This window comes from Manis pentadactyla, chromosome 6, assembly GCF_030020395.1.
Source record: "Manis pentadactyla isolate mManPen7 chromosome 6, mManPen7.hap1, whole genome shotgun sequence".
Lineage (NCBI taxonomy): Eukaryota > Metazoa > Chordata > Mammalia > Pholidota > Manidae > Manis > Manis pentadactyla.
In genome coordinates this window covers 985,162-1,122,559 of record NC_080024.1, presented here as the reverse complement: position 1 = coordinate 1,122,559, position 137,398 = coordinate 985,162, and the positions used below count along the sequence as shown (strand labels likewise).

Here is a 137,398-nt window from a genome sequence, read left to right as displayed (position 1 = left end):
CGTCCTTGGCACCCAGCCTGGGGAGGCCGCCTCCCTGAGATGCATGGCCGGTCATGGAGGCCAAGAGGCAAGAGGCCCTGGGCCTGGGGGGTGAGCTCTTAAACTCAAATGGCCACATGTCTTCTGCTCTGTTTTGCCGGCCAAGAGGCCACAGGGCACACTCATATCCTTCCGTGGGGGAGTCTATGCTGGTGGACAATCGCTCCCTCATCTTCACATTGTCTCCTCTGGGGCGGGCACGCCCGGCAAGCTTCCCACCCGCCTCCCCAGCTGGTCATGCCCCCCAGAAAAAGTGCTAGGCTCCCAGGTCCTGCACCTGGCATGGCCATGAGCTGTGCCCAGGGGTGAGGGCCCAGAGCACATCCTCGGAGCCAGCTGGGCGCTGTCAGAGAGGAGCCCGCACACCCGGGCCGCCTGCACAGAAATCAGCTACCGTCTTTTCTGAGACCCTGCAATTTGGTGTCCTTGTCAGGGTGCCAGATTTAACTTAGGATGACTTAAAATTGACACAGTAGAGGCGACTGTGATTCCCAGGCCTTCTTCCTACTGTCCACACACGGAGGGCTCAGCTGGCCACTTCAGGAGTGTCTAGGGCTGCCCCAGTTCAAGCCCGACTGCCACGCGGTCAAAGGCGAGCTGGCCCCCGAGGGGACCGAAGGCTGAGGGAACCCAGCCCCGCCCACTCCTCCCCGGGTGGCGGGAACGCTGCTGGGGGCGGGCAGCTCCTGGCCTTGCCCCCCTCCTGTCCTCAGCCACGAGGTCTCAGGCCATTTGCTACCCTGCAATAGGGAACTGCACAACTGCACAAACAACGACTCACGGGTGTAAACCTGTTCCACGGGCTTCCGTCTCCTGCATCTCTTACGCTTACTGACGCTCACAGAGCTCCCACCCCCTTGGCCCTGGGAGGTGCTCCAGGTGGGCATCGGGATCTGACACCGTCCAGGTGGTCTGGACAAGTTCTTCACTCTGTCGTACAACCGGGTGCTCCAGGCTCAAGCTGGACATCTCTGTGCACCAACTCAGAAGCCGTTACTTCTCGAAAGCTCGCCGGCCCTGTTTTGTGGGCAGTGTTCAAGACCACAGTCAGAGCTGCCGGGTCGCTTATGCGCTGTGTCTGTCCCTTGCGCCGCACAGAGCTGGGGGTGGGGGGTGCACACGTGCGCACACGCTGAAGGAGAACTCAGGTAGGAGACTTACATTTCCGATTCAAATCTGTACAACTTTTGCAGCCTCATTTACATTTTGTCTCCATCGCCCTTTCCTGCACTGTGCCTCCCGGGGACACAGGCAACAACGGAATAGTCCATGTTTATTCATTTGCCTTATTTCTCGTTACACACACGACACGCACCCTCCGTCCATTTTTGATGATCCATCTACATGGTCCGAGTGTATCCTGTCCACACGTGCCCTTCCCTCTCCAGTGGCGTCTGGTTTTGCCACCCAGTTTCTCTGTGTTTTATGTCAGCGATGTATCATTACTGCTTTCATCCAAGCACAGGGCAGACACACTCTTAGGATTCAGCCCTCTGTGGAGGCTGAGAGAGGTGAGGAACCCGCAGAAGGAAAGCTAGAGGCCAGCAGAGGTTTAGTTCACGAGGTTCAAGGCAAGAAGGCGTCTCCCTAACATCCAAGTGCAGGTGAGGCAGCGGGTGCCGATGGGGAAGCTGCAGCAAGTTACCCAGGAGACCTGAGATCGTTCAGGCAGGTCGCGCACTAACACCAGACTTCCAGTGTAGACGAAACAGCCTCCTTGGAAGCCGCCGCCGCCTGGGGCCTTCATAGCTGGAGAGGAGAAGTCAGTGCCTGGCTTCCCAGCTTCAGAGGACGACGGGCTGAGTCTCTTGCCAGGGGCTAAAGCAGTCGGTGACTTTCAGCTGAAGCCGGTGCTCGCTGCCCACTCTGAAAACCAGGGGGCCCTTAAGGATCGTGCCCTGTGAGGGGAACAGCAAAGCCTGGACGGCAGCACACCTGTTTACAGCCTACTGTACTCACCATTTCAAGATTCCTTTGAAAATACGACTGCTCGTTGACAATGCACCTGGTCTTCCCGGAGCACCGATGGACGAGACAATTGACACTACACCCACCCTGCAGCCCCTGGGCCAAGGAGTCCTTTCAGCTTGCAGGTCATTGTTTTAAGAAATATTTCCCCTAAGTCTGCAGCCGCCACAGGTACTGATTGCTCTGCTGGGTCTGGGCAAAGGCAATAGAAGGCCTTCTGGAAAGGGGTCACTGCTGCAGATGCCATTGGGATCACTCGTGACTCATGGGAAGGGGCCAAAACACCAACAGGAACAGGAATCTGGAAGGAGCTGATTCCAACCCTCCCAGACTGTGAGGGGCTCAGGCCTCAGTGGAGGGAGTCCCTGCAGGTGTGGGGGGTACAGCAGGAGAACCCAGGCTGTGCACCCTGGAGACGGGACCGAGGTGCTGCATCGCCTGGTAAAACCTAAGGGATGGGCGCTGGCTCCTTGTGGAGGAGCAGAGAACACACTTCTTGGGACGGAACCCAGTCCTGGGGACGATGCTGCGAAGACTGCTGAAACAACAACGGATCGAGCATGCTACAAAGCTCCGGCGATGAAGCAGCAGGGTGTGTGAGGACCGGCGCCAAACTGGGGGAAGCCCTGGGGGTGAAACGCTCTCAAACAGCGTCACACGCTGCAGAGAACATTCATGAAAAGCAGAGTCAATCGATGTGGCAAATGTGGTCATCATCTTATTTTAAGAGATGTTCAGCCCCCCAGCCCTCAGCAGCCCCCCAGCCCTCAGCAGCCTCCCAGCCCTCAGCAGCCCCCCAGCCTTCAGCAGCCCCCCAGCCCTCAGCAGCACCCCAGCCCTCAGCAGCACCCCCATCAGTCGACATCAGGGCAGGAGCCTCCCCAGCAAAGACTGACTCCCTGAAAGCTCAGATGATGGTTGGCACTTCTTGGCAATAAAGCACTTTTTACTTAAGGCATGTACGTTTTTTAATGTTATTGCACATGTAACAGACTCAAGTATAGTGTAAATGTAACTTTTATCTACACTGGGAAACCCATTCGAGTCACTTCATTGCACTATCTGTTTTATTGCAGTGGTCTGGAAGCAAAACCCAGATGTGTCCACACTGGCTGAGAAGAGGATTTTGAGTAGTGCCAGGAAGGGGAAATGGAGAGGGCGGGGCACTGCAGGGCGCAGTGGGCAGCTAACCCTTGGCTTACCGGCCCCGTCAGCTCGTGACCTGGCTGCCCTCCTCAGGCCTGAGCTCTCAGCAAGGAGGAGAGGGTGCGGGTGTGTGCAGGACCCCACGGCACCTCTGCCCCCTCCCAGCCCTGTGACGCCAGGCAAACACCATATGTCCCAAGGTCTCAGTTGCCCCAGCTACAAACTGAGAAAATGGAGAGCCGGCGTTACAGGAGTTTGTAGGATTAAGGTGCATGGTATCTTGGACGCACCTGGCATGTCCCACCTGGCAGAGGTGCCAGTGATTTGCCCATCATAGGCCAGCACAGCTCCTGACCCCAGCCTGCGCAGGAGTGGGAAGGACACCTACTCCCCATGACCTGGGGCTCACGGGGTGACCTCACAGGATCAAGGGGCCCCCAGCACTGTCCAGTCAAGCCGAGATCAAAATGCCAGGCAGTGTGGTTCTCCCTTCCAGGGTCACCCGGGTTGGGATGGTGGCCGAACCCCTGGGCTGGGTGGAAAGCCCTCTGCCTGGAGGGCAGTGACCAGAGAGGTCCTTCCCTGGGGACGGAGGCCTCCGTCCAGTGCTGGGGGTTTGTATGTGCCACCATGTCAGCAGCACATGTGGGGTGGCAGTTCTGTCCTGAATGAAGAGTGGGCATTATGAGCAGAACTGTCCGTGGCAGCTGTGATGGTGGCACCGCCAGTGTGCCAGTGTGTGCAGGGAGCTGTATTCACGCCTACCCGCCTGCCCCTGATGTGCTCAGCAGGGCCCAGGGCACCCTACGCAGCACCTCTGTCCCCTCCGAGCCAGCGCTGGCCATGGTACTCTGGGGGAGGAGCTCCGTCCCCAGGCAGGGAGGGGCTGCCCACGACCATCCCCCCTGAGCCAGGTACCAGCCCCCCAGCGGCCTGGTGACACCGGGGCCCTGGGCTCCCTGCCCATCAGCAGCCCCAGTGCTGGCCAGGGCTGCTCCCGGGCAAGGGCCTTCCAGCACGGTAGGGGGCGGACGCTGGCCACCCTCCTTTGCTTCTGCCCTCCAGCCCACCCAGCTTCTGATTCCAGGTCAGGGCCGCATGTGGGGCTGCATCATTTGGGGGGGATGGGCAGGGACCTGGGCCTGGGGCAGCATCTGTCCCCCCCGTGGTCTGGTTAAGGGTGACAGATGTGGTCTGTCCCCCCTCATCGGCGCTGGCCTGGCCTGGGTGTGGTGCCCGGCCCCTCTGTGCCAGAGCTGTGCTCCGATGAACGGGGCTCTGTGTGCTCAGGGTGGGGACGCAGGTCGGCCTCCTGCCCGTGTTCCGCGCTTGAGGGCAGACGTGACCTTCAGCAACTGTCCCAGCCGGGACGGAGGAGCCTCCCCAGGGCAGGACCAGACCCGTGCTGGGTTAAAAGTGGGACAGTGTTCTGGGACCGGCGGTGGGGCCCAGGGTGCAGGCTGGCGCTGGGCCCTGGTGGTGTACCCCACCCACCGCTGGGTCTGGCTTTCAGGGCAGGGGGACCACCCCTCTGCAAGCCAGCCCCAGAAGGAGTGGGCCACACCCAGAGTGCGGGCCCCCATCCCAGGCCCCCACCCAGCCTCCCACACACACCGAGCTCTGGGGACAGCAGAGCAGGACCCCTCCGGGGGACCACAGAGCCTGGGGAAGCAGGCAAGGGACCCTTCCCCTGTCAGACAGGGGAGCAGACAAGGCCAGGAGAGGGCCTGGCTTGGAATGGGGGCAGAGCCTGGCTGGAGGGAGGCCAGTCCTGTGACGCCTGAAAATGCTTTGCTCCTTCCCAGGCCAAGTCCCCCAGACCTGCCACTGTGCAAACCCCACTTCCCCACCCCTGGGACCCCAAGGACGGTCATGAGGTCCTCACAGGGTCCCATGAGGCCAAACTCCTGCCGTCCTGTGCAACAGAGGCCCGGGCCACCTGGGCCCACCCCTCATGGCAGACACACCACCTCCTTCAGTCGTTGCTCTAATGTCCGATCATTAAGACGACTCTGAATCCCGATTCCAAAAGTTGCTGTTGTTCTCACGGAACGTCCCAGAACACCCGTCAGGGCGCAGTCCTCCCCGGAGCCAGGGCGGGCGGTGCCCCTGTGCAGGAGCCGAGCCCAGGGTCCTGTCCTGGTCGGGCTCTGGGCAGCACTGGCCAGAAGCTACAATCAGGCCCACTTGGAAGGTGGGACGGGGCAGCGAGGGGGGCACAGCCCCAGGTGCCCCCACGCCTCCCACCGCCTGCAGCCCCGGCCACCGAAAGCTGCGTGCTCCAGCGGGGGCAGCCGTTGGTATCACGAGGCTGCTGAGCACGTGAAACACGGCTTGTTGAAGCTGAGATGCGCCGTAAGTGAAAGATACACACCTGATTTTGAAGACATTGGGAAAAATGTAAAATATCACAATAGTCAGTTTTAAATCAATTACCTGTTAAAATTGTATCTTGGGTATACTGAGTAAGAGTATTAAAATTAAACTTAATCTCATTCTTTTTACTTTAGTGTGACTACCAGGAAGGTCTAATCACACGAGGCTTGCTTTCTGCTCCTCCTGGGCACCCTGGTCTGCAGCGAGAGGAAGACGGCTGTGCCCTCCGCTCGGGAACACACTCCCGCGCTGGCCGCCCCACCTCAACCAGCTACTGCGGCTGGAGGAGGCGCGTGGCCGCCTTGGGCAGGCCTCCGTCGCTGTCAGTCCCCGTCACACCTCTATGGCAGGGGCCGTGGCTCTGGGGCCAGGGCGAGGTCCCCACGCAGCCTGTGGAGGCTGTGATGGGGGGCAAGGTGGACTCTGGCATGGACTGGCAGGTGCGGCCGATTCACGATAACTCTGGTTCTGGCCTAAGTGAACTGAGTGGCTAAGAGACTTACTAGGGCTCCCAAGCCCGGTAAGAAGGTCACAACTCCCACCAGGGCTCCCGGAACACGCACCCCTGGAGCCTGGCGCCAGAGACGGCCATGCCGGGAGGCCGCACGGAGTGCCTGACGGAGACTCAGGGGAGCCCAGCTGTCCACTTGGGACGAGGCTCCTGACGTGCCGCTGGAGGCCCCCCGGATGCTCAGGCCCAGCTGGACCCTCAGGTGGCCCCTCCCCCGTGCAGGGGACAGCCACACGAGAAGACCCCAAGGGACAGTGGAGCCTGAGGGACCCACTAAGCTGGGACACATGACAGCAAATTGTTCCAAGCCACCAGATTTTCTTTTCAACCTTTTTTGTGTGTGTGGTGACATACATATGACATAAAATTTAGCCTCTTAACCATTTTTAAGGTACAGCCCACTGCCGTCACATACATCACACTGCTGGGAAGCCGCCATCACCACCCACTTCTCACCTTGCAACACTGAAACGCTACCCCCCTAAACCATGACTCCCACCCACCTCCTCCAGCCCCGGGGCAGCCCCCGTTCTTCCTGCCTTTACGGTTGTGACGAGCGGAATCACACGGTGCTCGTCTCTGTGTCTAGCTCACTTCACTCAGCACGTGTCCACACGGTCCATCTGTGTCGAAGCACGTGGCAAGACTTCCTTCCTTTCGAAGCTGAGTGACAGCCCATCGTACACGTGTACCGTATTTTGTTCATCCATCCATCCGCCAGTGAACACAGGTTGCTTCCACGTTTTAGTTGTTGTGAATGATGCCGCTATAAACGTGGTTGTTACACGTCTCTTGGAGACCCTGCTTCCAGTTATTCTGGGTGTTACCCAGAAGTGGAATTGCTGCATAATATGGTAATGCTATTTATAATTTTTTGAGGAACTTCCACAGTTTTCTACAGCAGCTGCCCCATTTCACATCTCCACCAGCAGCGCGCCAGGGGCCCAACCTCCCCACGACCTCCCCCGTCTCAGCGGTGGCAGCTGTCCTGGCGGCCGGGAGGGGGTGCCCCACTGTGCTTGAGGTGCATTTCCCTAGTGAGCAGTGACGGCGAGCATCTTCTCCTGGGCTTTTTGGCCCTTTGTAGATCCTCTCTGGAGAAATGTCTGTTCAAGTCCTTTGCTCAGCTATTAATTGGGTTGTTTGGGTTTTATCGTTGTTGAGTTTTAGGGGTTCTCGAGGTATTGTGGCTACTAACTCCTTGGCAGATATATGAGTTGCAAACATTTCCTTCCATTTTGTGGTTACCCTTTTATTCTGCTTACTCTGTCTTTTAATACACACGATTTTTTTCATTTTCATGAAGTCCAGTTAGTCTATTTTATTTTTACTGCCTTTGCCTTCAGTGTCAAATCAGGAAATCATTGCCAAATCCCATTTTGTAAAGCTTTCGTCCTGTGTCTTCTCCAAAGAGTTTTATAGTTTTAGGTTTTTTATACATTTTGAGTTAATTTTGGTATATGGTAAGGTTCTTTCCAATTTTAAGCCTTCTGATCTGTAAACATGTGTTTCCATTTATTTACAACTTCTTTAATTTCCTTCAGTAATGTTTTATAGTTTTTATTATATAAGTCTTTTGTTTCCTTGGTTAATTCCTGAGTATCTTATTATTTTATTCTTTTTGATGCTATTTGTGATATAATTTTTTATATGAAATACATATTTGGTCATTCAGATGGCCGAAGTATATTTCTCAGATATCTGGTCTTCAGCCAGTCCCTAAAACACTTAGGAGCCATGAAGTTGGAAAGGGTCTTTATGTTAATGAGACCTTTGGACCCCACCTGAGGGAAGGGCTGGTTGCCAGGGAGACCAACCATGTGACCAGAGGAGGGTGGGAACCTCCAGCCCCCAGCCCCTGGGAGGGGAGAGCACAGAGGGGCTGGAGACCGACTCAGCGGACAGCCAGCAACTTAGTCAACCTTGACTCTGCAGTGCAGCCACCACGAACCACGAGGAGAGAACATTTTGCCCATTTGTATCCTGCTTAACCGGGTGACAGTGTCCACACTTGGCGAGCCAGAACATCTCCACATGCCGCCGAGCCACGCCCCACCCTCCTTTTTGGCGACCTTGCTCTATATATCTCTGTTGACTTATATCCTTTACAGTTTCCTTTATTAAACTGGTAAATGTGTTTTCCTGAGTTCTGTGAGCTGTTCTAGCAAACTCATAACCCTAAGGAGGAGGTCGTGGGAACCTTCAGTCAAGCTGGTTGGTGAGAAGAACAGGTAACAAGTAGCCTGGGGCTTGGGACCAGCGTCTGGAGTGGGGGTGGAGGGCAGTGTGGGAGGACAGAGCCTTAACCTGGGGAGTCTGGGGCACTCCTGACAGAGAGGACTGGGCTGAATTCTCAGACATGCTGCTGACACCTGAGAATCGCTTGCTGCTCTACGTGGGGGAACCACCCCTCCGACACACATACATGTTGGAATTGGGCCCAGGAACCCTAAAAGACTAAGTGGGATTTTTTTTTATAATTTCCTTGCCAGATCGTTCATTATTAGTGGATAGAAATGCAACTGATTTTTGTGTGATGACCTTATATCCTGCCATTTTGCCCGATTCATTTATTAGTTTCTGATAGGTTTTTTGTGGAATATTTAGGGTTTTCTGCATATAAAATCTTACCATCTGTGAACAGAGATCATTTCACTTCTTCCTTTTCAATTTGGATGACTTTTATTTATTTTCTTGCCTAATCACTCTGGCTAGCACTTCCAGTGGGATGTTGAATAGAAGTGACAAAAAAGGGCACCCTTGTCTTGTTCCTGATCTTAAAGGAAAACCTTTCGATCTTTTACCACTGCGTATGATGCCTGCTGTACATTTTTCACTTACTGTTTATTACACTGAAGTGGTTTCCTCCTACTCCTAGTTCTGTTGCTGGGCAGCTGCATCTGTGGAGATCTCTCCCTGCGCACTAGGGGAAACCTCAGTCCAGACGGGGGAGGACTCTTGACTGATGGAGAAATATTCTTGACGGGTCAGACTAGTGTAGGTGAGACAGGAATTCACTGAAGCAAGAGTAGAAGTGAATGTCAGCAAGTGTGCAAGGAAGAGCAGAGGGAGGAAAAGGAGGAGAACTCGCGATCAGGTCCCTCGCTGACTGCTAAGGCCAGGCTCCCCTGGTGTCCTGTGTCCGCGTGAGTCTGCACAGCGGGGAAACGAAGCCCCTTCTACCCCAGGATTTAGGGGAGCCGCAGAGCGCTGGATGGAGTGAGTTTATGTTCTGAGAACATCCACTTCCCTATGGGTCTGAAATAAAACAGGGGGAGAGAAAAGGACTGTGTTAAGACTAGAAAGCTGGGTGAAACACCAAATGGCAAAGACATTTACCACCGGCGGTGGAAGTTGGAGAGTTCTTATGTTTACCACGGAGAAGAGTTCAGAGACAAGTGTAATCATCTTAATGCAACAAGAAAGTTCATTTGGTATAAGACAGGACACACTCACATGGGAGCGAGTGCAGCCGACCTCAGAGAGGAGGTGTGCTCAAGGGTTTAGGGTTTAGGGTTTTGTAGGGCCCGTTATGTAGGGGCCAGCATAAGGCCTGATGTATACAGCTGATTCATAATTCTTTTAAAGTTTTGTTTTAAGAATAGGGTTATTTAGGTGACTGTGTTGATCCTGATCTTGGCATTCTTTACCCATATAGGTTCATTTATACTTTGGAGGTCTGTCTCTTGTCCCGGTACAAAATTACTTAATTGATTAAGGGGCTGGAAGAAGAGGAAGAACAGCATATAGATTAAGTTAGAGAATAAGCTGGGCCGTTTTCTCAGGCCGAGGAGATTTTTACAACGGCCTGACCCTTTCCTATTTCCCTGCCCTTTCTCAGCATGTTGAGTGTTTCATCATGAAAGGATATTGATTTTGTCAAATGCTTTTTCTGTATCAAAGAAGATCATGTCGTTTTTTTCCTTCATTCTGTTAACATGGTGTATTACACTGACCGACTTTTGTATGTTGACCTCCAGAAGTGTAAGGTGATTTGTGCTGTTTCAGGCAACCACATCTGTGGCACTCTGTTACAGCAGAGAGAGGGGACTTGGACACCAGGGAGCATCCGTGCGGGACCACCCGAAGCCTGTAGAGGCAGCACCTGACGCAGACAGGTACAGGTGACCGTCCTTGCCAGTCTGCCAGACTTGGAGCCACACACTGTCTGCTAAAGGCATTCATATGAGCACATGGCAACAAGAGCCAGATGCCACTGGAAGCTTCCACATCAGCACGCACAGTGTCCATGTGCTTTGAGCACCAACACATTTGTTCTGAATTATTTTTTTTAAAAAAGAAAGAAAACTGTGGGGTCTCTGGCATGTAAATAGTAGCATACAATTGAGATTATTTCAGTGAAGACAGCAGTTTGGAAAAAATTAATTGCAGCAGCGCAAGGATGGCTTACAGAAACCGTCTGTGCACATGTAACTCCCATTAGCCTGTCTGCAGACAGGCCTTGTCATCACGTGTCACATTTGCAAGGCATTATGTCAAGCGCGTCTCATTAATGGGTTGTGTGCAAACTGTTTCCATCCTGTTGGAATCCCATCCTGGTTTGGACTGCTTTCTGCAAAGCTCCTGGTGAAGACGGGCCATGTCTGTTCCGTGCCCGTTGCGGTCCCTGTGCTGGCATCTGCTCACTCTGTGCAGAGCCACGCCCCCCCCACATCCTGCCATGGCCGCTCCTCTGTGCGCTGAGCACCCTCAGAGCGCCAAGCGCGCCCTAGGACAGGAAGCCGGGGCCCCAGAGCCAACCCCAGCCGGGCATAGGTGCCTCCCCTGTGGGGCTCAAGTGGGGGACACGAGCCTGAGGGGGGCTCTGCTCCTCTGAAGCGCAAGATGAAGGGAGTGGGGGGACTCATAGCAAATGTGACCTAAGGACATGTCCCCCGTCATCTTCAGTCAACACACAGCTTGTGGCGGCTGAATTCCCAAGACCTTATCACTCACCGATAAAAGGCCTGGTTTGGGGGATTTGTGATCAGGCAAGCCCAGCTCTTCTGAACAGTCTTTTTTTAAATTTCTTGGGGATTTTCTCCCTCCTTGATAAATCTGTGAGAAGGGCATGTAACACCTGACTGAGAAGTGACTGCAGTTGGGGGGCCTCAGGGCCAGTATCAGGGGCACCACCCATCACAGGACTCATCCTTTGCAGAGGAGTGAGTCTGGGGACAAGGTGGCCTGCAAGCAAAGGCCAGACGCACCCGAGGACCCTGCCGAGGGGGCTGCAGCCGACAGTCGGACAGAGCCCGGGGCCCATGTGTGTTGGATGCTGTGCACCCCCTGTCCTGGCCTCTAGCTGGCCAGCTCCTTCTCAGCACCCGGGCCAAGGGCACCATCACTCAGCCAGCCTCTGAGACCTGACCGTGTGCTTCTGCCTTTTGTGCATGTGCCATTGTCCTGCTCCATAAAGTCGGGTGGTGCAGCTATTAACCAGGTCACCACCACCCCCTGCGCCCTGATTCGGTGTGATTCCAGTTCGGAGGGTCTCCCTGCTTAGGATTCTCAGAGATGATATCAAGGACAGCGAATGTGTGTCCTGCAAACCAAGTGCGTCCGCTCTACGACACCGTGAGAAGTTTATGACCGTTTTCTTGCTCCCAAGCTGGGGGCATTTTTTCTGTCCTGGTCACAGGACTAGCACAGAGGTTTCTGTGACTACCTGGGTGTCTGTGCATGTCAACATGTTACAGGTTATACGCACACCAGACACCCAGTGACTCCCACGGGGTCTGGAGCCCCGGGCTCACACACACATGCAGGAATACCCCAGGGTTCAGGAGAGGAAGAGACTGGGAGCCAGGAGGGCCCCATGGTTTGCTGTGCCCAGTGTGAGGCCCTACCAAGATGGCCTCCAGCTCTCAGGGCGGGGCGCACTGGCCTTACGGGGCGGGGAGGTGGGGGGTGTCCTGGAGGCCTGAGCAAGGACTGCAGTGCCACTGGACCAGCCGCAGACAAGACAGGGTCCAGGGGTCCGGGTCCAGCATCCCTAGGGCAAGTGAGAACACCAGCTCCCACTTCCGGGTGGCGCCTGGATATCTGAACAGGACGCATCAGACGCACTGCAGACTTGACTGGCACGTGTGTGTCCCCACCCCAAGCCGGCAGCAGGGCCGCAGGCAGCTCAGAGCACCAGCTTCGACCTTGGGCAGGTCTGCTTGGTGGCTGACCAGCTGAGAGCCTTGGGGAGCCGCTCGGTGGTGCCCAGCCTCAGGTTCCCAAGTGTCCATAGAGGCTGTAGACCCACCCGAATTTCTGGGTCAGGATGGGATTCCTGCTTGCTGGTGGCTGTAAGCTGTCAGCCTTCAAGCCCAGAGCGCCCCTCCTCGTGCCCGGCAAGGGGGGCTCCTGCCTGCACCCTCCCTGCAGGCTGGCTTGACCAGAGGCTGAGAGGTTCCTGGACTGGGAACCCTGGGTGCATGGGAAAGCAGGGCTGTCCTCCCGTGGTACTCCTGTGCCCACCCAGGGTACAGCTGCCTGAGCGAGACCCCCACCCCCACCCCACAGCGACACTGGCAGCGGCTCCCAGTCCTGCTCCAGACCCTCAGGTTGTTTCAATCCCAAGTCAAAACACAGCACCCTGCTGAAGCCCCTTTGGGCCAGACCCCTGTCCTGGGTCACCTGTGACCTCACAGCCCCCATCTGCAGAGTCCAGGCCAGGCTCTCCCAGGGCACCTCCCCTCAGGGTCCGCTAGGGTGACCGCCCCCACCCAGCCCCCCGGTGCTCCCCACGCACCGGCATCCCGGGGCCGTGGCCAGCCTCTGCTGCAGTCTGTGTGGTGCTGGGAGCCATCCTGTAACCCAGGAAACCTGGGGTCCCCTAGGGGGGCACCCCTGTCTTCTGTCTTCCCAGGGGGCCTGCAGGGCCTCAGCACAGGTCAGAGGTCACTGGAATCTGCATGTGGCTGTGCGGGAGTTCTCGGGTCATGAGCCCTGCAGCCGACTGGATCTCCCTCTGAGGCACTGAGAATTGGGAGGGGGGTCAGTGTAAGTCCCCCAGGATGCTGGAGCCCAGATTTGGGGGAAGCTTGTGACTCAGCACCCCACACCCTAGCCTGTACCTGCTGGGGTCAAGGAGCCTGTTGTCCAAGTCGCCAGCCAAAACGGAGGCCAGAACTTGCTGTGCTGGCCAGCGGCCCCGTGAGAAGGTCTGGGAGGAAGGGCAGGGAACAGCCCTTGGTTTGGCTGAGCGTGGGCAGAGATGCCAAAAACCATATGTGGACCTACTTTTGAATCCAACAAAACTTGACAGAACATTCCGGAGGCTCCGCAGAGGGCGGGCTCACTTCTGGAGAGTCCCATGTGTACAGGCAGATTTGATACCCTGAGGGTGCCACCTCCAGGCCCTCTCCAGCCCCCAGGGACACAGGCGGGAGGCAGCAGGTGTCCCAGCCGGGCCCCCTCCCAGCCGGCCCTGCCCGGCCAGTACCCATCTGGAGCCGGAGGGCACAGGGTGGCTGAATGCTGCTTCCTTTCTACAAACCCACTACAAATCCGCTGGAGCTGAGCCCCGGCACCCGCCATGCCAGCATCATTATTGAGGGGGAAGCTGCTCTGATGCACCACCAGGGCAGCCAGCAGGCGTGGAGGCCCCACGCCCAGAGCGAGGGGAGCTGGAGATGGCCGGGGCCCTGGGGCAGGGGGCCAGTCCAGCCCCTGGCCCGGCAGGCCTCCCGGCACAGGTGCTCCACCCCAGCAGTCCGGGGCTGCCGCGAGGCAGGCGGGCATGGAGAGGCGCCCTGTAAAGCCCATCGAAGCCCTGGACGTGGAGCCGGGCAAAGCAGCCGGAGATGCTGGGGTAGGAAACAGCGGCTAGAGTTCGGAGGGTGGACGATGGCTGGGTTTCAGGACATCGCAAGCACTCTCAGTGAGATGGCAGATGAGGTCTGGAAACACGTCCATGGGCACCAAGAACGGGCAGAGGCTGGAGGTGGAAAACACCAGCGCAGGCTGAGAGATGGACCATGGACGCAGAGGGCCAGCATCTGTAGGACAGAAGTCGCAAAGGCAGAGAGAGAAGAGGAGTAAATGTTTCAAGAGCCAGAAAATGAGAATTCCTTAAAGGAAAATAAAACGAGATTGAAAGGACAGCAGGTGACAAACACACTCACAATACAAAGAAATGTGAGGCCATCAGAGAGAAAGATCAAAGTCCAGGTGTTCTCAGGAAACGCTGCTAAACTCTGCGGGTGCTGGCGTCAGATTACTGGGTTGCCCTACGAAATTCTGAGAACCAGAAGAAAGCAAAGCGTTTTCAGAGGGCAGACAGACATTGACGGTGACCCTAGAATTCCCAGTCCAGCTAGACGAGGATCTAATGTGGGGGGGAGCTGCTCTTAGACCACAAAGCCTCAGGTTGATGCCAGAGGAGTCCTGGAGCCAGAGGATGGTGGGCACCCCCAAGAGGCAGCCATTCCCGTGAGTGAGGCCCTGGGCAGTGGGCCCGCTGTGGTCCAGGACTGAAGTTCAGAGGCCACAGCCTGGGGCTGAGAGGAGGAAAGGGGTGGGGTTGCCATCCCCTTATCTCGAGGGGAGACAGAAACCAATGCATAGAGAGAAAGACTCCCACTGGGGCCCGTGTAGGACAAGGCATCAGGGATTTCTAGAAGGACGTCAAACCTCTCCAGGCCCAGCCATGACAGGGGCAGCGCCCAGTGGGAGCAGGGACACAGAAGATTCCCCGGTGCCATGATGTTGGGAAGGCCAGCCTGCACCTGCGGGGACTGTGTGGACCCCATCCCAGGCCTCCTACGTCCCCGGTCCCCAAGGAGACCCCTGGGCCTGCTGCACAGGATATGCCCTGAGTCAGACCCCAGCTTGTGCTCCTCCCGGAGCAGACCGGGAAGGTGGTCCTCGTGTCCTTCCAGGCCCGGGCGGCAGCCCCAGGGGCTGATGAAAGGGATGCTTTCAGGGCCCTCCAGCACGTTCACGGGGCAGCAGGATGCAGGATGCCAGATCCATTAATTTTCTCTTTTTCCTATTAGTTTACATCCTGATTAGGTGTATGTATCAGGCGTCCATCCTAGAGATGCCATATTTTTGTACACATGGCCCCACAGTGAGTGCAGCTATCATCTGTCACCTACGGTCACGTGGTATTACTGACTGTTCCCCCCAATGTACTTTCATCCCATGACTTATTCACTTTCTTTGTACCTCTTGACCCGCCTCCCCTATTGCGCCCATCCCCCAACCCTCCCAACCGTGGTAACCACCGGTTTGTTTCCTGTATCTGTGAGTCTGTTTCTATTTCGTTTTGTTTGTTTGTTTTGTTTTGTTTGTAGATTCCACAAGTAAGTGGATCATACATGGTACTTGTCTTTCCCCGCCTGGCTTATTTCACTGAGCATGATACCCTCTGGGTCCACCCATGTTGTTGCAAATGGCAGGATTCTCTCTTCATTATGGCTGACTGACGCCCCATGGTATGTATTAACCACCTCTTCTCCATCCCTTCATCTGTCCACAGGCACGTTGGTTGCCTCCATATCTTGGCTGTTGTAAATAATGTGACAATAAATATAGGAGTGTATGTATCTTTCCAAATTAGTGATTTTGTTTCCTTCATTCAGATAAAACCCCAAAAGTGGAATTGCTGGAATGTATTGCATTTCTATTTTTAGTTCTCTGAGGACCCTCCACAGTGCTTTCCGTAGTGGCTGCACAAATTGTTATTCCCACCAGCAGTGTGGGAGCCTCCCTTTTCTCCACATCCTCACCAACACTTGCTATTTCTTGTCTTTTGGATGGTGGCCATTCTGACTGGTGTGAGGTGGCATCTCATTGTGGTGTTGATTGGCATTTCCCTGATGACTAGGGATGTGGGGCATCTTTCCATGTGCCTGTTGGCCATCTGTACGTCTTCTTTGGAAAAACGTCTGTTCAGGCCCTCTGAACACTTTTTAATCGGGCTAATTTTTTTATTTTAAGTTGTATGGGTTCTTTGTATATATTTTGGACATTAGCCCCTTATTAGATGTATGATTTGCAAATATCTTTTCCCGTACAGCAGGTCGCCTGTTCCCTTTGTTGATGTTGATGTTTTCCTTCTCTGTGCAGTTTATTATTATTCAACACAATTAGTAAATACTGGAAGAGCTCTGCAGAGGGACTGGCAGAAAGTGTGGGGTGGGGTGGGGACTGCTTCGACCTTCCAGGCACCTCATGCTGCCCCGGGGGCACCAGGCGCTGTGCCCTGCTTGGAGTGTGCATGGGGCGAGCTTGGCCACTTCCTGGCTGGGAAAGCCCCACACCCCCTCTTGTCTTAGAGCTTCTTCTGGAAAGTGAGACATTATAGTGCCTCTCGTCGGGGTGGCCGGGATGGGGTCCCTGCCCAGTGACACCCTAGGCCCCAGCTATGGAGAGTGGGGGGGCATACACAGGCTGGCGGGTGACCATCCTCCCTCTGCAGAGAAGGCACCACAGAACACAGGCTGTTTCCCATAGCGTGTCTGGGGCACAGAGTGGGATCTGGCCTGGGCTCCCGCACCCACCCACCCATCGCCCACACCCCGAGCCCCTCTGCACCTGGCTCTGTGCTGCACGTGGGGGTCTATGGAGGTGACAGGACACAGAGAAGACCCTTGGCAGGAGCAGGTGGCTGATGAGGGGTGTTGAGCCTGCAGACACAGGCAGGGCCACTCACTCCGGCCAGACAGAACTCGGGCAGGGCTCAGCTGGGGGCCTAGTCAGGGGGCAGGACTGATGGGAGGCCACCTGCTGTGGAGAAGGGACGGCCGGGTCCCTGTGAGGCAGTGCCGCCAGGGCAAGGGCAGCAGGGGCAGGGTATGGGGCAGGGGGAGGATGCCCCAGGAAGCGGGCAGTGGGGCAGGAGCCAATCCCAGCTTTCACATCCACCGGGAGGGCTGTGGGGCCTGGGGGCAGGCCCTCGTCAGTGTCCCGGCCACATGAGGCAGGGGCAGGGGGCAGGGTGGGGGCTCAGAGGGCGCTCCTCAGAGGCATTCCTGGACCCTTCTTATGGAGGATGCCCACCAACCAATTTTTCCCTGGTTTTGCCCACTACATAGAGCCCTGTGCCCGGGCAGGTGAGGGATGTCGAGGCTCACACGGAGCGCACAGTCCGCACACCGTCTGCGGGGATCCGAAAGGTGAACCAGGCTGCGTTTGCTTAATATTAAACTTTCCATGTTCAGCAACAAAGAAAATATATCACACACGTAGGCTGTTTCAGCTCGTTAACAGGCTAACAATGGCCGTATGTAAACCCACCCAAGAAGAAGTGCAAGGGTCCAGCCACAATTTAAAACTGGCTGAGGAAGCATGTGCTAGGGCCGGGCTCCTGGCGCACAGGCCCTGGGAGCCACGTGAGTGCGTCCGGCTCGCCCTGCGTGTGGTGGCAAGGGGCCCTTCATGCAGCAGGGGTGCAGCAGGGAGGCTGGCAGAGGGGCCCCTGGCCCACCGCCCCTCGCCCTCTCACCTGCCGGGCGTTGGGCCGAGAGCCCCGGCTGCCGTGCGTCAGTCTGTATTAGAAGCAGAGTACTTCCACTGAGGGGCCCCAACAGCCCAGAGCAATGAGAGTGGGCCCTTGTCCAGACCCATGTTCCTGAGAACACTGGGGAGCGGTGGGCACCCCGGGGACTGACCCCGGGGACCTACTGCAGCTGCCCTCAGCCTGTGATGCTGGGTGCAGACTGGAGCCCCAGCTCAGCCCCCAAGGGTGGGTCTGACCTGAAGACGGAGACGCAACCAGGCCTGCAGTGCCCCAGGGAGGCCGGCCTGACGGCCCTGAACACCGCGGCTGGTTCCCCAGCGAACATGAGGATTCCCAAGGCAAATGACTGCGTCTTTACCAAAGCCAGCCACGCTTCGAGCTCAGATTGAGCCTGGGAGTCCCACTGCCATCACCGACCCCAACGGGGCACTGCTAAGCCAGGCACAGTGCACCTGCCCCCAGCATTGGAGGGCAGGAAAGGCCGCGCTCCGCCCTGCGGGCCTCCATCCCCTGCCCCCGCCGTCTCCCCCAGGCTGGACATCCACCCCCTGCCAAGGGCAGCACGGGATCTGGGAAGACAGACAGGGACCTTGGTGATCAGGTGCGTGGCCAGCGCCCGTCCGCCCAGCAGACCACGGCAGTGGGGGGAGGGTGCCCCGCGGACATCAGGGAGCGAAGGGGCGGCGCAGAGCGCATGCTGTCAGGGCTCCTGGGACCCTGCCTGTAGCTTTCTGTGTGACCTTGGGGCTTAAAAGTAATTGAAAATTGATTTTCTCTTACTCTGTTGTCCTTTGATTTCAAAAGGTCTAGTTTCAGGGTACAGCTGACTCCACAGCCAGCCCCCGCCCGCGTCCCTCTCCCGGCCCCAGCAGAGGCTTGGCACACGAACGTGCTCACTGGCACAGATTTAATTGACTCTCCAGCCCCATGTCCCTGGTGAACACACATGGAAAACGTTCCTGGCTGGCTCCCCCTGACCCCAGCAGAGAGCATGGTCACTAGCTGGGGGCCTGCGGGCAGCCCACCTCATCTGCTCCCAGTCAGCAGTCGGCTGAACACCCAGCACCTGCGGGGCACCGGTAAGCTCGCCCCTGGAGCTACCAGCACAGCGGTGCACCTCCATGTCAGACCACCCTCCTCTGCACCGAGCAATGTACTCGCTGTTCCCCAAATGCACCCACACATTCCACCTTCAACATTTCACCAGCCAGCACCTTCCACCTGAACACCTTCTCCTTGCCACCCACTGGCCTGGCAGAGACGGCCACTGAGTCTGCGTCATGCTGTGCCACACGCCCCACCAGCTTGTGGAAGCCTTGAAGCACCCCCAGAGGTGGGAACGCAGCCTATTTGTAAAGGGACTGTGGTTCAGAGAGGCTGAGCAACTCTCCCAGGCTTGCACAGCTGGTAGGTGGCGGAGTAGCATTCCAGTCCTGGCCTGCCTGCCCCAAGGCCTTGTGGGTAACCTTGACTGGACTTGAGTCTCCAACCGTACCAGCCCAGCCTCAGAGCCCCCAAGAGCACCTGGCACACCAAGAGCACCTGCTCCCCCTCCTGGGCTGCACCCACAGGGGCCTGGCAGGGTGTGGGGTGTGCATGCTGGGGACACACCGATGGGTCCAGAGCACGGCTCTGACTCGCGCCCCCACGCTGCTCCATGCCGCCCCAGCTGCCCTGAGGCCCGCCCCACAGCCCCGGCCCCGCCAGCTTGCAGGATCCCAGACGAGCTGGCCTGCGGTTGGAACACATCAACTTGGGCAGCTCTTCTGAGGCTCCGGCTCATCAGCCTGTAATTGGATAGGACGCGGCTCCCTGGTGAGGCTGATGAGCACAGGACCCCCCACACCAGAGGGGCCAGAGGTGGCATGTGGCCCTGCTGCTGCTGAGGGCGGGGTCCACACCCTCACTAGCCACACCCCTGGGCCCCTGCCACCAGCAGTCACCAAGGCCGCCGGCCCGCGCCCGGCCCTCACCCAGCCTCGGCCTCCGTGCTCCTGGGGACTGGACACAGTCTATCTGGGAACATGGAAAGAGGAGCCCAGCCCTCCCAAGCCCCTTCCCCAGGCCCCCACTCGGCCCGCACACAGGGACAAGGCCATGGCCACCTGGCTCTTCTCTGCAGTCCGGTTGGGCCCAGCCCTGAAGGGCTCTTGCTCCCCTGCCGCATCCCCTCCCTCCTCGACGTGGCTGTTGGGACACACAGCAGCCCCCTCCTCTCCTCCAATGATGGGGCAGGGGGTGCATTCAGGAGACCCCCAGAGCCGCGGCCTCTCTGGGCAGGGCCTGCAGAACGTGGGGGCAGCCACAGCATCACTTTATTATTTCGAGCCTGTGGATTCGGGTTGGCCGTTGCCCTCACACCCAGCAGCCCACCCCTCCCAGCCAGGACAGACTGTGCCCTGGAGGGGCTCTGGGGGCAGGACAGATGTATGACAAGAGGGATACTGTCTGTGTTGCTGACCAGACTTCCAGGAGCTCAGGGGGCAGAGCAGCAAGGACGGACTCCAGCTCCCAAAAATAGCCCAGGGTGCGGCCAGCGGCCGAGGCTGGGCAGCTGACTTCACACCACAGGCATCCCGGGAAAGCCCAGCTGTCTGTGCCGGCCGCACCTGCTCGGCCTCAGGGCCAGAATGCGGCCCTCGCTGGATGGGCGGCTGCTGGGCCCCCCACGGCAGAGGCAGCCCCCCACCACCACCCAGTCCCAGGGCCGGGGGCCACGTCCTCCTCGCCCTGCCTGCCCCTGCTGAGCTTGGCCGGGCCTGGTTCCTCATCTGTAAGTGAATCGGCCCCAGCACCCCAGTGTGGAGGCAGGGTGCGGGCATGGCCCCTCGGGAGGGCCCCCGCCCCACCTGCTGAGACGGAGGACAGCAGGCCACTGGCCGCTGCCCAGGTGGGGCCTCTGCAGGCTCAGGGGAGAGTCACTAGCCCTGGGGATGGCTGTCGTTTCATCCCTAACTGCCACCCAGAGGTTCTCACCAAGGCTGCTGCTGAGCCGCCCAGGGCCACCCACTGTGCGTGCCCGCGTGGGGCCAGGCCCCTGGCCCCTGTGCCCACAGCGGGCCCCTCTGGGGCTCACAGCACTGTCCGGCACAGCCCCAGCCCGTGTCTCCACAGGCAGCCGCGGACCCACTGGCCTGGACCTCTGACCTGGTTGGCCTCTGCTGGTCCAGGCTGGGCTCTGGGCGGAGGCTGATCCCGCCTCTCCGGGTCTTCAGCAGGTGATTTCTGTGGAAGCATCTGGAACCTGGGGCAGCAGCTGCCGCCGCAGGAGTGGAAACACTGGCCCAGAGGCAGCCCAGAGGTGTCCTGGGCAGGCTGGCTCACAGGACCCAGGTGAGGCAGGGGCCTGGTCCAGGCAGTGGCGCTGGGCGTCCCCCGGGCTGGTGACTGCTGTGTGCAGGCGGGGTGGGGAGAGTCCTGGAAACAGGGGCCACTGCTCAAGGCAGGGGTTGGGAGGGCTGGAAGGGCTGGGGAGGCTGCCCACCTGGGCATGGGGTGGAGCAGATGCCAGGCCCCGAAGAGGGGCTGGAGAGGAGAGAAGGGGGGAGCCAGGCCCCCAGTCAGGCAGGTCGGAAGGGCCCTGCAGGGCTGCCCGGCTCTCAAGCCCCAGGGGCACCGAGGCTCCTCTTGGACGGACCCCTCCCGTCCCCAGGCCAGAGCTGGTTCCCTGATCACAGGGCCCCAGGCTCAGCACCAGTTTTCCCTTCACAGCCACCCCCTCCCCAGTCTCTCAGGGTCTGGGCACACTCAGTCCCCACAGTCCTCAGACCTGGCAGCTGTGTGCCCAGGCACCGCGGGGACCAGCCGACGAAGCTGCCGGGGGCTGCAGCCAGCGCGGGATTCAGATTCAGAGCCTGTACGTGCTGATCACCTGGCTCTTCTGTGCCCACTAAGTGACCCCTTCCCCCCCAGAGCTCCTCCTGCAGCCCTGGACTGGTCCCCAAGGCACCGGAAAGGACCCAGAAGGGGTGCGGGGGTTCCCAGAAGCTGCCCCAGAGGCAGAAGGAGCAGGGCAGGCAGGCAAAGAGACGGAGACCCCAGGAGGGCGGGCAGAGGACAGTGGACCTGAGGGCGCCCACCCGGCGTGCCCCCACCCAGCCAGGGGAGAAAGCGGCCGTCCACCTCTGCCCCGGAAAGTGAGAGGCTCTGTGTCCGGGGCCTGGGCACCCGACAGCTGTCGCCTCCCACCAAAGATGTCCTGCCTGTCTCAGGGTAAACAGTCAGCGATGCCAAAATCATCTAGTCCTTCCATTCATATGTTCAGTGTTACATGTGTCATACGTATGTACGAGAGAATTCACAGAACGCATATGTACATTTTAACAAAACAAATACCTGCTGTACGGCTTCAGAAATACAAAAAAAACCCTATCTTTAAAGTGGGAGGATTTAGGCAAAGCAAGCTATGAACAGATTTCTAGAGGTCTTTACACGTGGATGGAGGAGGAGTCATGTCTGGCTCTCCCTGCTTCCTGGGCCCCCCGCCCCCGCTCACCTCCACCCCACGCACACTCACACGCATGCACAGCCTGGGCTCGCGGGGCCCTGTGGTGTCCTGGAACGCTGACGCCACTGCCAGCCCTGGTGAGAGCCGTGCTGGGCTCCTGCCAAGGACCGCCGGACCTCCGTGCCTGCCCCAAGAGGCCTCCTGGATGGCCTTAGACCAGGAGGTCCTCCACCCCAGCCCTGTTCCCTGGTTCTCACCACCTTCGGGGCCCACTGGGGCTCTGACCTGGCCAAGGCCAGGCCTCCAGGCTGCATACATACTGCCCCTTGGGTAGGCCTGGCACCACAGGCCCCTCGCTGCCCCTGGACCCCAGCAGGCCTCATGCCCCAGCGAGCCTGGCCAAGCTGGCCCAGCCTGACAGTGCCCTGGCCCTCAAGGTCACAGACAGGACTCTGCACCCTGGGCTCCCGGCCGAGAGCAGAGGCCACCAGCCTGCACCGCCCAGGAGGCGCTCGGAGGCAGCTTGGCCCCAAGCGACGGTGCGGGAAGCCGCTCCCAAAGCCCAGCGGACTCGTGCTCCGGCCGGCCGCCTGTGTGGGAGCAGCTGCCCCAGCCCTCCCGGGACCAGGAAAGGAGAATGGGGAGGAGGTTTGGCCCAGAGGGTCCTCTGATGCAGCCGGGCAGCGAGGCCTGGGGCCAGCACGGGCCAAGTCACATTCCCGAGGAATGACGCAGGGCCCTGGTGAGCGCAGGCTGCCATGGGGAGCCCGCGCTGGAGGCCTCCCAGCCGCCAGGCAGGCATTCATCTGGCAGATGCTCCCTCAGACACTCCCATAGCCCTGCGCCAGGCCCCCAAAGGTGGGGGTGGAGAGCAGGGTCCTGAGAGAGGAAGCACCGGGCTCCTGGATGGGGCACCGAGGAGGGGCCGGCGGGGGCCACCGCGGTCAGGAGCACCCAGCCCCAGGCCTGGCCCCGGGGCCAAGGAAGCCTTGGTCATGCCACTCACCGCCTCAGCCCTGACGCACGAAGATCCCTGGGACCTCCGAGTGCCGGGGGACCCAGCCCTGTCCCCGAGAGGACCCCGGCTACAGCTTTCCTCGGTCCCTTTAAAGGGAAAATACAGTTCCTACTGCTTCAGGATAGACTTAGATTGGGTTTACTACAATAGATAAACATATTTAATGTAAAACTAGATGTTTGCAAACAAACTGCAACTGTCCCATGAAGCCAGTAACACGAATATTGGCACCACTGGTGGGTGGCTGATAACGCTGTTTGGCCAAAACCCGCTTTCTCCGAATCCTTGTACCTGACGTGCTTATGCCTTCGGCTGCCACGCAGTGACCACTCAGGATACCCCTGCTCTTCTTGGGTCCAGGAGAGGCTGCCCTGCCCCCCTCTGCCACGGTGAGGGCATGGAGAGCAGGGGGGCGTCTGCCAGTCCCAGCCCCCTGGGGCGCATCAGGGCCCAGAGATGTGGATCAATGCCCTCTCCTCTCTGCCTCCATCCCTATGCCAACACCCTCCATTCCACTCTTGGCAGCCATGCGGGCAGCTCCCGATTTCTGGCTGCCAGGAGCAAAGCCATGATCTCTCCAGGGTTCCTATCGGGAGCAAAGTCACCAAGTCAAGAGGGTGTGCAACTCCAAGTCGCCTCGATGTCATCAAACCACTTCCCAAAGCAATTCCACCAGTTTGCACTCGGGGCAGGCAAGCTCCCATTTCTCCCTGGCTTTGTCCACTCGGTAACACTGTCAACCCGGTGGCTGTGTCATGGTAAATCTTTATGGTCCATTATGCATCTCCCTGAGTACGACGAGGCTAGGCACATCTTCATATGGCCAACGGCCATGTGGGTTTCCTCTTTGTGAAGTGCCTGTCCAGCATCCTGCCTATTTTTCTCTTTGATTGCCTGACACTTTGTTATTGATTTGCAGGTGCTGTTTACATATTCTGGATGCAAAGTCTTGTTGGTTATATTTATTGCAAATATCTTTTTCCATTCTGTGTCTTGTCTTTTGGGGTCTGGGAACTTTTGCTTCCCTAATTCACATAACCAACCCTTAGCAAACATTAGCCTGATGTTAAGTGGGGGAGAACAGGGAACCCCACCTTCTGGGACTCCACCAAGCACAGGGGATGCATGAGGAAGACAACCCAGGTGCAGCGGGGCTGGGGGCCTGGGGGCCTACCTGGTGGGGACTGCACAGAGGTGCTGCATGTCTAGGATGACGTGCGAGGCTATCAAGCAGAAGAGGAAGGGGAGGCCTTTCTGTGAGAGTGGCTGGTGAGCAGCGTGTTTGTGGAGGATCTCAGGGCCAGGGGCTCCCACCTGGCTTCCAGCCTGAGAGGTGGAAGCCTTGTGCGTCTCTCTTTTCCCATCTGCAGTGTGGGAGGAAGGCCGGCAGCCCGGGCTCTGAAGCACAAGGTCCGTTCGGGATGCTCGGCTGGGACACAGGTCCTCAGCTGCTCACCCCGCAGGGCTAGTCCGGCGGGCAGCCAACAAGGAACAGCAGTTCTGGGAAGGGCCAGGAGAGGTCGGGTGGGGACTGATGGCCACGGACCTCGAGGCGAAGGAAGGGCCCTCGACACCCGCAGGGCAGGCCACCCTCTCCAGCAGGACCATGAGCAGCACGGTGATTCTAGCGTCTTAGTGACTCGGCCTGGTGCCGAGAGCCGCAGTCACCGAGCCGCCCGGCGCCTCTCCCAGCCGCAGGCTCAGCCCACCCAGAGCCGAGGAGGAAGATTCTCTCTGGAGAAGGAAGCCTAGTTGTCCGGGGGGAGTGGTGCTCTCAGCGGCCGGCAGAGCAGGAACACCTGACCAGGCCAGGGGAAGAAGGTTCCTAGAGGCCCTCGCCCGCCCCAGCCCCACGGGCACACCTGGCCCTGCATGACCGGGCAGCCCCCTGGCCGCACCTCCACCCCTATAGCCGCTGGTTCTGGGCTGGGCAGTGAGTGGACACCAGAGGGGCTGTGGGGATGTGTGGTGGGAGCTGGCAGAGCTGTGCAGGGCCAGCTGGGGGCATTGCCCTCTCTGGGTTGCTGGCTTTGCTTTGGGTAGAAGCCCGGCTCCTGCTGAAAGCATGGATGTGGGGGAACACTGAGTACCCCAACCCCATGCCCGTCTAGGCCTGGCACCAGAATTCGTCTCCACAGACTGGATCAAAGTCAGGGCCCTGGGCAACCCACTTCCCAGGGAGCAGGGGGCATGGACCTCCCGGGTTCAAGGATGAGGACCAGGACAATACCAGGCTGGCACTGTAGGAAAACCCAAGCACGTGACGTCCCCCAGTGACCACCCAAACACAGCTGTGTGGGGAAACTGGTTTCTGTGAGGGTGAGGAGAAAGGGACAGAACTAGATTAGTGGGCAAGTGGAAAGGCATACCTCTTCTCTGGAAGATCAAATGGCCAAAATCAGCCGATGGAAAGCAGCAAACTGAAAAAACTCGCCTGAATGGAGTGAGCCGCCTCATTTCCACCCCACTCGTTTCCCAGCAGGAGCCCAGCGTGGGTTCTCAAGGACCCTGGAGCCAAAGTCAGGTCCCGTCGGGGTGCAGGAGCGCTTCTGGGGGGCACAGGAGAAGCACCTGCGGGGGCTGAGATGGGCCTGGAGGTGGGAGGAGCAGCTGCCCCAACACCCGCGGGCAGAGCCCCAGGCCGAGAGGACCTGGACCCCGCGTGTGTCCAGCGCAGCCACGTGGGCTGAAGACCCTGCAGAGCTTCTGGGTGACCTGGAGGCTCCAGGGTGCTGGGCAGGCACCCACGGCTGGCGGAGAGGCGTGTTTCTACCCAGCAACTCTATTTGATTTCAATAAAGCAGGGCCCTTCCACTGGAGTTTTGTCCAGAAAAATCCTTTTGGTCACACAAAAATAATGAAATATAATACAACTGAAAACACACACAAAGTATACAAAACTTAACAATGTCACATATTTATTTCAACTGTATAATATACTTTGTTCTCTGTCACATGTTGCTTCTTTTCTAAATATTGTATTTTTAAATCAATTCTACTTTTTGAGCAGTTTTAGGTTCCCCGCAAAGTTGAGAGGAAGGCACAGAGATTTCCCCTAAAATGCCTGACCCCCACGCACGGCCTCTCCATCGTCAGCATCCCCGACGGAGCGGGGCACTTGTCACAGTTGATGACCTTCGCGTCATCACCCCGAGGCTGTCATTTACGTGAGAGTTCCTCTCAGGTTGTATGTTCCATGGGTCTGAACAAATGCATGCTGACATGTATCCATCATTACACATCACACAAAATAGTTTCACTGCCCTGAAACTCCTGTGTGCTCCACCCGGTCACCTCAGTCCCTGGCGCCCCCTGGCCATCGCCGCTCCCCAGGGTCTTGCCTTATCCAGCATGTCGTGCAGCTGGACTGGTACAGCGCGCCGCCTTTTGGGGCTGGCTTCTTTCACCGAGTCACACGCACTGAGGTTCCTCCATGTCTCTTCATGGCTTGAGGCTTCATTTCTTTTCCGTGCTGAATAATATCCCGTTGTCTGGATGGACTAGGGCACATTTATCCCTTTACGTACTGCAGGGCATCTTGATGCTCCCAAGTTTTGGCAATTATGCAAACAGCTGCTATAAACATCTATGCAAATTTACGATGGTCACCAGAACGGCTACAGTTCGAAGGACCCACAGAACCAAGGGCTGCCATCGGCACAGAGCAGGGGAACTACACGCTTCCGGTGGGTCTGAAAACTGGTGCCGTAACTTGAGTCTAAACTGAGGGGCAGTGTCTTCCAAAGTTGGAAATTCACATATCTCGTCACCCAAAAATTCCACTGCTAGAAACGCGTGCATATGTTCACCAAAAGACACTGGCATGAGAGCAGGTAACATTAGTCATCACAGCCTGAAACTATAAACACAACTGTCCACTGACAGCACTATAGAAAAGGACTTTCAAAAGATTATTTAGCCACACAACTGAATCCAGCAATGCAAAAAGAATGAGTTTCTGCCCATAAGAACCTGGATGAATCTCACAAACACAATCTGAACAAAAGAAACCAGACGCAAAGGTGTGCACACTGGGTGGTCTCATTCATGTAAAGTCCAAGCACAGCCAAAACTCACTGTGAGTAATGGAAGTCAGAATGGGAGAACCCCCGAGGGGCTCAGTGAGAGAGGGGAGAGGGGCGGGCTTCTGGGCTCGGCTCCTGCTCTGTGTCCTCATCCAGGTGGTGGTTTGATGGGTGCATTCACTTTTTTAAGTGCATCAAGCTGTACATTCACAGTTTGCAAATTTTTCTGTATGTATATTAGTCTTCAGTGAAAATGTTACTTAACAAACCAAGCCCATGAAAATGTACGTACAGCCTTAGAAATTCAGGGATCGTCTGCTCAGTCAGGCTCGGCTGTGTCCCACAGCAGACGCGACAGAACCCAGAAATGATCTGCTGCCCCTGGAGACAGGCTCTCCAAACCGACCTGGAGGCGCCCATTGTCCCGGGAGCTGCACGCGCCTGAATTCGATGTGGAACAGCATAGCCTCACCAGGTCCTCAGAGACAAGAGCATAAAGGGCTTGGAAGATGTTCTGAATGCTGCTTGTGGCTTTTGAAATTCAGTTTATATCCCCATCAAGTTAGACACAGACGGCAAACTTTGCCTTCCGAGGATGAATCCATCTTTTGACTCCACACGCTGATGAACCTGCAGCCGAATCGCCCTTGAGGTCAGTGGGTTTTATATACAGCCCATAGCCAGTTCCCTGAGACAGCCCCCCAAGACAGCTCTGAGTGGGAAGGCGACAGGTCTGCTTCCCAGAGGAGCAGGAAGGCTGGGCGATGAAGGGCTGAGAGGCACCCAGAGAGGCAGGCGGGCACACTGCGGCCAGACTGCCTGGGGCCGAGGTCCTTTGCAGGCCCAGATGTCTCCAGCCTCTCACCCCACCAGGCCAGACACCGAGGCCGGCCAGCCAGTCTCAGGCCTGGGTGTTCCCGCACCGTCTGACCCTTCTCGTGGCCACACCACCTAAGGTCAGAAAAGCAAGCCTCCCGGGCACATCTGACTTCCCTCCCAGCTCAAACCAATCCTGCGTGCCACTGCCCGCCATGCAGGGCTGCTCTGCACACTCACCGCCTCAGAAAGCCACGTGCCCACTGCCGCCGGGTCCTGGGCTAGGAAGCTACGGGGTCAGTGTGGCCTGTGGTAGGTCAGTGTCTGGGAGAGCCGGGCGCAGCCCCAGCCGGCGTAGGCCACATGGTGAGGATGCCAGGCAAGCTGTCCGGGGCAGAGGCAGGGAGGGTCAAGCCGGGAATCGGGCGCGCTCCCTCCCTGCCCAGCAGGCCGCATGGACACGCTGACTGTCCGTTTGTCCTCCGTCCCTCTTGTGCCCTCCTCTCTCCTGCTGCCTGTGATCCCTCGGGACACAGACCACTCGGTCCCCACTGGGCCCAGCACCTGCCAGGTAGCAGGCTCCACAGAACGATGAACGCCGGGAAGAGGGAGAGAAGTAGGGGAGTGTCACACAACATAACACGGGTGACGGGGTCCTCCCAGGCCCCCCAGGAACAGCAGCAAGGAAATGGCCTAGTGACTCAGCTGGCCACACTGGCCCCTGGGCCTGGCAGCGCTCAGTACCCACACCATGCCCAGCAGGCTACCCCACGCTGCAGCCAAGGACGGGCCTCGGAGGCCCCCAGGCCTGAGGCGGCCCCTGCTGCATGTGCTCAGGCCTCGCTGGACCCCGGCACTCTGTGGGGTGGGCACCAGGTCCCAGGTGGCATGGGCCACTCTGGCAAGGGCGGCCCTCTCCTCAGGGCCCAGGACTCAGCTTACAGCACGCCCAGGGTCCATCCCCCAAGGGCTGCCACTGATCGAGGTTCCCAACAACCTCGGCAGATGGTGCCCACCTGGGCCCAGCCCCCCGTGTCCCTTGGGGTGTCCTCCCCCCACCTTCCAACATCATCTGCAGCAAGCAAGGGGCGGGGAGGGCATTGCTCTGGGGGGAACCTCTTACCTACCCCAATCTTTAGTAAATCAGTTAAATCATTGGTGGGCTGGTAAATGCTCAAGAATAGACCGCAGAGGGACAGGACTGATTTGCAGCATTTGTTAATTTCCACGGTATAAACACAGCTGATTTCAAACTTCCACAGTAGGTCCTGACGTTGGGGCGCTGGCTCCCGGCTCCAGAGGAGGTCCCGAGCTGATGCTGGGTCGTCATACGTCCCACCCCCGGCCGACGCAGCACCTCGCTCCACACAGGCGGGGCAGGTGAAATCACACAACAGGGGGTGGCTGACACACCTGTCATGCCTTCCACACTGAGGCCTCTGTGTCAGAGCCTCAGCTGCGCAGCCTCTGGGCCTCTTGGCCCTGCCCTCACGCCCGCGCGAGACCCCAAGTGCCACAGGCTCCAACCCACGGAGCACATCCTGCTTCAGAGTCCAGGGCTGAGCAGGCTGCGCGGGCTGGGGTAGGGTGGGCTGGGGTAGGCTGGCCTGGGCTGGGCGGGCCCTGGCTGGGGCCTGCATGTTTTCTCTGCCTGAGCTTATGTGCTGGAAAAGTTCAAAGGCCCAGGCCAGCCCAGAGGAGGCCCTGGTCAGTGCCCTCTCCCTTCTCCAGCTCTGAGGGCTGGACTGGGGCTGAAGGAGCAGGTGGAAGTGGGGAAAGAAGAGACTCGGAACTTGAGGGCCCTGGAGTGCAGCCACACACGTGTCCACCCGCACAAAGGCTGCGTGCCTGTCAGGGTCTGCTGGCGTGGGGCCCGACAATGGGGACGGGGATGGAGTGACACCGTGTCACTCCCACCACGTGCTGCGGTGACAAGGCCAGCCCGGAGGCAAGCAGAGCAGGAAACAGACGCCCCCCAGGTGGGAGAAGGAGCTGAGGAGCTCTTGGGGAAATGCAGGTGATGGGCATCTTCGGAAGCCATCTACGCGTATTCATATGTTCAGAGAAAGCCAGACACAAAGGCCACATGCTGCCCGATTCCATTATTAAACATCCAGAACAGCGAATGTATACAGAGAGCAGGCTGGCACTGCCAGGGCTGGGGAGAGGTGGGCATGGGAATGAGCGCTGTCAGTTACAGGCATTCTTTGTGGGGTGATGGAGCTGTTCTGAAAATGGATAGTGGTAAACATTGCACAACTATATGAATATACTTAGAAGCCATTGAACTGCAGACTCTACATGAGTGAATTACATGGTACACGAATTATATCTCAGTAAAGCTGTTATTTCAAAAACAACCACCACCAGATGCTCCAGGAGCTGCAGGTGCCTTCTCAGCATTCTCGGGGACGTGGCCATTTCGCCAGATCCCTGGGGTTCCTCCAGGCAGAGCAACCCAGACCCACATGGGGGCTTGTGCTGTTAGCGGGCACGGCTTCCAGCCTTTCCTGTGGGGCAGGCTGGGGAATGCGTGTGTTTGAAAAGAAAAACTAATGTGTTCATCTTGATATTTACAATTCAAGCTGACTATACGAGATTCTTAATTAACTTCTCTTCTATTTGCATCTCTTATCTAATACACTAAAAATCCTGGTTCCTAATCACCAAACTACTCCTTTGCATTCTTGTACAACAGAAATATAAATACATACATATAGTTGACAGTTTATACTACTTCTGACAAACTGCTCTAAGATTTCTGAGCAGCTCTATTATCCTTACAACAATCATATAACTTAAAATCCCAGATAAATGTAATCTTAGCATTTCGATCAAAATATTCAAATATTATTAATATATGGAAACTGTGAATAAGAGAACCTTTGTACTACCAGCTTGTGCATTTTGAGATCAATGAATCATAAGACTTTAAAATAGTCAAGTCATGCAATGTCAAAGGCTAAGTCATAAATCGGACCATTCCTGAGTCATCGTCAAGGCTGAGTCACGATGTCCCCAATCCCAGAACCCCAGAGTTGGAGGGGCCCCAGAAGTCGTCTCCACTAGAGAGTGTGTGTCCCAAGGCCTCTGGCCAGAGCACGCCCACCCTGCTGGCTGTGGCCCACGCGGGGAGGCCGTCAGGGGTGGAGGGCATGCCCTGAGAAACTCCTCCTGACTCACGGACACCCAGGCTCCTCTGGGCGCTGTGCCCACTTTGAACACCCAAGAGGAGCCCCGTCAGGCCCAGAGAGGGATCGGGGAGGGCATGAGCGTGCAAGGCTGATGGTACCTGTTCTGTGTGCAGATCTGCCCTCCCAGCAGGGGCTTCTGGTGGCTGCTGGCTGACCTCTCCCTCAAACCCTCTCATCCACCCACAGAAGGCTCCTTCCCAGGAGGGCGGCCATGAACAAAGGCCTTCAGCAGGCTAAGCTCCGGTGCAACCATCTGCACTGGACAGTGTGGAGCAGACGCAGGCTCCGGCCTCCTTGACAGACACAAAGGGAAACGAGCTGGACAGACTCCCCCAGGCCCCCCAGCGGGAGGGTCAGAGCGGGGCTTAGAAGCAAGTGTCCCGCAGGCCAGCTCATCCCCAGCAGTCACCCAGAGTCATGGAGGGATGGGGTGCTCACCAGGTGTGGGCAGCGGAGAGGCAGTGACCTTAAATCCTGGGGTCCACAACGCCTCGGTTAGCAGGGGGTGGCAGCCGGGAGGTGAGGCTGTGCAGGCTGGGTTATGCCGGGTGGACACCTCGCACCCTACCCTGAGGGTATCCCAGGCACCAGACTGACTATGCTGGCATTTTGGGGGGACCTATTTGGTTGCAGCATAAAGAGGGCCTGGAGAAGGGCCAGCCTGGGGTCTCAGCGGTGAGCAGAGATGGCCAGGCCCCATAAGGTAGTAGCAGGGGATGCAGGTAGGGCTCCACTGGGGACACACATGCTGGCTCCAGGGCCTGGGGGGGCATCCAGGGAGAGACCCAGGAAGCTGTGTGACAGCACACAGACCTCGGCGTCGGGCTGTCCTGGAGGCAGTGGGGGGCCCACCCGGGAGAGCGGGCCTGAAGGACCAGCCCTGTCTGCCAGCAGACCCCCAGTTTGTCTGGACAGGGTGCTTAGGAATAAGCTTCAAGGGGCACACAGCCCCCTCCTGCCCTGGGAGCATCCATCAGAGCTCCTGGGCCCCCAGCTGCATCCATACAGAGGAAGCTGGGAGGTCAGGCACTTACAAATGGTAAAATTGGGGCCCAAAGAGTTGGGGTGGGGGACAGCCGCTGGAGCTGCCCGTTTCTGTGGGGCCTGAGGGCCTGATGTCAGGTCTGAGAGACCCTCACATTCTCCTGACTGGGTCTGACACGGGTAAGCTGGTGGCTCTGACAGCTTTGGGTGGGAGCCGTAGGCAGAGCTGTGTTGAATTGACTTTGGGGTGTCCTGGACCTCGGAGAGTGGTGAGCGAGGCGGGGCAGGGGACAAGCCAGCTCCACCTGCTGGGCACAGCTCCAGCCACCACTGGGGAAGCCCCTGCAGCGTCCACCCCACCAGGCCGCTTGGGGTCCGGATACAGGAGGAGGGAGCCCACAGGCGCAAGAGCATCGCCCCGCGGAGATGACTCAGGGAGGCGGACGGAGTCCAGGACAGGCCTGAGCATCTGGAGGGACTTCCTGGAAGCTTCAGCGCTACTGCGGCCATTCCGGGGAGCAGTGTGGGGTGCCCTGTTCTGGTTCATGGCCCTCACCGATCAGAAGCCACACGACTGGGTCATCACAAATACCCCCAGGGCAATGTCAGCACTGCTAGAAACTGTTACATAAACAAACGGTAAATGTATAATGTTTGGTCACGTGGCTGCAAGTTCTTAAATATCAGAAGCCAATGTCCTGTAAGCAGAACATATTTTACCCTGATGTGAGCTTCACCAATCTGAGAGCCAGATTGCAGACCCGAGTCCTAGGAGGTGGGGAGGTGCCTATCTCCCCATCGGTCTAAGGACTCCCAGAGGTCCCCCAAGACCCCAGGGCAGAGATGCATCGGAAGGCGGCCGCGGGCCTCAGAAAACCCCTCCCCCCAGTCCAGGGCCGGGGGCACCAGTCTGGGCATGTGGTGGGCACTGGGGCCTCCAGAGCTTCCATGTTCACACTGAACAGCTGGGGCGCTGCCAGGCAGCGGGCTCCCGCTTCTCCCGGCAGACGCTGGCCTCCGTGCTGTGCTGACACGTAGAGCGGCCCCAGCCTGGGTCTCAGTCTTCTGACCCCAGCCCCGCCCTGGGGACACATCAAAGTGGCCTGGACAGTTCGTCAATAGAATCATGTCATCCACCCCACAGAAGCCACTCACACTGTGTGCAGAACATCAAGAGGACCCACAGCCCCTGGGGACATGCAGGCCATGGCCTGCCATGTGACACAGCATGAGTGGGCAGTCACACTGCCACTGCCCGATGGAAGGCTGGCTGCCAGGGACCCTCTGATGTGGGCATTGTGCGCGCTGCCCAGACGCCCCTCCGGGCTGGCAGGGGAGCAGAGGGGACAATCAGAGCTCCCTCTCCCTGGATCCCACAGGGGCACTGGGGTCTTGGGGGTGGTCCCTGCAGCAGGGTGGTCTCCTTGTGAGAGGCTCTTCCCTGGGAGAGACCACAGTTGGTTTCTGCAGCCCCCACCCACACAGCTGCCCATCTCTGGAGGCCCTGGAACCACAGAGCGACCAGGCTGCTGCCCCCACTTCGCCCTCCCCTGCTCTTTGTCCTGACTCAGTGGACACTCACTGAGCTGGGCCAGGAGCTGCCCTGGCCCCAGGATCTGGAGACACAGCTGTGGGCAGATAGGGAGGTGCCAGGAAGTACTTATATCTTGGGGCTCACCATCAAGTGCGTGGGGGGAGGCTCTCTGCATGGAAAGGAGCACGGAAAGCAGAGACACAGGACAGACAAGCAGGCCAGGGACGGGAGGCTAGCTGGAGACACAGGGGTGGGACCTCAGGACAGGAGGAAAGGCAGGGGCAGGGGCAGGGGGTACAGAGCCTGGCAGGTGGCAGGAACCACAAAGCTGACCTGTGCCTCTGGGTCTGGGCAGCTGCCCAGGCTCCGGGATGAGGCGCAGCACCACCTCGGCGCCCTCGCCCCCCTCGCCCAGGGCCCAGGGCTCCAGAGCAGACCTCCTGCTGGGTGGCCCCTCGCATCTGCCTCCCACAGGAGTCACAGTGAGCATGCCCACCACAAAGCCGGCCTCGCCCAGTCCCTGTCGGCCCCCGTGGCCCCACTGCTTCCAGAACCAAGGCCAAGCTCCTCGCTGAGTCCCAGGGCCTTTCTCCCACCCAGGCCTCTGTGGCTCTCACAGCCCAGACGCTGACCTCAGGATTCCAGCGAGAGGGCCGGTGCCGCTGGAAGCCAGATTCCAGGGGAGGGTGTGACCCGAGCTTCTCTCTGGTTCCAGGGCTGCTGTGCATCTTCTCACCGCCCTGCTTCTGCCCAGACGGCTCCACTGGGGAGCAACCCGGGCAGGCAGCTCTGTGTCACCCAGGACAGTGAATCCGCAGTCTGCCGAGCTCCTCTGAGCTGACTTCTGTTGTTCCAGCAGGATCCCTGTCCTGGCCTCAACCCGCTGGCCCAGCACAGACACAGACACACCCGGCTGAGCGGGGCCGGCTCAGGCCAACCGCAGGCGGGGTCTTCGTGAGGACCTCCTTACAGAGGCGTGAGGCCACGTGCTGGGCTGCCCAGAGTGGGTCTGGGGTGAGCTCACAAATGGGAAGGTCTGGGAGGAATGTGAACTTCACCCTGAAGCAGCAGAGGGCACGGAGGGGTCCTGAGTGGGGCCCAACAATCAAGTAAGGGGTACAGAAATGTGGTCCTTCCCTGGACACCAGCACCCAAACATCCAGTTCAGGTTCCCAGGTCCTCAGATCTGCTCTGTCCCCAAGACTGAGGACCCCTTTTCCCCCTCCAGCCCAGAAGAAGGGCCGGGTGAACCCCACACAGCTGGCCAGAGGGGCCTGCTCTCTGAGCCCCAGGAGGGGTGCTCCACCCTGCAGGATCAAGAGCAGGGCCCGGCCCACCGGCCTCTGGACACCACCTGCTCAGCTCACAGTCCAGGGCCTCACAAGGCCTTGGGGGCAGACGGGTGTGGTCCCAGCCCTGGACCAATGGCTCGGCCAGGCAGGGCTCTGCAGCTGTGCCCTGTGGCCCCTTCACCAGCACACCAGGGGCCCAGAGGGCAGGGCAGAGGTGACATGGCCCAGGGCAGGTGTCTGCCCAGACTGGCCCTTCCCGCTCCCAAGCCACCCCCAAGTAGTCCCCCCACCTCCAGAACAGGACCCTCACTTCCCGGGCACCCCACCTGAGGCGCCCTCCAGAGGAACCGGAAGCGTGGCAGCCCCTGGAATTCCACAGGCCAGGGCCAGGGCCACAGGCATGTACCTGCGGGCAGATTCCATTAACTGTCATTTTCTCTTCCGTCTCAGCACGCGCCCTGTCTCCTGCCCCTGGTGGGCCAGCAGAGGGAGAGTTTTCTTTCCCAGAAGTCCTCACTCCGAGATGTCCACCTTTTCCCATCCTGGGAGGGTGGGGCGGGGCCTAACGGAGAACGGGCGGGGCCAGGGAGGGGCGGGGTCGGGCCGAGCCAGTCAGGGTTGGGGAGTAGGGGCAGGGGCGGGGCATGGAGGGGCGGGGCCTGGAGGGGCGGGGCGGGCCCAGCCCCTCAGTCCGCACAGGCCCGTTGGCGCAGTGGCTTTCTGCCACCCGGCTGTGCCCGCAGCGCAGCATGTCTCTACCTCCTGGGCACCTTCCTGACCAGTTCCGCTCGCGGCCCTGGCCCCCGCCTCGGAGGGGGCCCCACCTTTGTGGGTGTGCGCATGCTCTGCGAGGGGGTCCGCGCGCATGTCGGGGTCCGCAGGCCAGCACACCGCCAGTTTGCGGGCCGAGGCAGAGAGTTGGAGGCTGCTGGAAGGACGTGGAGGGCACGCCCCCTGCCCGACAGGCCCCGCCCCGCCTAGCTGCGGGGAAGATGGTCCATCAGGGGCATGGGGGGGACTCGGCAGCATTCCAGCCGTCCAGGGGAAGCGGTGCCCTGGCCCTGCCCATCTGGTCGGAAACAGCCCGGCAGGCTCACAGCCCCTCTGCCCATGTCTGCCCCGTGTTTCTGCTTCTTCAAAGTGAGCCCAGGAAATGCCAGCCCATCCCTCCCTAATCCTCCCAGACATCCTACCACTTGGAGGCCTCCAGCCTGACGGCCCACGTCCACTCCCTGAGGCCCGGGGGTGACCAGCGGGAGGGTCCTCGGCTCTGCCCACGACCTCAGGAAGGAGGCCTGAGAGCTGCTGCTCGCGGCACCCACGGGAGCGGGATGAGCACGCCCCGTGGGGCAGAAGGACTAGCAGCGAACGCCCCAGGGCTCCGGCCCTGGTCACGGCAGGCTGCTCGCTTTTCTCTGGCCTCTTTTCCAGATGCTGTATAGCCATGTCTGAACCACTTTCACAACGGGCAGAAGCATAGAAACCCGGGCAAAGACTGTGCCCCGGAGGCCCCCGGCAGCGGAGGCCTGGCTTTGCCGGCACCCAGGGGGAGGCAGGGGCTGGGAGGCTCCAGGTGGTCGGTCTGCTCCACTGAGGGACAAGGGGCATCATGGAGCAGGGGCAAGGAAGCAGGCCCCACGAGGCCCAGGGCCCTGCCCGCATCACCTAGCCCCTGAGGCCCACTCCCCTGGCGCCCGTGAGGCAGGGCAGACGGGCAGGCCAGGTGGGCTCTGCCTCTGCATGGTGTCCAACATCCTCCTGCCAGGCCCTGCCACGTCTCAGCTCTTCACCAACCCCCGAGGGACCCCACACCCTGAGCTCACAGCCCCGGAGGCAAGGACCTGCTCCTGTGGGGAGGGCATCACAACTGGGGCACGGGAGGGGGACCACGTTAACGCTGCAGCCCTGAGTGCAGACCTCCCTCCTGACACCTGCCCTGGACGGTGGGGCCACAGCAGGCCTGGCCCCGGCTGGACCACGCCGAGGAAGCAGCCTCGCCTGGCAACCCCTCCAAGCCCGGGGCCTCGGCTGAAAGGCCTTCTCCAGAGCCACCGTCGACTGTGGGCAGAGGGGGCAGACAGGGGCTGCGGCAGGAGCTGGACTTGGTGTCGGGCTGGCTGGGGAGATGCCAGCCCATCACGTACAACTGAGCCACTCAGACCGACCACCTAACCTCTCTGAGCCTCTTCCACACGGCCCACAACGCTTGCGGGCTTTCGGCATCTCGTGGGGACCGTAAGAGTCTCTGTGCACAACTTGCGGCACTGATGGACAGTGACTGCACTGGGGCGTGGGTGGGGACTTGATGATATGGGTAAATGTAGTAAGCACATTGCTTTTTCATGTGAAACCTTCATAAGAGTGTATATCAATCATACCTTAATAAAAAAGTTAAAAAGAAAAAAAGAGTCTGTGCACAAAGCCCTGCTTGCTGGCCGCCACCGAGGCCTCCTAGGCTCCCACGGCCCCGGAGGCCTGGCAGAGGGGCCCCTCTTCCCAGGCAGGCTGCACCCACTGCCCCTGCGGGAGCTCTGACCTGACAGTGCATTGCACTCAGCGCTGTGCAGGGCGCCTCCCAGGTGATGACCGCAGCAGGGGCAGACACTGCTCACCACCCCCAAAGATACTGTGTCCCTCCACCAGAGCAGGGAACCCTGATTTTGTGGGGCAGCAAGGCGAGGCATTTCCTGGCCTCCCTGCAGCTCTAAAGACCCAACAGGATGAAAGCAGGAGGCCTGCCACAGGCTTCCAGGAGGGCTCCTGGGACACGGCTCCAAGAGTCCCACTGCCCTGGGCCTGTCCACTTCCTCCTACCTGGAATGCAGATGTAAAGGACGGAGCCCCAACTATTCTGACCACGAGGAGGCCATGCGCAGGGAAGCTCTGTGCTGAGGGTGGCAGAACAGAAAGACACAAGGAGCCCAAGCCCCTGATAAGGTCTTGGAGCTGCCGCATGACCCCCGAACTTCTGCTCAAGAAAACCAGCCCTGAATGTTTTTGAGTCTCTGCAGTCTGCGCACCATTGCTCATAACCACATGCAATTGCTAATGGAGTCATTGGCTGAGACTCCCCGACCCAAGGCTGGGCAGCACCCCTGCTTTCCCCCGTGCATGTCCTCCAGTTGTCACGGCCACCCTAGACACTGGACATCACCACACTGTTTTTCCATTGAGGAATGTGACGTTCAAAGAGGGTTGGCAACATGCCCAAGAGCCACAGCCAGGAGAGGCCCGGAGAGCCCGGGTGCGAGGACTCCAGACCACCCTCTTGGTCAGGTCCCAGCTGGGCACGTGAGATGCAGCAGGAGTCGGGGTCCCAGAACCCCACAGTCCTCTGGCCAGCCCACACCATGCTGCAGACACACAGGTGTCCACGGGACAAAGCTGTCGGTCTGGGGACCGTGTGGCCGCCCGAGCATCTGCGGGGGAGACTGCAGGACAGAGCTCGGCCTTCAGAGCCCTGGGCAGGAGACTCCAGGCCTGTGCCCACATGACACCAACTGGTAAGTGTCCCCCAGGGGGTGCCCCAGCTCTCCAAGGCACACAGCACGTGCACCCCTGGACTTTGTGGGGTGAGACCTCAGTCTGCCCCCAGGACATGGGGACATGCCTTGTCACACGCATGTCATGCCTTTCTGATTATGAAAAAATACAGAAAATTTAGAAATTGCAGACAAGTAGAACCAAAGAGGAAAAGACAAGCGGCGTGCAGGAATCCCATCACTGCAGCGTGGGGTACATGCAGCACCTCCGGTCAGAAACGAGGCTGTACCGTTTGTCACACCGGCTGCTGGGTCTCCTCCCTGTGGGGTCCCTGCCCACGTCCCCTCCTGGGGCTGAGATCTCTGAGAACCACGTCCTGGTGGGCCAAGAACTGCTGTCCTGCCTGCAGGTTGCAGCTACCCTTCCCTACCGCCATGGCCTCTTAATTCTGCTGGTGTGTTTTCTGAAATACACACTCTTATTAGGTTTTCAAATCTAACATCTCTTGCCGGTTTCCCTCCTTCCTTTTATGCGGAGCCTTAGAGGCCTTCTGGAGGTTCAGAATGACGTAGTTCACAGAAGACTGCTAACACACGTGTGAGAACATGCAAACATGCAAACAGAAGGTCACAGACCCACCTCCCCAAACCCAGGACTCGGGTGGTGCTCCCTGCCCAGCACGGGGTGGCTGGGGCTGGGCGGGGCAGGAGGCAGTGAGGCTCGCCCACCATGTCACCGCTGCCTGCTGAGCAACAGACCCCTGGGGAGAGGACAGCGGACCCCTCTGGTCATGGGCTCCCACAGAGTGGTTGAAGAGCAGGCTGACCTCCTGCCCTGCCGAGCGCTCTGGCCACCACACGGCCATGAGGAACAAGCCAGCAGGTGGGCTGTCAGGAATCCTTTCACAGGGACTTTGAAAATGAGGTTCTCAGGAGCCCGGTCTGGAAGATGATTGGTGACTGAGCCAGCTTGGACAGGGACACCAGTGCCCCTGGCTGCCTGGGCCAGGGCAGGCCTCCAGCTCAGCAGACGGCCTCTCTGCCAGCACTGAGCAGATCTGGAATGCTTCTCTCTCCAGGGCCTGGTGCCTGGCTTAGGTGGGCGCCACAGCTGCAGGAGATGCTCCCATCCCCGGAGCAATCCGGAATGTCCACCACCAGGATAGCTGACCCCGTGGACCGGGAAAGAGGGAGAGGGAAGGGCCAGGACTCTGCCCCTAGGAGAGCCAGTCCAGGGGCCAGAACCCCCTGCCTGTATTCCATGCATGACTTCCCTTCTCTGGCTCAGTTCCACCATCCAGGATTGAGGGTAGTCGGTGGAGGGGACCAAGATCAAAGGAGAGGGGTATCTGAATTGGGAGAGGGGGAGCCTGAGGCCAGGGGACCGCAGAGGGCCCAGCCCAGGCCCCTGCAGCTCTGCACCCACAGCCCTGGCCTCGGGGATCCACAGCCCAGAAGGTGGGGCCGCCATGCTTGCCCAGACAGGGCCCAGCCCAGCCAGGACCATGGACGTGGACTTCAAAGGGAGACAGGCTGGAGCACGAAGGCCACACTTCTTTGCAGGTGTTTGCCTGCTGCCAGGCAAAGAGCCTTCCCCCAAAGAAGAGGGTGTCCCTGCTCCAGGCACCAGCCCCCCAAAGCACCACAGCCTAATGAAGGCTGACATGGGCCCAGAGGAGGGGCGCACGCCCTCTCCAGGGAGGGGGGTCACCTCAGGGGCTCTGCGCCTGCCTGGGTGTTTGCCAGCTAGCGTGTGGGTGTACTTCTGGGGGAGATGCACGCATTCCCTAAGTGCACATTTAAGGGGGTGGCCAAGGGGAATGTGTACCTGCCCTGGTGGTGCCCTGTGTGTGAGGACAGGAGCCACCACTCTCACTGCAGCCCTGACCGTGCACACACACGCACACAGTCTGCTGGGTAGTCTGCAGCTCTGAGGATCTCTGAGACCCTTGCCCACCACCCCCTGCTCTGCACACAGGACCTGAGATCCCCGGGAGTCACTTGGCCTTTGGCTGACTGCCCAGGGCAGGGCCATCACCTGGCAGGCAGACCAGAGACTCACTCTGGGGGGCAGAAGGGCTGGAAGGGTGGGGACATGGGAGGGGCAGAGGTTTGGGCAGGACGTGAGTAGCCACAGGACATTCACACAGGCCCCCACGGAGAACCACCTACATGCAGGCTATAGTCCCCACCAGCCCCGAGACCCCCAGAACCCAGGCCAGGAAGCTGAACGTACACACCTTTGACCCGGTGATCCCACCCTGGGCTGTCCCCCCAACCCCGAGGCTGCCTGTGTCCCCCACTCAGTGGCCCTACTAGTGACAGTCCCAGACCTGCGACCACATCCTCTTAATAGAGAAAGGCTCTGCAGATGGGATTCCGGGGAGCATCCTGAGGTGGGGAGGGGGTCCTGGCTCTTCTGGAGGCCAGTGTCACCCCGTGGGTCCTCACAGGAGAGGCTGGAGGGCCAGAGCAGGAGAGGGGACGACAGAAGCAGAGGTGGCAGCGGGGCCGTGAGCCAGGGGGTGCAGGCTGCCTTCAGAAGCTGGACAAAGCCAGGAAAGAGCTTCTCCCCCAGCCTCCAGAAGGAGCCAGCCCCGCCTTCACCTTGAATTTGGACCTCCAACCTCCAGAACTACAGGAGAATAAAACTGTGTGGTTTTAAGCCCCTAATTTGGGGGTGACTTTTCAGAGCAGCCACGGGCCATTCACACAGCCCCCCACTGAGAACCACCTACACACAGGCAGAGGAGACACACAGCCGGTCACGTCACACCAGGACAGGCAGCCGCAGCCAGTGGATCCCACGCACCATGTGGACAAGGGGCCTGCCGCGTCCCCTGACCAGCCCGGGGCGCCCAGGGACAGGCTGGTGCCTAGAAAGGGGCTCAGTCTGGCCACTCCACCTGCGCTGGTGTCATGGGTGTGTCCCACTTGTGAAAACTCATCCCACTGGATACATCAACCTATACACTTTCCTGGCTCCATTTCACACTTGAGCATAAATGACAGTAAGATAAAGGCAAGGCCAGAAAGAGGCTGGGGAGCTGGGAGGGGGCAGGGGACTTGGCAGGGTTGGGAGGGGCTGGGGGTAGGCCGGGGCAGGGGGGCTCCTGAGTACCTCAGGAGGCTGACCACGCGCACGGAGTCCAGCACACCCCAGCTCCACAAGGATCCCCCACGGAGGGCAGGCATAGGCTCCCCCTCTGTCACGCCTGGACAGTGTGCTGTCCATCCCCACCATGTCAGGGGCCCTGAGGCCGTGGCACAGCACCTAGGCGGGCAGCGGGCACTGTCTGGCCACCCCACCTCCATCCCTTCCCCCAGCCCCCCAGTGCCTGGTCCCAGACAACATGAGCACTGACCGCCTGCTTTGCTGCTGCACACGTGGCCTCAAGGGGAGGGGACACGGAGGGCCGAATTCCCTGGGAGCAGAGCTCCGCAGGAGCCGCAAGGCATGGACACGGCACCATGAAGTGCAAGCCACATGGCCTCGCGAGCCACCATCCGGGATGGGGACACAGCACCTGAGATGGAACCGGGGAAGATGGGCTCCGTCCTGACTTCCTTTGCTTCTTGGTGAAGCCCTGTCCCAGACGGGAGTCTGCGCACATGAGGTGCATCCCGGGTGCTCCGGAGCCACACACTGAAATGAAATGATTTCTCCTCCATGCACCATTTTCAGGGAAGATGAAAGTGAACATCCGAAAGCTATTTCCAGGCCACACAAAGTCAGAGAAGCCCTGAGCAGGTAAAGCATCTGAGGTGTGGGAAACGATTCACCGTATCAAAGACTTGAAAAATTCAAGATTTATAAAATACCTGCTGCGATTTTACTGTGAAACTGCTCTTTGCTATCAGATCCCATGTTTTATGTCTTGAATTAGGTAACCAAAATTCAAACTGGCCCCACACAGTTATTAATGTTTGCTGTCGCAGCCGCAGACGCCCCAAGGTCCCAAATCTCCCAGGACAATTGCACATTCCCGCCCCACAGCATGAGGCTCCCATGTCCCCCCATCAGACACATCTACTTTTAAACAGGAAGCCTACAGGAGCGCGATGCCCCTGGGGCGGCGGCCGCAGTCCCAGCGGCAGAAAATGCTCGGGGAGAACGCGCTCAAAGTCCTCGGCAGGTGCCTCACTCCACTCCGTAAATAAATGTGAAAAACTGGATGGCATGGGCATTCATTCGCCCAGGAAACATACTTTGCGAAAACTAACGACAGGGAGTGGGCTATCTAAGCAGAACAGATACCAATAGAAAAATAGAGAAATTCGTCAAGCATCTATCTTCCAAAGAGCTTCAGGCCCAGGCGCTGCCATGGAGAGCTAACGCTATGCAGCCCCCAAGGACAGTTCATTCCGATGCCCTGTAGGCAGAAAGTTTCTGATCTGGTATAAAACAAACAAGATATTGATATCAAAACACAACGAACGCGGTACATAAAGATGGACCTCCTAGATGAAGACCTATGCAAAACTCCTGAACAAAGGGCTAGTGAACAGGATCCAGCCAGTGTGCACAGTTAGCATCACACCCCTGAGAAGCGGGGCTTATTTCAGGGGTAGTGACTGGCACGACGTACGTGATCACATGCAACATTCATTCTCCTTTCAAGTTTCAGAAGGGGATGAAATAGAAATAGATGGAAACCTCTGTCATGTGGTAACGATACCTACCTCGGCCCCACGCCAGCATCATGTTTGAGGGGGAAGCAGGTGCCACAGTCCCAGTAAGACCAGACAAGACAGGAAGTCTGCCATCAGCGCTGCCGGCATGCCTGCCGAAGCTGGCAGGGCGGCTAGAAGAGGGCAGGCACCAGCGGCGTCATTGCTGAAAGGGCAGAGGGAAGGTTGGTCCTGTTTTCAGACGTTGTGGAAGAAGAAATAAGAAAATCAACTAAACATCGCTACAAGCCACAGGAGAATCTTACATCACAACTGAATATAAAAATAAGATATAGAAATCCATAGCTTTCATAAATACAGCTACTAATAAATGGCAGATCAAACAGAAGAGATCTCATTTAAATAGCAACCAAAATGATAACATCTGAGGAATAAACTTAACAAGACATGAAAAAATTCTACATAAAGAGAATTTAAAAATACATCTGGGAGACAGAGACACATTCTGAACCAATGGAAAGGGCAAGCAGACGGATTCAACACCATAAAGATGTCAGTCCTCCACAGTTAAATCTAAAACATTAATGTTATTCCAACCAAGCACCAGTAAAACATTTTACACAGAAAAACAAGAGTTTAAATTAAAGCACATTATAAAGCATCATAATTAAAGCCACGTGGACCATCACGTGTGTAAACAGATAAATGACTGGATCAGGCCGGATACCAACCCACACATGGACGAGCACGTCCGCGGGTGCCGCTGGTAGAGCCAGTTAGCTGGGGGGAGCAGGGCTGGTGTGCATCTCACGTCTGACACCAAAAAGCCAAAGATACGCCAGCATCCTCAAGACCTTGAAAAGTTTAGCATGACATCACTTTGCTTTTAAGGGAGACCTAGGTAAGGACCTGTGTTTGCTAACTGAAAGAAATCCCAGGGGGATTTTCGCTTTGGAGGAATTTGCCTCAAGCCGGCAGAGGCACGTGGCCACCAGCAGCGAGAGTGGCCCGAGCTCCTTCCTGGGAACCCACTCTCTCGGCATCTCGGCATCTCGGCATCACCGCCGGAGCTCAGAACTGTGTGACCTCATGCTCCCGTCCTCAGGGGGTGTCCTAAGGTATCGTAGAAGCCTAAGAGAATTATTCTTTGGGTCCGGGAATGTTCAAAAACTTTTCCATATCAATTAATGCTAGCTGCTCTTCACTTTCCACCATTTCAGCTCAGAAAAGGGTTCATAGTAATGCTGTACTGTAAAATGGGGGGAAACCTATAAATAAAACTAGTGAAACCAAATGCATTCGAAGAAACCATGGAGAATGCTATGTATCTCTGTACGTGTTCTGCATCTCAGAGGCAGGAAGGTCTGTCTGCACCTGACAAAACTGAGCAGACATAACATTTTGGTACAAATCAAGTACTTAGGGGGACTTTGCTTCTGCTGAGGATGAAAGAGGTCCTGAGGGAGCAGCGCTCCCACCCTGACAAGAACAACCCTGCAGAATCATGACCGTTTGGAGCCTCTGGGGAGCTGAGGTGGGAAGGCTGCAGGCCAGGAAGAGGGGCTTGGCAGGGCCCCTGCAGCCATGCCAGGCAGCCCAGCCCGCTCCCCAGTCTGTCCCTGTCAGGCAGCCCCAGTCCTGTCATCAGTCAGCCAGGGCGGGTGGGCCTCACTTGTGGAAGGTTCTGGAATGACCCGATTCGGCTGCTCCCTTTCTTTCTCAAGAAGGGGGGTTAGGGTCAGGGGCCCAGTGGCCTCCACTTTCTCTAACCTGCAGTGACCTGGGGTTAGAGGTCACAGTCCTTCTCCTGAGGCTGATCTCCTGTTCGTTTCCACTTGTGCATTTGGGACCCTAGGAGGAGGGTGGCTGTGGCAGCCCTAGAGCTTCGGGGTGCTGTCTGCCGGCCTGCTGCAGTGATACAGGGCTGGGTGCTCCACAGCCGCCCTGGAACACAGGCCCACCCCAGGCCAGGCAACCCCAAGGGCCCCATGAGGCCCCAGCCCGCGTGCCCTAGGGGCCTGCCTCCCGTGCATGCACCAGGGACCCAGGGGAGGCAGGCGTCCAGTAAAGGTCCAGGGGACAGCTGGGAGTTAAGCACAGGGCCGGCAGCGAAGCCAAGTGGTCTGGACTCTGCAGAAAGCCCGCTGGTCTCCCACAGGGCGCGCCCCTCGCCCCACATCCAGGGCAGTCCTCTGAGTGATTTAACTGCCCCAAACGAGGTCTGGCCTCAGCCCTCAGCTTCTGGGAGGTGCTCTCTGAGACCCAGGAAGGAACGTCCCACCTGCTGGGGACGTCTTCCTCTCCTGGGGGCCTCAGACCACACCAAAAGGTGACAGTGTGGGCCTTGGGCCACATGGCATCAGCTGACCGCAGGAGGAGCTGGAGGTTGAGGTCAGCTGTGTAGATAATCAACCCATGAGTTATTTGGATAATCGATCAACCCACCGTGCTCACGTCATGGAGCCCTAGTGCTCTGGGCAGGTCATGTCACGGCACACTGGGAGGGCGCCGTGACCACCGCTCTGGAGGGGACAGTGGGAGCCCAGGCCGGGGTCTGGGCCCTGCCCGCGCTTCTCACAGCTGCTTCGCCTCCTTCCCCAAGGATGACGTGGGAAGCGGTGCCGATCTTTCTAGTGAGTCACAGTGCGTGCGTGGTGGCCCTGGGACCCCAGACTTGTCACAGCTACCAGAGCGAGGGTTTGTGTGGCTGTTCCCTCCAACAGGTACCAGGCAGACCCTGGGCAGGGTGCCAACCTGGACCCCCACCCTACAACGCTGCATGGGGAGTCCCAGTCACCTGGGGACCTGGAGACCAGCCCTCGGGGCTTGGATGCCCCTCGGGGCTGGGGGGTCCCGACAGGGGCCTGTGAGCAGCTCAGGGAGCTTGACTGTTGCCCCGTGCCAGCTTCCTGATCTGGAGAGTGGCGCGGTGGGGAGGGCGGTGGAGGCGAGTCCCTCCTTGGCCGCCTCCCAGTGCCACGCTGCGGGCACACTGGGGCCCGGCCCACAGCTCCCCCTCCACCCAGTGGCCACGCTCCCCCTCAGGGCCAACTGTGCAGCCCTCAAATTTCAGGCAGAATCAAAGGCTTTTTAGAGTTGGGGCAAAAATCTTATGATTTTTTTTTTTCAAATACTTTGGGTTTGGCAAGTCCCAAGCTCTCCTTCCTCCTGTAATTTAAAGAAGAAAAAAGCAGAAAACAAAACCACTGTGCATTTCAGCAGAAACTCGCTCTGCCACGGACTCTACCACAGCCTCGCCGAGCGCCTCCCCAGGTTTTCTGACTCTGTTGTATTTCCTGCTTAATCCGACAGTGAGGCGTTGTCTCTGCTGGGCGCTGGGAGCTGGCCCAGGCCACAGGTGGGCAGGTGGGGCCTGCTGGGAGCCCCTCCTAAGGCCAGAGTGTGGGAGCCCAGGGCCAGAGCCCAGCTCTGGGCAGAGTGGGGGGCAGCCTGTGGGGGGCTCCTGTGTTCTGAGTCCCTACCTCTGCCCTGCCAGTCCGTGTCAAGGTCCAGGACCCAACAGACCCTTTCCTGAGCCCCTCAGTGGCTGGGAAGACGCCAACTAGCTGGCATCCATGGGGCCCAAAGGCCGAGTCGGGGCCCGCTCCTCACCCTGGGGGACACAGGGGCTGGGGAGGAGCTTGAGGGAGGCCTTGGCTTCACAGCTGGTGCTGGAACTCAGGCTTGCCTTCTAGGCAGCTCCCCAGGAAAATGGGGTGGACAAAGGATAGGACAGCCTCCTGGGTGAGCAGGTAGCAGGCAGCCTCCAGAAGGGCCAGCCCACAGCCCGAGAGCCCAGCCAGGCAGGCCCCGAGTTTGCTCCTGCTGCGCAGGAGTGCCCTCGATGTGCGGATGGGGCTCCTTCCTGAGCCCCCCATGTCCCGCATCCATGGGTTTTCTGTGACCGTCAACAGAGGGTGGGGCCAGTCCTTGGGGAGTCCACTCCACCTCGATGGGCCACACGCCCGTGTGTCATGGCAAGCACCAAGCCGGGTACACAAGCTGGAGCCAAGCGTCCACCACTCTGAGCAGTGGCTTCTGCCTGGATTAAGGGTAAGCACTGTCTTTTCTACCACGTGGGAGACAGCACCGCGGATGCCCACTGGGCCCTCCCATCCACAGTCACAGGCCGTGGACACCTGCTCTGCGTCCAGAGGAAACTGCCAGACCATCAGAACTGAGGAACTTGGGCGCTGATCTTAGCAAACCATACCCAGGATGGTGTTGAGAAGGCCCCCATTTCAAAAGGGTTCGGTGCTGGAATTCAAGGCTGGTTCAGCATTAGCAAATCTATAAATAAAATTCACTGTATTAAAAAGTCAGAAGAGAAAAATGACATTATCATTGAAACAGATATTGAAAAAGCTCATATCTTTTCCTACTAAAACTTTAAAAAGAAACCTTTTAGCAAGGAAAGAATAGAAGAAAACTTTTCTAACTTGATAAAGAGTTCTAGATACCTTCATCCAAAATCATGTTAAGGAAGACCTCAGAACCATTTCCCTACTACCAGGAGAAAAAAAAGTGTCTTCATCATTGCCAACATTTTTTTAATATATCATCATTTACCAATATTTTACCAGAGATCCCAGTCGAGGCAATAATATATTTTAAAAAGAAATAAAAGGCATAAATATTTGGAAATGCAAAGATCAAGTGATGACTAATTGTAGGTGCTATCAAGAAATTAGAAGGTGGTCACCTGAAAAACTAATAGAACTAATTAGATAATTTCATCAAATTTGAGGTAAATAATCAACATTCAATACTCAATAACCTCCCTGCAACAACGACCAATGAAAATATATTGTCAAAACTATTGCTCTCAGTAGCCCCCAAAAATCTAAAAACAAATCCAAAAATGTAAAGGCTTAGATGATGAAAACTATAAAACTTTGCTGCAATGCAATCAAAACTGAATAAAGGGAGAAATTTGAAATACATAGAATTCTCAGTTTTGAGGGAAAAAAATCAGTTCTCCCAGAACTGATCTATAAATTCAGGGCAATTCTTACTGATTATTTATGGGATTTGACAGGTTGAACCAAAAGTTCTTTCGGAAAAGGATGTTTGAAAGAAAAGCCAAGAAATTCTGAAAAGTAAGAAATGCATGTCCTACAAAAACCGCAGTGTTTGAAGTACTGTGGTTCCAGCCCAGGCAGAAATATGCAGAGAGATCGAAGGATGGAGCCCCCCAAGTGAGCCTGCGCTTGCTGGAACGCATCTTCCCTGGCGCCCCACATCAGAGCAGAGGCGGAGGACACACCCCAACATGGTTTCCAGGCAGAAGGCGGATCTTTTAAGCCATAAAGAGCTCCTCAAAAGTCAGTACGAAATAGAGCAACAGAGGAGGCAAAACGGCAGACACTTGACTAGACAGACCGGGAACCCCAGAGTCTGTGAAAATGCTCGGCTAGCGGTGGTCCGGAGCAGATGGGAACACGCGGGAGATGCCGCCTCTCCTCCCCAAGCTGGCAAACGCCGTGTGCGCAGCTGTCCAGGTGCTGGACCTGGCCCCATCTCGGTGGAGGACAATTTGGCCTCATCTAGTAAAAATGCTCACATGCCTGTCCTGTAACTCTACAGGTGGTTTCTGACCCTATATTCTATAGAAATAGCCACACATGCACACAAAACACCACTGGCAGTTTTAACATCACTTTGAAGTAACAAACCTCTTGAGCAGAGGCGTGGTTAGAGGGAAAGGACAGCCAGTTCTCAGAATACAGGCGGACCTGAGTGTCAGGGTCTCCACGAGCCATGTGAGACGCCCCTGCTTCTCCTCCTCTTCCCTCCCCACCCCCCACTGAGGGGCTCTTTCCAGAGGCTGCTGCTCTCGCTGCAACCCGAGGCTTCCAAGGGCAGCCCAGGACAGACGCCGTTCACAGTGGCCTCACAGCAACCCCGCAGTGAGAGACGCAGGTCCCCTCGGGGGCGGAAGTTAAAGCGGGGGTGCCCTGCAGGACTGCCTCCTGCCCTGGAAGTCGGGTCCCACCCACTCTGGAAGGCGCCTGTCATAAGAGCAACAAGGATGCCAAAGCCTCATGAGGCTCGCGTCATGCCAAACGTGCCCTTGGGCTTCACAAATTCTACTTCACAAGGACTGTTTCATTTCTTACTGATGCAAAATTCACATAACAAAATGAATCACTTTATAAAGTGTGCAGTTCAGTGGCACTGGGCACACTCACAGAGCCGTGCCCCACTGCTTCCATCTGGTTCTTCCCGGCTCCACCCCCCAGAAGGAAGCCTGTCCCCATCAGCAGTCACCCCTCACCCTCCTCACCCAGCCCCTGGCTACCACTGACCTACGCCCTTTCTCCAAGGGCTTCTCTCTTCTGGACAATTAGTATAAGTGGAACCACACGGCACATGGCCTTGGTGCCTGGCTTCTCTCCCTAAGCATAAGGAGTTCACGGTCTGCCCGTGTTGGGGCACAGATCTCCATTCCTTTTCATGCCTGAGTGATATCCTATTGTGGGGATACAGCACGGTTGATGGACGTTTGCATTGTTTCCACCTTTTGGCTACTGTGAATAATGCTGCTGTGAACATTCGTGGACAGGTTTTTGTCTGAACACCTGTCCTCACTTCTCTAGGGTAGGAACCTAGGAATAGAATAGGTATGTCAAGCGATGACTGTGTATTTTACCGTTTTGAAGGACCAGCAGTCTTTTCCACAGTGGCTACACCATTTACATCCCCATCAGCAATGAATGGAGGTTCCAGTCTCTGCACATCCTCATTCCCATCTTTATTCTTAGAGCCCTTTTAGCAGGTGTGAAATGGTACCTCGCTGAGATTTTGATTTGCATTTCCCTGATGACTAATGAGGCCGAGCATGTTTTCATGTGCTTGTTGGTTACTGGCATATTTTCTTTGGGAAAGTGTCAGTTCAAGACCTCTGCCCACTTTTTAAAATAGTTTCTTGACCTTTTATTGCTGAATTACGAGAGCTCATTGTACCTTCTGGGCATAGATCTTTAACAGCGAGGTGGTTGGCACACGCTTTTCTCTCACTCTGTGGCTTGTCTTCCCAAGGATTTGTATTTCCTTGTCTTTATCTAGGATTCGTTTTTGGTGTCACCTAAGAAGCCACGGCCAAATCCAGAGTCATGAAGATTTTCCCTCATGTTTTCTTCTAAGACTTCTGTAGTTTCGGCTTTTCCCTGTGGGTCTTTGATCCCATTTGAGTTAGTTCTTGTGTATGGGGCCCCCAGGAAAGGCAAGACTGTCCCACCTGCCCCCTTCTCTGGGTGCCTTTGCCAGGCCCTTACTAAAGTGCTGAGGGGACAGACAAGCTGGCCAACGTCACCACCAGTCAGTGCCGTCAGCCACCTCGAGGGAGGGGCCCCTCCACCTGTAGTGGCAGCTGTGTCCCATTCACCATGTCCCACTCACTGACCCAGGGCTGGGGGACTTGGCTGTGGGGCTGACCCCCATGGCCAAAGGCTGTGGACACCAGCCTCTCCTTTCTCACTCAGCTCCTCAGCTGTGTCTTGAAGTTCCAGTCCTGAGCCTCCTTCGTCAGTATGATGTCCCTGCTGTGCCTCTAGGGGACCCTGCACCTGCCTGTGAGCAGTTCTGGGCCAGAACCTCCCCGCACCTCGGCTGTACCACGGTAGTAGGGCGGGATGAGGCCAAGCTGTCCCCATCCTCTCCCCCACTGCTGAGACAGCAGCCTGTCCCTGGCTCTGGCAACAGCCCTGACCTCTCCCTTCTCCTGCTGGGGATGGGGAGCGGGGGCAGTTCCTGACTCAGCAACAGATGCCCCTTGCACCCAGCAGGATTTTGCTGTTGCACAGAGAAACACATTAGCAGGCCCCGGCGGTTTGCACCAGCAGGCTGTGGGGGCTGGAATCTTCTCTCAGCCCCTCCTTCTGGCACCTGCCACCAGGGTCCAGAAGGCCCCTTAGTTCCCACCTCGGGATTCAGTCACATCTGCCAATTTTGCAAGACCCTGCTCGTCGGACCCTGGCAGGACCCCCTGAGAAGAAGGCTCTTCCCTGTGAACCCCCAGGTTCCCTTCCCAGCCCCCAAGCCCCACCCTCCCAGCTGGCCTCGCACAGCACAGGCTTGTCTGAGTGTCGTCTGGCCAGACTGGGCCCTAATCAGAGGTCAGCCTGGGCCCCTCTCAGGCAGGCCCCTGACCCTTCCAAGTACTGCCAGTCAAGGGCACTGTGGCCACAGCCACCTCCCCACACACAGGCCTGTGGCTCCTAACCCCAGGCAGGGCACAGAGGCAGAGCTTCCTGCTCTCTGCGCCTCCAGGGTGGGGCCTGAGAGTGGCCCCCCGACTCCCTCATTCTCTCAGGCGGCTGCCTAGGGAGACCCCAGGAGTAGCGGCCCCCATCCTAGAGCAAGTGACATGCTTCATCCACAGCAGCAAAGGTCGGAAGGGGAGGTCCATGCCCCAGCACAGCTCGCTGGCTGTGTGGCCTCATGCATGTGGCCGGCTGTGCATTCTGGCCTCTTGGCCCACAAGGTAAGCGCAAGCTCCAGCTGCAGGAGCTCAGAGAGCACCACGGTGAGCGAGGGGGGTCAGGTCCGAGCACACGCACGGGAGAGGTGTGCCGAGGCAGAGCACTGCCCACCGGACCCAGGTGCCGCTCGGCGGCCCAGCACAGCAGAGGGAAGGGAGCACATGGCGGTCATAGACACCTGCCACCTGCCGGCACCTGGGAAGGAGGCCAGCCAGACCCAACCAACCAAATTTTAGGCAACAGGTCAGCTTCCAAAGAGCAAGGTGGTGGCTTATTTTAGATGTTGATTTGTTTCTCCTTAAAAATAACAACCAGAAACCAGGTTCTCCTCTGGCCATGTGGTGTCCCCATGGTCGCTGTTACAGGTGGAATAGGGTCTCCAGCACATGGGCACTGCCCTTGCTTCTCGGCCAGCTGCATCCGGAGAACAGCCCTCCAGGGTTCTCAGAGGATGCTTGAACTTGGCCGTGCTCTGGAAATTGCTTTCGTTTTGCAAAGCGGACGAGCCCCAAGGCCTGGCCTGCTCTCACCCTCTGGGTGATGGTGATGAAGGCAGGTAAGGCCTCACCTGCCCGGCAAAAGACTGGCATGCTCTTGGCCTCGGGAGCCACATCTCCACAGACACAAACCCTCAGCTCCAGACCTCTGGAGCTGGAGGCAATCTCAGGCCTGCCCTAAGATTAGGGGAAGGTTCCGGTGGTGAACCAGGGATGTCTGGAGGAGGGTGGAGAATTTGGTTCTGTTCAATGGACCAATCAGGTCAGGCGCGAGGTCAGCAGGGGGCCGGGCCCAGACCACTTCCGTGAAGGACTCCTGGCTTTATTCCACAGGCAGAGCCTAGAGGGCGTTTTGTTGGAGCTGGTTTAGGAACAATCAGCCTGGCCTTGCAGACTGAAGAAGGAAAAGACTAGAAGCCAGCGGTGGTCCAGGAGGGAAGAGGTGCGGGGACAGGCTGCGGGGAGGGAGAGCTGGTGGCCCGCAGGAACGCAGGAAGCACCCAGGGGCGGGACGCACCTTTCTGCGCTCAGGCATATGGAGCTCTTTGTCCCAACAAGCCAGACCGCCTGGGCACCTGGGTCCGGCTTCCCTTCCTCTGGGGACGGGCCAAGGAGCCAGGGCACAGAAGGCGGCACAGGGCTGAGGGTGCGGGTCACGTCCCCCAGCTGGGGAGCAGATGGGAGCTCAGGCGTGAGCTCAGGGAAGGGCCATGGCCCACACCCCAACCCCAATCCCCGCCCTCCGCCCTTGGCAGCTCTTCCTGCCCTCGGATGACCAAGCATTGCGCTGAGCCGGCTTCCCTTCTGCTGTCCATGAATGACAGGGGCCTGCCCAGGCTTCACGCTCATCAAGGGTCTCGTGGAGCTGAGCAGAAGCCACATAGCCGGGAGCTCTGCCATGAAGCCCACTGCCCCCAGCAAGGGCTTGGAGAGGTGGGGCTTGGGTACAGGCAGGGCCACCACACTTGTATGGTAATGGCACCCATGTTTTCTTCATCTGCCTGCTGAAACGGGAAGGGGTCTCCACCCCACCCCTGGTCTTGAGGGGCAGCCCACCACTGGGGCAGCAAGGGTCCTGTGCAGCTCAGACTCAGCCGAGCCTCTATGGACTGGGGAGCAGCCCAGGCCCAGGACTGGGAAACTCCCAGAATCCCACTGAGTGTCCCAGCAGAGCTGGGACCAGCCCCTCCACCCCACCCACCACACTGGAGCAATGCCTGGGGGTGGTTTTGGACGGAGGCCCTTTATAAGGACAAGAGACTGGTCCCGGCCCCGTGAGCTGATTTGTGAACAACCGGAAGTATCTCTCCACTCACCACTTCAGGGGCTGGGGACCGGAGTGTACTGCCCGCATCCACAAGGCAGCAGGGCCCAACGTTCAACTCCCTTCCCATCTCCAAGGCTCTGCAAGCGGCTCAGGGCCCAACGTGGGCTCCTTCCCACGCTGCCTGGCTCAGCCGCTGCCCAGCTCAGGTAGGTACCTGCCTCCCTGTCAACCATGCCCACTGGTACCTGCCTCCTCTCCCCGACTGCAGCTGCAGTGCCCTGCAGAGGACTGGGGCCCTGTGTTCTCCACTGCCCCCGGGGAACCCCAACACCTCCTGGGGCCTCCAAGGGAGTGTCCCAGCCTGGCCACCCCAGGCACAGTGCCCTCTGACTCCCTGCATCTCACTGCCAGGGAATGGGACCCTCAGTAGGGGACACTGTTGGCAGTGACCTTCTCAGCAAGCACACAATAGACGAAGGTGACTTTAATTGCTCATCTATTTGGAAACTTGCTCTGGGGTTGCTAAAAAGTCATCATGAGGTCCACTGGGAAACAGGCCCTGTGGCCCCCCAGGAGCTGGGGGTCAGGGAGCAGTGGCTCTCAGGAACTCCAAGGAGTGAAAGTGGGTCGTCCCTGGGGAAGAAGAGAGGCCAGTAGGCCCACGGCCCGACTCCGGGATCCAGTGATCTGCTCGCTGGCCTTCTGAGAGGTGGCCCAGCGTCCCTGAGCCCTTTCCTGGCCCTGGGGGAGGCCAGAAGCACGGGCGGGGCCCGAGCCATTGAGGCGCCCAGAGCTGGGTTCACTCCTGCCCTTCCGAGCTGAGTCTCAACAGCCCATTCTTCTCGGCTCCTCGCTGGGTGTCGGCAGAGGGCAAATCCAGGCTGCCACACACCCCCACTCAGGGACCCGTGCCGTTTTCCTTTTTACAAGTGAGTAAACAACTCACTCACTCATGCCTTCCTTCCTGCCAACGTCTGTGCCCACGCGACCTGGACAGGCCCAGACCCCACAGCAGGACAGGGTGGTGTCCGTCAGAGCCAGCCAGTCCCACCTGCTGGAGCTCCCTGCTGGGGGCAGTGTGGCATCTTGGTGGGGGGCAACGGGAAACTGCAGCCTGGCAGGCTCCCAGGGCCCCTCCTCCGTGTAGGCCCTTCTGCCGTGTAGGCCCAGGCTGCATGCGCCATGCTGTGCCCTGGCTGGGCCAGTGGGCACAGGTGCCCCTCATCCTGGACTATCCTAGACAAGCACTAAATCTGAACAGCCAGGGTGATGGGGGAGGCAGAAGTGGCTGCGTCTCGGAATGGGGGGTCCTGACAGCCTGCACTCGGGGAGCTGGGATGGAGCCCTTTCCCTTGCCCAGTAACGGTATCCTGTCTGTAAAATGTACGCACTCCCCCTGGGAGGGAGAGCAGGCCGTCTCTGTGGCCGGACAACAGGACAGAGGGGAGGGAAGGGAATGCTGGGGCCACAGACAGCCCCTCCCCTGCCTGCCCCCAAAGCCCCTGTCGCCCACATCTGGCAGCCTTCAACCAAGCCACCTCCAGCAGTGGCCACCTAGCAGCCCGTCTGTTGCTGCCTCGCCAGCTGCCCCTCGCACATGGCCTCCCTGCCCCTTGTCATCAAGGCTGCCCTGCAGATGTGGCCCCATCTGGAGCTGGAAGGACCACCCCGACTGCCGTGCCTCCTGGCCACAGGCCGCCACGGGCGGGCCATCATCACAGCTCTTCTTCCAGGCCCCTGAGGGTGGGCCCCAGCTGAGCTGGCCTCACCTGGGCCTCGGGGCCACCACCTGTTCCACACCGACAGGGCTCAGACAGACACCGCACCGACTGCTTCTCCGGGCAGCTCTCCTTAAATCTGCACAGGGTAGATAAAACTAGGCCAAGTACGAAATCACAGGGCTGGCAAATGGTGGGATTCAGATCTGAGCTCCACCGCAGTTTCCTTTACTCAGGACAGGACCGGTGACCGGTGAGCTCGTGCCAGCCACAGGGGACCGTGCCCTAGCCTCCTGCATGCGCTTTTCCCTCCAGCTGCTTTCTGTCACATTCGTCAAGTGTCCTGTCCATCACAAACCGGAAATGGCAACCTCTTTGGGAGGCACAGGTGCACCCTGGGAACCCCGGGAGGCCCCCCCACACAGCACCTCATCCCAGCCGCAGCCCAAACCTCCGCGACCCTGGAGGCTCGGTGCCCTCTAAGCCAAAGTGGAGGTGACCAAGAGGAACAAATGACCAGCACCCCACACCTCTGGGAGAGGGAGGGGAGGGCCCCACTGGGTGCCCAGCTGCCTCTGTGTGCCATTGCCACAGTGTTCCTTACAGCCATTCAAAGGGACACGAGACCCCGACTTTCCCGGTTCCCCTCAACATCATGGCGGTTGACAGCTCAGATTCAGCCACAAGGCAAAATGTCTGCTCCCTAAAGGAGGGGGCCTGGCTGCAGGGGTCCTGTCTGTCATGGGGGCAGTAAGGACTCCTCCAGGCATGGAGCCCCACGACCCGGGAGGTCCTGCGGCAGGGGCCGCCCCGGACACCTGTGCGAGTGGGCACAGGGGCATTCTGGCCACACCGCCGTCTGGAGGTCCGTCCAGAAATGCACTGACACTGACCCCGCCCTGAGGAATCTCCCTATCTGGCTGGATTAGGAGGAGGCGAGTGACCCGTAACAAGGGTAGGGGGGTGGCTACTGAGCCTCAAGCCAGGCTTAAGCCCCAGTGTGGGCCCTGCTTGACCTGAAAGCATGTGGCCGGAGGTGAGCTCCTACAGAGAGGGCCCCTAACCCTGCCAGGGGTGGCCTGAGCCAGGCAGGCACAGTGGGGGCTGTGCCAGGCACAGGCGGGAAGGAGCAGGCGGGAGCTGCAGGGGGGTCTGAGTCACTGGTGTGACAGGGCAGAAGTGCGTGGGCAGAGCAGGGGCATCTGGGGCTGGGTCCCCACAGCCTCTCTCCGTGTCTCTGGGTCAAGGAAGCAGCCTTCTCTGGGAGGCAGGACGGAAGACTCCAGGCCAACTCAGGGGGCCCCGCGGAGGGATGGGGCCTGCCTCCCTGCTCGCAGCCCACACAGCCAGTGGGGGTTGGCAGCAACTTGCGGGGTCCTCTGCCAAGGGCGCCAACTTTTTTGCTTTTCCCCCACTTCTGCCAATCAGGCATCTGGCATCACAGCCTGGCAGTCTGGGGCCTCTGCCCACATGGCAGTGGGGGAGCAGGAGGCTAGGGACGCGGCAGAGAGGCCTCCGGACGCCAGTGCCCTGGGCTGCTCGCCCCCCACCCCACGACCCCGTGCCGCTAAGGGCAGGGCGCCCTGCCCCACCCTGCAAGGGGCTCCCCCTGCCCACCCAGGAGCTCTAGGCCGCGCTCTCCTCGTCCCCGGGCGATCTGACCTGCTGTTGGCCCCCCGCCCGCCCCCTGCCACCCCCACGGCGGCGCAAGCCAGTAGACACGCCTCTGCCTCGTCTTTTGATTCTCCAGCACCCGAAGAATCAAGTGGAGGGGACCGAAACCCGGCCGGCCGCGCTCTCCGCTCTCCCCTCTCGGAGATTCCCGAGTACAGCCCCCCGCCCACCACCCGAAACACATCAGGTGTGAGCCAGAGCCTCGAGAGAAGCGGCTGGAATGGGCGGAGGGGGCGAGGCGCTGGTGGAGGGGTTCGGGCGAGGAGGGAGGCAGCGGTCGGCGATGCCGGCGGCGGCAACTGGGGCGCTGCGGCGGCGGACGTGCGGGGCGCGCGCCAGGGTGCGGGGAGACAGGGCGGAGCCGAGCAGAGGTAGACGCGGGGGGGGGGCGGGGAGGCCCCTGATAGGCGTGCGGAGGGCGTGATGTCACGTCCGGCGGGGGAAGCCCTGCCTCAGCACCCCCGCCCCCGCCCCCGCAGGTGGGGCCGCGGCCGGGGCGCTGCGCGTAGGGGGCCCGCCCTCGGGGACCCCGGACGCGGCCCGCGCGCGTCCCCCGCAACCCCTCCTCCCTGCTGCGTGCACAGCTTCGCGCGAGGCTGGTGGGCCCCCGAGTCCCGCGCCCGCCCCGGAGCTCCCCGCCCCTGCGCGCCCCGCCCCGCGCCGGGCTCCCGCCCCTCTCCCGGGCCGCCAGGGGCCGGGCGCCGGCGGGGGAGGCGCCGAGCCGGGGCTGCGCGCTCGCCTGCTGCGCGCTGGGCCGCCAGACGCAGCGGCCGGACCGAGCGCCCCGCGCGCCCCGCGCCGCCGCCGTCGCCGGCTTTTGTTGTCTCCGCCTCCTCGGCCGCCGCCGTCTCCGGACCGCGAGCCCCGCGCGCGGGACCTTGGCTCTGTCCTTCGCGGGTTGGGGCTGCGCCGGCCCGGCCGGGGGCGCCGCCGGCCCCGCCATGGAGCTCCGGGCCCGAGGCTGGTGGCTGCTGTGTGCGGCCGCCGCGCTGGCCGCTTGCGCCCGCGGGGACCCTGCCAGCAAGAGCCGGAGCTGCAGCGAAGTCCGCCAGATCTACGGGGCCAAGGGCTTCAGCCTGAGCGACGTGCCCCAGGCGGAGATCTCGGGTGAGTGAGGGCGCGGCGCCTGGGCCCGGACCCCAGCGCGCCCGGGTCTCCCCTGCGCCCCCTGCCCTCTCCTGCTGTCGGCCGGTCTGCTTGCGCCGCCCCTGGCGCCGGGCGCCGGGACCCCACCTCCTGTGCCCGGCCACCCGGGCTCCGTCCGAGTGGACCCCCGCGCCCCGGCTGGTCGGCACCTCCTCGCGGTCCCTCCGCCCCGGTCCCCTCCTCTCGGTCCGGTTAGGGCCCCAGCCCCCAGAACGTACACCGGCTCCTTTCGCGCGGCGCCGTCCTCGCCGAGCTGTCGGCCAGGCGATCCCCGGCTCGGGATGTTCCCAGGGCCACGGCTTGACCTGGGCGTCTTCTGTCCGGTGCGGCGGTGGCGCGAGAGTCCGAGTCCCGGGGCGCGCGTGGGCCGCTGTCGCCGCCAGCCAGGGCTGGTCTGCAGGGCTTGCTGTCGGGGCGCAGCCTGGGCTCGGCGCGGTGGGGCTGTCGGGGCGCAGCTGCCGGTGGACGCGGGCTTGGGACCCCAGCTCGGCTGCTCGGGTGTCTCCGGGAGGGGCCTCGGGTCGCGCCCGCGGATCCCCGCAGGGTCCTCAGCAGCGCCAGTCTAGGTGGGTTTCATTAGAGGCCCCCCACTCCCGGCGGGCGCGGGGCTTCAAGAGGTAGCCTGGGGGGTCGGGGCGAGGCGCAGCCCCAGCCGCCGCCGGCGGGAATTCCCCGCGCAGGGATTCCTCCCTGGAACCTGCGCTCGCCTAAACTCTGGGCCGCCCGCTGCAGGTCGTCGGCGCCTTGAGTCCTGCCAGGGGCCGAGTTACTTCTTTTCAAGGCGTCGACCCTCCCGGGTGGCCTCGGCCTGCAGCTGCCCGCAGTCCTGCCCACCACGTCCCCGAGTGCCTCTGAGGAGCTTTGGGGACAGAAGCGTTTGCGAGGGTGGGTGCAGCACAGTGTCCCAAGGACCTCCCAGACCCCCGGCCTCATCGTCAACCTGCAAACGTGTTCGGAGCCACACTGGGCCTGGGGGCCGGGGAGGGAGGGACCCAGGATGACCACAGCCGCCAGAATTCTGAAGGAGAGAGGAGTGCGTCAGGGTGAGGGGTGGGCCCGTGGCCCCAGTGGGGGTCTGGCCTCCTGGCCGGTGGGAGAGGCAGAAGCACAGAAGACTAACTTGAGAGGTCCCTGGACACCACCCCCAGGTTCTGGACAGGCCCCTTTCAAGTCCCCAAGGCAGGCCCTCCCCTGCCTTCCTCTGCTAGCGGCCCTGTTCCCAGGGGCTGCCTCCCCTACCACGTGAGGCTCCCTTCCAGGTAGACAGGTTTGCTGGGCACACGTGGGTGCCTGGGGCCCTCTGGAGAGCTGGACTCGTGCTCTGCCTCCCCTCACGCCAGCTGAGCACCTTGTGCCCAGACCCCCTGGCCTCTCCGCTGGGCCCCTCCACACACCTGGGTCTCGGGGTGGCCGAGCAGCTGTTGCGGATTTTGGCCGGAGCCTGCCCCTCCTCCCCACAGCCCCCCTTCCCACATCCATTCCCACTTGGCCTTGGTGTCCTTGGGGACAGTCACAAGCCGGCCTCTGTCCCAGTCAGGCCGAGAGACAGCGTGGCCAAGTCTGAGCGGCCACGGAGAGCATGGCAAGCTGGAGAAGCTGCGGGAGGACTGGGCTGGGGGCCTGGGTCGTGTGCCCCTTGGATGAGGAATGCAGTGGGCTGGGGGGCTCGGGAGGAGCAGAGCACCGGCCATCTGGAGTGCACCGGGTGGTGGTGGGGTTCTGTGCATCCCGCTGGAGGCGTATGGCCACCCAGCAGCTGTCCCAGCACCATGCTGCCCAGGTCTTCGGGTGCCGCCCTCCCGCAGGCATGGATGCCGGGAACCATGGTCCAAAGCAGGGTGACCCCCCCCCTCCCTGCCAGCGCCCCACAGGGTCCCCCTGCCAGTCCCAAGGGCTTCTCAGGGGAGCTGCTCTCCCCAACCCACCGCGGCCGCACCCGCCTTGAGTACTGGAACTCGAGTGTCCCATGAGGTCCAGGCGCCAAGGGGAGTGCCAGCGCCACGTGGGACAAAGGAAACAGGGTGACCTCCCCGGGCAGCGGCTCGCCCCGTGTCCCCTCCTGCTCCGTGTGACTTGGCTCGGCCTCCGCGCACCGGGCGCCCCCTGGCGGCCCTGCAGTGGCACGCCTTTCTCGGGGAGCCGTGCTCTGGTCCCCTCTCCTGCAGGCCCGGCAGCCAGACTTCTTCAGCATGAGGCACCCTGGGATGGGTGCAAGGCCAGGTGGGGTGCAGACTTGGTGCTTCCAGTGGTCGGAAGGGAGGGCAGGCGGCCCTGGGTCTGCAGGTGGCCTGTGCAGCCTCTGCCTGAGGGGCAGAAATGGCCATGGGCTGGTGAAGGAGAAGCCAGGACGTGCAGCGCCCCGGCTCCTGGCTTTGTGCAGCCTTGTGGACGGCCAGGCCTGGCAGTAGCGACGGCAGCTGTCATCCCACCTCACAGTTGAGGAGGCCAGCCTGGGGGGCATCAGCTGGGGAGGACCACCACGCTGCCCAGCCCGGGGGCTCTCCCTCGACCCAGCATGGCACAGAGAGCTGGGCATCGATCCAACCAGCCGGATCGCTCCGCCACTGGGCCGGGTTGGTGGAGCCGCGTGCTGAATCACACCCCATGCCGCCGGGCTCTCTGCCTCTGCCTTTGAGATTGCTTCTGGTTCCCAGATGTCTCCTGAGCACCTGCCTGGCTTTCCCACACCCAGCGTGATTTGTTGAATATCCCTGACCCTTCTCTGGTCTCCTGGAGGCAGGGGCCACCCGTGTCTGTACGCTTCTCAGTTATACCCACAGACCTGGCCCCGGTCCCCAAGCCAGGTGGGATTTAGTCAATGCTTGCTGGGGACCCACCCACAGCCTGCTCTGTGCCAGGCTGTGCAGGGCGGGGAGTAAGAAGGAGGGCCTGGGCAGAGGAGGAGGGGTCTGGAGGCCCAGCTTGGGGTTCGGAGGTCAAAGGGGGCACAAGACGAGCAGTGCCACGGAAACTGATTGGCTGGTCCTCTGCCCCAGGATTGGGGCCTGCCTGCCGGCAAGGGAAGGACCACCAGCATGTCAAGGAGCCCGCACTGGGGGCCACCCCTCAGGCCCACAGCAGAAACCTTGCTTCTCTCTGCCTGCTCTGACCGCATGGGTGGTGGGCACAGATTCTAAGGGGAGGGTTCTCAGAAGCCCTGGGCCTGCCCCCCACTTCCTAGAAAGGGGAACCCGTGTCCATTCCTCTGCCATGGTCCGCGGGGCTCCCACAAGCCACTGGGTGCATAGCCTGTTCCCAGACCAGAAGGTTCTGTGAACCCTGTCCGGTCCGGCAGGTGCCTAGCCTGGGCTGTGCTGCCCGGCACCCCCCACCCCCACCTTTCAGGAAGCTGTGGTTTCATCATCCCCAGTGTGAGGACAGGGCCTGGGGGAGGGGGGACATGTCGGGGGTGGGCCCAGGGGAGCCAGGACTCGACAGGGCCACCTGTGTGATGCAACGGTCTGGGCGCCTTGCTGGAGCTCCAAGTCTGTGCTGGACACGCTACCATGCTCCTTGGAGGTGGTGGGCCTGGGTTCAGATGCCAGCCCTGCACTGCCAGTTTCCCACCCAAGTCAGCCTCTCTGTGCCTCTGTTTCTTTACATGTGACAGTGACAATTGTCATGAGCGCCCCTCCACCCTTGAAGGTTGGCAGGCAGTGGAGCATGCCCACACCAAGCACGGCACGAGTGGCTCAGACTGTGTCCTCTCCTGCCCCTTCCTGGAGACCTTCTGCAGAGGCTCATGCGGACCCCCTCGGGTAATGGCGTCCAAAAACTGAGAGCCCTCTTCATGACCCCGGCTCGGTGCGCATCACTTCCCATTACTGTCTAGTGGATGTATCGCATGAGGACGGGTCTATGTGGACCTGACAGGCAGTGAGTAAACTGAGGCCCAGAGGAGCCATGTAACTCCTCAGCACACACGGCCCATGTGGAGCTCTGGGGCCTAGATCCCAGTCTGTTGACCCCAAGGCCTGTGGCGTTCACCACTGCCCAGACCCCAGCTCCATGCTTTCCGCAAGCCCTGCGCATCCTAGCCAGGAGGCCTGGGACAGGACCAGGAGGCCCAGCCCTAGGAGGCCACCAGCTGCCTTCTCCTGCTGGTCCTCCTAGTTCCAGGTTTCATTTCTTAGGCTCCTCCCAGGCCTCTGCCCTGGCCTTCCTGCCTCCATCCTGACAGTTCTGCCCTCGAATCAGTCGGCCTTCCGCTCTGCCTGGCACCCAGTTCCTGCTGCTCCTGCCCTACCAAGGAGGCTGTTCCCAGACTTTGGGGGTGTGAGCCCAGAGGATGGTCTGGCTTTGTGCCACTGGCTGGCCCAAGCAGCAGCCCCATATTGGGCCAAGTCCCCCAGGAGCCGTGCATAGATGCCCTGGCCAGGGGCAGGTTAGCCTAGGAGACAAGCAGGTTGGTGTATTGGTCACCTGGCCCCACACAGTGCTAATTAGGAACAGTGTGTGTCCCTGGTTGCAGGCTTACGTGGCCACAGAGGCCTCCCATGAGAGAATCTATAGACACACTAGCCAGGCAACAGGCTGGGCTTGGAGCTGGGAGGAAAGCATGTTGGGTGTGGACAGGCCCAGGCCTGTGCTGGGACACCCACGTGCAGGGCACAGCTGCAGCCTGGCGGGGAGAAGGGCCAGGAGAGGGGCTCGCCCAAGGTTGCACAGGAGTCGGGTGCGGCCTGGGCCCCGTGTCTGCCATGCCCAGGCCTGGATGTGCCGGGGCACCGAGAGGTGGAGCATCTCTCCTGTAAGCCGGACCCTCTCACAAGGCCTCGCTTGGTTCAGGGTGATTTCAGATGGACACTTGTGAGCCATCAGCACAGCCCTGTAGGGCCAGGTCATTGCCCACACGTAGGAGAGGAGGCAGGCCGAGGAGGTGAGGGCTACACCCCAGAGCCGGCCCTTCGTGCGATGCTGGCTGGCAGCTGTTGTCCGCAACAGGCCTGGGCAGATGCTCTGAGCTGCCTGGAGTCCCTTGGGGGTGGAGGTGGCCCAGTCCCTCATCCTGCTCCAGGCACTGCCCCACCTCCCCAGGGACATGGCGGCCGAATGTGAGGTGACGGCTGGGCCTGTTCGCCCAGCTGTGCGCTCCACCCTGGCGCCGGGCCCAGGCCACCGGCCTCCTTGACTCCTCCCTCCAGCTGTGGGTGCCAGGAAAGCTCTGGGTGCGAGGGGTGCACCTTGCCCTTGCGGCAGCAACCCTGGGCAGGCCTAGGAGCCCTGGGGGACCGCCGGCCTCACCCTCCCCTCCTGTGCCGCGGCCTCCGCGTCAGCCCCTGCCAGCTCCTGGCCGGCTCACCTGTCTGACACACATGCCCGCTCCTGCGGAGTGGCCCCCCCGTGCCCACCCAGAGCATATGCCTGGCATCGCCCACCCTTGGGGGCTCGGCCCTGCTGCTCAGCTTCCCTGAGCATCCCCCAACCACACACCCTCCGAAGCGCTCCCTGTTCTGCAGGTATCCCCCAGCCTGGGCAGGCCTCAATGGTAACTATCCTGAGTGCCTCCCCAGCCAGGCCTCGGCTGGGCCCCGGTGATGCCAGCGCCTGCGGCTGCCGTGACACAGCGCAGTGGCTGCAGTTCAGAGGCTGGAAGTCAGACCAAGGGGTCCCGGGCCGGCTCCTGCCGCGGCCGTGCGGGAGAGTCTGCCCCCATCCCTGCCCCGGGGTGGCTGGTGATGCTCGCGTTCCTCCACTCAGGTGTCTGCCCTCGTCACCGCGGGCGTTACCCTCGGGCACGGCCGCTCCCAGAGTTCACCTTATATAAATAAAGGTCCTAGGCCTGTCACTTCAGGGGCCACCCATTCCCTGTGTGGCCTCACCGTAGCCAGTTACATCAGTAAAAGCCCCATGCTCAAATCAGGCCTCCTCCAAGGTCCTGGGGGTCAGGACTCCCCTGTACCTCCGGCCACAGCTGGGCCTGCTCCTGCGTCTCGGGACTTCCAACAGGGCAGAGCCCGGGCTGTGGGCATCTCCCGACGGCTCCTCGGACAGGGCCATGCCGCCCCACATCTGCCACAGGCCCTCGTGACACGGCGTGGGCGGTCTGACCAGCCCCTGGCCCACCTCCCACCCTCTCCCACCCCAAGACTGCTCGGGGCACAGCCCTGGTCTGGGTGTGCCCCAGACACTTCAACTCTTAGCCCTGGGCTGCTGCTCTGTCCTCGGCCAGCCCACTGCCCACTGTGGGCATCAATTTCTCCACCCATGTCAAGCGGGAGGACTGGGGACAGCTCATTCTGGCGTTCAGAGCCTGGGAGCTGCTGAGGTGCCGATGCCGCATCCTGCAGCCCATCCCAGAACCAGCGCTGGTGGCGGGAGGGCTGGCCTTGGGCCCAGGGCGGGCAGGGAGCACCTGACTGGGACAGCGAGGCTTGGACAGGCTGGGGAGCCCCACCCACAGGTGCGTGGGCCTCCACACAGGGCAGATGCTGAGTCACGCGTGCACTTCCAGGGACGGCAGAGGGGCAGAGGGGCTGGGAGGCCAGGCAGGGTTTGGGGAAGGGGTTGGGGGTGAGGCAGCGGCGTGGCAGCTGTCTCCTGGCACGGGGGCTCCGCTGAGAGGCTCGCTGCTCATTTGTGCTGAATGCTCCCTGAGTTCCGGAGGCTTGGCTGGGCAACAGGGCAGCCCCGAGGGGCTCCATCAATCCTGCTCCCTTGCCATCACCCTGACCTCCGTCCCCCAGAGGTCCCAGTCCCTGCCCACCACCTCCACTGCATCGATTACAGGCTGTTTACACTGAACCCAGGCCTATAGGGTGGGAAGCAGTAGAAAACCAGAGGCCAGCGCTGGGAGGCTGGTGCTAGTGATGACCAGCCGACACCCTGCGAGGCAAGCCTCCCGTCTGCTGGGGGGTCGCTTATGGGCAAACCCCAGGGCCCTGCAGTGGACAGGGTGACCGCATGGGCCCAGGGCCTGGGGGAACCCCTGGACTGGAGCCAGCCAGCAAGGGAAGGTCCTTTGGGAGCCCAGCCCTGGACCCCACTCCCTGTGCTTCACACCTGCCAGGGTGGCCCAGAGCTGCCAAAGCCTCGGCCCGCAGCCCTGCCTCCTTCCATCACGCCCTGGCCACCACCAGCTCATTGCCTGGGATGGTCTTCAGTAAGCAGGGTCCTTCCCCGAGTCCCAGAGGGTGTCTGCAGGGCAGGCTGAGTGCCATCTGGTCCAACCACCCAGTGTGCAGATGGGTTAACCGGGTCCCAGAAAGAGGTCCCCAGGGCTTGAGGGACAGCACGGCACATCTCGCTCCCTGGTGGGCAGCCAGCCCTGGACAGGTGCAGGAGAGACATGCCCTGGGTTTACTGCCAACCCCAGAGCCCGTGGAGGTCAGCCTGCAGCCTGTGCACCACACACCCAACGCTGGGGACCGTGGGTGGCCACCCAGCCTATCCCCATGTCTCAGCACGTCCTTGGTGTCTGGGGCCACTGTTAGCTGTCTGGGCCCCTGGGGTAGGCCCCGTGTAACCTCTGAGTGCACCCTCCATCCGTGGCCTCGAGTGTCCATCCCCAGCTGCGGGGGCCACAGGAAGCACATCCCACCCACCTGTGTCCACCTCCAACCTAGGGGAGAAAGGTGCTGACCGCACAGTGCCAGGGCTGGCCCAGGCCTCCCCGTGCATCTCCAGTTGTCATGGGGCACGTGACCCTGGACCACAGAGGTATTTTAAAGGGAAGAGGCTCTGAAATAACACAGCCCACCACCCCGACCTAATGGGGGCTGCCGCACAATACTCCAAGTATCTTGGCACCCTCTGGCTGAGTGACCTAACACCCAGGGACCAGCACCTCCCACCATTGTGCATTTGGGGGCCTGGGGAACACAGGAGTGGCCACAGGTCAAACACAGACACAGCTAAAGCCCCAACCAGAAGCAGTTTCCCTGGGAGCCGTCTTCAGGTGTCAGGTGGTTTGTAGGGGAGAGTTTTAAGGACCCTGTGAAGAGTGGGCTCTCCAAAGTGCAGGAAGGTGCCTCCCAGAAACCCCAGTGCACCGCATGGGAAGCACTGGAACCAGAGCTCCGGGTGCCAGCCACCGGGCGCACGGGAGCCGGGGCAGCCCTGCAGGGGGTTGGGGGGGTGATAGAGGCCGCTCAGAAGGACAGGCAAGGTGTGAAGGCAGGCCATTCAAGGCGGGGTTCTTCACTAGGTGCCTGGGAGAGGCCCAGGGAGGGGATGCAAGGAGTGCGTGAGCTTGGCGGAGAATGAAATTGCATCTCCATGAAATTGACCTCAGATCAAATTTTAGCGTTTCCTATTAGTGTGAACAAGGCAAAAGTGGTAGTCTGGTGTCTGGGACTTGATCGCCACTAGACACAGCCTTTACTTTCATGTCCCTTTGCAGCAGATAGCTCAAAATATCGTTTACACTCCCCACAACTTTGAGATTCTAGTCGGTATGAGACTTGCTGCCAGGTCTTGGAAAACACGTCCACAGGGAAGAGCTGAGCGGGCCCAGGGCACAGAGAAGGCACTCGGGGCAGTGAGCGGGAGGGTGGGGCCTGCGTGCTGGGGGCCCGGGGCGGGGTCTCGGGGATCCTGGGGCTGAGCCGGCCAGGTGACTGCAGGCGGGACAAAGAAACCGCAGCATAGCACTGGTGTCCTCGGACCCCCTACTGTGTGCCAGGTGCTGTTCTCAGTGCTGAAATGCAGCTGCCAACGAGTTGGCAATAACACACGCTCCTCTGGGCTGTAGAACAAAGACCCCACCTCCTCGGGGGCCCCACACCCCCCTTGGCCTCTCTTGCTGTGTGCCGAGGCCTCCTTGCCCCTTCCTGAGGACCTGAGGCACTTGCACGGCCACAGCCCGACCCCTGCAAGGCCCCAGCCTCCTGTGCTACCCTGAAAGGACCCTTGCCTTGGGTGCGCCCCTCTCGCAGGTGGCTCCCTGGTCCCCACCTCCTTAGGTACCCAGAGTTTGCTGCCTGGCCAGGGTCCTGGAGCACTCTGTGCACCCAGCCAGAGGAGGAGGTGGGGCTGCCCGTGCCAAGGCGGGCGGGGAGCGCAGCACTAAGGACCCAGCATCAGGGCTGAAGGAGGGAGGGGTGCGTGGACCACCACCACACAGGGAGGTGACCTGCTGGGCTGACAGGCAAGGCCACTCACTGACCTGGGACCAGTGTCCCTTGCATCCATGGCTATTCCCAGTGGCTGTCAGGAAAGAGGCAGGTGCCCAAGGAAGCCAAGAGCTGGTCTGTGGGACCCGGCCAGCCTGCCAGGGTTCAAGCACCACTCCATGCTCACTGCCTGTGTGACTTTGGGCCAGTTACTGAGCCTCTCAGTGCCCTGGCGCCCTTCTCTGTAAAATGGGCATAGCGGCAGTGCCTGCCAGGTAGAGCGCTTGTGAGAATTGATGCACCCCTGTGGAATGTTCAGCATGGTGCCCGGCCAGAGTCCGCACTGTGGAGGGTGTGGGCATGTCAGGGATGCGGCTGAAAGAGAGGCCCTTCTGCCTCCAAGTCTGGCCTTTCGGAGGCAGCTGGCAGGGAGGGAGCACCCTGGTGGAGAGGTCCAGGAGCCATGGCTGGGGGTCAGAGAGATCCAGGCTGGAGGGGAGGGACTCTGCCCTTTGTCACCCAGCGCCCCTCCCTGGGTTGTGCTGGAACATGGTGTCCATGCCCCTTCGCTGGCCCTGGTGCTGGGAAGGGGAATTGCAGGGAGCGCTGGCTGCAGGCCCCTCCTAGAGAGGCAGCCCACAGTTAGGAAGCGCTCCACCCAGCACGGGCCCCTGCTGCCAGTTGGGGCAGAGCGGGGACAGCTGGTTTACAGATGGAAGCCACAGGTGTGGGCCCCAGAAGGCACTGCAGGCACTGAGGGGACAGGAGACGGTGCCGGCGCGACCCAGCAGGCTGTCAGCCTGTGGCCTGGCCTGGGAGGTAGGCTCCCGTGTCAGAAGGGGCCTGTCGCTGCCCCTCTGGCCCCTCTCCAAGGGTGCAGCTGGTTCCGTCCCCTCAACTGCATGCTCCAGGGATCCCACAGTCCTGGGCAAGACTGCCCCACCTCTCCAGAGCCTTCAACACGGAATGCTGCTGCCCCTTGCCAGCCGGACAGGGCAGGGGCTGAGACACTGGGTCCTCAGGGAGCAGGACCCCCTGGCCCTCCCTTCTCTCACCTGGGCTTCCAGCCTGACCACCCCTGAGACACTGAGCTGGAGAATCAGGGTCCCACGTTCCCACCTGCTCACAGGACCCGCAGGAGGTGGGCAGGTAGGCCAGCGGGCAGATGCGGAGGTCACCTGACTGGTCCGGCCTGGGAGCCCTCTGCGTGCTATGTGGGGCCTGATGGGGACCTTCTCTGCCCGTGGGTTTGTGCTGCTGACGGGGGTGTCTGGGCAAGTGTCCCTCCCCCACCACAGGGTGCGGGTGGCCTGCTGGCCCTGCAGGCTCCTGACCACTGGCAGGGTGCTTCAGGCCAGCAGCAGCAGCCAGGCCTTGCTCTGGCAAGGCCCACTTGGCACTCGTTTTCCATACCTGGGACCCCCAAACTCTCACTGCCTCCCACCCAGTGAAGAGGGAGGCACACGGGCCAGTGGGAGGAGACTGGCGTTAGGCAGCAGCAGGCCCGGGACACTGAGTGAGTCACACGACCTCCAGCGGCCTGGGTCCTCCTGCCTGTGAGAGGGAGGTGACGGCGGCTTCCTGCTGAGACAGTGAGGGCATCATTCCCTGCGGGTGGGGGCTGTGGGGAGACAAAGCCCCCTCTGACAGCCACATGTCCCCTCCTGCTGCCAACCTGGGCAGGGCCTGAGGACCCGTGGGGAGCCCCAGGGCTGGACACATGTGCATCCCCTGTACAGGCGGGGAGCCTGTGGCTTCAGTCAGGCTGCCTCCCACACACCACAGAGGCCACCAGATTTAGCAGATAAACTACGGGACACCCAGTTAAGTAGGCACGGCAGAGGGCGAATATTTTTTTAGTGTATGTCCTGAATATTTTAATTTTAATTAAGTAATTATTCATGTTAAGTATGCCCTGCCTTTTAACTGTAAGTCCCAAGTATTTGAGGGATTGCTTTTTAGTGGTAAAACCTGCATAGTAAAATCTTCCATTTGTAAGTGTACATCTCAGTGGCATTAAGGGCATTCATGTTGTGCAGCCATCACTGCCTTCCTTCTCCAGCTCCTTTTGATCTTCCCAAACTGAAGCTCTGTCCCCGTTAAACACTCGCTCCACAGCCCAGCCCCCGCCTCGTACCCTCGGTGCCCATGCACCTAACTGCTCTAGGGGCCGCACGAAGTGGGATCTTAGGTGTCTGTCCGCTCTCACTGAGCCGTGCCCTCAGGGCTCATGCCCCTTGTAGCCTGTATTGTACTTCATTCCTCGTTAAGCTGAATAATCCTCTGTTGTATGGTTACGCCACATTTTTTGACCCCTGGGCTGCGTCCACCTTTTGGATGTATGAACAGTGCAGCCACAAGCAGGGGTGTTAGAAATTATGTTCAAGTCCCAGATACTTCCGTACAAAAGTAACGCAGTTTATCCGAAGCTCAGGTTTTACTGTGTCCTGTACTGGATCTGCAGGGCTGGGCTCGGCTCCCACAGCACCCATCCTCCTGCCAGCTGGGTGTATGCTGCAGGCGGGGTGCTGTGAGCACGGGGACCTTCCCAAGCAGGCAGGCATCCGCAGCTCACTGGGTGGTGGTGCGAGTCTGCGCCTGCCTCAGCCGTGCCCTCCAGCTTAGGAATTCCCCCGGGACTGGGATCAAGGGAGGTCTTGCAGTGGGAGGAGTGGGGGAAGCCGGGATTGTTCAGCCCCACCAGGCCCCAAGTCCCCTGCAGCCACTCGGAGTAGGGTGACCTTGGCATGTGACCTCAGCTCCCCGTGTTCCTCTGCCAGTGGTAGAACGGGAAAGAGGCTGTTGTGAGACGGCGTGACTCTGACACGCAGACGGGCCGGGTGCCTTCCCAGCAGAGTGAGCACTCCCTCTCGCCCAGGAGGTGTGAGATTCTGGAGCTCCCGCTGCTGGCTGCCAGGGTGCCCCTGGGGAGGCATCAGTTCAGGGAGGCACTGCTTCCGAGGGGGAGGGGAGAGGCCTGAGGCCGCCGCTCTGGGGCCGGGACGGCCTTACGTACACCCTGTTCCCGGGAGCACCAGCCTGGGCGTTCTCTCTGGGCAGGTCCTCTGTGTGCGTTTTGTTACTCAGCACCGTTTCTGGCCTGGGTGCTGGGCAGAGGGGCCCTCCTGCTGCCAGGAAGGGGAGCCGATCAGGGCTCAGGGAATGCCCCTGGGTGGGCGACCCATCCTTGGCAGGTGCTTCGGCCCACAGGGCCTGGGAAGGCTTCCTGGAGGCAGAGGTGAGCGGGCCTCAGAGAGGGCAGGGCAAGGGGGTAGGTAGGTGCGTGAGGTCGAGGAGTCAGTGGAAAAGTGTCTTGAGCCGAATGGGGCAACCAGAGGGCTGGGATGCCAGGCCTGGGCGGCCAGGACCTTGGAGATGGCTGCCAGCCTTTGTGGGAAGTGGCCAGGCCCCACTGCTCTGTTCAGTCCTGGCAACTCTGGAGCCCATGCTGGGGGCGGGCTGGGCTCAGCCTGCCCCAGGGTGCTCTGAGGGTGGCACCCGGTCGCCTGCTCTGTGACGTGGCGGCGGTGGAGAGCCTGCTACCTCTGCCTGTTAGGAACTCACGGGGTGGAGCACGGGGCTGTGCCGTCTCTGTGGGGAGCAGAGCTGAGGACCCCCGAGCTCTTCCAGGCTCTGCCTTGTGGACCTGGCAGAGGGGACAGCACCAGTCCATCTCTGGGGCCTCCTCACTGCCCCGCCCCCAGGCCCAGTGGAGGGTGGGTGGGGGTCCCAGGTGGAGAGCAGCGCGGAAGCCAGGATCCCACCCAGTCGCTGCCCAGCCTGCCTGGGACCCGCCTGTGGGTGTGTGTGGGTGCGCTGGTGAATGCGCTCTGCGTCTGGGCTTGGCCCACTTTGGAGAAGGCAGGGCTGGGCTTGGCCTGCTCAGCAAGGTTCTGGGAAGCGCTCACCCCCTCGCCCTGAGGGAAGGCTCCCTGCCTGGGGGGTCCCCGAGCATGAACCAGGCAGCCTTCAAGTTACCTGGTGAAACCCCCTTCTTTAGGGGTCTTCCGTGTGTGGCCTGCCCTGGTGAAGGCCCTTTGCTTAAGGTCTGCCTGTCCAGCTAGTCTCTCAGTCCCTGTGCGCAGACTGAACGGGAGGGGACACGGGAGCACTGCCCCGAGGGCAGGGTGGCCGGAGGGGCTGGGTGGCTTTCTGCAGTGGGGCTGCTGGGCATGGTGAGGGTGAGGGTATGCGTGCGAGGCACCCGTGATCCCCAGGAGGGAAGGGAGGGGCACGGGGGAGCGCGGTGGGAGGCGGGGCTGAGCCGCAGGAGGGCGAGGCCGGGTGGGGTTCGGTATTTCCTGGGGGAAGCCGGTGGGGACTCGGCAGTGGAGGCCCCGGTCACCGAGGGGGAAGGAGGGCTGGCGGGGCAGGTGGCGACAGGTGGGGGCCTGAGCGCCCGCGCGCACCGGGGAGCGCCCGGGTGGCGGCCGCCGTTCTCCTTCCCGGGAGCAGCCCGGCGTGCCCCCCTGCGCACCACGCCCCGGGCTGTGCCAGCGGTGGGAGGCCGGTCGGCTGCTGCGGTTCCTGGGAGTCGGGGCGGCGCCGCGCTCGGGGGGCGGGGGCTGCGGGGGGAGGCGCGGCGCCGTGCGCGGCAGTGCGGCTGCGGGGGCCGCAGAGTCCTCGGCACGCGTCCCGCCCGGTCCCCGCGCCTCCTGCGCCCCCGGGAAGCCTTTCCAGCCGGGCCCGCACTCGGAGCCTCACGCGCCGCCGCCGCAGCCGGGACAGCGCCGCCGGAGCCGCGACGGGGCTTCAGGACAGGGCCCGGGGGGCGGCCGCGGGGCCGGGATCCGGGCCGGAGCAGGCCGCCGCCCTCCCCATGGCCCCGTCCCTCCGCACCCCCGGGCCTGGGCGCGCCACCCCCGCCTTGCCCTCCCCACCCCTGCCGCCCCGGGCCGGGGTCCCAGCCGTCTCTGCACCCTTCCCACCGGGAGCCGCGTCGCCGGCCTCCACGCGCACCCCGCCCGTCCCCCTGCCCGCTCTGCGCCCCAGCCCCACCCCGTCCCTGCCCGCCGGTCGCCTCCACTCCCCCCCGGCCCCACCGCCTGCCGCAGCCCCCCTTCTGCGCCTGACCCGCCCGCCCCTCTCCTGCCGCAGCCCCCGCGAGCCCCGCTCCTGCCACCCCCCCCGTGCCTGCCGCACCCACTGCGACAAGCCCCTTCCCCGCCAATCGCGTCGCCGCCTCCCGCCCTCCCCGCCCCCTCCCCGCCGCGCCACTGCGCCAGGAGCGCCGCCGCATTCCCGGAGCCCGCGCGCCCCTCGGCCGGTCCCGGTGCACGACGACTGGCGACCCGCCCCTGGGGCGCCCGGCCTTTGTCCGCCGCCTGCGACGCGGCCCAGCCCATCTGGGCTGCCGGCCCCGGGCAGCGGGAGCCTTCGCGGACCCCACACCCGCGCAGAGGCGTCCGCCGGCGACGCCCCTCGGGGTCGGGCCCCAGTGCCTGACGGAGGCTCTGCGGCGGCGGCAGAGGGGCGCCTCGGTGACGCTGCCGTGTGGCTGCAATGGTGGAGGGGGATGGGGGTTCGTCGGTGAGGGGTACGAACCGGTGGAACGCGTGTCGGGAGCAGCACAGGCGGGGGTCACGGGTGCTGCTGATGCGTTAGGAACCGGGGAGAGGGGAGTTGCGATGCGGGTCCAGGCAGTCCGCCCGGACTCCGGATGCCCAGGCGTGACGCGGCCGCAGGTACTGTCCACGGGCAAATGCTTGCGGTGGGCTTGGGGAGAAAGGTCTGGGGCTCGGTGGTGGGCGGTGCCCCAGGAACCTCCCTCCATTTGTGCAGTGCCACCCCCAGCAGGCTGGTGGGCATGGCCCACTGGACTGGTTGGGGCAGGGGGCAGGTGTCTGGAGAAGGGTCTCTTGCTCTGGGAAAGCCTTCTGCACCCCCACCCCTGGTCAGCTGGCCGGGCCTCCGTGGGGTCCAGAACTGAGTAGAGGGGAGGGTTGGGGAAGCGGCCCCTTCCTGCTTTTCCAGACACGGGCCTCTTGGTGTGTTTTGGAGGCCATGCTGCCGGGTCTGTCCACACAGCCGTCGTCCAGCGCAGCTCAGGGAGGCCAGTGCAGGCTGCTGTGTGAGCGGTGGAAGCTTCTGGAGAGACAGGCTTGGCATGGCGCCATCTTCCCTCTGCAGTCTCCTTAGAGCCTCAAGGGCCACCAGTCACAGGTGGCCACCAGGCTGGGCCCGGACAGACGAGCTCTGTGTCCTGAATCAGAAATGGCGACTGTTGCTGGAATGGGAGTCCTGGACTTGAGCATTAGGGTGACGCTGCTGGTGGGGGTGCCATTCGGAGGGTGCTCACCCCTGAGACGGGCAGCCTGGGGCTGGGGCCGGGTCAGCAGGTGCCAAAGGCTGTGAGCTGTAAAGATGTTAAAGCGGTAGACTGGTGGGGGCTTGACAGGGAGAAGTCAGGGGTCACCCCAGGAAGTCCGACCCTGGAGGGGGAAGACAGACGCGCGGGGTCTGCTGCCAGCAAGAGAAAACCACCTGCAGGTGGGGTCAGGGAGTGGGGAGCAAGTACTGTACCCTGAGGAGCAGGGTCAGCAGACAGGACATGGGGAATTTGGGGGCAGGGCCTGGAGGAGAGGCTCTAAAGCCCCAGCCTGAGGGCGCAGAGGCAGGAAGTGTCCTGGGGCTGAGGAAAGGGGGCCTCTGGGAAGGTGGAGCCCGCCAGGGCCTGCGGAGGACAGGAGCGGTCACTGGGCGGATTGGCGCAGGGAGGGGCGTCCCCTCCCACCTGGCCCGAGCCATCACCTCTCTCCAGGTATGGAGCTGAGAGAAGAGGTGGCAGTGGGGGAGGAGAGGCAGATCCCGTCGGGCTGACTCACTTGCCCCCTGTGTCGGTGGGCTCCTGCTGGCAGAACCCCAGCCCCCCAGCAGGGCCCCATTTGGAGACCAGGAGGGGCAAGCTTGCTTTTAAGAAATGCAGGGGGTGTCCTGCAGAACCCTCCAGACTGCTGACGTCCAAGACCAACGGGAGACCTGCGGGCCACGCTGGGCTGGGCAGGGGGAGGGCCAGCGCCCACACCCACCCTGCCGTGGGCTCCGGGGCGCCTCGGCCCAGCCTGCCCGGGGCCTCAGGCCGGCGTCCACGCTCTGGCTCCGTGTCTTCACTCCCGTGTGTGTCCGAGGAGGGAGGGAGGGACGGGGGCTGTGCTGGGGCAGCCGGAACAGTGCAGGTCGCCGGGCCGGCTGGACGAGGTGGCCAGGCAGGGCGTGGGGGGCTGCACAGAGGCCACTGGGCTGGGGCCGGTGGGAAGGAGCCCACTTAGCCCGCCCTCAGGAGCTCCTGTCTTTGCCTGTCTGCCCCCTCAGCCTCTCCCATCTGCATGGCAGGTTTGGGGAAGGGGACCTGGGGTCAGGAGGGTGGTCAGCCCCGTGGCATGCGAGTAGAGGGCTGTGTTCGCCCCAGGCAGCCAGCGCCCTCCTGCCTGCCCACCCGCTGCCCCGTGACCCAGCCAGCCTGGGTGGGTGTCACCTGGAAGCCCACCAAGCACCTGCCTGCCCCCCCTCCCCCAGGCTCACCACCCCCTCAGCTCCCTTCTTCCCCCTGCACTGCCACCAGCCTGGTGTCCTGAGCAGCTGGTAAGTGCTCACCAAGGGTGCTTTCCTGGCCCTTGCTGTTGGAGGGGGCACCCCTGGGGTGCCCCCACAGCCCCACTGCATAGCCACACAGTGCCTCACGCTGCTGGAGACGGATCCAGTGTCCGCCCCGCTCTGAGGCTGGGACCCCCAGAGGAGGACCCTCGTCCAGCGCTGTCCTGCCCCTGCTGGCGAGGGTCCAGGGCCACGCACACCAGAACCAGTAAAGGCAGCAGAGAGGGACAGCTGGCCACTAGGGCCATCCTCTTTTCCCAGCCTTCCCTTCCTTGAGGTGCCTGCCCACCTCACCTCCAGAAGAAGCGGGGCAGGGAGGGGTCCCTGGAGAACCAGGCCCTGTCCCTTAATCCCAGACAGCTCCCACGAGGCCTGTGCCTGGCCGGAAAGGCCCGACTGCCCCAGGGGTAGGTCTTGGACCCCTGACTCCCACACCCTGGCAGGCCTGCTGCTCTCCAAGGGATGAGCACAAGTCATCTGGCTTTTCCCATCTGTGTGTCCCAAGGTAGGGGGCCACAAACCCCCTCAGGTGGACATGCCAGCTTCCCTTCCAGGCATCAGAGCAAGGGCGGAGGTCCACCAGACATGACACCCTATTGTGGGCAGGGGTCTGGGGTCAGAAGGCATCTGCCACCCCGGGGCTGAGGCTGTGTGGGGAAGAAGGGGGCGGGAAGCCCTTCTGGTCTCTGCTCTGCCCTGCCCCACCAGACCCTCCACTGTCCTCCTGAGCAGGCCCTCCCAGGCCCCCGACACCTCCCTCCAGATCCTCCGCCTGGGGCACCCCCACCCCCGGGCTGTGGCACTGATGGGCACAGAGCCAGTCGGGCCACACTGCGACTCCCTGAGCGTGTACTCCGTTTTCTGCTCTCTGCTCTCGTCTCGGCTTCTGTGGGCTGTGCTGTGCGTGTGGGGCACGGGAGCGGGAGGTAGGCACTCAGGCCCCAGGACGTAGCCACCCTAGTGGTTCTGTGGGGCACACTCGGCTTCGAGATACTTAGTCGTAATTATCTCCTGCCCCAAGGCTTCCACTGAAAACTGCCGTGCCCAGGCCTTTGCCCTGGGGCAGGGCCGCTGACGGGGTGGCCTCGCACCCAGAGAGCTCGGGCTGCTGTGCCCCCCAATTGTGCTGGCCACGCAGTGACCCCCAACAGCCTCTGTCCAGGCCTCAGCCCTGCATCCGCCCCCACTGTGTGCCCAGCCCAGGCTGGCGCTGGGAGGGCACCTGCCCCTCCCAAGTGTACAGGCAGGAAGCGCAGTCTGCAGGGAGCGGCTGGTCAGCACTGTGCAGTGGCCCCGTGGGTGGGCCCCATGGCTCCTCCTCGCGCCCCTGGGCAGGAAGCCTCATCCCTGCAGGCCTGTTCCCTGGTCCGTAAGATGGGGTCTCGGCACCCACCATGCTCGTGCGGCTGTGCACCTGGACCAGCGCCTATAAAGCAGGTCAGCCTGGTAGCCCAAGGCAGCGCTCCACGCTCAGGGCCCCTGTGGGCCTGCAAGCTTGAGTTGGCTTGGAGCCTGGCCTTACCCACTAGGGGCCTGCCACCATGGTGGCGCCCTGAGGCTGAGGGAGGGCAGACACCTGAAGGGGCACAGGGGTGTCCTGCTGGCGGCTCGCACAGGGCCCCCAGCAGACTTGTGTCCAGGCCCCGTCCCAACGGGGTCGGCATGCCCTGGGGGCCACCACCCTTGGCCAGCCTAGGACTGGCAGTCACCAGGCACCCCCTGGTGGGTAGGGCGTTTGGGCCTGCTGTCCACTGTGCGAGCGTGCGCCAGGGCTGTGGTGGGGTAGGGGGCTCTCAGCTCTCCTGGGCAAAGGGCAGTGTGTGGGCTCAGAGTGAACCTTGTGTCTGGAAGCCCACCCCACCCCACACTCAGGACCCCCAGGCCACCCTGTGCGGGGATGCACGTGTGACTGAGCCGTTCGGGGGACCCTGGGATGGCCCTGCTCACTGTGGCAGCAGACAGGGCTGGGGGCTTGGGAGGGGCCCAGGGGCCAGGATGTCCATCCATCTATACCCTCCCTGGGCTCAGCTTTCTGCACCCCTGCTCCCCACCCAGATCTGTGCCCCATCTGTCTGCACCCACATCCACTCTGTGGGCAGGCTGCCCCTCAGGGCCGAGCTGTCTGGGGCCCAGCAGGCCCCCAGGCCCCCAGGCCATCTGTGCCTCACACAGGCCCTTCCCTGCAGGCGAGCACCTGCGAATCTGCCCCCAGGGCTACACCTGCTGCACCAGCGAGATGGAGGAGAACCTGGCCAACCGCAGCCGCTCCGAGCTGGAGACCGCGCTCCGCGACAGCGGCAGCGCCCTGCAGGGCACGCTATCCACCCAGCTGCGGGGCTTTGACGGTGAGGGGGAGCCGCAGGCAGGGCCCCTCCCCAGGAGCGGGGTCAGGGTGGGAGGGTTAGCACTTAGGGACTGAAATTTGGGGGGTTCTCTAGGAAATGACCTCTGAGCTAAGATTGAAACCCTAGGTCTGGGTGGAGGAAGAAGGCGCCCTGGCAGACTGGTAGCACGGGGCAGGGGCCCAGACGAGGAGAGTGGGCACCTGAGGCCCGCTCTTGGGAATCAGCGTGGCTTCCATCGAGGCTCATGGGTCTCAGCTTCTGGTCCCGCCCACAGCAGCCAGCCGCGCAGGCCCCCAAGGAGGGGCAGCCCGTGCCCCGGGGGCGGGCAGCGGGCAAGCCCAGTCCGTTTCCACGCAGCAGCTGGGCCAGCAGCTGTGATTGGCCTCTGTCCCTGTTTGGTCAGCTGCACCGTCTGTGTGCCCCGTGATGACACGTGGAGCAAGCCTTCCCAGGCCCCTTCCAGCCGCCCCCTGGCCGGTGCTCCTGGTTCTGTCCGGGTGTGGGGCTCTGCTGCACCTCTCCCTGCATCCCCGTCCCTCCGATGTCACTGAGACCTGCTGCCTTGAGCTCCCCCAGCTCCTTCCCAGCCGGCCCCCGTCCAGCATGCCACCCGACCCTGCTCCTCTGTCCTTCCCCGGCCCCATCCCGCCGTCCTCCTCCTCCCTGCTGTGGTAGGATCCGCGTCCCCTGCCGCCCGAGTCTGTCCTGTGGGCTCTGCCCTGTGGCGACCCCTCCACTGCCCACTAGCAGGCTCCCACCTTTTGATGTTGTGGCTTCCCACGATGTGTGAACACACACCCATTTGGGACATTGATTTGTGTTTAAAATGACCCTACATCCCCTCCCAGGCCCGCCTGTGTCCCCCAGGAGTCTTCTCCCTTGGCCCTCCCCCTCTCCCCCACGGCCAGGCCTGGCTGGGCCTCAGGTCGCTGTGTTCAGGACACCCAGCCCCCGAAGCTGCAGGGGCGGCTGCCTGGGGCCTGGTCCAGAGCAAGACACTGCGTGGAAATGGGGCTGGGGTGGGCTCCGTACATAACTGGGCTGATGGCTGCAGTACCGGGAGCCGGTCCCACAGTGGGAGCTGGACTCGGATGGACGCTTGGACTGACCACTCCTCCCTGCTGTCCTACAGCCACCCGAAGGGGGTCTCCTGCCACCAAAGGCCATATGGCCTGAGGCCTTGGGTGGGGATGAAAACCCTTGGCTTCCCAGGGTCCCCCGACCTGTGTGGGAAGGGTAGCCCCAGCCCTCGGGGACGGGTCCAAGGCAGCAGTCCGTGCAGTTATGGGTCTGCGGTCTCGTGGTCGGGTGGGGGGGTGCCGTCGGGGCCCCAGTGTGGGGACGTGGAGCGTCTCCTGCCCCTGGGAAGGTCCCAGAACACCTGTCTGGGGCGCTGGGCATGTCCCAGGAGTTTCAGGAGTCCCCCTTGCAACTCAGGTGGGCTTCCAGGGGGTGCGATGAGCTGGACCTTCTGGAGCCAGAGCAAAGGCACCCAGGAACCAGAGACAGGCAGGGGGACGGGGCAGCAGAGCCCTAGAAACAGGCGGGGTGGAGAACAGACCTGAAGAGGCCCGAGCACCCCTAGAGCAGGAGGGCCCACGAGCTGTTGTGGGGGGGGCAAGAAGGGAGAGCATCCCTCCTACCCCCGGCGAGCCCCACCCCGGGACTCAGGCCAACTCTCGGAGCACCAGGTGCTCTGCAGAGGGCCCTCCAGTCCCGGTCTGCCGGCCGCAACGTGCAGGGGTGGGCCAGAGGCAGGAGGCCCCGGGAGTGCCTCACACCTGCCTCCTCGCGGCCAGATCACTTCCAGCGCCTGCTGAACGACTCCGAGCGGGCCCTGCAGGATGCCTTCCCCAGCGCCTTCGGAGAGCTGTACGCGCAGAGTGCCAGGGCCTTCCACGACCTGTACTCGGAGCTGCGCCTCTACTACCGCGGCGCCAACCTGCACCTGCAGGAGGCACTGGCTGAGTTCTGGGCCCACCTGCTGGAGCACCTGTTCAAACAGCTGCACCCACGGCTGCTGCTGCCGGACGACTACCTGGACTGCCTGGGCAAGCAGGCCGAGGCGCTGCGGCCCTTCGGGGAGGCCCCACGCGAGCTGCGCCTACGCGCCACGCGCGCCTTCGTGGCAGCACGCTCCTTCGTGCAGGGCCTGGGCGTGGCCAGCGATGTGGTCCGGAAGGTTGTCCAGGTGTGCAGAGCTGCTCGGGGCTCCCGGAAGCATGCGGGCCCCTGGGCCCGGGCCTCCCTTCTGGTCCTGGGCTGCCGCCCTAGGCCTGGGCATGTGCTCTGCTGTGAGCAGGCGTAGCCCCAGGTGGCCTCCTCTCCTGTTCAGTCCTGTCCCCAGCCAGCCTAGGTCCCAGGCAGGAAGGCGGGGAGAGGGGCGTGGGGTTGGGCGCTGAGCCAACTGCACGTAGGGGCAAGAGGCGAGTGGGGCCTGTGCCTGGAGGCCGGAGAGGCTGGGGCCCGAGGCCAGGGCCATGCAGGTGGGCAGGGTGCCCCCCCACAGGGCAGGCGTGTCAGACCCACTCGGCCTCAGACCAGCACAGGCATGAGCCCCCTCCTGCCAGCTGGGGCTCCCGACTGGTCACCCCCACCCCTGCGCCTCATCCCGCATCTGTATGGCAGGTGGGCATGCTCAGCCCCTGAGAGCCAGTGACAGCCGTGTTCCAGGAGTCGCGGCACTGGATGTGACTGTCAGGGCAACTGCCTCCACGGCCACCAGCCTGCTTGGTCATCTGAGAAGAGAGCCCGAGGAGGGCCTGGGCCAGGCCGGGTCCCGCTGGGGCCTCCTGCCCCCCATGCAGACTCCCCGCCCCAGGCTCCTTGGTGCCGGGCTCAGGCTGCCTTGCTCTGCAGGTGCCCCTGGGTCCGGAGTGTTCGAGGGCTGTCATGAAGCTGGTGTACTGTGCGCACTGCCTGGGAGTCCCTGGCGCCCGGCCCTGCCCGGACTACTGCCGCAATGTGCTCAAGGGCTGCCTGGCCAACCAGGCCGACCTGGACGCCGAGTGGAGGAACCTCCTGGGTGAGCCCTCACCGCCGCTGCACGCCAGAGGGGCCCAGGGCCTGCAGGAGCGGCATGAAGCCGGGCCTGTCCTCCGCGCCTGGCCGGGTCCTGGGAAGTGGGCGGCCCCCAGGATCGAGGGACAAGGGTTCCTTCTGAGCGTCCAGACGGGAGTGTGGCTCGGACGGCTGCCTGGGAGGCTCTCTGGGTCTTGGTCCTTGTCTTTTCCCGTTGAGCAAGTACCCCAACACTCACACGACATGCTTGTGGGCCAGCACACATGCATGCCAGAACAAGTGATGTGCACATGCGGTGGCCTAAAGTGAGCCAGCATAAACGTGACTGACATATGTGCCTTCCAGAACACACATGAGCCCGTGTAACGTGGGCAAGCCCGAAGCAAGCTGATGTGTGTGTCAACTCACGACGCATGCATGAACTGCCACGTGGCACGCCCACGTGCATGTGTTCCTCATGTCTTGTGCATGTGCTCACACCCGTGCCAGACTCCATGGTGCTCATCACCGACAAGTTCTGGGGCCCGCTGGGTGCAGAGAGCGTCATCGGCAATGTGCATTTGTGGCTGGCAGAGGCCATCAACACCCTCCAGGACAACAAGGACACGCTCACGGCCAAGGTACAGGCAGGCGGGCACGGTGGGCGTGGGACAGGCATCCCCGAATGGGCTTTGTGCCCTCCAAGACCCTTGTGGTCTCCTCCCAGGTCATCCAGGGCTGCGGGAACCCCAAAGTGAACCCTCAGGCCCCCGGGCCCGAGGAGAGTCGGCACCAGGGCAAGCTGGCTCTGCAGGAGAAGCCACCCACAGGCACGCTGGAAAAGCTGGTGAGTGGCCCCCAGCTGCCACACCCTGGGTGGGCAAGGGGCGGGGAGGGCAGAACGGGCGGGGCCACCCAGTGGCCTGACCGCTGCCCCTCAGGTCTCCGAGGCCAAGGCCCAGCTGCGTGATGCCCAGGACTTCTGGATCAGCCTCCCGGGGACACTGTGCAGCGAGAAGATGGCCATGAGTGCTGCTGGTGATGACCGCTGCTGGAACGGGATGGCCAAGGGCCGGTAGGTGCGCCAGGCTGACCGCACGGCACTCCTCCTGCGGGGCCTCAGCTGGGCCCTCTTCTGGCCCACGGCCGTTCTGGACATAGGACACACACACAGCAGGACACGCATCCTGGAGCAGCCGAATCCTCACCACGTGCCAGCTCCCCACAGCACGCACCAGGCAGGCTCAGGGCGCTTGCCCCCTGCTGCTGTGGGGCTGCACAGGCTCCGCTGGCCCCAAAGGGCCTGTGCTGCCCGGGTGGGAGGAGAGGAGCAGAAGGGCATGCTGGGGTGAAGAGTCCTGGCAGGAGCCAGGGCGGTGACCCAGGCCTACCCTTCTGGCACCAGGTACCTTCCCGAGGTGATGGGCGACGGCCTGGCTAACCAGATCAACAACCCCGAGGTGGAGGTGGACATCACCAAGCCCGACATGGCCGCCCGCCAGCAGATCATGCGGCTGAAGGTCATGACCAACCGGCTGCGTGGCGCCTACGGCGGCGATGATGTGGACTTCCAGGACGCCAGTGAGGGCCGGGCTCCTGGGGCCGAGAGCCATGGGTCAGCCGGGTGCCACAGAGCACTGCCAGCTGGGGGAGTGTGCAGGGAGGGGGCCCTCCCAGACCCCGGGTCCCGGCAGTGGGCTCGAGGACTCTGCCGCCTGGGTGTGGACGCTGAGCACCCCCAGTCGTGTCCCCACCACAGTGGGACCTTGGCAGACCCAGGGGGCGCCAGCGCCCAGGGATTCAGGCTGCTGTGTTCAGGGTGGAGCTGGCATCCCTCGGCATGGGGGATGACGGGGCGGGGGGCATGCTCGCATGCGGGGCCCACGGGGCGGGCTGGTCTGCTGGAGCCTCCTGTCCCCCCCCAGGTGATGACAGCAGTGGCTCAGGCAGTGGAGACGGCTGCCCAGACGACGTCTGTGGCCGGAGGGTCAGCAAGAAGGGCTCCAGCTCACGGACACCCCTGACCCATGCCCTCCCCGGCCTGTCGGAACGGGAGGGCCAGGACGCCTCAGCCGCGGGCTGCCCCCAGGCCCGCCCGTGCCTCGTGCTCCTCCTCCTCACCCTGGCCCTCTCAGCAGCCGGGCCACGGTGGCGGTAACTGCCCCCGGCCCCAGGGACAGAGCCAAGGACTGACTTTGCCAAAATGCAAAACAGATGATATTTAATTTGTCTCGGCCTCGAGGCCCCGGGGCGGTCAGGGAGGGACAGCAAGGGGCCGCGGCTCTGTGACTGCTGGGGTGGGCAGGTGGCGCTGGCCTCCCAGGCCTGACTCTGCCGGCCACCCTGGCTTTTAATTTTGTACGAGGCCCTCAGGTCAGCTGGGAACAATGTCCCCAAAAGCCATGTATTTCAGGGACCTCGGGACACCAGTGGCGCCATCCTGCCTGCCCGCCGCCTCTCCCCCCAGCCCCTGCCCGTAGCAGAAGCGAGGCGGCGGCTCTGAGCAGTGCCCCGCTGGAGGGTGTGAGCCAGCTGTGCCTTCCTCCCCCGCCTCCCGCCGCTGAGAACTCGGGGCTCCAGGTGTCAGATGTCAAGGCTCAACTCTCAGCACCCCAGGAATCCCAGGGAGGGCATCGGGTTCTAGCCGGGCCTCTGAGATTATGCATGAACCCTACAGCCTCAGCCAGGCCCCGGTGACACTGTGGCCCCCCAGGGTCAGGGTGAGTTCCTGTCTGGCAATGTTGGTCTTGGGGAGGCTCCTTTCTGATGAGTCCACCTAGACTTCCATCTTTGACAAAAGGCCAGGTGTCCATGGCTCACCACGACCGGCTTTGTGGGGAGCTGGGGGCAGGTTTGGCCTCTGCAGATGTGGGTGCCTCTTCAGATGGCCTCACCACGTTAGGCCCTGCAGGCCCACGCCAGCACAAGGACGTCCCACTATGCAGAGTGGCTGCCCCATCCTGCCCCCAGGCCTCCCTGTCCCATGCCAGGTCCCAGCTCAGGGTGATGCAGGCCTGGAATGGAGGCAGTGCAAGACCTGGCACTGCAGACGAGAGGGATGCCTGGGTCCCTTCCCTGCCCCCACCAGCTGCAGGAGGCCTGGGGGAGCTCTGACGTTAAGGGCTTTTCCAGACACGCAGACCGTTGCAGACCAAGAGCAGCTTCCACAGCTCCTCCGGAGGTGATCTGTGCCGGGATCTAGACGCACGCTGGCAGTGGGGCTGTTGAGGCCCCTTTCCCCCTGGGCCCCAGCTGCTGCAGCCGCCATGGCCAGGGACCTCAGTCTGAGCCAGCACCAGAGGCCGCTTAGCGCTGCTTCGCTTTCCCTCACCAGGGTGGGAGGCCTCTGGCCACCAGTCAGGCCGCAGGCACAGTCCACCAATGCACTGGGTCTAGGGCCACAGGGCAGCCCCATCCCACAGGCACGGCCACCCTGTAATAACCCTGTAGTGCTGGGGCTGAGGGTTGGGCCAAGGGCAACTGGACTCTTGGGACTCAGAGCCGGTGACAGCCCTGGTGCCACACTCGGACAGCCCACAGGGGCCTGCGCGCTGGCCTGCCCGTCATGCGTCTCTGGAGGGGGTGCCCTGCCGTCACAGGCCAAGCGGCAGCCAGGCGTGCTGTGCCCATCTGCTGCCCAGTATCAGCTGGCAACGTATGCTCTTGAGTTCTTGTATGAATAAAAGGCTGGAGACCTGGTGGCCTCTGTGACTCTGCCCCACATGGCCCTGAAGGAGTGCCCGCAGGCCGTGCACACTGGGTGTGACTTAGGGCCTGTGAGGACGGCAGCAGACCACAGCCAACAGAGGGACCCTGAGGCTGCATGGCCCACTTGCTGTGCACACCCTGGACACACATGCCCTGGCACACACATGCCTGTAGAAGCTTCCAGTTCTGCCAAGTAGCCTCAGAGGTGCCCAGGCCCCCAGCCTGGGGACCAGAGCTCTGAAGCTGAGCCTGGCAGACTGTCCGATTCCAGCCTGTCCCCAGCATGACACCGGCCAGAGCAGGGACCCCCACCCCATTTCCTGCCTCCCCAAGAGCCCTGCACAGTCCCCGGGACAAAGCTGCCAGCCCCCTCCTCACCCAAAGGGTGGGCCCTGCTCCCCTGCTTGAGCACCAGCCTTGCAAGCATGACACCACCATCTCCTTGGCTGGAAGCTAGAGGCCAGTGCAGAGGCAGGAGCTACTGGAGGGCCACTTTATTGGGTGCTCAGCCCACGCTGGTCTACCACGTGAACATTCAGCAAAGCGTCTCTCGCCGGGGGGCCCGGAGAGCTGAGAGCCCAGCCACTGGGCCCCAGGACCAAGGAGCAGGACCCCTCGGCACAGTGGGCTGGGCAGTGCACACGGAGGGAGAACGTGGCTCCATGGGGGTGGCTGCAGCTCTCGATGCGCCCCTGGGCCTGCCCCGCAGAGCGCCACCTCAGGTGCCCCCTCGAGGCCCAGGGTGGTGGTCCCGCTCCTCCCAGCTGGGGGTGGGGTGAAGGCCTTCCCTGGCAGGTTGGGAGACGGCCTCAGGAGGCTGCAGAGCCCCGTGGAGTCAGGTGGGCAGCTGGCGGCTCACTCCTGCTTGTAGGTGGAATGGAAGCATTTTGGCGGGTGTGGCCCCTTGCGGATCTCAGGCTTCCGGCTCGCCGCCCTGCCCAGAGGCCGCAAGGGCTTCCTGGAGTTCTCCGTGAACGGAGCCCCGTACATTTTCCCTGTTGGGGAAAGGAGGGCACAGGTGAGGTGGGCATCCAGCACAGGACAGCCAGTGGGCCCCAAGCCCTGCCCGCCCCAGGACAGGAGCTGGTCAGGGAGAGTCCTCTCCCTGGCTCTTGGCCTCTGCACCCTCCTCAGGAATCCAGGAAGCTCAGACTTCCTGACCGACCCACACGGGGCCTGGGCAGGCCAGCACGGGTGTCCACAGTGAAGCATGTGTACGTGTGCATTGCACATTCAAGATGCCTGTGTGCACGCACGCACACACAGGTGGCACGAAACATTTCTTCCCCTGGAGAAAACCTGTTTAGAAATGATGTTTTTAATCTGATATGAGGTCCACTTCAGGATGGACAGCTGCCCCAACCCTAAATCCCCAAGGAATAGTGGGAGGGTCAGAACCCAGGGTCCATGTCCTTGGAAACTGGAGACAGGCAGCAAGGACATGTCAGAGTCATCACAGGTGGGGCAGAGTCTAGGGGAGGTGGTGCGGCACAGGTGGGTCCCAGGAGACCCCAGCAAGCGACCCCCCCCCACCGCAGCAGGAAGCCTCCCAGATGCGGCCCCTGACCCTGCAATGCCGCCTTGGTGCATTTAAGCCTCCCACCCTCCTCGTGTGGCCTGCAGATACGAACAGGAGCCTCCGCGGGCTCCAGCATAAAGCCATTTCTAGACCCCACCTAGAAAAGCAGTGAACAAGCCGGGGAGAAACGCATGGGGCATCTCAAAATATGCAGCAGCACTGGCCCTGGGGAAGCAGGATGACCTTCCTGACGGGACAGCAAACCGGAGCGGGAGACGCTGGGAAGTGTCTGCTTTGAAGGGGTTCTGGCAACACAGGACGCTGCAGAAATGACCACCTTCCTGGCAGATCCGCTGAAATGTTGGATGAAATCAAAGCATGTCACAAAGTCAGCAGGGATCTGAGGTCCCAGGAGTGCTAAGCCCCACGCACTAAAAACCCCGGGGGGCCACAGGGGGCAGGGTTGCAGATGCAGTAATTTTCCTGGGGTGCTCTGGATGCCCTGGAAGGGACACCACTGCCCTGCTGGCCAGGGGAGGCCCAGGAAGCCTTGCTGCCAGGGCTCCGCGCAGGAAGCGTCTCCCTGAGCATCGGCGCCCAGGGTCCTCGCTGACAACGGACAGAGCAGATGTGAAGGCACCCCGCGAGGCAGAATGAGACTCCCTCAAGGAGAGGGAAGAACGAGTCCCCACTGTGGGAGCGCCCACCCCCCAGGGCCAGCTCCGGGGCGCATGAGGGACCAGCCCGAGTGGGAAGGCCGTCTGTGAGCCGTGCGGGACGAACAGGAACACAGAGAGGTGGGAGCCACCACCTGTTTTGTAAGAGAAACGGAAGAGCTGGAAAGGGCGCCTAATGCAGCTGAGCACCCCCCTACCCCATCAGGAGCCCCGGGTCTGCAGCAGGGGGCAGGGGGCAAAGGTGACCGGCAGCAGGTGTGGGACCCCGCGAGGACCCTGGAGTCCACACCACCCGGCTCCACCAGGCCACGCTCTGGGAAAGGCAAACGGGTGGAGCAGGGCAGGTGGGCAGTGGGCGGCTGCCAGGGCGTGGGGAGAAGAGCCCATGGAACGAATGGAGCCAGACCGCTGGTGGCCCCGTGGCACCGACAGAGCAGGGTCCCTCCTCCATGCTACCAACAGAAAAATACATTTTGAATGGAAAAGGGGCCAATAGGTGGAAAGAAACTCTTCAAAGCAGAGCACGCACCCTAAGGAGCAGCAGGCTGTACCAGGGACACAGCACAAGGGCCACGCTGCACGTGGACACACAGACCTGCAAGAGGAAGAGGCGCTGTGGAGCAGGTGGGAAGCCCCCGATGGGTGAGGACAGGAGCCAAGGCCACACCCAGAAGCAGGCGGGGACTCCACCTGGCCAGGAGGTAGGAGAGCGCTCCCCGCACCTGTCCTGGGGAAATGCAGGCCCCCAGGCCTCGCAAGGGGTGGAGCTGTGCCCTGGCTGGGCTGAAGGCAGTCGGTCGTGCCAGGCCTTTGCAAACCAGGCATCTGAGGAGCGTGCCTCGGTGTGGACACGTGTGGGCATGTGTGGACACCTGTCCCACCAGGGTGGTGGCAGCTCTGGGGCTCTTCTTAGTATTTTGTTGATTTCTGAAATTTTTCAGTGTTGTGCTGGGTCGGATCCAGGTTTGCATCAGGCCTGAGGCTTTGTAGGGCGGGGATGCTCACTTACACACACGTGTCCACAACCAAAACCCAGCGGGGAGCCTTGGCCCGAGCCGCCCCACCCCACCCCCCCGCCGGGGAGCCAGAGCAAGAGTAGTGGGGGCAGGGGCCTGGCTCCCAGGCTCTGAGGGCGGCGTGGGCTGCCCCCTGGGTGGGAGGGAAGCCCACAGCCCCTGGCCCTGAGTCCTGTGTCCTTCCTGGGACCCATCCTGGCCTCCCCCATCAACCGTCTCTCAGACACCAAACACCAGCTTCCCGATGGAACCCGGACACCAGAAAATTCCAGGCCCTTTATATCCATCACCCGCATTCCAGGCCTCCTGCCCGGCCTTGGCCTCTGGCTCTGCAACACCCCTCACACAGCCTCCTGGGCGTCTCCTCCTGAGGCTCCCCGGCCTTGCCTGGCCACCCCTCAGGACACCGCCCGCTGCCCACTCTCCCGAGAGCCCAGGTATGAGGCAGCTGGGGGTGCAGCCACCAGACTGGCCCCTCCACCTCCCGGGCGGGGCCTCCCACCGCCACTGCCCCTGCCCCCCGGGGAACAGGGGACATGGGCTCCCCGTCAGACGCGTCCTTCTTGCCCAGCCGCCACTGGCCCCCTGCTCTAAGTGGGGCCCACCAGCCCCTCTGCACCCCTTGTCCCTGCTCCACCGGAGTGTGGCCACCATTGGGCCCTGTCCTGCCCTCTGGCCTCTCCGCCAGAGCATGCCACTCACGCCCACTCCCTGGCCGCTTCTCCCACTGCCCTCCTGACCTGATCTGGACCCCACAGCCTGCTCTGACGTCACCCGACTGGCCGCACACCTCAGCTGCTCAGGGTGGGCCTCATGGGACCGGGGCAGGTAGCAGTGCACCTCTTTCCCAGCCTGACAGAGAACCTGAGAGTCCAGGTGGGTAGCCCAGAGGGGCAGGGAGGAGGGAGGGTCCCAGGACACACACACACCCTCCGCAGTCGAACAAGGCAGGAGAAAATCACGCTCCTCTGCCTCCCCTTCCTGGTTCTGTGGGTGGTGCCCAGCTCCCGCAGCCCCTCCAAGCCCCACAGGACTAGTCCTGAGACCACCCCCGCCCCCAGCTAGGGTCCCATGGCCCATGACCGTTGCTGAGATGGGATGGCCACCCCAGTGGCTCTGCCACGTCTCCCTGAGCCAGGGTGCCCCGTCTCTGCAGCCATGCCCCTCGGGTGCCCACAGGGTGCTGTGCTCTCTGCACTGAACTCTGCCCCTGCACACCCTGGCCCTCCAACCCTTCCCACCAAACCTTGACCCTGTGGCCTCCGGCCTGTGTGGTCCCCAAGGCCCCAGCTGGCCTCCACTCCTGCCCTCAAGGCCTGCCATCTCGCAGAGCACACAGAGGGGCTCCAGGCCGGGCCCTCCAGGACCTCTCCCTCTGGGCACACCTAGGCCCCCATTAGTCGCCAGGCCCTGCAGCCCTGCCCCCCATCCTTGCCTCCCCACGCCCTCCTGCTCACAGTCCCAGCACACCCGCCCCCACCCCGAGCACAGCAGGCCTGAGCACCCTTCCCCCAAGCGATGAGCAGGTGACTGACGGGGAGTAAGAGTCCCAGGAAGGCCAGATCCCTGAGGACAGGGTGGAGGCACAAAGCAGGCCCTGCAGGCTCCTCCCAGGGCAGGGGGATGTGGGGGGCCTGGGCCGGGGGCCTCCCTATCTTGCTGGGTCCCCCACTCTGCAGCAGGACCTAAGTGACCAGACTGCATGTTTGTGACAGCCAGGGGTCCCAGTGGCCGGTGGTGCACTCAGTGGTCTCAGAGGAGAGGGAGGGGGGCCCACCCAGGGCCGCTGGGAACGTCCCCACGCTCTGGGGCAGCAGCGGGTAGGGAGCTGTGTCTGCCGCGGCCCCAGGGAGGGTGCTCAGGGAGACCCCCTTTGGCTCCACGTGCCGGGGCTGCTGGGCCTCTGCTCCGTGGAGCAGACAACCTGGTCTGTGCAGGGAAAGCTGACCACAGGCAGAGCCAAGGCCGAGCTGTCCCTGAGTCGGAGAACCAGCCTGGGCGGCCCACAGCGGCCCTGGTGTCGGGGCAGCAGATGCCCCCCTGCGCCGGGCAGTCTCGAGGACCATGTCACGGGAGGGCCTAGAGCAGGGCCCACCGAGGCCCTCTCCCCCGAGAGGCTGCGGTGACCAGGGCGTGCTGAGAAGATCCTAAAGGGGACACAGCCAGATCTCCCGATGGCCCAAGCTGTAGATGCGTGTGGCCGGGTGCAGGCAGAGGACAAGGCGGGGGTCCATCACCTGCAGGAGGCACAGCACCCACTAAATAGTCAGGGGAACATGAGCCCACAGAGCGCTAATGACCTAAGCTACAACTGGCCTTAGGTAGCAGTCCGTAAAATGTGATCCTGTTAAGAAACTGGTGCCTGAACACACTCCCGTAAAATCATGAGGCTGCCTACCACGGCCACTGCCATCTAAGGCCACTGCAGGCTGGCCAGAGGAAGGGTCATCCGCCAGCCTGTGGCCCACGACCCCAGGAGCTGGGAACAAGGGCACAGCAGCGGCCGCCCCTCATCCAGTGGGGGCAGAAAGCGTGAACTCCCAGGAGCCTGTGGGGCCTAGGCAGGGTGTCCTATCCGTGCCCCTTCCATGGGCACATGCTGGCACCTGGCGCTTGGGCAGCGGCTGAGGCTGCCACCCTGTGGAGTCCGACAGTCACAGCACACCTCCACCCAGCAGTTCGCCTTCCCAGGCCCGAGCTCCCCCAGGCCCGGAAGCCTGTATCTTTTCCTCTACGGTATCCTGGGTGCCCCACAGCTGCCGTCAGAAGGAGGCCCCTGGGCATGTGCCAATCCAGAAGGCAAGGGAAGTGGCAGCCTGCATCTGGGGGCGGAAGATGGGAGGGGCCACAGGACACTCAGGGGAGGAAGCCCCTGGGGGAAGGGGGCAGCGCAGGGTGACAAGGGCTCTGATGGGAGCAGCGGGCTGCCCTCTGGCTGGCCTGGAGCCCTGGTGGCTGCGGCGGCAGAGAGGAGGCTGGGCACGGCGGGGGCAGGTTCTAGAAGAGGCCCAACTGGGTACTTTAAATGCAGAGCTGAGCAGACTTCCTGAAGGGCTGGATGTGAGGGGGAAAAGCAAAAGAGGTCCCGTCCGATTTATAAAAGAAATCATCACACTGGACCACACACCATCGTGTCATGGCCTGGAGAACTCCACACTCCCAATCAAACTGAACAAAATCACTACAAAGTCCCAACAAGACATTTTGAACTTGACAAACTGAATCTGCGGATCATCTGAGAGTCTGGGGCAACAGCCGTGCATTTCATGGGGAAACGGGATGACGGCAGGACTGTCCTGGAGGACGTGAGCCCTGCACCTGGGCCCGCGTGCAGATGGAACCAGGTCACGCCATCAGCACCTGCACTTGGAAGAAGCCCGGTGACTCTCAGAGCTCACACAAAAATTCATTTCAGGCTGATTAAAAACCTAACAGGTAAAACAATAGTGTGTGAAAACCGTTTTTGAAGTCTGGGCGCATCCTTGTGTGACCTCATCTGGGGATTGCTTCCTGAACCCGCAGATCAGCCGCCACGGGAGGGCATGCGGATTGACGGAACAAAGCGTCCACACAGCACAGGTCAGACGGGGAGAGGGCCCTTGCAGCAGGCAGGACAGGACAGTGGGCTGGGGGCGAGTGCTCAGACGCCAGGAGGGGGTCAGAGGGTGGGAGGAGAAACGTGTGGGAGGCACGCTCAGCCCTGGCTCCGGACCCCAGAGGCGGGACGAGGTGGGCCATGGTGGCAGTGCCACGAGACGGCCTGGGGCCAGATGTGCTCACCGATCTCCCCAGAGGGCACACTAAGAATACAACCTTGAAAATGGGAATGCTCTTAAAATCTGAATATTTATCTGAATTTAGCCAAAGGGAAAAATGGGCCACATGTGCATGCCATGTCCTTCCACAAGCAAACACCACAGCTGCCTGCCCTCAGCGAGGCACTGAGTAGACGCTACTGGGCCATGGTGGCCGAGAGGCGGGCTCGCACCGCAAAGCCCCCTGTTTTAATAAGTGGAGGGGGCATGTGAGTGCACTGGGGGCGGTGGTTGGGGATGTGCACACATGCACATGTGTGTGCAGATTAAAACCTAAAGGAGTGTGTTCAGGACATTTATGCTGAGTGTCAAGATTAGAGTGGTTTTCACTCTTTATTCTCTTGTTTTTAACAAGCATGTATTGCCTGCATAATCAGAATAATAAAATCATTTTCATTTGGGGAAAATGATGCTGCAGAAAAATACTAATGCAGGATGCCCATGGCCTAGTTTAGAATATATGGATCGTGCCCCCACTTTCACACGCACATGTGTACTGTGTGTGTCTGTCTGCATAGACACATGGGTTGGAAGGACACACACTCGAGTGACGACTTCCTGGGGTCAGAGTAACTCTATCTTTTCTTTCTTGCACACGCATCCTTCTGCACAGTGAGCCAGGTATACTATGCAGCACTCCACAGGAGCCTCTTCCTTCCCAGCAGATCTAATGGGAGCTTCCCATAGCCCTTTGGGGTCAACGCCCCCACCAGGAGGGCCCTCCACAGGCTGGGACTGGCTAATGCTGGGCACAAAACCACTCCACTCCAGAGCAAAGCAGGGGCCGTGTCTCCCTCCAGCCCAGAGCCTTCCTGACCTCCTCCCAGAGCATCACCTGGGTGACCCCGCAAACTGACCCATAGGGAGCCCCATCTCTGACGAGAGACCAATGATATGCAACAAAACCACGACGTGGGTGGGGCTGCCTCGACCAGTGTGGAGAAAATGGGCGTTCCTGTGGCCAGGATCCTCCCCTGGCCCTGGTGGGCTTGCTCACTGCACACGTGTGGGCAGTAGGTTATTACTGACCCTATATAAAGAGCTCCACCCAGGGTCCTGGGCTGCACCACTGCAGGAGAGCAGAGGCTGGAGGTGGGGGCAGCGCCGAGGACAGAGACTGAGAGGCTGTGGGGCAGAGGGGCCCAGAGGCAGAGACCGGCTTGCTGCATGCAGACTCGCTCCGAGTGGACGGGATTCTAGTGACTGACCTGCCACCGTGGGAATAAAGCTGGGTGTAAATCCTGTCACCCCCAAGAACGTTCCATTCTCATGACTCGGTCTTAACGAATCAACAGTGAACTTGCCTGGGACTGAAAGCCACTGGTGGCACAGCCAGCAAAAAGCCAGCCTGGTTGGGGCCCCCCCGCAGGCCCCACCACCCCTTCCCCGACCGCCTCACGCCCTGCTGTCAGCAGCAAGCCCCTCCCCCTCTGCCCGGACACGCCCACCACCTCCGCGCCCTGAGGCCCCGCCCCTTCCTCCCGCCCTCTCCGTGAACGCAGACCCCCGCCCGCAGCCCAGCCTCCTGCGGCCCCGTTCCTGGCGCAGAGCCTTCCCCCACCCCCATCCCGCCTCCATCCCAATCACAGGGGCTTTGAATAGCAAAGCCTCCTGGCACGCGCCTGGCACCCACGGACACTGTTACTACACGCGGAAGGAATGACCGTCTCGGACATCAGGGTGCTCCGATCCCGCCCCTCGGGAGCCGGCGCTAGACAGCTGGGGCGCTGGGCTCCTGGGAAGCCTCCAGACACCCTGCAGACGTGCGGAAGTGACCCTCCAGCATCATCTCTAGCGGGTGCTCCGGTCCTGACCCTCTCCCGCCCAGCCATCCTCCTGTCCTGACAGGCGGCGGTCGGTCTCGAGGGGCCTGGGAGATCCGAGGGACAGGTGGTGGGCGCAGAGCCCTGGGAAGCTCTGGGCTCCTGGGTCGGGGCTGAGCAGGGCAGAGGGGGGTAAAAACACACCCAGTGGGGTCACTTTATTGCAAGCGAGGGAGACATTGCCATGCTCAGGCGTGCAGGTGCAGGCACCCCACGTTAGGCTGGAAGATTCCAGGGGCCCGCAGCCCAGAGGCCGCCCTAAAGTGCAGGTGTGGGCAGTGAAGAATCAGGACGGCCCAGGCCTCAGGCATCAGGTGCCGCTCCTTTACTGAGATGCTTCCACCCCGCAGGACATGTCCTCCAGGTAGGCCCCTGGGCGAGGGGAAGAGGAGGGTGAGGGTCCTGGGCGGGCCCCAGGGAGGTGGAGGCACGCACCTCAGGAATGCAGACTGACCCCGGGGCTGTGCCTCCTGCGACAGAGGGGTCCCAGCGACCTGAGCCCAGCCCACACTCGGGGAGAGGGTTGCACTGGTCGAGTCCTGCTGCCTGCTTGCATACGTGTGGCGTATACAGCAAGGCCTGAGCGCTGGCTGCAATTGCTCTTCCGAGAGGCTGTCCCCCACCCAAGGAGCAGTGCCCAGACTCTGGGTGACCCCCACTGCGGGGCCTGGAATTAGAAGCCTGGCTTTACAGAGAGGGAACAGGTGATGGCTTGTGTCAGCACTCAGAGTGGCTTTGGGGGCAAGGGTCCAAGGGCAGGGCCAGCGCAGCCTGTACATCCACACCAGCACACTCTCTGAGAAAGGGTGGGTAACGCTTGCCCCCTCCCCAGCCAATCCCAGGGCAGCTTTGCAGACAGCCTGGCTCGCTGACGCCCACCCTGGGAGTCGTGACCCACGCGCCCGCGGCTGCTCCTCAGGTCGCTCCAGAGGGGAGGGGAGGAGGTGGGGAGAGGAGGGTGGTTCTAGAGGCTGGACCCTGCTGATGGCCACACCTGGAGAGACACCTGGGTGGGCAGGCCTGGAGGAACCCCCCAGAAGCAGCCCCAAGGCCAAGTGCCCTGGCGGACCCAGTGTGGGCAGAGCCCCGGGCGTCCAGGAGGCCCCAGGTATTGTGTCCCGGCCCTGTGGGGCCAGCGTACAGCCACCTCCAGGGAGCGGGGGGCACTCTAGGCATGGTGCTACCACAGTACGTGGAGGACAGGTTGGCTCAGTGCCCTCTGTCCCCACATCAGGTCCCTCTGGGAAATCTGGAAAGCAGCTTGAATCTGAGACTTTGGGGAATGACGGTGACCCCGTGCCAGCCACCCTGCAGCCGCACTGACCCCTGCTTACCAGCGGCCATCAGGGCGCCACAGTCCCTCCCGTGGAAGTCCGCCCAGGCTCTGGTCCTACAGGTCTTGCTGCAGGTCAGGATCCCGTAGCAGCGCGTGCAGGGCACGAGGCGCACCCCAACGGAGCGGCCGCACTGGTAGCAGAACTTGAAGAAGGGAACCCTACCAGGGAGCCGTGCGGGAGTCGGTCAGGGCCTGTCCGCAATGCCCACTGGACAGGGTGACCCTCCACACAGGGTGGGGATGGAGGGCAGGTGTGGGGGGCAGTGGCCTGCCTCACACGAGGCAGCACTCGCACAGGGACAGGGCAAGTCCCCATAGGGGCATGTCCGGCACAGGGCTATTTAGGACAGGCAACTGGCACCTCGCCCTAGGAGTCACCACGTGCTCCCCAACAGGGCTGGGTAGGAGGCCATGCCAGGGCGTGGGTGGGAGGGGCAGGCCCAGAGCAGACACACTGCAGGGCGGGGGTGAGCCTGGCACGCCATGTCCTCTGCTTCGGGACAAATGGGAGCCCCAGCAGATGCACTCCCTGCCCGCCCCGTTCTCCTGGTCCACTGGGCAGCTGCTGTCCAGGTACCCACGGGAGTAATAAGGTGCATGAGGCCGTGGAGCCCCACTGGGAGCCGCCCCCATCTGCCTCCCCACGTTGGCCCAGTGACCCACCCCCGGGCCCGACAGCAGGGCCACAGGGCTCAGGACCACGGCAACAGGGCCAGGGTGCAGGGGGCCCGGCCAGGGCCCAGCGGCACCACGCAGCCCCCCACCGCCCTCAGCTGCTCTCAGCTGGCACTTACCGCTCCGGCTCAGCCTGAGGCTCCTTGGGCTGGCCGGTGCCCGTCCGCCTTGGGTTACGGCAGAAGGTCAGCGCTGCTGCGCCGAGAGAGACCGTCAGAGCTCGGTGGGCCCTCCAGGTCCCGGTGCCCAGGGGTGGGGGGCTGCCGGGCCGCCTGCCTGGCCCTCCTGCAGCAGGGAGGCAGGCGGGGCCCAGGGCAGGCCAGAGGGGCAGCGGGTTGGGCAGGGCTCTCTGTGACCTCCCCGGAAGCAGACCGGAGGGAGGCCATCGCCGTGAACTGCGGGCTGACTGCTCTGTTGGTCTGGGGGACACCCTGGGATGTAAGCTGCTCCAGGTCCCATTCGATCAAATGGAGGCTCTTTGAAAGGACTGACCCTGAGGTCCTTGAGCCTTGTTCTGACCTCAGAGGGCCTCCCCCTCTGCCCCAGGTTCTCTGTAAGGAGCCGGCCCACATGCAGTTCTGCCCAAGAACAGGCAACCCCAGCCCGCTGCCTGTCCCCCCTGGGACTCCCTGGTCCACACTGCTGAGAATGGGGTCAGGCCCTTCCGTGAGATTCAGAGCATGGCCCCCAAGGGCGGGATCTCCGAGCTGCTGCCTGGCCCTGGGGGAGCCCGGTCAGCGCCTCCCCCAGCTGGGTGTTCCCAGAGCCCCAGGGGTCAGAGGCGCCCAGTGCTGTCAGCGATGCCACACACCACGAGGGGCCTCTGTACCCAAACCCCATGTGCCCCCTCAGCCACGTGAGGCAGCAGCTCACCTTGGCATGGAGTGGGGGGTACAAGGGGGGTTATGGGCTGAATGTGTCCCCCCAGATTCATATGCTGAAGCCCTAACCCCAGTGTGGTGGGATTAGGACCAGGGCCTTGGAGGAGATGAGGTCGTGCAAGTGGAGCCCGTGGTGGGATCCATGCCCTGGTGTGAGGGTGAGCACACTGCCTCCCTCCCTCTCCCTCCCTCACCCCTGCAGGACCCAGGGAAGAGGCTGTCTGCAGCCAGGAAGGGGCCACCACAGCTCCAGCCCTGTAGCTGCCCGACCTTGGGTGCCAACCTGGGGGTGGGGGGGCAGGACGCAGTGGGACAGGTCAGTGTGCAGGGCCGTGTGTGGGGTGGTGGTGGCTGCAGGCCTGCGGGGGGGGGCAGCAGCAGGAAGGTTGGGGTGAGTGGGGGGCGGGGAGGAGGGTGGCTAGGTGGGTGTGTGCTGGTGTGTGAGGGCCCGGCCAGGCAGATGTGAGTGAGTGTGCCCACACCAGGGCAGCAGAGGGCGGGATGCGGGGCACGGGTGTGAAGGGAGCCTGGTCTGGGAGCAGCAGGGAGGGTTGGGTGCGGAGGGTGCATTCCCACGAGTGTGAGGGGCCCTGGCTGTTGCGGGTCTGTAGAGATGGGGATGGAGGGCAGGTGTGGGGGGCAGTGGCACATTTATGTGTGGGTGGGTGTGCACGGATGTGGAGTGAAGGGCCACATGCTGGGTGCCTGGGGTGGGGGTGTGGGGGCTCTGGGGGTGTGTGAGGAGTTGGGGATTCAGTGGGTTGGCAAAGGAGGTTATATTCGTAGTAGAGTGGGAGCTGATGCCCATGTGGGGGCCCAAGGGCTGTGTGTACACGTGTGCGTGTTTGTGCATGGATGGGGGGAAGTAGGTGCGGTCTACTGTGTGTGGGTATGCAGTAGGGTCCTACGTGTGGGGGCAGTGGGTGTGGGGGTGTGGGGCAGGACAAGCATGCAGCCGTGGCTGGTGTGTGAGGGTGGTGGGTGGTGGGCATAAGTTGCGTTGAGTTCGTGCATGGGGGTAGGGAGGGCAGGGGAGGTACTGACTGGGTAGGCAGGTGGGTGTGCATGCGTGGGCAGGTGTGCAGGGCAGGTGTGAGGGCTGGGCTTGTAGGTGGACTTGGGGGCAGAGGGGATGGTTGACGCAGGGGCCACGGGCCACAAACGTGGGCCGGACCACAGGCGCTTGGCGCCGGTTGCAGACTGAGCCTGATTCTCGGCTCTGGCCATCCACACTGGCAGGTGCCCAGTCTCACCCACAGCTGAGAGCACTGGCAGAGGGACATCGTGTCCCCCCATGAAGTCTGCTGTGTGAGCGTCCCCCAGAGCCACCTCTGTCTCCACGTCACCAGCCCTGCAGGCTTTGCTTCTGTGCAGTGGACCTGAAGCCCAAGGTCCAGCTGTGAGTGGCCGGGGCACAGAGGTCAGGGCACAGAAGCTGGGACACAGCCCCTCCCACCAGGCTCTCACCCAAAACTCAGCTCCGTCTGGCTCTGCCGCGTGCTGCATGGCGGCCAGACCGTGTGGGGCCCTCCTGACAGGGGGGCCCAGGGCTTCACCTCCCAGACCAGCAGCACCTGTGGGGCAGGGTCCTCCCTCAGCCCAGGGTGCTGCCTGCTGAAGTGCAGAGCCAGCCCTCTGCCCTCCTCCTGTGCTGCCCGGCCTGCTGGCGCTCTGGGCAAGAGGGGGTCTGTCTGCCAACCCCAGCCCACGAGAGTGAAGTGGTCCTGTGGCAGGCAGACTGACAGGTGCCAAGGGTCCAGGACCCCTGCTGCCCACAGGAGGCCCTGTAGCAGCCTTGGGAAGCTGGGCTGGCACCTCACCCTTCTCAGGGGTTGTGCCCCCTACCCCCCACCCCATGGCAGCAGGGTGGACTCAGACCCTGTGGCCCCCGGCACTAACGTGGGGCTCCCAACCTCACTCCCACAGTATGGCCTGGGGCTCCCGTCGGGTCCTGCACGGCCTCCTTGGACGGCAGGGCCGGGGGACCCGCCCAGCAGGCGGCCTGCAGCACCCACCTCCCGCCTTGCCCACGTCCTCCCCCGGGGGAACCCCGAGGCCCCCCTGGGCCCACCTCGCTTGCTCAGGTACAGCGCCTTTGGGTCCCACTGGCTCTCCTTGGAGAGGACGGCACGGCGCAGCTGGAAGCCCATGTGGTCCAGGAGCCTCTTCCGGGCCAGGAACGTCTCCCGCTCAGCCGGCATCAGCACATGGAAGGGGCAGTGAGCGATCTTCCGGTCCTGCGGCACAGGACGCAGCACCACCAGTGACCAGTGACCTGAGAGGGCAGGCCCAGCCCCCACCTGTCGTCGCAGGGACCCTGGTGGGGGGCACCTCCACTCACAAAGCTCTGAGGACAAACTCAACAGTGCCCAGAAAGCTGGGCACGGGCAGTCAGGCCCGCAGGACATGCCAGGGGGCCTAGGCCTTCCCTCCCACCAGGCCAGGGACTGGCTCTGGGGTGCATGGTGGGCTGTCACCCCAGCTTTTCCCCAGAGACACAGAAGGCCCCAGCCCAGCTCCATCAGCAGCAGGAGACCCAAAGCCGCACCTGGTAGAATCTGAAATACCCGTAGTCGACGGCCGTGCCCACAGCCACCTTGTTCCCCTGAGTGAGGGTCACCGGGCTCAGGATATCAGCCCCATAATCAATGAGCCGGTCAATCTGCAGAGACAGGGCCTGGGTCAGTAGGCGGCAGGTGCCCGGCTCCCAGGAAGCCAGACTGGAACTGGGGTGCCCGGGTGTCCAGCAGAGCAATGCTGTGGCCCGGGCCACCCGAGGCTCCCGGGTCCTCTTGACACACTCACTGGGCGGCAGGGACCAGCCCGAGAACTCGGTCCCCCGCAGGAGGGCCGGTGCTGTGGGAAGGGCTGCCGACGCCTGCACTACCCAGGGAGGCCTCCTCCCAGGTGTGTGGGGTCAGCAAGACAGGCAAGACAGACACTCTCGTCTCACGGACGGATGGACGTCAGTGTGGGTAGGCTGCCCAGACACCCCCGGCAGTGGCAATACCCCGCGTTTGTGAGGCCTGGCTGCGGGCGGCCCATGGGCTATAAGTGATTCCAGGGCAAACGCCAGCCTGGCCTGGTCAGTCTCACCCCACTGTGCCCGGGGCTACTCAGTGAGACGTGAATGCATGCATCAGCATGTGCTCACCGCGTGTGGGTATGTGGTTGTGCACATGTATGTGCGTGTGACCTGGCACATACACAAGGTCTCAAGCTCAAGACACACCACACCAAGTGCACTCGCAGCCAACAGCATGGGGCAGAGGCTCCTGCCCACAGGAAGGAGGCGAGCCCCCAGGGAGCCCTCCCGGCTCACAGCTCCATCGAGGAGCCCTGGCGACCCAGGGCCACGGGCTGCACGCTGCCCAGCACGAGCGGATGGAAACTGGGCTGCCACCCGCAGGACCCCACTGCACCGCACAGGCCACTCACTGGCCAGGGGCAGGTGGGGGCCCTCGGTGAGGGTCCTCACTCCCTCAGCTCCCTTGGCACTCGCTGTTCACAGACACACAAACCAGACTCTAAGCCGCTCCGTGAGCAGGTCCCCGAGAGCACGGGAGGCAGCGTCAGGGGTCAGATGTCCCCAGCACCAGAGGCCGGTGTGGTCAGCAGGGGGCATGGGTGGGTGGCATACATGGGTTCCTCATGGTGACAGAACATTATGCCAGGCATACGGCAGGCAAAGTGGGAGCCAGCTGTCCAATGCCCTTGGGCAGGAGCAGCCCAATCACCTCGGGCCCTCCTGCCCGCCTCTCCATGCCCAGGAATGAACACTCATATGACAAGCAGGTGCACCACGGGAGTCTGGGGCAGGGGAAGGGGCTGACCTCGGGCAGAGGAGGGCATGGGGGCCTGACCTCGGCAGAGGAGGTGGGTGCTGACCCGGGCAGAGGAGGGGGTGGGAGCCTGACCCGGGGCAGAGGAGGGCGTGGGGGGCTGACCCGGGGCAGAGCATGAGAGGGCCCCCTCCACCCCCCTCACCAGGGCCAGCTTGCTCTCCATGCTCCTCCGGTGCTCATAGGAGATGTCACAGGCGATGCACAGGGCACTGCCCAGGCCTCTGGTCAGGTGCAGGTTCGGGTCAGCCCCATGGGACAGAAGCTCCTTCACAATCTGGAACAGATGGCTTGTAAGCACCGCAGGTTGGCCCCTGAGCATGTGGAGAAGCCAGAGCAAGGCCCAGGGGTGGGTGGGGAACGGGTGAGGCAGGGGCAGGCACTCCTGGGCACCAGCAGGGAGCTGCCCACATGCTTCCCGGGTGCACCGAGCTGAGGGCTGGGGCGGGCAGGGGCTGCGGCCCAGAGCCCGTTGGGGGCCTCCTCCCAACTGAGGCTGCACCCTGCCCTCCCCAAGAAGCTCATCCACGTGGGAGAGGGTCCTCCAGGCCCCCAGCAACCGCGAATCCCAGCCTGACCGGGGTGGCACCCTGGAAACGTGGTCAGCAGGCACACATGCTCACCAGGTCGTTCCCACTAGCGATGGACAGGGAGAGTGGGGAGTGGCCACTCCACAGCATGGTGGGGTCCGCCTTGTGAGACAGAAGGAGCCGGACTACGTCCCTGGCACACTGTGGGGAGAAAGGCAAGGGATGGCAGGTTAAAGAGGCTCCCAACACCAGACCTGGGTCATCAGCACAGGTGCCTTAAAACCCACTCGGGCATCTGACTGCTCCTTCCCCCACACCAGCAGCATATGGTACAGAGGGCGTGCTGCACTTGGGGTGCATGAATAGATTGGCAGGGGCTAGCAGTGAGTCTTCTGATACGATGTTTTCTAATCATTTGATAGAAAAGGACAAGTGATACATAAATTGATGTCAAGCTTGTTTGCAAGAGATAGGGGAGACAGGAGCAGGAGGCCATGGAAGCAGGAAGGGCCCTTGACACGTGTGGCCATGAAAGGGGACCACGCCCTCCAGCAGGGCTCAGCAGCCGTATGGTGAGGGGTTCCTGTACCCACCTTGCAGAGACCCAATCCCCAGGGCAGACAGGAGGCAGTGGCTGCCGGGCCAGAAGGATATGGCCCCAGGCTCTGCAAAGATCTCCCCTGTGATCCTGAATCAGGGATGGTGCTGGATGACACAGATGGCTCACTGCTTCCAACACACACATTGGCTCACATGCACACAGACCAACCTGCTAGTGCAAGCTCACACAAAGACGTGTTTGCACAGGTACACATGCATACAGCACACACGTGTGCATGGTTGTGTCTACACCCATCTGTGTACTCACACGTGTGCACATGCACACAGGCATCATGCACGCACTGCACGTGACTCCCACACTCACCCCGTAGTTGTCCTCCCGCTCACAGGCCATGTGCAGAGCCGTCCTGCCCCCCTCATTCGGGGCAGACGTGCACTCAGTGTAGTAGATGCTGGGTGGGCCCGTTTCACCGCTGAGCTTCAGGCTTGAAGGCAGCAGGTCTAGCTGCAGCAGACAGAGGGTCAAGTGCGGCCCTGGAGCCTCTCCCGTCAGTGCCCAGAGACCCACCACCTGCCCAGCCAGACCAGGCCAGAGCCCCTGCAGGGCCAGGCTAAGACAGACACTCCACGGAGCCCCAGGAGCGAGTGCCTTCCTCCCCACCCTGCACGTCAGAAGCACCATCCCAGAGCGTTAACCAACCTCCTCAGGGACAGGTAACACAGAAGGGAAATTTTGAACCAAAAGGGTGACACTGTCCACAGAGACCCCAGGGGCCAAAGTGCCACACCCCACAGCAGCCGGGCAGTGCACCTGATCCCACTTGTACACGTCATCCTGGTCTGCTGCCCTGGCGTCCACGTCGGTGATGGCGTGGAGCAGCAGCTCTGTTATCTGGACACCCTCCTCCCCGGGCAGGGCAGCTGCAATGTGGAGGGGGGTCAGGGACCCCAGCTGCAGAGGAAACGTGGGTGGGAGTGAGGGCGCGGCCCCCAAAGCACAAGGGCCCCGGCAGGACATGCAGGAGAGCGGGGCCCCCCCACGGACACATCCATTCCAGCTCCCAAGGTGCTTCCATCTGCCAGACCACACACAGGGGCACAGGCCCCCGAGGACACCAGCTTCGTTTCAGACCAGCTGTCCCTGCCTTCCTCTAGGTGAAGCCGCTGCCCTCCCCAACAGGCCACTGTCTGGGTGCCAGTGTGTGGATGGCCACACAGCCCCTGATGCCAGGCCCCACCCCAGGCCTGTCCTCCGCCCGACAGCCCTCTGGCCACTGGTTCAGAGTCACCGGAGGACCGTCTCTTGGTGGTGCTCGGTCAGCACCGGCCACACAGAGGTGGGCAGGGGACCCGGGCCCAGAGAAGAGGGAACCCGGTGGGGGGCCTGCAGCAGACCCTGGGTCAAGGAGAGGGAATCACCCTCCACCTCTCCCTCCCCGACCACCAGACAGGGTCCCAGGGGAACAGGAGGGCGCTCTTGGAGAAGGGGTGGCAGGGTGCTCAGGAACTAGGACATCCACGGTGCCCAGGGCTGGCATGCGGAGCGGAGGTGCACGGGGTGGGGTGGGCACTTCTCCTGACACGTGCCTCCTACTGCATATTTGAGTATTTTAATAAAGAAAAACCCACTGGAAAGATGAGTGTGCAAATAACAGGTTGTCAGTCTGGAATCAATGGGCAAGGGAAGGAACAAGTGGTGTCTGCCGAGTGTAAAGGCTGCAACCTCAGCCGGCTTCGAAGACAGTCCCATCAGCAGACCTAGGGAGCTGCTAGGAAATCACCCAGGCCTCCTGCTAACACCCTCTGGTTCCACGGCCCCTCACCTCACACCAGGACATGGACAGAGATCACCTCACACTCAGGACACGGACAGGGAGGCCCGGCCGAGGGGCCTGGCGGGGAGACCCCCACCACCAAGCAGGAGCCAGCCTCACAGAAGCCAAAGCAAGCTTGGCAGCCCTCAGCAGCAGCGCCTTCTCAAGATGACAGAGAGGCAGGCGGCTGCCCGGAGGGCCCGGCTGCACACTAGGGCCCCAGCCCTTGAGCCCCAGCCCGCGCCCACCTCGGCAGGGAGCTCAGTGTCGGCCCTGGCCCCCTCCTGCAGCAGCAACTTCACGCCCTCCACATCTCCGGCCTTCACGGCGAAGAACAGGACCTGCATGGGCACGTGGCACAGGTTGGGGTCCGCGCCGCGGCGCAGCAGGAGCCTGATGGTGAGCCACCGGTTTCTGCGCCTGGAAGAATCAGCATGACATGGTTATGGACAGAGGCAGCTGTCTGGACAGCACCCCGGTCAGGGCTGGGCAGCCTGAGCCCCACCTCTCACAGCCAGGGAAACACCGGGGCCCCACCTCTCCAGGACCTTCAGCTCTGCCCTGGGGCGGGGTGGCCCCCCACTGCTGAACCACGCTGAGCGGGCCAGCCAAGTTCTGTCCCCCTGCGCCCGGCCCTGCTGCAGCCCCAGGTGGTCGCCTGGCTTTGCCGAGAGCCCCTGTGAGGGGCGGTGTGGGGCAGGGACCAGCCTCCCTCTGGGAATGGCTGTGAGGCCACGGCGCAGAGTGTCTAGTATGCACAGGGCAGAGTCGTTCCACACAGCAGACATGCACACACACATGCAAAATACACAGCAGACACGCACGCATGCACACTGGCACACATCTCTTGCATGGAGTACAGAGGCCGCCCCGGTGGAGAAGCCGTGCAGAGCCCTGGGCCTGGAGAGCGTGGGGTAGGGCTGGGATGGCAGCCCCGGGGCAGGGAGGGGAGCAGGCAGGAGCGGGCGGGCGGCCTGTTGACCCCACCGCCTGCACAGAACCGCGGGCAGGCAGGAGGGGGGTGCAGAGGCTGGGTCAGTCTAGAGCAACGGTTCTCAAACGTGCTGCTCTCAGGACCCCTTTCTACTCTTCCAACTCCTAGAGGGTCCTGAAGAGGTTCTGTTTATGTGGGTTCTATCCATCCCCATCTGGTGTAGTACAAATTAAAACTGAGAAAATGCTTAAAATACTAACACATTTAAAAAGTGACAGTAACAAACCCGCTGCGTATTAACATATATAACATCTTTACGAACAGCGCACACGGAGCTGCAGCCCACGGGGCCACCCTAACCCGAGGGAGTCGGGGCACGCGCACGTGTAAAGGGCTGCCTCACTGACGTCTTCCCACGTGACACACTCGTGCTCCGACGTTCCAGTGTCCACCTGAAAGCTGGCATCGCTGGTGACACACACTGTCTGCCACTCTCCTTACAGCAAAAGGCGAGTGACCGCAGTGTGTCGGCTGGTTGCTCTTCCCAGCAGAAGTGGTGGCCCACGCGGAGAACGGCAAATCCCACAGGAGCCGAGCGTCACTGCAGGCGGCCAGCCTACTTGGCTCCCCTCAGACGAGTCCCGGCACCCCTCTCCTCGCCACACAGAACATGAGCAAGCACGGCCTCCGGGGTCAACATTTAATAAGCTAGCGACTTCTGCCCCACATCGAGCGCCTCCTCCAGGGAGGCGTGTTCCCTCCCGCGTGGGCCCAGGTCCCTCGGGAGTTGGCAAGTGACGCCTTCCGATTAGCACGAGAACGGGCTCGGCCTCACACACCACCGAAAGGGCCTGGGAGCACCCAGGGTATGTGGGCCACACTTTGAGAACCACTGGTCTAGACTGTGGGGTGGGGCCGAGGCTGTGGGCAGGATTCCCCCAGCGAGCCGCCGGCTGCCCGCCCTCGGCCACCTACTTGACCGTGGACGGTGCCATCCTCCTCACGGCGCCCCTGTCAGCCTCGAAGGGGGGGCCACGCAGCATGCGGTAGACCCGGGCCCTCTGCTCCAGCAGCGAGCAGGTCGGCTCGATGGGGAAGCCGCACACGCACACGCTCAGCTCCCGCGGCGTCTCGTTGCTGCGCACTGTGCCCTGGTCTGCGCCCCGCAGCCCGTCGGTCAGCCCCTGCCCCGGGTCACTGACGCTGCCCCGGGGAGACGCCAAGTCCCGAGAGGTCAGGGCGCCCTCCGCGCTGCCCGCCCTGGGCCGCAGGCTCGGTCCCCAGGGTCCCCAGCTGCTTTGGGCGGATTCCGGGTCCTCACAAGCCACGGGCTCCACGGCCGCTCCGGGCAGTGAGAAGGAACTGCTTCGAATTCCTGGGGCTTTTGGCGCTGCTTCAGGAAGCATCAGAAAGCATGGCAGTAGGAGAAAGAAGACAGTGGAGTTCTCAACGCCACCCACCTCCTTAAACCACCTAGTCTAGCAAATGCCTCCGAGGCGCTGTGCAGAAACCTGAGCCACACAGCAGCCGCCACCTGCGAGCAGCCTGCCCAGAGCCGGGACGCGCCACACATGTGAGGAGACCAGAAAAAACTGTGAAGTGTCACCAATGATTGTCCCACTGCTGACTCACTGAAGCAATACAGTCGGACACACTTGCTCAAATGAAATATGTCATCAAAATTAACTCCAGCGACCCCACTGCCTTTCCTGCGGCTCTGAGAGCGCCGACCTCACACAGGCGCCTGGCGCTGCCTCCCGCCCCCTCCAAGTGTGCTCTCTGGACCGGCTGCATCAGCAGGACGGCGGGTTCTTGGCCCCCCAGACCCGTGGAGGCAGACGCCCGGGCTGTGCCCCCGCGACCCGTGGCTTTTCCAGGGAGGGGCCGACGGTGAGCAGCCTTGGCTCCGAGGGCCTAGGGGTCCGCCCGACCGCACAGCCGGCACAGCCATGCAAGGCCAGCCGGAGGCGACTCCCCAGACGACGGCCTGGCTGTGCACCAACACAACTTCATGGGCAAGAGCGCAGCAGAAGGGAGAGCCGGTGGGGACGAGCCCTGCTCCGGGTGCTTCTCACGCTGGGGAGCCACTCCCCGCAGGGAGCACGTTGTCCGCAGGGTGGCAGGCAGCCTGCGAGTCCGAGTCCACTGTAGGAAAAGCCCGGCTTATGCAACACACAAAAGACAGAAGCTGGGGGCGAGCAGGGCGGACGGTCAGACTGGCAGCCAGCCGCTCGCGGAGTGCGAGCTTGCTCAACGTGGCCTCGCTTGACTCATGAGAGGGTTGCCAGGACGAACCCAACAGCGTTGGGGGCCTTAGAAACGGGCCGCCTACTGTTTTAGGGGAGGGAGAGGATGGTGTTTGTGGTCATGTCACAAAAGGGAGGGGGAGGCAGGTGGAAAGAGGTACTGAGTCTAAAGTGGCGGGTGTGGGATCTGCTCTGCAGCCACGTGAGGCGGGCAGTGACCAGAGGGGCCCCTGTGCCCCGGCGACAGGCCCCTGCACCGTCATCACACAGCAAAGTTTCCTTTGGTGTATGTGTAATATTTTTCAGATTAAAAGTTTTTTTTATAAAGGAATGATTTTTATAAGAATTTTAAGAATAGAAGAAATAAAGGCTTTCTGGGGCCCCCACTTCCTTCATCAGTAATTGAGTTACTCTGGTCAAATGTTCTCCCACTACAGGGCCCCCAAAGACACCCAGCTGGGCTCCCCACTTGCAGGAGGGGTACGCAGCACCAGCGCCCCCCACTCTGCCCCTCTGTCTCCAGCTCCAGACACCCGCCTGCGCCCCAGACCCCTGGGGCTTGGAGAGGCTGTGGGAACAGGCCCAGCCCCTGCCCCCGAAGCCCCCACGGACGGGGAGACAGACCCAAGTGACGCTCAATCACCGTAGAGCTTGGAAGTTGGTCATTCTTGTAAGTCAGCAGTTTCCGACTGAGAGAGAAGCCATAGCCTCACAAACTAGACATAAATAAATCGGTGCTGCTGGAAAACAATACAGGACAGGGCTGGTTTTCAGGCCACCACCTGTGACCTGCATTTTTGTCGCCATGGATTCGCTGTCACAGAGCAGGAAACAGCCCAGACGAGGTGCCTTCAGAGGCTCAGAGCCCAGAGTGCCACGGAAACGAGAGCAGGCCAGGGCTTCCGGGACCCAGGACCACGGGCAGGCCCGCCCAGGCACCCAGCCGCCAGCTCACAGGGCCCACCCAGGGCAGGCGCAGCTGTGGCCTCCACACTCCCACCCCAATGCTGACCACACCTCACAGAGCCCAGGGCAAGAGGCAGAGGGGCCTGGGTGGGGCAGCTGGCAGCCCCGGGCACTCTTCCCTGGGGTGCAGGATGGGCTTAGCGAAGCCTTTCTCAAGACCGAGATTCAAGTGGCCACAGGAGATGCTTTCAGGCTGGAGCAACTGCCACCCACTCCCCAGCCCCGACAGCCCTCAGCCCCTCCCAGGTCTCTCTTGCTGGACCTCAGTCCCAGCCCTGCAAACCCAAGTGACTGAGTCAGGGCCCAGGACGGCTCTCCTGCAGGAGCTGCCCCAGCTGTGCTCGGGCACACAGGTGCCAGGCTCACCTGTGGTGCCCACGCCCCCTCACCCAGTGCCGAGACGGAGGCACCGCGCTGCCGCAGCTAACGGCTCAAGGCTTCCCCCCTAGGTCGGCACAGTCCGCTGTGGGAGCCAGCAGTCCCACTCCTGGCCACACATCAAAGCAACAAAGGGGGGCCTCACCCTGGAATCCTGAGGCCTTCCCCCCATTGCATCCCCTTTCCTGAGGCCCACAGGAGGAGCCCCTAAGGGACACAGGACCCTCGGCATCAAAGAGATGAGCTCAGGACGCCTGAGCAGGCTCTGTCCCTGCCACCCACTTTCCTGTCATTCACCCCACTGAGCCGGAGCCACACGAGGGGGACAGATGGGAGGAGAGATGGACGGACAGGGTCCTGGCGGGGGGATACTGACCCAGCCACGGGCGCTGGGCCGACCTGGGACTCGGCTGCTGTCCTCTCGGCAATGTTGGGCTTGAAGGACCTGGCCGGGTAGTGGAGGAGGAAGGACATGCTGAGAGGCGTGAGGCCCTCGTCCGAGCACTTGTTCACGTCGGCCCCGCTGTCCAGCAGGAGGCTGATGATGTCAGTGTGACCGTGCACCTGGAGGGAGAGGGCCAGCCTCGCGAGGACATGCCCAACGCTGCGTGGGACCCAGCTCCCCCAGCAAGGCTCCACGCCAGGGGCAGCAGACGCAGCTCTCGCCCGGCGTGAGAAGAGCCCGTCCACCTGACCCTCACATCGCCCAGGGGCTGGCAGCACAGCTCTGCATGGAGTGGGGGGGTGCCCAACCAGCAAGCGGGCCACAGCAGGACCCTAAAGCCCACGCAAGCACCCCGGCGGGCAGGGGGGGGCTCACAGTGGCCGCGGCGAGCACGGTGTAGCCCTTGGCGTCGGCCACATCGGGGCTGGCAAGGTTCTCCCTGAGGACCCCATGAATCCAGTCACAAGCCCCTTCTTCGGCCCTCAGGATCATCTCCTGGGACAGCCGCTCCTTGGGCCCGCAGCGTGCGAAGCTGCTCCGGTTCCCCGCCAGGATGGCGCCCATGTTCCAGTCGTTGTGAGCCTTCTTGTTCCTGCAACGCAGTGGGCTTGTGGCACGAGACTGGCTCCGGACCCCCAACACCCACCACCGAGGGCCGCCCAGGCCTGCCTTCCCTCCCCTCCAGGGTCCTGGCCCCTGCACTGCTCCAGGACCCCTGCCTCCCCTTCCCAGCCCTCCCTGGACACCCTGCATGCGGGCCAGCCCCAGGGACACAGCAGTGGTGGGACACGCTGCCCGCCGACGAACATGCTCAGGCTGAGTGTCTGCCCCGGCAGGAATGGTTGTGAATCTCTGATTCATCGGGTCCCTCCATGGGTGCTGGGAAAGGGGCTCTCCCAGGAGGGGCCCCGGGTGGGGAGGATGCCCAGCACGGACCTGGGTCTGACACACACCGCCAAGCACCCCCATCCCGCCTCTGCTCATTCACTTTTCTATTTGAGTAGAGAACATGCAAATCCCATGACCCATTCACCACACACACTGAAGCCTCCTGTGTACACACAGCCTCCTTTACAGTCAAGGAACTGTGGGTTAATGCAGCTCCCATACCCAAGAGTCTTCAGTGATTATAGGTTCAGCTGATGTTCGCATGATGGATGGATGGATGGATGGGTGGGTGCGTGGGTGGGTGGGTGGATGGGTGCCTAAGTTGCCACTTGCGCTCACAAACATATCCTAAAACAGTGTAGTTTTACTAAGTACAAAGTTTAAGAAAGGGATTTAAATAGTCTTGAAATTTTTAACTTAAAAAATCAGTTTTCATCAGGCAGGCACTATCTGTCCCATGGCTGGGGTGGGGGGTGGTCTTTGGAGGCCAAGACAGAGCAGCTTCCTGGGGTCCCAGCCATCCTTGGAGAGGCCCCCTGCCCAGCCAGCCCCGGCCCAGCCCTGCCGTGCTCTCACCCCTCCCATGCCCCTTCACCCGGGGGGAACACCAGCCAGTGACTCAGGGGCAGTCGTGCATGTTGACCCTGACAAATGACCCTGGAAGCGCTCTGCTCGGGGCGGGGCCTTCAGGACCCCAGCGTGGGGGTGGGGGTGGGCCTGCCTGGGGAGCGACAGGGGCCTCCAGACACTGGGAGGACGGGAAAGATGGGGCTGATCACCTGAACTTGTAAGTTTGCTTCTGGATTCTGACCATCAGAGGGGTCTCATTCTGGATGAGCCAGGGCTGTCCGTCTTCAGCCAAGGGAGGGGTGTCATCGAGGAAGACCCGGGCGTCCAGGTCTTCGCAGAAAGAGCGGGTCATGGGTAGGTGGCTGCTGTCGGTTGAGTAAATGTACATTTCTGGAGGCAGAGTTACGTCATCATTCAGAAGAAACTGCTTATAGTCATAGAAAAAGGGGTCCTGTTCTTCATGCAGGGCCCACTCCATCTTTTCCTCATCTGAGAGACTGATTCTAGCCGGGCAGCGCGTGAGGAAGCCTGAGAACTCAGGGAAGTTGCTCATGGAGAAGCTGCCAGGCACCTCCGTGCACAGCTTGATGAGATGCTCCCGGAACCACAGCCCAACATCCTGGCTGCCATCAGGGTAAGTCTCGATGCCTGGCCCAAACCGCCTGTCTGCCTTGTACAACCCCTACAAGGCAAAAGAGGTGAGCCAGCTGGAGGCTGGGGGCTGTGTGACCAGCTCCTTAGAATCAAAGGAAGAAGTAGTTCCTAAGAAATGTACTCATCCATTCAACAAATACTAACGGAGGCTGGTATGTACCAGGCACAGGGGCCAAAGCAAGTGTGCAAACGTGGAATGCATCAGCGAAAAAGGACACTATGGGCCTGGGGTGGTTGGGGGCAGGCTTTCTGCAAAGGTGGGGTTGTGACCAGAGGCCTCAAGGTGGCTGTATGTTGGGGATACACGTGTGGGCTCATTTCAGAGAACCCCTGAAACACTGTGGGCCCACCCCAAGTATCCCAGCATCTGGTGGGGTGGAGGCACCCGCCACTAGGTCAGACTGACCCCAGCAGGTGTGGACTAAGGAGTTGGGGTGGGGGAGGAGGGAGGAGGTGGAGGAAGGAGATGGGGGCGCAGACCCTGGATTCCCAGGACCTCAGCAGGCTGCAGCCATTCCCAGCCTTTCTGGAAGCTTCCGCTAGTGGAGGATGTGTGGCGAGAGGAGAGCCCAGAGCACCTCAGGAGAATCACTGGGCATGAGTGCAGCCCAGCAGGGGAACCCGGGGGCGAGAGTGCGGCCAGGTCCAGCTTCCCGGGGACTAACGCTTCCGTTAGTCGGGGGGCTGCTGCTGTTCCTCCCAGGACGCGTCTTGAGGGCGGTGGAGCGATGCTGACAGACACCAGCAGGGAGCAGGCAGCAAAGCTCTTAATGAAGAGTGAGGGAGTAAAAGGAAAAAGACGCCTGCTGATCAGGAGGGGCTGCAGGAGAGGATACCCCTGGGGCTGCACTATCTAGGGTTTTATAAGAACAAAAAGGAGGTTTACATCACCGGACGGGGCTTGTTGCTAGGGCTAGGCTGGATTTTCCAGGGGTCCAGGAGGGGGCTCTTTGTTCACTGCGTCACTGCGAAGCCTGGACCCTAGGTCCCCCCTGACTGCTCCTTACCAGGGCCTTGAGCTCTACCTGCCTCCATCTCATGAACCCTGCTTGTCAGAAGGACACCTGCAGGTCACTGGGAGGGTGGAGCCTGAAACAGGGGGGACGTTCAGGCTTCTCCCTGGCGCTGTGCCCCAGCTGTGGACCTGGATGTGGCCCCTATCTCAGAGTCCTCTGTCCTTCAACACACCTGTCTGAGCATCTCTGGCTGCAAGCCCACAGATATAAGGCTTTGTGGTGCACAGCACCCCCCACCAAAGGCTTACAGTCTAGAACAGGAGGCAGAAAATGAAAAGGACAGGTAAGATGAACCAAGGGAGGCTTCACTGTACAAAGGAGCTGGGATTGGAGCTGCAGGAGTGCTTCTGGAAGAATCATCAGAATGGCGACAGGGCGTGCTGTGCCGTCAGTCTGTGGAAGCAGTTCAGTGGGCATCACAAGTGCCTGCAGGAAGGTCTGGAGTGTCACTGAGGAGCCGTGAGCTCTGGTGGCTGAGTAAGTAAAGGAGGTGCAGGCAATGGGAAAAGCCCTGCTTCAGATCTGTGGGAGCCCAGGCTGTTCATGCCCCTGACCCGGGAGCTCTCCTCCCAGGAATCTCTCATCAAACAATCCCAAAGTCATCAAAGCCTTAGTCAGAAGGATGCTCACAGCTGTGTGTGTGACAGTAAACCCTAGTGACAGCCCCAGAGCCTGCAGGAGGGTATGGCTGCAGGATACAACATCCCACAGGCTTAAAAAATCCCATCCTTGATATGCATTTACTTTTTGACCAAACAATCCCACTTCTAGGAATGCACCCCAAAGATCACCAGCAAAAGCGTGCATGACGAAGAATGGAAAGCAGTCCCACACTAACAGTCATTCCCAACCAGTCGGGAGGTGGGGGCCATTTCAGGATGACAGGAAGCCGCAGAGAAAGCATGCAGAGCATGCATCCTTCTGCCCAGGGTGGGAGGAAGATGCGTGCGTGTTTGCTCATGGTTTGTAAATGCAGAGATAAAGCCATAGAAACGGACCGCTACCAATATGGGAGGATCCCAGACGCAAGAGAGAGGGTGGAAACTGGGCTCCTGTAAGTGGGCCTTGTTGGCCAGAGTTGATTCAGAAAAATACCGTTTTTTTACATAATTATAAAACAAAATTAAAGCAAGATTTTAAAAACAGAATCCTGAAAAATGAAAGCATAATAAGGCAAGTGACTGTAGCTCTATATCCAGGGTTGGACTAGGGCACAGAGAGGAATTATTTCCCCTGATCTGATTCCACGTCCCTGGTGGGCTGAGCCAAGGAAGCTTGAACCGTGTCGTCGCTGTGACACCGGTAATAGTTCTGTGCTGTTGTTCTGAAGCCTTTATACATGTTTGATGAGGTAACACAAATAAGAAATTTTGTTAATGGTTAAAACCAACATTTTTAGGACTAAGGGAAAAGATATGTAAATACAACATCATAGCTGTTGAGTAAGAACCCTGTACTCCCTAAATTGGAACTGGAAATATCATTATGAACTGATGCAATCTTTTCTCATGTTAAAAAAAGCAAAATGTATTTTCTGGATCTGCAACTGAAAAGGCCTAAAATGACAACTGCCCAGTGCAGTCCTCTGCACCCAAACTGTGGTTCCTAAATCTCACATCCGCTAAAGGAGCCCATGGGCCAGGGCCCAGGGAGGGAAGTGCAGGGATGCACCTGGAACACCTGTCCAAGCGGAGTGAGAAAACTGCCAGGACCCACTGGAGTCAGGACGCAATCCCAAGAGCTCAACTGACATGCCCCCTTGACCAACGGGGCGCCACAAGGCATGACCACGATGACCGGAACACACCAGTCTTAAAATCCATGAGTGTATAGACACAGAAAAGCTAGCCTCTACTGCCCACCATCGAAGGCATTAGGAAATCAGGTTAGTGTTCTGCAAACTCGTAAAGGAAGGTAAATGATCAAGTGTTAGCGTGCCTTCCCACGCTACCTCAAAGGAACCAAATCGTGGATGAAGGGCTTTTTAAATAAAAGAAACCTAGTTAAAAAATGAAGGAGGCATAATAGAAGGCCACTGTCCTGCACCCTCTAATGAGGTGAGAGCGCTAGACAATAACCACTCATATTTTCTAAAACCACCAGCAGAAAGAGGGATGGGGTCATTGTACAGACAGAACGAGGCTCTCACGAGCACCCACTGGCCGCTCCTGCCATCACTCCAGACAAACAGATGTGCGACTCAACGTGACTTCTGACAAAGATGCAAGGGCCAGGCAGTGGAGACACGGTGGGGTCTTCAGCCAAGGGCCCAGAACAGCCAGTATCCACACATGAAGAGGACCCTGCTCCAGCTGACACACAAAAATTAACTCAGAATGGATCACAGCCCTGAAGGTGGGCATGAAAACCATACAACATGGGAGAAACACAGAGGAAATCTTCGTCACTTTGGGTTAAGCAAAGATTTCTTATCTAGGACACAAAACAAGAAGTAGGAAAGAAAAATGATGTTGAATCTCATCACATCTCAAAATCTGCTTGATGAGAGACACTGTTAAGAAATGAAGAGGCAAGCCACCACTGAGAGAAAGTATTTGCCAGTCACGTACTGTTGGGGATCCAGAGAGATAACTTGGTGACTCTATATGATCACAAACCACCAAGTTAAAAACTGAGTGGGACATTAATGCCGGACCCCGGGGATGGCCATTCCACCACGGAAGAGGCGCAGATGCGAATGAAGGACCCAAAGACAGTGTGCCACGCGCGGCCAGCAGGTCGGCAGATCCAGGCCACAACGAGGCACCATGATGGACCCGTAGGGACAGCTGCACGTTTTTAAAAAACTGACACCACCAAGTACTGACAAAGATGTGGGGCATCTGGCACTTTTGTATTTGATGGTTGAAATGGAAAACAGCACAGCCACATTGAAAAACCATTTGGCGGTTCCTTATAAATTTACCATACACTTAACATATGACCAGCAACACCACTTGTAGATATTTATATCTAAGGGAAAATAAGGACACATGTGCATGTGAAGATTCACAATCAGATGTTCCCAGCAGCTTTTTCATAGTAATCAAAAACCAGAAAGAAATCAATAAAAAATTTGCATTTCACAGTGGAATATTGCCCCATAGGAAAAGGAAATGAAGCACTGAAACATGTAAAAACATGTATGACTCTCAAAGGAATCATGCCTTCAGCCAAAGAAATCAAACAGTAAACATGACACACTGTATGATCCCATTTATATGAAATTACAGGAAAGGAGAAACTACAGTGATAGGAATAGATGAGCAGTTGTTAAGGGTTGGGGGGGACTGACTCTGGGAGCAGCAGGGAATTTGGGAGGATGATGTTTACACACACACACACACACACACACACACACAGCCACATGACATGGCACACACACTTACAAAACACATGTGCACATATCACACGTGTGCACATTCACACAATGCACCCCAAAACCCATATGTATGTGAGTGCATATATACATATATATGTGTATATATACATGTTTATAGCAGCTTTATTCATAATCTCCATAAACTAGAAGCAACCCAAATATCTGTCTGCTGGGCAGCGGATAAGCCATGGTATAGAAAATGCCTCAGCTGTGAAAACGAAGAAGTTCATGGTCCGCACCACACAGATGATCTCAAATGCGCTTTGCTAAGTGAAAGACACCAGACTTGTAAGTCTATATATTGTGCCATTTCATTAATATGATATTCAGGCCAAGGCAAAATTATACGCAAGGGACTGGCCAAGAGCTGGGGTCAGGAGAGGCCTGTTACAGGGGGCGCAGGGCAGGATTTGGGGGCAGGGAGCTGTTCTGTACAGTGATGGCAGTCACACAGCCCTCTGCTTGTCAAGACTTTCGGAGCTGTATGCTCAAGTGGCAGGAGGGTTACTGAAATTTGCACTGATGAGATAAAGGGGGAAAAGGTATTTGTATATGCAAAACCAGGAAGGTTCCTCAGAACAAAAGGCAAGTTTCAAAAAAGTACATGCACATGACGAGTTTATAGTAACAAAGCTAATATTTGCAGTGCATATTTTCTTTAAACAAGGGATGTCCAATAACTCGCTAAATTCCCACCCTACTCTGGGAAACGGGGTAGTGAAGAGACTTTCACCACCTTCTCATCCTCTGGTGCCCTCTTTCCATGGACCCCATTACTGGTACTATTATAATCATTAAAAATAAGACAGCTCCTTCTTGTTAAATAAATAAGCTTCCCCAGAACCTAAACGTCTTTCTGTCCAGCGGCCTGAGCGCACAGGGGCCCCTCACCTGAAAGAGGCTTGTCTTTAGGTACAGGGTGCCGTAGCCTTCTCGGCAGCTGAGGTAAAACATGCCCGTGAAACTGGAGCCATCTGGCCACGCATAGGTGCCCAGGCCATGGCAGTGATCCCGGTAAAACTGCCCGCGGTAGGACTGTGGGCAGAGAGCACAGTAACATATCCCACCTGAGAGCTGCTCCTCACCTCTTCCAGGAAGCCCTCCAAGGTGAGCCAGTATGCAGGGAAGGGGGGCCTGGGGACTGGGGGCTGCTTCAGGCCTCACAGGGTGCCTCCATGTTGGGGTGGCTGATGTGACTATTAGAGGCGGCCACTCCATCTCGCAGAGTGAGTGCCAGGCGGCCAGCCCTCAGTGGCCACGCTCCCTCCTGCCCCGGCTCCGGTGGAGGCGTGGGAGGCGCCATGACACCCAGACACCTTGAGTCAGCACAGGAAGGGCTGTGACCCGATCAGTGCCCCTGGGCTTGGGCCTGGGCCTGCCTCCCTCAGAAGCCCTGCGCAGGCCCCGCTCCCACCTCGCCCAGCTGCTGCTCAGACTTACAGGCAGCAGGCGGGTCCAGGGAGGCCTTGGGGCGACCCGTGCAACCCTGGGGACAGGCTGGGCCTGGATGGGAACATGGGTGTGGCTTTGATTCAAAACTCCTCCATCCTGAGGCCATGGACAGGGAACTCTGCCTGTGCTCCTGTCCCGAGCCCCGCAGACACCAGGGGCTGGCCTGACAGAGGCTGCCCCTCCACTGGGGCCCCCGGAGGGAAAGTCACACCACGTCCATCCCAAGCACTTCCCTATTGCTAGGCTTGACTTCCATGTGTGTCAGACAGCAGCCTTCCACCAGGAGGCTGGGGCAGGCCCTCCGCTGACCACCCGCGCCCACAGACCACAGGTGTAGTCAGCTCAGCACAGGCGTAGGCCCCCGCCACCCCGGCCTCTGTCCTGGCCGCGGGGCACACTCCAGGCAGGGACTGGACGGGGGACGGTGTAGGGGGAGCAGTGCTCTGCCAGCAGCGGCACCTGCCCCCCTGCCCACCATCGCCCAGGCTCCGCCCCAAGGCCCCTGCTGGCCCCTCACCCGGCTCTCCTCTGGCAAGCTCACCCTGCCTAAACCGCACACCCAGCCTTGGCCTCTCCAGTGAGTCCTGGCCCCAGCTAACCCCTGCCCCAGAGTCTGTGGAATGCAGTGCCCTAATGGGGCACCTGCTTGACTCACACAGCACCCACGCTGGGGAAATCCGCCCCCACAAAGAGCAGGCGCCACAGCTATCGGTATCTGCCTCCACCCTGCCCCAGGCCGCAGCTGCCCGGACAGAGAACATCCGACCAAAACTGGGCCAATGACACTCTCATGCAACTTTGGAATTGGGGCTGAGAGACCCTAATTCCATCGAGGCTGTTTCTTGAACTTTGGAGACTAAGCCAGGATGTGAGGGGCTGGGCGAAGTACCCCAGCCTTGGGCACCAAAATAAAAACACCAGGGCCCCAGGGAGAAGAGAGGAGCAGAGCTGAGGCCTCACATGGCACCTCCCAGAGGCCTCTGGTGCCAGGCGCCTTCCTGCCATGCATTTTTACAACCCTACATACCCCCTACATTGCCTCACAGTCTATCATTTGCAAGCAAAAGCTGCACCCAAGTCAGCTGAGCCACGGTGGCAAAGAGCAGACCCCACCTGGTGCAGGGAGCCTCTGGCTGGCACAGGCCAATCACCGGGAAGGCCCTCGGGGAGTGGGCCCTGGAGGCAGCTTACCTCGCCAGTCGGCCAGGAGAACTCGCCGTATCCCAGCTTTGTGTCCAGCCCGAACTCCCCTTGGTAGACACAGCCGTCCCGCCACTCCTGCACACCGTGGACAGGCTGCACACAGGCCCCCTGCAGGTCCTGCACCCTGAGGGGGCCCTTGGGCTCCTCCTCCTCCCCCAGGGCCTCTGGGCCACCCCTGGGAAGAAGAAGGCCAATGCTGAAGAGCCAGCCCTGCACACCATCGCATATGGGCCTCCCGACAACCCCGAGGCACATGCTCCAGATATCCTCATTCTCGAGGGAGGGAAACTGAAGCCCAGAGGGTGCAGCCATGGCCCAGGCCCACACAGGAAGCAGAAGCACAGTAAGTGGGCGACCCCATGTCTCACAAGGGCAAAAGGCTGCCAGCGCCCGGGAGGCAGGACCCAGTAGCCCTCTCTGGCCCAGGGCTGGCCCCGCTCCCTGGAACCCGACAGTCGCCCCACTCCAGCTGTTTGCTGGGAAGCCTTGTCCCCTCCACCAGCCCAGAGTGCCCAGCAGGGTCTTCTTAGACACAGCAGCACCCATCCAGAGCTGGGCAGGAGGCCGACACTTGGCAGACACGCATGGACCGGTGAACGGTCTAGACAAGGAGAGGGAGCTTCGGGCCAAGGGGTGATCGGAGAGCAGCATGGGGGGCAAAAAGCTGACTGGTAAGATGGACAATGGGTGGACAGGCACAGGGATGGTGGGTGCAGAGCGAGGGGCACAGAGCATGCACCAGGTGGGCCTGCCTTCCTGCTGTCACTCCCTCACAGTACAAATCCTGACTTACAGAGGACCCCCCAGCCCCATCACACACACACCCCCGCCTCTCTCTCAACTCTAAGTGCTCTCTGGGGACTGCCTGTGGGTGTCTCCCATCTGCAGACCTGGGCCCTGTCAGACTCTGCGCCCCCTCCACCAGCTGTGAGCCCGGAGGCTTAGCAGGGCACCTGCCTGACAAAGAAGGGCCTTGGCTGCTGCAAACACAGAAATCTCTTTTGCCTTGTTGTTACATTTCTGCAGAAAGAAGGCAGGAAGGATGCCCACATGCAATGACTGTAGGGTTTGAGGGCTCAGATTTGGTTCGTTTTTTGTTTGTTTGTTTGTTTGTTTGCTTGCCTGTGGTTATGGGTCACACTGTGACCCCCACCCAAATTCATGTTGGAGTCCAATGAGACTGGTGTGCTTCTAAAGGGGGGACATTTGGACTCAGAGAAGGGCACAGAGAGACCATAGGAGACACAGGGAGAAGACAGTGTCTACACGCTCAGGAGAGAGGCCTGGACCAGATGACCCTCACGGCCTCGGCAGAACACTGCCCACGCCTGGACCTTGGGATTCCAGTCTCCAGAACAGGGAGACGCTACATTTTTGCAGTGTCTCTGGGTGGCCAGACGTGTTGAAGTCACCCAGTCTGTGCTTTGTCACAGCCCTAGCAAACTAACACACCAGTGTCTTCTCCTTTTTCTGCATGACATAGATACTATTTAATTTTAAAATGAGGGGGAAAGAAAACTGACCATGAGAATGAGGGAAATGGAAATGATTCTGAGGTCAAGCAGGAAAAGCACTGATACAGCCCATCGGCTGTAGGACCCACTGCAGGGTCACTGGCCATGGCCAGCTGGCAAGGCGGGCGAGGGCTGGACCACCTGGCTCTGCCACCCGACAGGTTCCTTACCCCCTGTGACTCCATTTCCTCAGGTGTAAAATGCGGACTATGCCAGCCTGCTCGGGCTGACATCACAAAGCATGGCCGACTGGGGGCCTGAACTTCAGACATTTGCCCCTCATGGTTCTGGAAGCCAGACATCAGGATCAGGACGGCTGCAGAGTTGGCCCAGTGAAGGCCACTTCCTAGTTCAGGGACAGCCCCTCCACACACACACACACACACACACACACACACAGCTCCCTCCCAGAGGCAGAGGCAGAGGGAGGGAGCTGTAGTCTCTTCCCCTTCCCAGAGGGGCACTAATCTCACCCTAGGGCTTCATCTTCATGACCGCATCCAGGCTTCACTGACCTCCAAAAGCCCCCATCCCTAACACAATCACCTGGGGGCAAGGGCTTCAACATACCAATGTCGGTGGTAGGGGGGAGGGGCAGACAGTTCAGTCCATAACAGGGACGATACTCTGGGGTCACAGGGCGGGTTTTATGAGATACCAGGGTAAGGCTCTGAGGGCAGCACCTGGCCCAGAGGAGGCCTGTGATGTGTCCGCTCTGGCCTTGAAGGTGCTGTGCCCCTCGGCGGCCCCCATGGTGTAAAGCAAATGCTGCCAGGGTGTGAGGAGGTGGCAGGCCAGTTAGTGTCGTAGTTTCCCACGGTGGCTGCGATACAGTGTTGAGGCTTTTCTATTTCTCCAGAGACTAAATAGAGTTTTGAGGGGTAAAATGACTTCGTGATTTTTAAACCCCTGCTGCGGTGCTGGATCCCAGCTAAGTCTGGTCCCTGTGCCAAGGTCTGGCCTCCCTGCAGAAGGGTTCCCGTACCTAGAGATGGAGAACCTGGGGCTCCCCAAGGCCCACCGCTCCTCGGCGGCAGCAGGCTGGCCGCCGCTCCCCTCCAGCTGGCCTTCCGAGGTGGACTATCTGGGCCTTCGTAATAGGCAGCTGAGGAATAATCACCTTCCACGTCTCACGTCTGGAAGCCAAGCCGGGGACCCACATTCGCCGGCAGGGCCCCGGGCTGGCTCCTGACACCCCGCCCACAGCCCCATCAGCCTCGAGAAACGAGGCCTCCTCCCCTCACCCAGTCGACGGCCCCGGAGCTGTTGAAACGAACCCCCTGCGGAAACCTTCGCCAGCGCCCCGAGGGTGTCCTTCTCTTCTGTGGGGAGTACACACAGGGAGGGACGTCGGGCACCCTCACACGACCTCGTTAGGGCCACGTCTCGGGTCAGTTCTGCCCCGGCCAGTGCCCGAGGCGGGGCAGACAGCAGGCGCCCCCTTTCCCCGCGGGCCTCGGACACGGTCTCGCCCAACCCCGCACTCACGGCCTCTCACGCACATCGGGTCCCAAATCTCCGGTCCCCACCACGGAAACACGGTGCCCAGGGTACCCGGCCCGCGCACAGGCTCCACCGCCGTCCCCGCGGAGCTCAGGGATCGCCCCCGGGGCCGCGCCGAGGCCGGAGAGCGCACACACGGCGCCCCCGGTCCGCGGAGCTCGCAGCTCGGCTCGCCCAGCGCCGGGAGCGTCGCGTTTCCCTGGAGACCGGCCGCCCACGTGCCCGGGCCCCTGCCAATCCCCGCGCCCGGCCTTCCCAGGCCCCGCCCCCGCCCGCCCCGAGCTCCCACCAGCCCGGGGACCCCTCTGTGACCTCCCAGGGCCCCGGCCCCGCGCCCCGCCGAGGCCCCCGGCCGTCAGCGAGAGCGCGCGACCGCACCTCGGACGCCCACCTGGGTGTCCCACAGAGGACGGCGGGCCAGCCCCGGGCCCAGGGCTCCCCGCGCCGAGGGCCGCGCCGAGGAGCGGGAGGCACAGGGGTTGATGAACCTGCGCAGGTCACGCGCTCGACGCGGAGGGCCGGTATGTGATTGAGCTCAGACTCCAAAGCCGGGTTCCGCCCGTTCATAAATGTTTGGATGGCACAGAGGGGGCGTCGTGGTCTGCAGGGGGCACAAAGCGAGGGGCCCGAAGTCGCTGGGAGAGGATCAACTGTGTAGACGGAGGGGTCCCTGGGTAAAACTATGGAGAGGACTCCTGAATAGGGTTCCGGAGAATGCACAGGAGCTCTCCCAACAGAACACACTCCAGAGAACTGGACTTGCCGGTGGTGCGAGACAGCAAAAGGAGGTCCTGCAACTGAAGCCATGGGGGCTTCAGGGAGAGAGAGGGGCTCTCTGCAGGTCTAGGGCTTGGGGGTCTCAAGCCAGACTGCCCCTTATAACAAGGGGAATGGGGTTTGAAAGCCGATGCCCAGTCCCTACCCCACCGCCTAGATGTGCAGGGACCGAGGGCGCTTCCTCTACCCCATCTCACCGTCTGTTCCCCAATCACCTCCCCCCACCCCTTGGAACCCACTCTGGTTCCTGGATCCCAAATCTCTGGACCTCTTGTCCTTCCTTCCCAGGTCCCCTCTCTGTCCTGCTCCCTCCAGCTACAGCTTGGGAAGCAGCAGAGACAAACTGAGCTGTTTTGTTGGGAAAAGAAGAAAAACGGTCAAACGTGGCAACCATACCACCTGTTGTGGGTTGAATGGTGTCCCCCAAAAAGGTTAAGTTGAAGTCTTACCCCAGTATCTGTGAATGACCTTATGTGGAAATACGGTCTTTGCAGATGTAATCAAGAGGCCACGCTGGGTAGGGGTGTGCCCTAAACCAAATGACTGGCGTTCTTAAAAGGAGAGGGAGCGTGGGAGACCAAAATCCAGACGGAAGGGGCGACTGCACTCAAGTCAACTGGCTTGTGGTGCTTTGTTACAGTGACTCTAGGAAAATACTGTATTTTCCAGTATGAGTGACTCTAAACAATAGCTAAAATAAAACTATGGCAAATCTGACAATTTGGGGAGATTGGCAAGACAAATATAAAAATGTGGCCAAAAAAAGAAAACGTGTTTTATAAAATGGAGAAAATGCAATATGAAATGCTGAAATTTTCCTTTATTCATTAAAATATATGCACTGACATTTTAAAAACCAGGTGTATGGAAATTAAAAAGCCCTGTTTCTACAAACTGAAAAAAGTCCTACATTGACACTGAAGATATTCAAAAGAATGTTTTCATAGTAATATATTAATGTTAACTGACATATTCAAGAATACTTGTTTTATGAGTCATTGATGAATTGGTAAGCTTGGTAGATTCAGATTTAACATACATCTCTAGGATGACTGGCTTTAGGCAAATTAGCGGCCCCTGTTGGCAGAGTCAGTGTTTGCAAACCTGAAAACACCAGCTGAGCCTGTCATTGTTATGAAATGTAAAAAATGGCTGAGGAAGTGTGCATGGGGGAGTGGCATGTCTATTAAAATTCAGTTAAAAGCTTTGCAAAGTCAACAAAAAAGTCAGTTAAAAATTGCACTCAAATAGAACTCAGGTAAGCACTGTAAAAGATTGCGCGAAAATCATTTTAAAAGTCCAAAAGGATTTCGCCTAGAGATTGCTTCTCAAGTGCCTTTAAGTTCATATGAAGGGTACGAACAATCCAGAAAGCACAGCAAGGCACTGAGCACCACTAAGGGCAACACCTTGGCTGACCCACAGCTGAGATGCTGCCAGAGGAAAGTGCATGGACGTGTGTATGTGTGGTTAAGTCAAAACCAATGTGTAAGGTGAATGGGTAAATTTTTTTGGCCCTCCTGATTTAAATGACTGTCGATTGACTAAACGATGGGTTCAGAATTCTCATGTATCAGAATCATGTGGTGAGCATGGTAAAAGCTTCCTGGGTTCCACCCCCCAGTTTTCTGATTCAGCAGGAAAGGGGTTGAGTCAGAATTTGCATTCTTACCAAGTTCCCAGCTGCTGCTGCTGCTGAGATGTGGGCTACACTTTGAGAACCACTGGCATATGGTAAGGTGGGCAAGTGGAAGAGAGAGAGATTATTCTATAGAGGGACAGGGCAGACGGGGTGCCTTGAATGACAGATTAAACACAAGCAGCAGCAAGACATTTTTAAGCAGGAGGATGATGCTGTCAGATGCATGCTTTGTATCTGAGGCTTTCAAGACTTTCTGCCTGGGGCCCACCACAAGACCCCACTTTATATCATGACCCAGTACTAACATAACTCAAAAAATTTCAATGAAAAGTTTTCTCTGCTGCATGCATGCATATTAGTATTTTCATGCATTCAATTCTTTTCAATACCATTTCCACAAAAAAATACTAGTCATGACCCACAAAATTTATTTCACAAACCACTAATAGATCATGACTTGCTAATGAGTAGGGACAGATACTGAGAAAAGCAAGGCTTCAGAAAGCCCATTCTGGCTGCAGTAAGGAAGCTGGAGGGCAGGCCCCCCCTCAGGAGGCTGTACCAAGCCCAGAAGGTGACCCAAAGTAGATGCAGCAGTCACGGTGGAGAGGATGGATTTGAGACACTTAGGGTGACTTGTTACCATTCATTAGCTTGCTGGGGTAAAAGAGTGTGAGGCTTTGAAAGAGAAAACCTAACCCAGACATCCTCCAGCAAGCCCAGAAATCGGAATGCCTTCAGGTTTGGTTTGACTCAGTGGCCCAATGTCACCAGGGTCTGTTTCTTCCACCACTGCTGTCATCTAAGCCTGGCTTCCCCTGTGGTCGTAAGGGGAGAGCAGAGCCTTCCAAGCACCTCTCCTCCTCTGTTCCTACCCCCACCCTTTCCTGAAGCAGTCACAGCGTAGGGGCTTCACCGACTGGCTGCAGGTAATCAGGGCCGGCTGTGGAGTTGGGGGACAGGGAATCTCCACCTAATTGAACGGCTCCTATGAACTCTGAGGAAAATGGGAATTCCATTCCCCAATCCCAGGAAAGTCAGTCCTCAGGGCAGAGGAAGAAGGAAATGGATGCTGGGAAGGCTTCCATGTAGGTGATGGCTGGATCTGCCCGGGTCAAGACCTGGCAGCAAACTGGTATTTCACTCGGAGCTCAAGAGGGAGATCCAGGTTGCAGTAAAGATCTGACGGTTACCCAGTTTGGCGGCTGCTGCTAGAATGGAATCAGGGTCACCCACAGAAACTGTAAAGGTATAGTTTGTCAAATTCAATGGGGGTGGAGGGGTGGGAGGCGGAGAATGATTTCTGGTAGCATGGATTGCAAATCTTAGGTAAACAATGGAGATTAATCAAAAATGGTTTTACTATTATTAGAATAAAGCTGAAACTACAATTATAATGTGTGCAGGGTTGCAAGCCAGTTACTTTTCACTGAAACATTTTCCTGAAAGAGACCCGACATCAAAAAAGTCTATGGAAGAGGTCTACTTAAATGGCAGCTGTGTGGACATTAAGCGATATCAATTTTTTTTAAGTTACAATAATGACCCGAAAATTAATAATTAAGAAAAAAAATACTGGTCTATGAAGAAATGATGAAAAGTTATCGGTAGTTTTACTTTGTATGAGCCTCGTTTTACAGTAAAAGAGCACTGTATTAGCAAGCAGACAAGGAACAATCACAAAGCTGTACTTAACGGCGCCTCAAACGGCAATGCAGTCTTAGGAGTTGAGGCGAAACCAGGCGACCTACACGCAACGCTACAGAGGGCATGGCCAGGGCCCCGATGAGAATGTCAGGCCCCTCTACTCGGCAGCCACAGCTGGAGGAGCCCTGCTGCCGCGGCTTGGCTCCCGGGTCAGGGAAGCTAAACCCGGACGCACGGACCTGCACCTGCAAGCGCGCTCTGGCAGCCGAGGCGGACCTGCCAGGTAAGAAAGCTCCCCGGCTCCGCCCAGCCTCTGCGGCCAATCCGACGCTCCCAGCGGCCAGGAGCCCAGCCAATGGCTGCCCTTCCTAGGCGCAGCCAATCGGAGGAGAGCCAATCGCTCGGGCTGGCAAATGAGGGGGCAGCCAGGGCCCTGCGGGAGGGCACCGCCAGACGCGGCGGCCCTCCGCGGCCTCTAGGATCCGGGGGCGCCCGCCGGGACGCCAGGACGCCCCAAACAGACAAGAGCGCCGGTCATGGATCCGGGACAAGCCAGCATCCGCGGGGCCGCCCAGGCGGCCCCGCCGCTGTTTACGCGCGTCGCCCCCTCACTCTTCCTAGGGAGCACGCGCGCCGCGGCAGCGCCGGACCTGCTGGCGCGCGCGGGCGTCACCCTGTGCGTCAACGTCTCGCGCCAGCAGCCCGGCCCGCGCGCGCCCGGCGTGGCCGAGCTGCGCGTGCCCGTGTTCGACGACCCGTCCGAGGACCTGCTGGCGCACCTGGAGCCCACCTGCGCCGCCATGGAGGCCGCGGTGCGCGCCGGCGGCGCCTGCCTCGTCTACTGCAAGAACGGCCGCAGCCGCTCAGCCGCCGTCTGCACCGCCTACCTCATGCGGCACCGCAGCCTCAGCCTGGCACAGGCCTTCCAGGTGGGGCGGGGCGGGTCTGGGAGCGACTTCCGGGGCGGGCCTTCCGGCGGGCGGGGCGCTCGGGGCGGGGTGATTCCCGGCGCTGTGCGCTGTGCGACCTGAGCCTCTGGTTCGCAGGCGGTGAAGAGAGCCCGCCCCGTGGCCGAGCCCAACCCGGGCTTCTGGGCTCAGCTCCAGAAGTACGAGGAGGCCCTGCGGCCCCTGCCCCGGGAGCCCTCGGGAGGAGACGCGCTGCGGGGCGAGCCCTAAGGCTTCAGCCGCCGGCCCCCAGCCCCACAGCGGGGCGCGGCGCTTCCCGCGGTCGTTCTGTCCTTCCTCGCTGCCACGCGGGCGTCCCCATTTTCCGCATCTTCCTGAAATGCAGCGGGACGGGGTCTTCGGAGACCGCCCCACCCCTAGTGGGCAGGCTTATTAGACAGGATTTGGTCGGGAAAATCAAAACCGCTTGAGGAGTTTTAGGCAGAAAGGCATTTAATACCAAGAGGTCAAGGCCGGGGAGACAAGGTCAGGAGAGGCCGCAGGAGTCAGACGACCCACCGACCCTGGTCGCCAATGTGCAGTGGGCAGCCTGGAGGACGCCTGGGGCTGCTGGCCAAGCCCCAGCCTGCCACTAGCTGGAGCCGTGTGGCTTTGTGCAGCCTTCACAGCGGTCCGGTCTCAACCCAGCTGGGATCCAGCGGAGAGTCCGCGGCTTCCAGACTTGTAGCTGCCGCCCAGGGTGCAAGGCCACGTGACAGACCGCCCAGCATGGGCGCGGCTGGGGCTCCCAGCGTCCATGCCCGCCGCCTGCCTTACTTGCCTCCCAGTTCCCAGAACAGCACCGAGCCCTGGCTTAACATCCCACAGCCACCCTCACGCCAATGATGCACCGGCCCGCAGTGCCTCTGAGCGTGTGGATTCCTTCTCTGGTGTAGACACATCTCACCTGGATCCCATGGCCTAAAGACTACTAGAAAATCATCATCAACATCCCCTAAATAAGGTAGTGGGGAAAGGAAAAAGGAAAAACTGGGCAACACATGTAAATTACAGAAACTACAGTCCCTTGTTTATACATACAAATATAGACAAGGTAATTAATAAAATACTGTGGCTGGTGTTTATCATTTCCCTTTTCCTCTACTCGCTCTTCCCTCACTGGTCCAGGTCTTTCCTGATGGGGTGATGAGCCCATCCTGAAGGGCCCTGATGGCTTTGCCTGCTTTGGTGCTGGGGCCTCCATCTCCTCCCCCAAGACCCAGGAGTACTGGGTCTTGTATCAGGGTGTCCTGGCTTCAGTGCACTCCTCCCGGCCCACTGAAGAGCAGCAAAGCCCAGCTCCTGAGAGTCAGGATTGGTCACTCCTACCCAATGTGCCTGAGGAGCCCCAAACAGCTATGTGGTGGGTGGCTCAGCCTCCTGTCCCAGGGACCACATGTCCCGGGCTGAAAGCATCCTTCCTGGGAAGGGAGGCCTCTGACCCAGCAGAGCCTGATGCTGTGCGGTTTCTGGCTGTGATAGGAGCACCTCCATCATAGGTACTGGAGATTGTATCGAAGACTCTGGAGAGGAGCGAGGAGTTTGATCGGCCCTCACTGCCTTCAGGTAGCCAGTGCCTGCCCAGGTGGCAGTGGTCCGGCAGCACCAAGAGCAGAGGGTTTTAGGTGGCACTCGCAGCCTCTCAGAGCCCGCTCCCTGCAGGCAGGTGCAGCTGGGGCTAGAAGAATGCCGTCGGGACTGGGCATGGGCATCCCCACTAGCTGTGGTTGCTGGCTCAGATCATACACACCCTGTAGGTTGGCTCCCAGCTCTGTACAGTGTCACCAGTCAGCAGCTCCCAGTCATAACCCATGTGGCACATCACAGCTAGCTGGTTTACCACCTTTAGGGAGGGCTTGCCTGCTGCTGCATGCATTCCAAGTCCCTCACAGCTCAACCTCACACACTAGCCTGCCCCTAGTCACCCACAGGCAAGCCTACCAACCACCTGTACCCTCAAGCTAAGTGACCATCAAAGGCTTCCTGCCCTCCTGTTTCCCAGAACAGGAGTTGGGTCTCATCCCTTCTCAGCTAGAGGGACCTGGGCATCTTTCTGAGGCCAGTTCCACACACAGGAGGGGTAGAGCGGATCAGCCTTGCCAGTCTGGGGAGCTGTTATCACCTCCCACCCACCCCACCAGGGTGGGGGTGCCTGCTACCCCACATTTAGGTAAGCACATGGGGACCTGAGGACCCAAGAGAAAACTGAAGTGATGCCTTAGTGCCTGTGTCCCTGTAAGCCATCCTTTCCCCAGCCCAGGGATGAGGGAGGGCACCGTCACAGGGGTCACAGACGAGGACACTGGGTCCAGAAGGATGATCAAATGCTGACGGAAGATGCCTGGTCAAGCACTGTCGGAGTCCTGCCCCATGCTTCCCTATGGAGACGAGTGTGTGGGGTTCCTGGGTGCTCTCCTGGGCCAGAAGCCCCTTCCCTGCAATAACCTGAATTCTTATGTGAGGACATCTCGGTGGCTGGTCTCATGCCATGGATCCAAGAATCCACCTGCTACTTGGTGATTGGGTGTCCTTGCTGGTCTGCAGCCCTCTGCTCCGCACCCAGACCCCTGAACAGGCCCAGGCAAGGTGGGATAGGGCAGGTAGGATATGTTACTGCCTCAGCACTCACCTCCTAAATGATGTGTGCTCCAGAACCCTGCCGGCCCTTAAAGGAAGCACTGTCCCACACTTTCTGCAGTGATGGAAGGTCGACTCTGTTCAGTACAGTTGCCACTGAGCTGCACACTACCCCCACCAGCACGCAGAGACCACCTTTATGGCTAGTGCAACTGAGTGGCTAGTGTCACTGTATTTAATAAAAACCTAAATAGCCACACAAGGTTAGTGGCTACCTTAGGTGACAGCACAGCCCTGAGGCTCCACATGGCCCACCACACAGACCACTGGTCTCAGTGGGGCACTGGCTGTGGGCATTTGAGAATCATCCCCTAATCCCAGGACCTGAGCCCCCCGAATGGACGAATAACTGAGGTTGCACTTCCGGGAAGCAGAGACCACAGGGAGAGGTGACCACTGCCACACTGTGGGTAAAATTGTAATATTTCCAGAATATCTTGCCTGGCTTTAGTACATCTGTATATCAATAAGCGTTTGGAGGTGGAAAGAGGTATGGCTTTAGTGTATTTGTGTCATTCCTCAGGGGTGGAGAGAAGTTCATCTCCGTATCAGTGGGTAATTACCTGGGCAACGGAGAGCTTATCTGTGCCTGAGAGGGGAGGGGAGGGCCGGTTTTGCTTCTGCTGGAGCAGGAAAGAGAGAAGGGCCTAGACTGCAGTTTGTAAGCAATAAACAGATTTTAAACTTTATTTCTCCCTTTGACTGGTTTCGGTTTTAGAGGTATTTTGCCCTGGGATTTCCTCTCCCCGGACTTAACACACACGCACCTACCAGGCAGCGTTCCTGGAGGGCGGTGCTCCTGCTCCTGGGGTCGGCGGTGCAGGCCGGGTAGGAAGCGCACAGGGTTTGGAAGACCGCTCGGCCGCGCGGCGCATCCAACCCTAGTGCGCCTGGTCCCCAACTTACAAGGTCCCCAGGTCGCTGGCCCTGCGCGCACTGAACCCCCGGCTGTCCGTCCCCGCCGCGCACGGCGCCCCGAGCTCCCCAGGCCCCGGCGCGCCGCGCCGCCTGCACCCTATCCCAGCGCACAGCGCCCCGAGCCCCAGGCCCGCGCACAACGCCCCCAGCACCCGGGACCCACGCTCACAGAGACCTGGCACCCTGCCGTCCCGCGAACAGCGCTTGGGCTCCGCGCACAACACCCCCGGCCCCCAAGTCCCCGCGCACAGCGCCCCCGGCGGCGGCCGAGCGGAGGCCGAGCAGGGCGGTGCACGGCGCGGGGCCGGGCCGGGCGGCTCCCGGCGCGACTTCCTGTTGTGCCCGCGCCCCGCCGCCGCCGCCGCTGCTCGGCGCCCCTCGCCCGCTCCCCGCGACCTGGCGCGGCCGCCGCCCATGGATTTCACCTAGCGGGGGCGGCCATGGCGGCGCAGTGCTGCTGTCGCAAGGCGCCGGGTGCCGAGGCCGCGCCCGCACGCCCGCCGCCCGAGCCGCCGCCCGCCCTGGACGTGGCCTCGGCCTCCAGCGCGCAGCTCTTCCGCCTCCGCCACCTGCAGCTGGGCCTGGAGCTGCGGCCCGAGGCGCGCGAGCTGGCCGGCTGCCTGGTGCTCGAGCTGTGCGCGCTGCGGCCCGCGCCCCGCGCGCTCGTGCTCGACGCGCACCCGGCCCTGCGCCTGCACTCGGCCGCCTTCCGCCGCGCCCCCGCCGCCGCCGCCGCCGCCGCCGCCGCCGCGCCGCCCTGCGCCTTCGCCTTCGCCGCCTCCGGGCCCGGGCCCGGGCCCGCGCCGCCGCTGCCCGCCTTCCCCGAGACTCCCGGCGCCGAGCCCGCCTGCTGCCCGCTGGCCTTCAGGGTGGACCCGTTCACCGACTACGGCTCCTCACTCACCGTCACGCTGCCGCCGGAGCTGCAGGCGCACCAGCCCTTCCAGGTCATCCTGCGCTACACCTCGACCGACGCCCCCGCCGTGAGTCCCGCAGGGTGGGCGCGGGGCTGTGGACTGCTCGTGGGGCGGCGTCTTCAGGCAGCCTCTCCCCGCGCTGCCAGGCCGGGGGTCATTAGTATGCGCTTTGGGCAGGCGACCTGAGCCTGGGGCACCTGCCGAGAGGGCGGGACCAGCCTGGCCCTGGAGAGGCCCTGGCCTTGAGCCTGGCATTACCCCACATGGCGCTGGAGTCCTGTCCAGGTGCGTCAGCGATTCCCAGCCGGTGCTAGGAAGTGCTTTGGAGCCCTCGGACAGTGAGGACAGTGAGAGCCCAGGGGCTGGCCCACTGGGTGGTGGGGACAGGGGACAGCATGCCACCAAGGGGTGTGCAGGGACTGCCCTTGCCTGGGGACAGTGGCAGTTTCTGGTGGGCATATCCCAAGCCAGGCATCTACTGGAGCTTGGCACCGAGTGGCAGACCGGGTGGGGGTCAGACAGGGAAGAAGGGCCTCCCTGTGACCTAGGCCTTTGGAGGACTTTCGGGCTTCAGGTATGCTGTCTGGGGGTGGCCTAAGGAGCCACGCTGCCAGAATGGGAGGCACAGAGGGCTGGGTTGGCACTAATGCTTTGTGCCCCCTGGGAAAGGACTGGCAGGGTGCTGCTGGATCACCACAGACAGTCACGTAGGCTCTGCAGGACGTGGGGCACAAAGCACCCACAGCCTCAGAGGCTCTGCCGGAAGGCCTTGGTGACCCAGGTCAGGCACTGTGGCTGCAGCGCGCTGCACCAGGCCAGCCCTCAGGATGGAGCAGGGCCTCTGCTCCTGCCGCATGGAGGTTTCCAGATTCCCGTGGGGACAGCGTGTGACTCTACTTCCCACACACACAATATGCCCACAGCCCAGGGGGGCTGCAGGAGGTTCTACCTGTCACTGCCTGTGGCACGGAAGTGGACAGGGAGATGGACCGGGGCTGTAGAGACTCAGACTTAGGGATGCTGCACACTCTGGGGCCCAAGCCCCTTGCACCCCATTCCGGAACCCACCCACCCAAGCACAGATTTCTTACCTCCTTCTTCACCATCCCATCAGTAACTATACCTCTGCTGCCTGCATGCCCTGATGGGAGCTGGCATCCCACCTGGGGCAGAGCCTGGCCTGCCTGGGGTCTGCCCCAGCCCCTCACTCCCAGGGAGAACTGTGGGCCCCATTGGTCTCTGAGGCTAAGGGTGGGCCCTCTGGCTGGGCTGAGAAGTGGACACGGGCAGTGGGGACAGGTGGGCACAGGTGAAGGAGGAGTCAGGGAGGGGCAGTGGTGGAGGAGATGTGAGAGGGTTAGTGGGATGAAGGGGGGGTGGAGGAATGTGGGGGCTTGTCCCCAGTGCGGGCCAAGGGATTCCTGCGGTGGGATCCCCTGCAGGAGTCTCCTCAGTGTGGGCTGCTGGGTCCCAGGCAACTAGAACAGGCCTTCTGAACAGCTGAGGCAGCCCAGGGGTCCACAGGAAAGGGAAATACCGCTGCAGGCTCTGGAGTGACTCTGAGCTGGGAGACAGAGATGCCACAGCCAAGAGAAGTTTTGAACAAGTCTGTGAACACTGCTGGGGGTCCGGCCAGCTCTGCAGGAGCAGGAGAGGAAGCCTGCCAGGTCTGGGAATCTACTCGAGTCTGGCGTCTGCAAGGGAGGCAGCCCCTCCTAGGTCTGGGGTCTGCAGGAGAGGCAGCCCCACTGGGTCTGGTGTCCACTGCCTCTGTGATTACAGAATGACACAATCCCCGGTGGCAAGCCACTGCGGTGGCTACCAGCTGTGGATGCCACAGGCCTGTCACTTGCAGACAGGTATGTAGTGGTGGCGTCCTTCCAAAATGGCCTGGGAACACCCATGTGCACTCAGTTGCTCAAGTGGACAGGCACCATCCAGTTTGCTTCAGTGGCTGTCCCAACAGCAGGGAGCATGGAGAGCAGGTGCCACTCCGTGCGGGCTGGCTGTGGTTGGGTGAGCCCCCCAGGACCCTGCACCAAATCCACTGGAGGTACCAGGGTGCCTTGGTGGAAAATGAACCAGGATGTGTCACACTGGCACTGGGCCAGGCAGCAGGAGGGTGCAGGGGAGGGGTAGGGCCTGGCTTTGGCATCTGGGGATGAGGAAAGCCTCAGAGGCTTCCATGGCGGGGGAGGCTGGTTGAGCAGCAAGTGTCCGGCAGGCATGGAGGCAGGCAGGGAGTCCAAGGAGCGCACCCGTTCCCTGCCCTGCACAGGCCCCTTGGACCAGCAGGCTGCAGAGGGACGGTGGCTTCTGGGCGGAGGCCATTGGCGTCCTCGTCTCTCCTCCCCACGCCCACGTCCACCCTGTTGGCTGCCCTTCCTGAGGACACCTGTGTGAGCAGGTGGCAGGGGCATGTCCCCCATCCTGCAGACAAGGGCGGCCCCTGCAGTGTGGCCTCGGCTTTGGCTCTGCTGCAGGCTCCACCTACTGTGCTCCAGGCACAGGCCCGGCAGCCGGCCCACGGCCACTCCTGTCCAGCCTGTACTCTCCAAGTGCCTGGCCTCGGATCCCCGCCACCATCCCCTGGCCCGAAGCCCATCCCCCAGTGGGGGTCCCTCCAGCAAGGTGGCCCTGGACTCGTCATGCTTGCTGCCTTCCAGCAGGGGGTCATCAGCAAACACTGGTTGCCCCTCATCTCCCCAGTCCCGCCTCTTTCCTACCTGAGAACAGATCTTCGCCAGCCTGTAAGAATTCAGTCTGGGCTGTTCTGTCTGTGCCTCAGCTTCCCTCTGGGAGTGGGGATGAGAGGCACAGGCCGAGTGACCCCTGGGCTGGCCCTGGTGAGGTGGTGCGGGCACACTCAGTGAGCTCCCTGCCTGCCTGAGAGGCCGGTGATGACCGTGACCAGGAGAGGCTTTGGCCCTGGATGAGCCAGATCGGGCCGTCCCCTCCCACACCCTTCCTCCCTTCCTCTCCGTCTGCTGCGTGCAGAGGCTCTGGGCCTAGAAAGGCCTGAGCAGGATTTGCCGCCTGCTAAGGCCTTGCCTCTCCAGGCAACCTGCCAGCTCTTAGGAAGCGAGGCATGGCATAGGGCCGTCCTGGCATCCCTGTGTGCCTTGGGGTATCCCTGCATCCCTGAGGAGTTGAGGGCCAGCCGCCAGCAGCTCAGGTCCCCAGAAGGCTTTGGCCCACTGTGATGGAGAGGGCGGCACTGGCCCAAGCCCACCGGGAAGACTTCTCTGACGCCCTGCCTGCTGCCCGCCTGCAGATCTGGTGGTTGGACCCTGAGCTCACCTACGGCAGCGCCAAGCCCTTTGTCTTCACCCAAGGCCACTCTGTCTGCAACCGCTCCTTCTTCCCCTGCTTCGACACGCCCGCCGTCAAGTGCACCTACTCAGCCGTTGTCAAGGTCAGCGTCCACCAGCCTGGGCCCGCCTCACTCCCACACACCCAGGCCATGGCCCCAGCTGCCACTGGGACCACCTGTCTCGCTGTGCAGGAGGAGGCGGCCTGAGAGGGGGCCCCAGTGCAGTCCGGAGGCTCTTTGGGGTGAGAGGTTCCCTGATAGTGATGGGGTTCCCCATCCGGGCTGTGGGCTTCCCATCGCGGATAGGTGGCTCCCTGCCCAGGTTGTAGGGCTCCCCATCCAGGCTGTGGGCTTCTCATCACACAGAGGGGGCTCCCTGAGCAGAGTTGTAGGATTTTCCAGTGGGCACATGGGGTGCCCTGATGGTGGAGCCCCCTTGTGTGCAGGCGCCGCTGGGGGTGCAGGTGCTGATGAGTGCCACGCAGAGCACCTACGTGGAGGAGGAGGGTGTCTACCGCTTCCACATGGAGCACCCCGTGCCCGCCTACCTCGTGGCCCTTGTGGCTGGGGACCTCCAGCCGGCAGACATCGGGCCCAGGTGAGGCTGCTGCCTCTTGGTTCCTGCAGCCACTGCTGCTGTCTGGGGCCCAGGCTTTGGGGAGATGCCCCCATGGGCTGGGTGTGCAGCCTGAACGGTGGCCACCAAGTGAGGTGGGGTGGCAGGGAGCGGCTGGCGGGCGGTCAGGCAGGCCAGACGAGGCGTGGGTGGTATTTGAGCCCAGCGGCAGAGGGAAGTCTGGGCGGGGTGGGCGGGATGGGGTCCTCTCAGCCCCAGCCCGCCCTCTCCACCCCGTGACAGGAGCCGGGTGTGGGCCGAGCCGTGCCTCCTGCCCACGGCCACCAGCAAGCTGTCAGGCGCAGTGGAGCGGTGGCTGAGCGCTGCTGAGCGACTGTACGGGCCATACATGTGGGGCAGGTATGTCCTAGGGCCCCTGGCGGCAAGAGGAGCCGGAGGGCTACGCCCTGCCCTCCCAAGGAGCGAGCAGGCTGCAGGGAGCCCGGCCCGGCCTGATGTGGGAGGAGTGCTGGTGCCCAGGCCCCAGCCCGCCCACGGCCCGCCTGCCCCCTGCCCGGGCAGGTACGACATCGTCTTTCTGCCCCCGTCCTTCCCCATCGTGGCCATGGAGAACCCCTGCCTCACCTTCATCATCTCCTCCATCTTGGAGAGTGATGAGTTCCTCGTCATCGATGTCATCCACGAGGTGGCCCACAGCTGGTTCGGCAACGCTGTCACCAATGCCACGTGGGAGGAGATGTGGCTGAGCGAGGGCCTGGCCACCTACGCCCAGCGCCGCATCACCACCGAGACCTACGGTACTGCCCGCAGCAGGCAGGGGACTGGGCAGGCTGGCACCCCTGGGTGTCCCCACGCTGTGTCAGGGGCTGAATCCAGCCCGGCCCCCAGGGTGCAGCCTCCTGCCATGCATGTGTCCTGCAGGGTGGTCGCGGGTCAGCCCCACGCAGCCCAGGGCAGGGAGCCACCAGGTGGCAGCGCCGCCCTGGATGCTCAGGCCTGCCCGCTCCCACCTCCCCTGCCTCCCTGACCCTGCCCAGGTGCCGCCTTCACCTGTCTGGAGACAGCCTTCCGCCTGGACGCCCTGCACAGGCAGATGAAGCTCCTCGGAGAGGACAGCCCAGTCAGCAAGCTGCAGGTCAAGCTGGAGCCAGGTACCACTCCCGCCACGGGCCGCCCCAGGCCCTGCAGAAGTCACCCTGCAGAGCCTGCCTGCCTGCCCCTGACCTCCTCTGGCTGGGGCATCAGTGTGCCCGCTGTAGCTTGGTCCCTACAGAGGTCAGGCCGGGCCCCCCTGGCCTCCCTGAGCTGGCCGCTGCCCCTCACGGGCCCTGTGCGCCAGTCACTGGTGCAGCCCTCGTCCCCCCAGAGGCACTCAGGCAGGGCAGTCCCCATCCTGCAGCCCTCGGCCCATCCCACTGCACAGCCCCTGAGCGCCCCGACCCCACCCACCGGACGCAGGAGGTGGAGCACCACCCAGAGCGGGGGTGTCCCCTTGCAGGAGTGAATCCCAGCCACCTGATGAACCTGTTCACCTATGAGAAGGGTTACTGCTTCGTGTACTACCTGTCCCAGCTCTGTGGGGACCCCCAGCGCTTTGACGACTTTCTCCGGGTGAGTGCCCCCCTCCCCGGGGCAGGCCCTGCCCTCTGAGCCCTCCCCAGTCCTGCAGCCACCCTTCTGCCCCGAGGTTGGGATGGAGCCCACGGGGCCTGCGTGCCAGCGAGGACCTGGCTCGCCTTCCCTTGGGGGCAGTGCCTGGAGCACCCCCTTCTGTGTCACCCACCCTCCCAGTTTGGCCAGTCGGCAGTCCCTCCCCAGGCCTGGCACAGCCCTGGTGCAGAGGCCTCGGTACGGCGCCCGGGGGGGCCTGGCCGTGCTGTGGTGGGGGACAGAGCGCAGCCCCAGCCCTGCTGAGCACCCCCCGCCGGCGCAGGCCTACGTGGACAAGTACAAGTTCACCAGCGTGGTGGCCCAGGACTTGCTGGACTCGTTTCTGAGCTTCTTCCCGGAGCTGAGGGAGCAGAGCGTGGACTGCCGGGCAGGTGAGGCCCACAGCTGGCCATACATCCAAGGCCGGCTGCCCTTGGCACCCCCCAGGGCACTGGCCTGAGGACGGGCAGGGAGTCTCCACTGCACAAGATGCCTCTTCGGCCGGCAGAAAGCCCCTCGGGTCACCTGGCCTTCCTTCAGCCGAGCTCCCCAGATGGTGTGGGCCTCAGGCGGGGATACCGTGGGCGCAGAGAGCAGGTGTGCACCCCAGTTCCACGGGGCCAGGGGGCTTGGCTGAGGGGTATGCCGGCATTTAGGCCAAGCAAGCCAAGTAGGCAACCCCAGAAAGAGGGCCCGGGGCAGGGTCTGCAGAGCGGAGCGAGGTTTGCCTCAGGGGTGCCTGCTCAGGCAGGGCCCATGGGGGTGCCCCTGGGGTCTGAGGGCTTGGGGGCAAAGAAGAGGCTGGAGGAGGCTGGAGGGAGAGGCCAAGACTGCCGGAGGGTGACGAGGTGTGGCTGGATGCTTGGGTGAGGTGACACCCTATGTTGTGGAAGGTTTGATAAGTGTCTCAGGGTTTGGGGGGTGGGGGGTGGGCAGAACCTGCCCCCACCGCCCAGCACCAGGGCTTTGAAGCAGGAATGTTGCCTCCCCAGGGTGTTGCTGCCCCCACTCCACGGCCCTGAGGTAGGGTGTAAAGCGTGTCCCTGGCTTGGGCCTGTGAGAGGCATGCAGGGCTGGGACAGTCACGCCTGGGGCCACCCTCCAGCCCTGCGGCCTCCTGGGCAGGCCTGCTCGGGCAGCCCCTCCCCAGCCGGCCCGCGTCCCAGGATCACGTCCCCCTGCAGGGCTGGAGTTTGAGCGCTGGCTCAAGGCCACGGGCCCACCGCTGGCAGAGCCGGACCTGTCCCAGGGCTCCAGCCTGACCCGGCCCGTGGAGGCCCTCTTCCAGCTGTGGACCGCGGAACCCCTGGACCAGGCGGCCGCCTCGGCCAGTGCCATCGACATCTCCAAGTGGAGGACCTTCCAGACGGCGCTGTTCCTGGACCGGCTCCTGGACGGGTCCCCGCTGCCCCAGGGTGGGTCCCAAGGCTGCTGGGGTGGCAGGGGAGGGTGCCTGCCCGGCCCTGACCTACCCGCGGCCCCACAGAGGTGGTGATGAGCCTGTCTAAGTGCTACTCCTCCCTGCTGGACTCCATGAACGCCGAGATCCGCATCCGCTGGCTGCAGATCGTGGTCCGAAACGACTACTACCCTGACCTGCACAGGGTTCGCCGCTTCCTCGAGAGCCAGGTGCAGCCCTGCGTGGGCCCTGCCCCGCCGCCCCTCCCTGCCCTCCAGTCTGAGCCCAGGCTGGGCATCCCAGAAAACAGGGTGGGGAAGATGAGGGGTCTGGGTTGGCACTGGGGCCGCACACTGGGTGGGGAATGCCCCAACCCTGCCAGTCCTCAGGGAAGCTGTGTCTGGAGGGGACAGGCCCCATCAGTGCCCCCCAGCTCAAACTCCCTGGGGACAGTGCCTCCGCAGAAGACCTGCAGTGGTCAGAGGGAGGCCAAGGGGGTCAGGGTAGGGAGCTGGCGGGCAGGCCACAAGCGGTCATTGTGACGGAGTGCCCGCCCCCAGATGTCCCGCATGTACACCGTCCCGCTGTACGAGGACCTCTGCACTGGCGCCCTCAAGCCCTTCGCCCTGGAGGTCTTCTGCCAGACGCAGGGCCGGCTACACCCCACCCTGCGCAGGACCATCCAGCACATCCTGTCCCAGGGCCTGGGCCCGGGCACGGAGCCTGGCACAGAGCCCAGAACGGAGCAGGGCAGCGCCGGAGCAGACTCGGGTGCGGACGCAGACGCGCCGGCCCTGCTGCTCGGGGACGAGGCCCCCAGCAGCACCATTTCTCTCAGGGACGTCAACGTGTCTGCCTAGCCCTGGCCTCCCAGACACCATAATGTGCCTTCTGTGGCCCGGGCCGGCCAGGACTACACCTCAGCTCTGGCTGTGAGCTCTGCCCGGGCCCACACATCCCTCCTGCGGGCTCCCCCAGGGGCCTCCTTGTGGCCAGCTGATGCCTGTGGACCTCGTCCTCCCCAGCTCTCTTGCACTGCAGGCCCTGGAGCAGCCAGCACACGCCATGCCCTCCCGTCTCAACACTGACCGCCGGGCACTGCCCCTGGGGTGCTAGCCCTGCAGTTCCCCGGCGATTGCCACATCGTGCCTTATGTCCTGCTGGGAGGCCTGGGCTGCGCTGTCCTCATAGCGTGCCTCCTCCCTGTGGAGCCCTGCACCCTGCCCCTGGGGTTGCAGCCTCGGTTGGTCCCTGGCAGAGGGACAAGGACACAGACATGCCCTCCATGTGGGGGCAGGGGACACTGAGGAGAGGGTGGACATCTGGGGAGGGGCCCCCAGAAAGCCTTAGCCCCTCAGGGAACAGGGTCTCAGGCCCCAGGGGAATGGGACAGGATAATCTGCCTTGGTTGCCTGGGGCCAGAGCAGCAATACCCCGCCAGGGAAGAGGGCGGGTGGCGCCGGTGCTGTGTAGGCCCACCATGCGGGAGACGCCTGGGGACCTGGGGTCAGAGCTGGGCCACCCAGAGCTGCTGCAACGAGGTCACCGTGATCGTCCCATTAAACCCCCACTCTGCAGACGACCTCCCGGCCTGCTCATCCCGACTCTGCTCTGCATCTGCCCAGTTGGGGAGGGGTTGGGAGCTGTCGCAGCCGACCTCTGACCCTTGGGCTGACAGGTCCAGCTCTGCGCTCCAGCTGCTCCTGGCCTGCTGGCTGCCGTCAGAGGCCCCAGGTCCTGCCCTGCAGCCCTGGGGCCTGACCACCAGAGGCTGGCTGCCCGCACTCTCCCCAGCCCCTGGGCCAGGCCTCTGAGGTCCTGACCCTTGAACCCTAACGCAAAGAAGACCACTTGCTGCCACCCTCTCTGTGGCCTTCCTCAGCAGTTGTCCCCCTCCAAAACTGAGGGAAAGGAAGAGAGGAGCAGTG

At 61.2% G+C, this 137,398-nt stretch overlaps 4 protein-coding genes and 1 long non-coding RNA gene across 10 annotated transcripts; 3 read left to right on the top strand and 2 right to left on the bottom strand.

The window, feature by feature from the left end:
* Nucleotides 1-8,716: 8,716 nt before the first annotated feature.
* Nucleotides 8,717-20,725, bottom strand: LOC130684018 (uncharacterized). Its single transcript, XR_008998110.1, has 6 exons — nucleotides 20,646-20,725; nucleotides 16,904-17,137; nucleotides 16,574-16,765; nucleotides 13,108-14,031; nucleotides 12,783-13,009; nucleotides 8,717-9,298 (listed from the first exon to the last, which is right to left on the bottom strand). It is a non-coding gene; the product is annotated as an uncharacterized LOC130684018 (long non-coding RNA).
* Nucleotides 20,726-57,324: 36,599 nt separating this feature from the next.
* Nucleotides 57,325-83,399, top strand: GPC1 (glypican 1). Its single transcript, XM_036901216.2, has 9 exons — nucleotides 57,325-57,668; nucleotides 76,540-76,698; nucleotides 78,498-78,889; nucleotides 79,558-79,723; nucleotides 80,209-80,339; nucleotides 80,426-80,545; nucleotides 80,640-80,773; nucleotides 81,104-81,279; nucleotides 81,624-83,399. The coding sequence occupies exons 1-9, from the start codon at nucleotides 57,503-57,505 to the stop codon at nucleotides 81,854-81,856; spliced, it is 1,677 nt and encodes a 558-aa protein (XP_036757111.1). The 5' UTR covers nucleotides 57,325-57,502; the 3' UTR covers nucleotides 81,857-83,399.
* Nucleotides 83,400-83,661: 262 nt separating this feature from the next.
* Nucleotides 83,662-119,133, bottom strand: ANKMY1 (ankyrin repeat and MYND domain containing 1). Of its 4 annotated transcripts, none has more exons than XM_057503358.1 (16): nucleotides 118,529-119,133; nucleotides 116,018-116,204; nucleotides 114,266-114,409; nucleotides 108,532-109,004; nucleotides 107,240-107,456; nucleotides 106,796-106,983; nucleotides 102,144-102,315; nucleotides 100,782-101,033; nucleotides 100,446-100,586; nucleotides 99,614-99,721; nucleotides 99,136-99,267; nucleotides 97,697-97,810; nucleotides 97,220-97,385; nucleotides 94,387-94,459; nucleotides 93,591-93,751; nucleotides 83,662-84,401 (listed from the first exon to the last, which is right to left on the bottom strand). In XM_057503358.1, exons 3-16 carry the CDS (start codon nucleotides 114,326-114,328, stop codon nucleotides 84,262-84,264), a joined length of 2,400 nt encoding a protein of 799 aa, XP_057359341.1. In that variant the 5' UTR covers nucleotides 114,329-114,409; nucleotides 116,018-116,204; nucleotides 118,529-119,133; the 3' UTR covers nucleotides 83,662-84,261. The 4 variants fall into 4 exon arrangements, with proteins under 4 accessions (XP_057359341.1, XP_057359340.1, XP_057359343.1 ...); XM_057503357.1 differs by having other exon boundaries at nucleotides 83,665-84,401; nucleotides 94,387-94,462; nucleotides 118,529-119,131; XM_057503359.1 differs by having other exon boundaries at nucleotides 83,675-84,401; nucleotides 94,387-94,462; nucleotides 100,893-101,033; nucleotides 118,529-119,126.
* Nucleotides 119,134-123,312: 4,179 nt separating this feature from the next.
* On the top strand, nucleotides 123,313-125,613 carry DUSP28 (dual specificity phosphatase 28). Of its 3 annotated transcripts, XR_008998109.1 has the most exons (3): nucleotides 123,341-124,041; nucleotides 124,159-125,422; nucleotides 125,542-125,613. XR_008998109.1 is itself a non-coding variant. In XM_036901219.2 (2 exons), exons 1-2 carry the CDS (start codon nucleotides 123,649-123,651, stop codon nucleotides 124,773-124,775), a joined length of 489 nt encoding a protein of 162 aa, XP_036757114.1. In that variant the 5' UTR covers nucleotides 123,313-123,648; the 3' UTR covers nucleotides 124,776-125,485. The 3 variants fall into 3 exon arrangements, 2 of the variants coding, with proteins under 2 accessions (XP_036757114.1, XP_036757113.1); XM_036901219.2 differs by lacking the exon at nucleotides 125,542-125,613 and having other exon boundaries at nucleotides 123,313-124,041; nucleotides 124,680-125,485; XM_036901218.2 differs by lacking the exon at nucleotides 125,542-125,613 and having other exon boundaries at nucleotides 124,159-125,476.
* Nucleotides 125,614-127,948: 2,335 nt separating this feature from the next.
* RNPEPL1 (arginyl aminopeptidase like 1) lies at nucleotides 127,949-137,052 on the top strand. Its single transcript, XM_036901249.2, has 11 exons — nucleotides 127,949-128,597; nucleotides 131,806-131,946; nucleotides 132,291-132,442; nucleotides 132,704-132,820; nucleotides 132,983-133,218; nucleotides 133,459-133,572; nucleotides 133,920-134,032; nucleotides 134,355-134,463; nucleotides 135,256-135,486; nucleotides 135,558-135,700; nucleotides 136,031-137,052. The coding sequence occupies exons 1-11, from the start codon at nucleotides 128,055-128,057 to the stop codon at nucleotides 136,328-136,330; spliced, it is 2,199 nt and encodes a 732-aa protein (XP_036757144.2). The 5' UTR covers nucleotides 127,949-128,054; the 3' UTR covers nucleotides 136,331-137,052.
* The last annotated feature ends 346 nt before the right edge of the window (nucleotides 137,053-137,398 follow it).

Coding starts and splice junctions, on each gene's coding strand:
- GPC1 (XM_036901216.2), top strand. CDS start 57,503: ATGGAGCTCCGGGCCCGAGGCTGGTGGCTGCTGTGTGCGGCCGCCGCG. Junction 76,699..78,497: donor CCAGCTGCGGGGCTTTGACG/GTGAGGGGGAGC, acceptor CCTCGCGGCCAG/ATCACTTCCAGCGCCTGCTG. Junction 80,546..80,639: donor CAGGCACGCTGGAAAAGCTG/GTGAGTGGCCCC, acceptor GCTGCCCCTCAG/GTCTCCGAGGCCAAGGCCCA.
- ANKMY1 (XM_057503357.1), bottom strand. CDS start 114,328: ATGTTTTACCTCAGCTGCCGAGAAGGCTACGGCACCCTGTACCTAAAG. Junction 100,587..100,781: donor TGTTACCTGTCCCTGAGGAG/GTTGGTTAACGC, acceptor TGTCTGCTGCAG/CTAGACCTGCTGCCTTCAAG. Junction 97,811..99,135: donor TGGAGAGCAAGCTGGCCCTG/GTGAGGGGGGTG, acceptor CTGTCTCTGCAG/ATTGACCGGCTCATTGATTA.
- DUSP28 (XM_036901218.2), top strand. CDS start 123,649: ATGGATCCGGGACAAGCCAGCATCCGCGGGGCCGCCCAGGCGGCCCCG. Junction 124,042..124,158: donor GCCTGGCACAGGCCTTCCAG/GTGGGGCGGGGC, acceptor TCTGGTTCGCAG/GCGGTGAAGAGAGCCCGCCC.
- RNPEPL1 (XM_036901249.2), top strand. CDS start 128,055: ATGGCGGCGCAGTGCTGCTGTCGCAAGGCGCCGGGTGCCGAGGCCGCG. Junction 128,598..131,805: donor CCTCGACCGACGCCCCCGCC/GTGAGTCCCGCA, acceptor GCCCGCCTGCAG/ATCTGGTGGTTGGACCCTGA. Junction 135,487..135,557: donor CGGGTCCCCGCTGCCCCAGG/GTGGGTCCCAAG, acceptor GCGGCCCCACAG/AGGTGGTGATGAGCCTGTCT.